Below are 144179 nucleotides of genomic sequence, written 5' to 3'. Positions count from 1 at the left end.
TTAGTGAAAATGGCCACCATAAGAAGAATATGTTTTGCAAAGAATAAAAACCTGTTTTAACTAGAAGTATCAATAGTTTGCCATCACTAAACCTTTCTAAAGGTGCCTTTGTTGTAATTTTTTAAGATAAGGGTCGAGTTCCTCTTTAAAGTGACCCTTAACATTGCACTGTTGGCACATACTGGCAGGTGTGAATTTGTTTTTATAAAGTAAGCTCGCCATCTATCCACCAACACCCTACTCTCACACATTTGCCCGGTGCACATTATACTTTTGGAAAGGCCAAAGTGTGTGGTATTGGGGAAATTATACTCATGTGGTCAGTGCTTTTCCACAATGGGTTGTGCCAGCCCAAACTGTATTTTAGGGCATGGCAACTCACTTTTATTGAAGAAAATAGAAAGTTCACAGAAACTTGCCCACTCAGGAGTTCTTCCACATTAACATGAAAAGTCAACTGAAAATGCCAAGCTACCTGGTTACCTTGACAGCAGCACCACTGCTCTTCTTCCCAGTCCCTCTGACTGTATTGTTCAGCTTTTCTGGTTCTCTTGGCTCACTCAGCCTCTAGTTGCACTGCCCTGTTGTGCGGCCCACTCAGCCTCTGGGTAGGCGTTCTCCTGACACCTCAATAGGAGCCCACCTGACTCCTGGGACAAGACCTCCTGTCTCCTGGCTGCGACCCCTATGACCCCAGGGTGGACCTATTGTCTCCAATTGTGGGAGCTGTCCAGAAACTGGGAGGTTCGCTGAGGGAGGTTGCACTGCATAGCTCTGAGGAAGAGGGGACATTCCCCTCGAAACGCGTTAGCGGATTGCAGCGTCTGTGCGTTCCTCCACGACCCCTGGAAGGTTCTGCTCATTCCAAATCGCAGACTGTATACCGGTGCGATTTTATGTTGTGCCTCCTCCACCAATCGCCTGTGAGTTATTTCCTTTACTATTTTTTATCAAATAAATGTTTTAAAAGTTAATGCACTAGGCTGGTGCGCTTTTGTCTTTTTTATATTCCAGAAACTGGGAGCCCTGAGCTACCCTCAGGCTTGAGTACATAACAGCCCTGCATGCCTGTATGCTCACACAGGCTTCCGGCATCCAGTAAAATCCAGACACAGGTTGAATGTTCTGTCCCACCCAAGAGATTTTGGAACCTTCATGTTCCCTGCCAAAATCCAGATTTACAGAATCCAGAGAACGCCAACAATGCAGCTTTCTCTGATCAGAAATGATAGTCTGGACCCTCACATTAAGCCTTAATGCAAATCCTGTGTAATTTTCTCTTACATTTTCACAGTGGCAGGGCCTCGCACTGTCACAGGTGATAGTAGTTTCAGGCAGGCAAAGTCCAGTATGGGTGCACTGCCTGGTTTTTAGAGTGGTCGTGTGGGAGTTGATAGCATGTCATTGGCTCAGCAGACCTGCAAAGGACAGGGCCAGAGTAAGACAATATAGGCCTAGGGCATGGTGAAGGGGGCAGAAGGGCACTGTATTGCTGATTTTTAAAAGTAGGCTAAATTTTCACATTAGTTGTGGTGTTTATGGATGGACAAATAATTTTGATAGAAGAAGGTGGGCTTTGATTACTGCTGACCATGCTCGATAGGTGGTTGAAATGGGTAACGCTGGTTTTGGGTCATTTCACATGTCTGCTGACACCTGCCGCCATCTGATCCAATCCTGCCCACAAAAATCCAGAAGGATGGTGGTCCTATTTTCCATCTGTCCAGTGGATCGGATCAGATGAAAATGGACAGGCGGTCTGTTTCCACACAATTTCTGCATAGAGGAGAGCGGGACTGTGTTTGGGTCCCCTTTGCACAGTGGAGTGGACAGGACCTGTCATCTGCCTGCTCAGCGGGGATCAACGTTGCGATCGCCCACTGAGCAAGCGGAATCCGCAAGACGGGGGTGCCCCTGTGAAAGGGGCCTTAGGAGTACTAGGGACAGCACTTCAGCTTGACCTAGAATAAGCACTCAACAAGTGATGTCAGTGAAATCATAATTGATCTGCTTACTTGTTCCATGCCAGTAACCCAAAAAGTATGAAAATGGAAACTATAGGCAAAACTTTTTTGGATAGAGTAAGGGAGGGTCCCCTGTCAGTTTTTTTTTTTTTTTTGTCATTTATGTCCCATTGGGGAGATTTACCTTTACTTCCTTTACTAGCCAAACAGGAAGTCCCAGGAAATCCCTACAATTTAAGGGAATCTATTGGGGCCCCCCAGGTCATCATTGAAAGATTTCCCCTCTGATACTTTTATGGGGACAACACAAAATTTGGGGATTTTCTTTTAATTTCACTTATTCAATGGTAATGGTAAACAGGCCAAATAAAGAGGGTGAATTCCTAACAGGGGCACAGGCAGCAATAAAAAATGATAGGTGTTCTAATCCATCTCCACTGTATCCAAAACCAAAAGGAAAGTGTTTTGCCTCTAGTTATACTTTAAACCTGAAAGCTCAAAATGAGCAAGCAGTTGAGTAGAAGTCTACAAAGGCCACCTGGTACAAGCTTTGTTTACCATTACACAGTCGCAAGATCAATAATGTTACTAGTTTTGTAGCAAACTGTAAGAATGGATAACCAAAATGACACCCGCGCCAATGTGAACAGTGTATAATGAAATAAAGTGAAATGAAAACTAAGATGTGTTGAAAAATATATGCTGCTGCTGTCAAATATTCCTAATATGGACTGTTGTTCACTACAATGTGCTTGCTATTACAAACTCTGTACTGTGTAAAATCACAATATCATTATACTGTGTCTAACAATAACAGTGCCAACCCACATGCACTCATAGTGCTACCATAATAAACAAAATAAAATTATAATAGGAATGCTAACATGCAAAATTAAATAAAATTGCAATAGTGCAAAAACACAGTCCATATAAGAAGTGAAGTCCCAAAGGTTGTTGGGGGTGCTTGAGTCCCAGATAAATCCCCTGTAGTGACTATTCCACTTTGTGCACACACCAGTAACACCACGCACTCACCGAATGGTGATGACTCTCTTGCTGCACAGCAAGGGAAGTCTAGAATGCATGTAGGTCTTTCGGGAGACCCATCCTGGTGGTCTTTGATGGTCAATCCTTAGTCCCGATCTCACTCCCGTGCATTCAGAAAGCAGGCAGTATGATGGATGGGAAAAACATAAAGAATGGAGAGGGAGCCTCTCATAGTGTGTAATAGTTTAAAATTATGTTTATTGTTAAAACAATCAAAAGGGCCACTACGTATGCAAAAAAAGTCCCGTCCTATCAATCCAACAAGATGGACACCGTCTGTGTTTGAGCGTGCGTTCCACTCGTGAGGCTGGAAGTGATGCAAAGGAACAGTCCACCTAACGTGTTTCGTCATCTAACCACGAATTCATCAGAGGCTAGGTAGGCTATAAGTGCATGTAGGTTGGAGCTGTTAGGGTTAGACACAGTTCCATGATATTGTGATTTTGCACAGCACAGAGCTGTAATAGCAGGTGCTGTCTAAGTCAAACTGTAAGAATGGATTAACATATTGTGGATAGACAGCTAAAAGCCCTCCCTGCAAACAGGTTCTCTTTAAAGCTGACTATATGGTATACAATATTATTGTATAATCTCCTGTATAAAGTGAAGGTAGCCACATACGCCATACTGGAGGCTGCCCAGAAACACAATGAGATATACCAACATGCTGTTACCTGACAGCGGTAAGGTAAGGGTACATCTATACATTACTCTGCACAGGAACCAGGAAGTCACCTATCATCAGCACTTTATGCCAGAGGATTGTCACCAGCACCAGCACTTTGTCATTTTATGCTGACACTGCTAAATATACAGCCACTTACCTACTTTGCACCTTATATGGACACTACTTGCTTTCACCTATAAGAACATTTGCAGAATATACCTATATGAAGGAAACTTTTTTGTATGCTTTTATATGCTATTTAGGATTTTACCTATTCCTTCAGGATTTATTGCAATTTTAGTGCACCTTCTTTTGAGCACTGTTTTTTCACTTCATTTGTACACCATATGGATATATTTTCTATCACTGTTCTATGAAGAATCATTTAAGTGTTTGATATACTTTTATTGTCTTATTGATACACTTTTATTGTTTTATCCGAAGAAATCGCAAGGCATGCGATACGTTTTTCTATTGCCTAGGATTGGATATATTTTAACCTTTGAACATTGCCTCTTTCAACTATATCTTTTATTGAGCACCTTTGCACTTTATTATGCACAGTATTTAGGTTCATAGCGCAGCACTATCTTCACTTTATATATTTTCTGGGTTCTGATATTTCCTTCAGTGTTGCAAAATATTGTTAAAAAACGCACACAATTGGTAGCACGGGAATATCATTGTATTATATAATCTCCTTTACATTTAGCCATATAGTGCAAAGGCCTTCCTGATTTTGATACCATTTGAAATGATTGTTTAGGTTTGTCCTCATATTACACAGCTTTGATAACTTTTAAGAAGATTGTACAGAGATTCTACAATCACACTGTATAGTGTATGGCCATCTTAACGCTGACCAGCCCATCTTGTATCAGATGACTTTTGTAAATATGATTTTGGCACTTCTGCTGAGCACTTATTCCTCTGTATTTGTACAGTACGTATCTTGGGTATTAGACACATTTAGCATCCTGTCTGTTTCGCTCACGTCCAGGATTGCTATGTAGCCGCGTCCTAGTTCTAGGAAAGTGCCTGTGACAGAATCTCTAATAAAACGAGCACACGGCAAGAAGTCGGCAGGAATGACAGACTATCTCCTTACACACACAGACCTCCACCTCGCACTCACTCTGTTACAGAGATTGCCCCCGGCTGTCCCTGCCGTCCTAATCTAATTGCCCGCAGTTTGTACAAGCCGAGAGCTTTCAAGCGACGGTGCAGAGGACACTATTACACTGGAGTCAAAGTGGGGGGATGACAGATTAGCAGATGACTTGCGCTCAGGCTCATTGGGGAAGACCTGTCAGCTAAATGGCAGATGCTGGGATATTTTATTTGAGTTGAAAGGCCTGTCTATCTTTTGCTGAACACAGAGCTGTAACAAGAAGCTGCTCTTACAGCAGCCGTATTCCCAGTCAGAGGAGGAACATGGAATGAGCCTCCAACTTCCAGCGTATAGAGACAGGCTTCAATACCGAGCCACGTCTTCTATATTATTATCCATTCTGTATGATGCTTACCGCACGCTACATGGGCTGAATATTGGGGGATGTGTGATATACAAAGTGCAATATGTATATGTATTATACACAGAGCGGTGTGTATCTGTATTATACACAGAGCGGTGTGTATCTGTATTATACACAGAGCGGTGTGTATCTGTATTATATACAGAGCGGTGTGTGTATCTGTATTATATAAAGAGTGGTGTGTATCTGTATTATATACGGAGCGGTGTGTATCTGTATTATATACGGAGCGGTGTGTATCTGTATTATATACGGAGCGGTGTGTATCTGTATTATACACAGAGCGGTGTGTATCTGTATTATATACAGAGCGGTGTGTGTATCTGTATTATATAAAGAGTGGTGTGTATCTGTATTATATACGGAGCGGTGTGTATCTGTATTATATACAGAGTGGTGTGTATCTGTATTATATACAGAGCGGTGTGTATCTGTATTATATACAGAGTGGTGTGTATCTGTATTATATACAGAGTGGTGTGTATCTGTATTATACACAGAGCGGTGTGTATCTGTATTATACACAGAGCGGTGTGTATCTGTATTATACACAGAGCGGTGTGTATCTGTATTATATACAGAGTGGTGTGTATCTGTATTATATACAGAGCGGTGTGTATCTGTATTATACACAGAGCGGTGTGTATATGTATTATACACAGAGTGGTGTGTATATGTATTATACACAGAGTGGTGTGTATCTGTATTATATACAGAGTGGTGTGTATCTGTATTATATACAGAGTGGTGTGTATCTGTATTATATACAGGGTGGTGTGTATCTGTATTATACACAGAGCGTATAAAGAGAAACTTTCAGAGCAAAAAGCAATGATTGTGCTACACATTTTATAGATCACCCTGAACATCGGAGTGAGTAATGCTAGGTCCGTTATTCATGGTTCACTCTAAACTGATAACCTGTAACGCTAGGTTCACACCTTAGTGTTTTTGCATCCCACGCTTGCATGGGCACAGCAGCACATTCAGATAAATAGGGTGCCCTGCCTGCATTTTCACAAAAAAAAAAAAAAAAGGTGCATACACCTTTTCAAAAACACAGCCGCAGGGAAATTACATGTTCAAAAAGATCAGGCAATTTACCTGCGGTTCCCACACCCACAAACGTGCTGCAGGCTGAGATGCATGGGGGTACCATTGAGAATGAATGGCAGCCCTGCGTGTCTCCTAAGAGCAGTGTGTTTTCACCGTGGGTGGTTGCGGGTGCAGGAATCATTGCAATTCCCACACCTGCACGGTTTAGGAGATATTTACCATATGTGCTTGAGCCAACATCATTGGCATATGTGCACTGAAGAAACAGCCCGCTCGTGCCCTTTTTTCAGCAGCCGCGCTGTGACCGGGGGGCTCCCGCGTGCATATGTGGGAGTGACGTCATTGCGGATCCAGCCAATCACAGCACCGGAGACCGCAAACCCGGAAGTAACTCCGGGAGACATGTCACCAGTCACAGCAGTGTGTGGGGCCGCTGCAACAACTTCGATCTAAGGTAAGAATTTCATAATGAGCTAGTATGCAATGCATACTAGCTCATTATGCCTTTTTCTTACAGGGTTTTTTTTTTTCTGGGTTTACAACCACTTTAAATCTTCTGCCCTTGTTGTTTTAACTTTGGATAGTTTACCATTTTTTTTTTCTGCCAATAAATACCTTATACAGCCCACTTCCTGTTTCTTGTCCGGAAAAAAGCCTAGGCCTATGACATCATGCACAGCTCTCTCTCACTCTGGTGAGAGTTTGCCAGGGAGGGGGGATGAGTCATAAGAGGGCCAATCAGAGCTGCAGAACTGGAGGTGTTCCTCTGTGTAAATCCAGGAAGTTAACAGGCAGCAGCTTCAGCTGCCCACAGTTAAAATGGCTGCAGCCAGACTCAGTGGAGGGAGAATTCTGCAGCATATTTGACAAGTACAGAATCACAGTATATATAAAATAACATGCAAAGTGGTTGGAGGGAAGCTTCAGAATGGCAAAGATGTTTTTATTGCAAATCATGTAAGCAGAAAGCAGTTCCTTAAATTAACTCTATTGTATTCTTTACTAACCATTTGCCTTTGATAAACGTGCAAAATCATGTGATATAACAATTGCAACTATAACTGTTTATTTCTCCAGGGTCTTTGTTTTCAGAAAATATTTATTCTTTGGGGGGCAGTTGGCTAATCTTCAGGCCTAAAATATGCATTTCGTCATGTGTGAAAAAATAGCCCTGGTAGACAAGTGGTTAAACCAGAAATTGTGTATATGGAGGTTTTCGATTTGTGCATGATTTTGTCTTTTTGTCTTTTGTCTTTTTTTTTTTTTTTTCAACCATCTATGTAACAAAAAAGAGAAATCGTATACAGAACTTTGGTGATAACTATACATTACAAAAATGAATGCCATTATTATACAAAATTCATAGTCCCATCACAAAAATCTGTGTAGTTAACATTAAAATAAGACAACATTGTCTATAGCACAATAAAGCCTAAACAACTTACTTCAGAAACTTTAGGTTCAATAAGTTTTTATTGTTTTCAACATAAATATAAACAGAAGCAAGAACAGGACCAGGTGCCTGACAATAGACATTATGGTCTAATAAATTCGAATTACACAAAAAAGAAATATAGTGCATTTTATGTCATACATTTAGGTAACTTGAGGTAGTCATTGAGGTAAAATTTCAAACGTAGTGCTGACTTTTGTGCTAGTGCAACTTCTATCGGCTGGGCGCCCCTGTGGGAACCTGCTGCGCCCAGAGACCGAGGAAGTCAATGGGGGTTATTTACGAAAGGCAAGTCTACTTTGCACTGCAAATGCACTTGGAAGTGCAGTCACTCTAAATCTGAGGGGTAGATCTGAAATGAGGGGAAGCTCTGCTGAGTTTATTATCCAATCATGTGCAAGCTAAAATGCTGTTTTTTATTTTCCTTGCATGTCCCCCTCAGGTCGACAGCGACTTTACTTCCAAGTGCACTTGCAGTGCAAAGTGGATTTGCCTTTAGTAAATAACCCGCAATGTGTCTAAACTGAACATTGGGGGTTATCAGAACAATAGTGTTGGCGTACTTTCAAGTTCCATGAGTGATTGAAGTGCTCATATTGGGGAGCTATAAGACATTTGGTTTCGTGGTATGGCTATATATAGCCAAAAACAGATATGTTAGGGAGAGATAGAACTGATAGTAAAAGGGGGCAAACCAGTTGAGGAGAAGGGAGGTTGTAGGGGTAGAAGGGGGGAGGGGGGTGGAGAGACAGCGAGCCTCATCTTAATGGAGTGGTGTACAGTAGGGGGCGCTAGAGACCTGAAAACATATGTATCTGCCAATAGATACACGCACTAACTATATCAACCGCAGTGGATTAAATAGTGCTGTTTGTGCTAAACTGAAATTATATCAAATACATAGTTTATAATAAAAATAAATATAAAGAATGAAGTGAAAAGTGATATTAAAATCAACAAAATTCTTAGTGCAAGTGTGATAAATGAAATCGTGATGTTTGATTGTCCCAATCCATTGAAAAGATCAGAGCAAACACTTGAAACCAACATCAAAGCAGACACATGGATCCTCAAAGATGCAACAATTCTTGCGATGATATAAAGATTCCGTCACCCAAGAGGAAAAAACACCTGAAGATAATAGATATCTGCTTACCAGATACCAATGACTTCTTTAACTAAAAAGAAAGTCATTAGTGCTTGTACAGGATTGTGCCTGTTCACATGAAGGCTGGAAGGCTGGATGGTACTTTAGGCATAGATCCCTCCCGTCCCATTCATTCAAGATAGGAAATATGAGAAACAAAAGGGAATCTCCATAGCGTAAAACCGTTTAATGTATAAAAATAGAGAACAATAAAATAGCCAATTGGCCTCTTACATTGATCGGTGCCTACCCGGCACTGGGACTGCTCGCATGTCAGGGTGAATGGAGTCAGGAACCCTTCGCATCACATCGCACATGCGGCGTGCGTTCCACCCCGTGCGTCTAGCTAACCAGATGATCCGGAAGTAGGTGGGACGATTCTGGACATGTGACCACGTACCGCTCCGACGTACGTTTCGTTTGTGAACGTCTTCAGGGAAGCGTACGCTTCCCTGAAGACGTTCACAAACGAAACGTACGCAGATATCTATTATCTTCAGACGTTCACAAACGAAACGAACGCAGATATCTATTATCTTCAGGTGTTTTTTCCTCTTGGGTGACGGAATCTTTATATCATCGCAAGAATTGTTGCATCTTTGAGGATCCATGTGTCTGCTTTGATGTTGGTTTCAAGTGTTTGCTCTGATCTTTTCAATGGATTGGGACAATCAAACATCACGATTTCATTTATCACACTTGCACTAAGAATTTTGTTGATTTTAATATCACTTTTCACTTCATTCTTTATATTTATTTTTATTATAAACTATGTATTTGATATAATTTCAGTTTAGCACAAACAGCACTATTTAATCCACTGCGGTTGATATAGTTAGTGCGTGTATCTATTGGCAGATACATATGTTTTCAGGTCTCTAGCGCCCCCTACTGTACACCATTACTTATTTGATTGTTTTATTCAAATTAGGGGAGCAGCTTGTATTTGTAACTTTTTGTGTTTTTTTTTTTTTTTTTTTTACCATATTTATTTATTAATTTTTCCATATTTATTATCACGGGCGCGAAAGTATTGTCTATTTATCATCTTAATGGAGGGTTATCTGTCCAAGGCGTGAGATCATAATTTTGGGGTTAGCCTCTCAAGGGGTACTCGCCAATGAGAGTCTTTGCTTCAGTTTATCTGAAGTATAGTAATGCCTCCAGATACTCCAAATAAAGGAAAATTTTGCATATTTGTCTAGGGATTTGGCTTGCATCTCCTCCATAAGCATAATGTTACTTCAGAAATTTTAGCCAGGAATTGGCAGTTTAATGAAAGCAGTCTCTATATATTCCATATATCATGGACGATCAGGCATCGGGATAAGGTATAATCAAGGTCTCATCAGAAGACAGCTATAGCAGCAATAAAATCCATACAATGCTAGAATAGATGCACTATCACAGAGTTCTCTTGGCTTTGGTGCTTTCCAGCAATTGAAAAAAGGAGAATAGTCCAATTACTTCCGCAATAAAAAACTGCCATAGTTGTGTCCTTGTAAATGTGGCCAGTTGATTCAAGTGTAACAAACCCAGATGCGCTGTTGAATAAGTCACAACAGATACATAGAATCCGTTTGAGTTTAGTGCTGTCCACAATAGAAAATTGCCGCAGCACTCTATCTTTAGAGCATGTAGCTAGTTGTACAAATGAAGTGCTAGAGATGTACTAAGACCGATACAGGACTTTAGAGTGGAGGAACTGTCCTTCCTTGCTGGAATCAATGTTGAGTCTTTGTATATCTCGATACTGCCCTGAGAAGGGAATTGAGGCAGTTGAACTAATTTTAAGTGTACAATAAACAATAGAAAGGACAAACCATTTACGTTTTTTTCTGCAGCTCTTGAATCTAAATCCTACATCAAAATGATTTTGTATTTTCTGGTAGATTTTGTTAAGCAAAGGGTCCATCCATGGGAGCGGCTTGTGCTCCCACTTATGCTTGCTTACTTTTGGAGTTCTGGCAGGAAAATTACATTTACGCCTACTTAAATACATGAATCATATGGCCTTGTCTTTGAGGTACATAGATGATGTGTTGGTGGTGTAAAGCTATACAGGGACCTAGATGGAGAAGTTCTGGCTTTGAACATAAGTTAATGGAATATTCATCCTACCTTTATAGTAGATAAGAATGTATTTGTTTTTGGACTTGCAGGTCTCCAATAACAATGGTTATTTGTTATAAAAACTTTTAGGAAGCCCACTTCTCAATTCCACCTCCAATTCCACCTCCAATCATTCACCTGCTCACCTTCAAAGTATCCTCATTGCTCAATTCCTTTATATTCATAGGAATTGCTCTGACCACAATCGTCAGGGGCAAGTATCTTTGAGATACGGGCTGAGGAGGTTATATCACAGTTTTGAGAGAGTTTATTTCCATGGGATACTTATAGTGAGTAACTATAACCTACAAATCCAGAATGGACAATATAGCAGTACAGGTTATAACTCAATATGGTGCCCATTAGGAGAGGTTTGGTAACTTTATTGGAGAAACATGGCATAATTTGCAAGTGGATCCAAGAGCTGCAGATATAGTAGGGTTAAGACCTTTAATGATAGCATGACAAGCAAAAAAATCTGATCTTCATTTGGTTAGGTTTGAATATAGAAAGGAAACTTATACATAAAAAATTTTGCCAAGCTAAAAGGTGATCAGTGTTGTTCAAAACAAGTGTATTATAATAAACAAAAAAGAAACATGTACAATTAAAAAGAAAAGAGTAATAGCTCCAAATTGAGTAAAAATTTGTGACAAAATGGGATGTGGTAGGCTCTTTCCAATCCAAAATGCGTGACACCCAGGTTTACCTCCACCACAGACAAAAAGGACTCTTACCAGAACATGTGGACCCTTTGTATGAAAGGAGTCAGGCTATATAGATTAATATATCCTCTGTAAAGGGACCGCCATAGCTTCCCCAATGGTCACCAGAGTCACCCAATCATCAACATGGGATGTTCCATCAAAGTATACAAAAAAGAACCTGCAGGACCCACATAGTGTAAAACCATATAAACAATTTATTGAATGATATAAGACGAGCCACTCACAATATTAAAAGAACAAGCGCTTGGATTTTAAAAATACCAATCCCGGGGGCTGATCCGACTGTTTCCTGGTTTCAGCGTGCATGGTGACGTCACGAGCCTACGCTCTCCCTACACACACTGAAACCAGAACTCATTTGGGACTATTACATTTTTCTTTTTAATTTGACATGTTTCTTTTTTATTAAGTGTTCTTGCATAGCAAGACCACTTACTGTTATCTCACATATATATTATTATTCTTATTATAGCCAAATTTACCACCCTAACTCCTCCCACAGCTTTTACACTATATAGACAGTAATATACCGAAACATGAGGATTGTTACCGATTGGTGTACTATTACTTAGTGGAACGTTTCGCCGAATGGTTCAGGATGTCTGCACTCCTGCACATGTACGGGAGTGATGTCATCCCACGCTGGCCAATCAAGATGGTGGAAGATTGGCTATGTAGAAGAAGCCAGGGAAAAGACCATTGGAGCATAGGCAGGCCTGCACTGGACATAGGGCACACCGGGCATTTGTTGATGACCGGACCACACGGCAGGAGTAGTCCAAAAAGGGCTAACAAACCACGATGCTCACCACCTGCTATGCACCCATGCTTGTCTCCTCTCCCAGCTCTTCCGACCCGTCATCCTATAAGCAGAGCGGGGGGCTGCAGGAGCTGGAGATCTGCACAGAGCGCGGGAGTCTTTTTAGATTAACAAGCATGTTTCTCACCATCAGCTTGTTAATATGATCCAGATTAACATCTGCTTGTGAATATAATCCAGATCTGCAGATCCTCCTTCCCCCTGCCTTGTTGATAGGATAACATGGTCTTTGGGGTGAGAGACCATGGAGAAGACACATGCTGAATCCTGCCTCTGCCCTGCCGAAGATAGGACTGTGCAGGGGAGGCAGAGAGTAAAAGGGGGGAGTGTGATTAGAGAGAAAGGGGGGGGGCTGAATGTGATTACTAGGGGATCTGTACTGTAAAGGGGACAGTGCAGTCTCCTTTGTATCACAGTGCCCCTTTTACATTACAGTGCGGAGGACCAAATATATAAATCCCACCCCCTTCCCTGGTCCCTGGAAAATTGGCTGCTCAGTCTAAATTGCCCGGGCCTATTATTTTGTCCCAGTCTGGGCCTGAGCATAGGTGCTTTTATTGCCACTTAAGCCCCTTTCTGCAGCTTCCCAGAGTCCCTTTAAAAGGGTGGTAAGAACATCCTGATTGCAGGATTGCTGTGATTTGCTCTCACAGTGGCACATAATTGGGGGCCCGTTCTGCTGGCTTCCCACCACAGAGACCAAAATCTAATGTTGAGAACTTGGTCAACATGCTTGGGTGCATGTAGTGAGTGTGCTCTCAGCATAGAACCTTGGACTCCCATGGTCGCACATGTGCGGCGGCTGGGTGTTGAGGCCCACCAAACCCTGCCACCACATATATGCATTACAGTGGTAGGTAGAGGTTGGGTGCATTATGTATAGCCTCCTTGTATACTGTCTAGTTGTCTACTGTACTAGTTGTACTTACAATGTATTACAAAAAACTGCAATAACTTTACAATTCTTTGAAGACAGTTTTTCTCTTTTTAAAGAGTTTATTTGCTGGTAAAAATAAACCATGTTAGCCATACAGTATCTGAGCCCTGTCTTTCTTGGCCTCCTTTTCCTTTTAAAGATACCTAACGCTGTCAAGGCATGTTATTGGGTTACATGGAGAGCGGCATAAGAATTTGTATTGTACACTAAGCATGTTTCACATTGGTCTATTGCTTTTCCTGGCATTATTTAAGTTTCCAAGTTCTGTAGTCCAGCTACAGTTTATTCACTGTCTCAGGTTCTTAGAAGTAAAATGGAATAATAGCATCAGCTGCCAAAACTGCGAACCATGTTGTGCCAGCCACACCATGCCCACCGCATCTGGGCAGCAGTACACAGAGCTCCAAATTGCCCAGAAACAGATACTCAGCACCAGATAAGACCTCCATCAGGAAGTGGTTTGAAATGAGTGGAAAAAGGTAGTTCTGAGATGTGTTAATTTATCTATATGGGGGAACGAAGATTCGGTGCCTAAATGTCCAATAACAACATCTGAGAGAAACAGACCTTCACTGGTGGTCCACCATGTGCTGATTCCCCTCTGCAATTCTCAGCTCATGATTGTGTGCAATTTGCCCTGGAATCCAATACAACATCTCAAGAACTACTGTACTATATAAAATAGTAGCTGCAATCTGAAAAACTAAAGGGTGTGGAGGCAGTTTTACCCAAAGTGTATCTCAACCAAAAAACAATTGAATATATTGCAGCTTACCGGACCTTGGCTTTAGATGTGGCTACATTAGTTTTCACTTTTCAGGTTAAAAATAATCAGCAAGTGCATAAAATAAAATGAAGATCATGTTAGAAATGCAGATCTTTGTCGCTTCCTGTGAGCTTAAAAAAGGCACCAAGATTTTTATCTCTATTGTGTAAACGACTAATCCCAAAATCCGTCCTCCATGGAGATGAACAAAGGCAGACGTGCTTGAAGTACATTCTGTGTGACATCCATTGCTGCCCCCATAGATAACAACGCATATACACTCGAAGGGGAAGAAGTGTGATATTTGCAGGATTACAAGTGAAAATAAAGGAAAAAAGCATGAAAAAAACAGAATTGATACAGCTAACACATGTAAGGACTGGAAATCTGCAATGTATTACATATTCGTTTAGGGGCTTATAATATTTATTTTATTTTAGGTACTTGTATAGAGCTGTTAATTTACACAGTCCTTTACATCTACTGTATATTGTACATTCACATCAGTCCCTGCCCTCAAGGAGCTTATAATCTAAGGTCCCTAACTCACATTCATACATACACCTACTAGGGCCAATTTTAAACATGAGCCAAAAAACCTGCCAGCATGTCTTTGGAGTGTGGGAGGAAACCGGAGTACCTGGAGAAAACCTATACAGGCACAGGGAGAACATGCAAAGTCCAGGGAGGTAGTGCTATAGTTGGGATTCGAACTGATGCCCCCAGTGCTGCCAGGCGGAAGTGCTAACCACCTAGCCACTGTGCTGCCCACCATATACATTAACCACTTGCTTACTGGGCACTTAAACTCCCTTCCTGCCCAGAGCAATTTTCAGCTTTCAGCGCTGTCACTCTTTGAATGACAATTGCGCGGTCATGTTACAGTTTACCGAAATTTTTTTTTCTTTTTTTTCACACAGATAGAGCTTTCTTTTGGTAGTATTTAATTGCTGCTGTTTTTTTTTTTCTTTTTGCTAAATTAAACAAAAAGGGACCGAAATTTTGAAAAAAAACAAAACAAAACTGTTTCATAGTTTGTTATAAAATTTTGAAAATAGGTAATTTTTCTCCTTCACTGATGAGCGCTGATGAGGCTGCACTGATAGGCACTGATAGGCTACGCTGATGGGCACTGATAAGGCGGCACTAATGGGCACTGATGGGTCGCACTGATGGTTGGCAGTGATGGTTGGCACTGAATTGCACTGATGGGTGGCACTGATGGGCAATGTAAGGTGACGCTAATAGGCAGCACTGATCTGTGGCACTGATTATTAGACAATGATGGGCATTGATTGGCAGCACTGGTGGGCATTGATGGGTGGCACTGTGGGCACTGGTAGGTGGCACTGTGGGCACTGGTAGGTGGCACTGGTGGGTACTGATAGGTGGCACAGTGGGCACTTGCAGGTGACACCGGTGGGCACAGCTGCGGCTTTCTGAGTGAGGGACCGATGTCCCTCTGACAGAAGCTATTTTTCCCCTCACGCTGACAGCTTGAGGAAAAAAAAAATACCGATTACCGAGCTTCTGTTTACATCACATGATCAGCCATCATTGGCTGACAGCTGATCGCGTGGTAAGGGGCCGGGATCAACCCCTTACTTGGATCTGTGATCAGCCGAGACTCATATACTCATGATCAAAGAGCACGCCGCACTTGCTCGGAAGGATGCCCATGGACGCCCTCCCGGCAATTAAGGCCCGCACTGCAGCCGTCTTTCAGCTATAGCATAGGCACCAAGTAGATAAGCCCATAAACCAGGGGTATTGCTGAAATTCTAGAAGACCCAGCACACCTTTAAGTAGGGATAGTCTTGGTGGTGGTATGATGTAATACTATGTAAGGTCTCTTTATCAATAACTACATTGTGGGGAAACCGTTACCATTTCCAATAAAGTGTATCTAAACTCTTATTCTTATATCTTATTTGGTCCATTTTGTTATATAAATATACCAATAAATGTATATTATATCTGTTCAAAATATACCGGTTTGTTAGTCTGCATTAGTGTTTTTTTTGTTCAGGCAAAGAACATTTTCAGCCAGTACAGAAAATACAGTACAGTACAAAAAATGTTGCTATTGCTGGAAATGCAATGTCCTCATCACCAGCGGCAGCCGGTCCATAAGGGGTGCTGCGCCCCCCCCTCAATTTCCATCCGGGGCCCTGGACTCATAGGTTTCCACAAGTTTTTTTAATTTATTTTTAGAAGCACATGATTACTGAGCCTGGGGTTCTAATTGGCTTCAAAAAGGTTGGGCTCAGGAAAACCCACCCACTTGTGACATTAGCGAATCAATATTCCCTATTCTCTTTTGGCGTCTCCTCCCAGCCAATCAGGACAGGAGGTGGATCTTAAGACTGGATTAGCCGGGAGGAGAAGTTGGGGAAGCCACGACAGTAGATGGGGTGTGTGTGAAACTGGCGAGGGGTTTGTTTGCCGCCTACCCCAAAAAAATTGAACACCATCCGCCACTGCTCATCACTAATTATAAGATGAACTGAAAGCATAAACAATGCTCTCTTTTTGTGATCTATTAAAGTGTTTGTAAAGGCAGAAGGTTTTTTACCTTAGGTTAACTTCTGCATTCAGCTCCCCCCCCCCCCTTATACTTACCTGAGCCTGATTTCGATCCAGAGATGTGCACAAGAGCTGAGGTTCTCCCGGGTCTCTCGCTCCTGATTGGCTCAGATACAGCAGCAGGAGCCATTGGCGAGGGAGCGGGGGGGAGAGGGGCCGAGCCACGCTCTGCGTGAGCGAGCCCGCACAAGTTCACCCATATAAAGTGGCTTGTTATGGATGCACTCAGCAGGGGGTGGAGCCAGAAGCACTGGCGGGGGACCCCAGAAGAGGGGGATCAAGGCTGCAGAGCAGGTAAGTATAACTTATTTTAGGAAAAAAAAACAAGGCTTTACATTCACCCCCGCCCCCACGTGTATGTATATATATTTGAAGTCCAGCCTGATTGGCATCCATGGCTCCATCCACAGATATAGTGGGGAAGTGCGTACCGTATAGCCACCCAGGGACAGGAAGTTTGTTCTTCGCAGGATCAAAGGTCGAAGATAAATGGGATTAAGGACTGAAAACATAAACAGGCACATCATCAAAGTACAAATAAGCTTGCAGCATATAAACTTTTTGCAACAGCTTTTGAGATGAACCTTTTTTATATTATTAAATGATCCTGTTTTTTAGATAGATACCCCACTGCTAAAAATGTATTGAAATCGCTGTTATCTGTAAAAGAAGTACAGTGCCTTGCAAAAGTATTCACCCCCTTGGCATTTTTCGTGTTTTGTTGCCTCACAACCTCGAATTAACATGGATTGTTTAAGGATTTGCATCATTTAATTTACTGAACATGCCCACAACTTTGAAGATGTTTTTTTTTTAAATTTTATTGTGAAGCAAACAAATAGGACAAAATAACAGAAAAAGTCAATGTGCATAACTATTCACCCCCTAAAGTCAATACTTTGTAGAGCCACCTTTTGCGGCTATCACAGCTCCAAGTCACTTTGGATAAGTCTCTATGAGCTTGCCACATCTTACCACTGGGATTTTTGCCCATTCCTCCTTAAAAAATTGCTCCAGCTCCTTCAAGTTGGATGGTTTGCACTTGTGAACAGCAATCTTTAAGTCTGATCACAGATTTTCTATTGGATTGAGCTCTGGGCTTTGAGTAGGCCATTCCAACACATTTACATGTTTTCTCTCAGGCGCCTTTCACACGGATGGCTGTTCTGCTGCAGTTAAAAGCATATAATATGTTCTGTGAAATTCAAGAAAACACTGCACTGCGATCAGCTGCATTTGTACAGTGCGATTACCTGTGTTTTTCATGTGGCTGCGTTTAGCTGCGTTTAGCTCCATTTGGAACATTCTTGCCATTTCTGATGTGCTTCCTGTTGCTTTTCTTTCCTTGTTGCCGCTGCGATCCGCAGGAGAAATAGTACACTGTGATTACCTGCAGTTATGTGCAGAAAGCTGCGCTAAATCGCTCCTGGAGGCAGTCAATTCTATTTTTTCTATCCGCACCAAACCGCATGTAACTAAATCGCAGCTAAATGCAGTGTGTGAATAGGGCCATAGGAAAGCATTGTGTGCTTTTAGCTGCGGTAGAAAACTAGAAAATCCACAGCTAAAAGCACAATTCTATCCGTCCGCGTGAAAGGGGCCTTAAACCACTCAAGTGTTGCTTTAGCTGTATGTTTGGGGTCATTGTCCTGCTGGAAGGTGAACCTCCGTCCTAGCCTCAAATCACACACAAAGTGGTACAGGTTTTGCTCAAGAATATCCCTGTATTTAGCACCATCCATCTTTTCCCTCAATGTGATATGTTGGGTTTGCGCCAGACTTAGCGTTTTCTTTGATGGCCAAAAAGTTAAATTTTAGTCTCATAAGACCAGAGCACCTTCCTCCAGACATATTGGGAGTCTCCCACATTCCTTTTCGCAAACTCAAAATGTGCCATTTTGTTTTTTGCTGAAAGTAATGGCTTTCTTCTGGCCACTCTGCCATAAAGCCCTACTCTACGGAGCGTACGGCTTATTGTCGTCCTATGTACAGATACTCCAGTCTCTGCTGTGGAACTCTGCAGCTCTTCCAGGGTTACCTTAGGTCTCTGTGCTGTCTCTCTGATTAATGCCCTCCTAATTGCCCTCCTTGCCCGGTCCGTGAGTTTTGGTGTACGGCCGTCTCTTGGCAGGTTTGCTGTTGTGCCATGTTCTTTCCATTTGGTTATGATAGATTTGATGGTGCTCCTAGGGATCATCAAAGATTTGAATATTTGTTTATAACCTAACTCTGACTTGTACTTCTCAACAACATTGTCCCTTACTTGTTTGGAGAGTTCCTTGGTCTTCATGGCAGTGTTTGGTTAGTGGTGCCTCTTGCTTAGGTGTTGCAGCCTCTGGGGCCTTTCAAAAAGGTGTGTATATGTAATGACAGATCATGTGACACTTAAATTGCACACAGGTGGACATCATTTCACTAATTATGTGACTTCTCAAAGTAATTGGTTGCACCAGAGCTTTTTATGGGCTTCATAACAAAGGGGGTGAATACATACGCACATGCCAATTATCAGTTTTTTATTTCTGAAAAATAGTTTTATGTATATATTTTTCTAATTATACTTCACCAACTTAGACTATTGTGTTCTGATCCATCACATATAATTCAGGTTAAAAAAACATTGAACTAAAGGCTGTAATGTAAAAAAATAGGTAAAAAGCCAAGGGGGCAAATACTTTTGTAACAAAAAAATTGGAGTGCCCCAGGACGACGTCAGCTGTGTGACGAAACATACATAGGGAGGAGCGACGTGCTGACGTTACCACGTGTACGCAGATCCCAGAAGCTACGGGCTGCTATCGAGAGTCGACCGGCTCGATTCTTAAAAGCTGTCTTTAAACAACTGAAATGTAAGTGCAATCTTACCCTTCCTTTTTTTTATATGATAAAATTAGGATTTACACTATGTTAGCCTTCATTGTCTTTTCATGAGGATCTATGGAATGCATTTGTACATGAGGCTTTATATATGGTGATGACGTTGGGAGAATTGGAGCACTGTATAGAGACCCAAGGCGGGGGAACAAGCCACAAGCGCATTTGATCTCCCGTAATAGGAGATCTCTTACAGCTAGTAAGCGGCATTGTGTACTTTTCTTGTGGTGTTATGCTTGTGCACCACTGTGGAGGAACATATTGATGCACCATTTTCAGCATATGAACGTTTTTGGCTCTCTTATTTCCATCAAGGACTCAATAGTGTTTTTTTAAGTAAATGCACCATTTTGCATCACTTTTTGATCACAAGATTGTTCATTTTTTTGTTTTTGTTTCACTCAAATGTCATTTTCACTTTGATTATTATTAATCAACGCAACCTAAACTTTTCGAAGGGTAAATACTTTTGCAAGGCACTGTATTCACCTTTCCCGGTGCTTTAGCTAGCAAACACCACTCCAGTCACTAGATCTGGTCCACTGGGAAACCAACAATAATGCCCTGTACACACGATAGGATTTTCCCACAACAAAATCCATGTTTTTTTCCAATGGATGTTGGCTCAAACTTGTCTTGCATACACACGGCCACACAAATCTTGTCGGAAATTCCGAACACCAAGAACGCGGTGACGTACAACACGTACGACGACCTGAGAAAAATGAAGTTCAATAGCCAGTGCGGCTCTTCTGCTTGATTCCGAGCATGCGTGGAACTTTGTGCGTTGGAATTGTGTACTCACGATCGGAATTTACGACAACGGATTTTGTAGTCGCAAAAATTTGAGAACCGGCTCTCAAATTTTGTGTGATGGAAATTCTGATGGAAAATGTCCGATGCCTATACACGGTCGGAATTTCCAACAACAAGCTCCCATAGAACATTTTCCATCGGAAAATCCTATCGTGTGTACGGTGCATTCTAGTAGAGTCCATCCCTTGCAGCCCTCACTGGTCCCCACCTCTGACCTCAAATAACCATTCTCCCTATTGTTAAACCACACCCTGGCCTCAAAAAGTATACAAGCTCCAACTTTTATAAAAACTGATGCCACAACAACCCCCTTCGCTAAATTCCACAATGCACTGCAGGGCTTCAGCAACTGATTACCTGTATTGCATGCATTGAATTGTGGGGTGATAGGGGGTGTTCATCAAAGCTGATATTTCTAAAGGTCTGTTTAAGTAATGGCACCTAGAGGCCCTGCTTCAACAGTTTAGGATGGAAGGAAGAACTAAATGGCACCTTGTTGTTCTTACAGTAGTTTTCCACCTGAATGTTAGGCTTTAATTAGCAGTGTCCACCTTTTGGCCCCTTTCACATGGGCTTTCCAATCAGGTCCGCCTGTCAGTTTTTCAGGTGGACCTGATCGGACGCTCCATTTACACCTATAGGGCAGCAGATGTCAGCGGTGACATGTCCGCTGACACCCACTGCGATCCGATCTGATCCTGTCTGCCAAATCCAGTCGGATGGTGGTCCTATTTTCCATCCATCTGGCGAATGGGATGGGATCGAATGAAAATGGACAGGCGGTCCGTTTTCATCCAATCTCCCCAGAGAGGAGAGCGAGGTTCTGACAGGTCAGTCTCTGTACAGTGAGCGGAGATGGACCTGTCATCCACCTGAACCAACGTGAACGTCACAACGTGAACTTGCATCGCGCATGCACGCTTTTAAACTAAACGGCGGTGGAGTCTTTTTGCTGTCTGGCGACGGTCTCACTGCTATTGTATACTGGCACTTTACATGCGATCTTGTGCAGTGCATTTGTAATTTTTAAATAAACGTTTTTTGGCTCTCTGCACTATTGGAGTCCCCCTTTTTTCTCTTTTATGGCTTATCCTTGCTGGAATACTGGCCACTTGAGTTTTCCTGGAACCAATTGTTTTCCCCTGAGTGTCTCCTGCTGCTGTTGAGAAGCTAACATCAAAAGTGATCAGAGGGACATCGGCTGCGGTTCCAACAGGATATCAATGGTGACCTGCTGTGCCTGTTTTGACCCCCCTGAATAAGGGCGGTCGCAGGCTTTCTGGTAAGCCTTCATTTTCTCCGGTGGTGGGCGGCACTATCGATTGGATCATTGGATTGTGATTCTGCACTTCATATTATTTTTTTGGACTATTTTTTCACATTTTTTTCACCACTTACTTGTTATTATTGCTTGGACTATATCTTAAGCTTTTGAGCACATTTTTTTACTGATGAAAGTTTACACACTGGTGGTTCATTATTATTATGGATTGCTTATAGCAGGGGTCCTCAAACTTTTTAAACAGGGGGCCAGTTCACTATCGGTCAGACTGTTAGAGGGCCGGACTATAGTTCGGACGCGCTCCTACCTAGACCAGCTTGTGGCTCATTCTATCTCAACACTCCAAATCAGTCCATCATATCTAAGGCACCCCAAAGTGGACCACCCATACCACAGCACCCCAAAGAACCCCACACTAGCGGGATGCACAGGGGGAGGCAGTGGGGTGGAGGGGGGACTGCAGAGTGGTCAGAAGGACAGTGGGATGCACAGGAGAACAGTGGGATGGACAGGGGGACAGTGGGATGGAGAGGGGGGAAAGTGAGATGGAGAGGGGGGACAGAGCGATGGAGAGGGGGACAGTGGGATGGACAGGGGGAAAGTAGGATGGAGAGGGGGACTGTGGGATGGACAGGGGGCAGTGAGATGGAGAGGGGGACAGTGGGATGGACGTGGGAAAGTAGGATGGACAGGGGGACTGTGGGATGGACAGGGGGACTGTGGGATGGACAGGGGGACAGAGGGATGGAGAGGGGGACTGTGAGATGGACAGAGGGATAGACAGGGGGACAGAGGGATGGACAGGGGGACAGAGGGATGGACAGGGGGGCTGTGGGATGGACAGGAGGACAGAGGGATGGACAGGGGGATTGTGGGATGGACAGAGGGATGGACAGGGGGACTGTGGGATGGACAGGGGGACTGTGGGATGGACAGGGGGACAGAGGGACTGTGGGATGGACAGGGGGACAGAGGGACTGTAGGATGGACAGGGGGACAGAGGGACTGTGGGATGGACAGGGGGACAGAGGGGTGGACAGGGGGACAGTGGGATGGACAGGGGGACAGTGGGATGGACAGGGGGACAGAGGGGAGGACAGAGGAATGGACAGGGGGACAGAGGGGGGGACAGAGGGGTGGACAGGGGGACAGAGGGGTGGACAGGGGGACAGAGGGATAGACAGGGGGACAGAGGGATGGACGGGTGGACAGGGGGACAAAGGGGTGGACAGGGGGACAGAGGGGTGGACAGGGGGATAGTGGGGTGGACAGGGGGACAGAGGGGTGGACAGGGGGACAGAGGGGTGGACAGTGGAGTGGACAGGGGGACAGTGGGGTGGACAGGGGGACAGTGGGGTGGACAGGGGGACAGTGGGATGGACAGGGGTCCTCACTTGTTAGTAGGCTGTTGCCTGAAGCCTCCGCTCTCGCTGTCACTCTTCGCGCCTCCTGTCTCGCTGTCACCCTCCGCGCCTCCTGTCTGCCACGTGAGGAAGACCTGAATCCGCGCGGGACTGTGCTGGAAACTACACTTCCCAGCATGCAGCGCGGCACACGGAGCCCTCCATCAATGACTGGGGTGGGGGAGGCGGCTTGAGCGGAGCGGATATGCTCCCTGCCGAAGCAGAGTGGACCTGCCCAAGCCGAGCCGACCTGGCCCCGGCCCAAGCCTGGCCTGTCGGGAATCCGGCCCTGGGTGGGGTGGGCCGGATAAATGTCCTCGGCGGGCCGCATGTGGCCCGCGGGCCGTAGTTTGAGGACCCCTGGCTTATAGTATTTCATCTTTTTGTTGTCAATATTTCTTCTTCTTATTATTATCACTATTTGTCATTACTATTCACTCAGATTTATGTCCAGCGCTACACTGATTATTATCCATACAATCTTTGCCTTATATCGGGGTTATAGTGTTTAGCAGCAGGACTCCCATCACGGTCATTTTGTTTATTAATGATTTTTTCATTTTTTCACTGTTTATGCACCTAGCGCAATTCTTTATTTATTTCTAGTTTCTAGTGTTTGGCTGAAGCCATTTATTATCAATCAACTGTGTTTACTCTTTTTAAATCATAATCACAACAGAAACTACCCAAATTACAATGAACAAAAGTTTACACACCCCAGTTCTTAATACTGTGTATTGCCCCTTTAACATCAATGACAGCTTGAAGTGTTTTGTGGTATTTGTGGATGAGGCTCTTTATCTTCTCAGATGGTAAAGCTGCCCATTCCTCTTGGCATAAAGCCTCCTGTTCCTGTATATTCTTGGGCTGTCTTTGAGATCTCCCCAGAGTGGCTCAATGATATTGAGGTCAGGAGACTGAGATGGCCACTCCAGAACCCTTACTTTATCCTGCTGTAGCCAATGACAGGTCGACTGGGCCTTGTGTTTTGGATCATTGTCATGTTTGAATGTCCAAGTACGTCCCATCCGCAGCTTCCTGGCTTATGAATGCAAATGTTCCTCCAGTATTTTTTGATAACATACTGCATTCATCTTGCCATCAATTTTGAGCAAATTTCCTATGCCTTTGTAGCTCACACATCCCCATAACATCAGCGATCCCCCTCCGTGTTTCACAGTAGGAATGGTGTACCTTTCATCATAGGCCTTGTTGACTCCTCTACAAATGTAGCGTTTATGGTTGTGGCCAAAAAGCTAAATTTTGGTCTCATCACTCCAAGTGACTTTGTGCCAGAAGGTTTGAGGCTTGTGTAGTAATGGCTTTCTTCTGGCGCCTCAACCATGCAGTCCATCTTTCTTCAAGTGCCTCCTTATTGTGCATCTTGAAACAGCCACACCACGTCTTTTCTGAGAGTCCTGTATTTCACCTGAAGTTATTTGTGGGTTTTTTCTTTGCATCCCGAACAATTTTCCTGGCAGTTGTGGCTGAAATTTTAGTTGGTCTACCTGACCGTGGTTTGGTTTCAACAGAACCCCTCATTTTCCACTTCTTGATTAGAGTTTGAACACTGCTGACTGGCATTCTCAATTCCTTGGATATCTTTTTATATCCCTTTCCTGTTTTATACAGTTCAACTACCTTTTCCCGCAGATCCTTTGACAATTCTTTTGCTTTCCCCATGACTCAGAATCCTGAAATGTCAGTGCAGCACTGGATGAAAGATGCAAGAGTCTGTCAGGAGTCCAGAAACTCATTGACCTTTTATACACACACACATTTTTATACAAGCAAACAGATCACAGATGAGGATGATTACCTTTAATAGCCATTCAAACCCCTTTGTGTCAACTTGTGTGCATTTTATCAGGCCCAAATCACCAGGGTATGTAAACTTTTGATCAGGGTCATCTGGATAGTTTCTGTTGTGATTATGATTTAAAAAGAGTAAATACAGTTGATTGATAATAAATGGTTTCAGCCAAACACTAACCATGTGTGAAAGAAAAGTTTTTGTGTTATCATTCATATTCTCTGAATAATGGCCAAGAAATCATAAATTTTGCCAGGGTATGTAAACTTATGGGCACAACTGTATCTATCAAAAAGTGTTTCCCAGTGCTAAACCTTTCATTCAATTTCTAAATTGCTGCATTTGTAAATTCCAAATGCCAAAATAAAGGATTGGTAGTGGTAAGAAAAATAAAAAGCGCTCATGGGTTTAACCACTTAAAGACCAGCCGCCGCAGTTATACTGCGGCAGGTTGGCACTCCTGGGCGAATTGCCGTCATTGTACGTCGGGCGCTTAAAGACCACTAGAGGGAAGGTGCGCGCTGCGGGAGCCGATGCGCGTGGATGTGAAGTCCATCGGCCAATGTAAACAGACAGATCCCCATTCTGTCAGGGGAGGATAGACAGATCGCCTGTTCCTAGTGATTAGGAACAGCGATCTGTCTTCTCCCCCAGTCACTACACTGCCCCCACAGTTAGAAACACCTCCCTAGGGAACACTTAACCCCTTGATCGCCCCCTAGTGTTAATCCCTTCCCTGCCAGTGACATTTATACAGTAATCAGTGGCTATTTTTATCTCTGATCGCTGTATAAATGTCAATGGTCCCAATTAAAAGTGTCAAAAGTGTCTGATCTGTCTGCCGCAATGTCACAGTTCTGCTAAACATTGCTCATCACCGCCATTACTAGTTAAAAAAAAAAAAATATATATATATATATATATAATAAAAATGCCATAAATCTATGCCTTATTTTGTAGACGTTATAACTTTTGCGCAAACCAATCAATTGCTTTTTTTTTTTTTTTTTTTTAACAAAAATATGTAGTAGAATATATATCGGCCCAAACTCATGAGGAAATTCATTTTTTTACATTTTTTTTGGATATTTATTATAGCAAAAAGTAAAAAATATTGTTTTTTTTTTCAAAATTCTTTTTTTGTTTATAGCGCAAAAAAAACAAAAAAAAAAACGCAGATGTGATTAAATACCACCAAAAGAAAGCTCTATTTGTGGGAAAATAAAGGACCTAAATTTTATTTGGGTACAGCGTCATACGACCGCGAAATTGTCAGTTAAAGCGATGCAGTGCCACATCGCAAAAATTGTCCTGGACATTAAGGGGGAAATCCTTCCGGTCCTTAAGTGGTTATTATATAGAAAAAAAATCTGTGCTAGTGTGTTGTCAAAAGTAAATGCAGCAGCTGTGCAATAAAACCTAAATACCAGGTTAATCAAATATGTATGTCCTAAAAGTGCAGCGCTAAATAAAATTACCATGTATAAAACACCATTAATGACATAGTGTAAAACCTTTGTAGGGAACGGAAAATCCAATCAAAATATTATTCAATCCAAAAATGTCCTTATGCAAAAGTGCAAAATATAATATATTCATAAAGTGCAAAGTTCATAAATTGATCACTAACGTGCTCCTGTGCAGACAGTTCATGCATTCCAGCGTCCCATACTAGATAGATCTATCCAGACAGGACTGTTTTTAAGGCAGGTCAAAAGGGGCAGCTGCCCTGGGCCCCATCATTGTAGTGGGGCCCAAAGCAGCTGCCTCATACTTGCCAGCTATCCCAGTTTAAATTCCCTTATCCCTTGAAGTTTTAGTCCCGTGCTGTGTCCCAGTATCTCAGTGAAAACTTCTGCTGCTGCTGCCCAGCTCTGCCCTATTGCCATGTACAGATGATTCACCTGCAGACCATGTGTTTACATGTAAACAACCTGCTTTAATATGTGAATAGTGGCGCCATTAATTTGTAAATAGTCGTGGACCGCGGCATTCATATGTATATCATTCCCCCTGAGGTCACATCCACCATTACTTACCCATTGGAGAGGTAAAGGGGCATGCTTGAAAGTCCTGCCTACAACTGTGGTCATTAAGCCTAACATTAGCCCGTTCTGCAAAAGTAAGCAAATTGGAGGTGGAACCCTTCTTCAAAATAACATGGTGCCACAGCACCCTGAATTGTGGTGAGGTGATGTGATGTGATGTGAATATGCAGGCAGGCAGTGAGGCGATGATGTGCTGTAACCTTTAGCAACCAATCAGTGAGTAGTAATGCTGTGCACTAACCTCTTGCAACCAATCAGTGAGCAGTAATAATGTGCAGTAACCGCTAACAACCAATTAATGCGTGGTATAGATGTTCAGTAACCTCTAGTAATCAATCAGTGAGCAGTATTGATGTACAGTAATCTCTAGCAACCATTCAACAAGCAGAAGTCATATGCTGTAACCTCTATAAAATAATAGTGAGCCATAATGTGTGCTGTAACCTCTAGCTGCCAGTCAGTGAGCGGTAATCATTCACTGTAACCTCTGGCAACCAATCGCAATCACTGCCTGATCTGAATCAGTAAACTGATTTTGAGTCTAGCTGCTATTTATTGCATGTCTCAAAGCATGTGGAGAGCGAAATTGCGTGGAAGAGGGGGCCCAAGAAAATGTTTGCCCAGGGTCCAAGTCAGTTAAAGATGGCCCTGTATCCAGACGGTGAAGTTCTCAGACATTCACTGTTGTGACACTTTCACCATAAGTCAGATGGGGATCAGATCATTCAGCGCTTATTGGGATCTCTGATCCTCAGGTGGAAATCTGGAAATGTTCCCCCACCAGCCTCACTGTGTTCCCCTTATGGTGACAAGATGATCCAGTTTACTGTCTCAGATGAGATGGATGGGTGGATGAATCCTCAGAATTAAAATGGGTAAAAAACAGAGACTCCTCGTGGTGTAGTATGGTCTCAAACGTTTTATTTTAAAATCAAGCGATCGTTTCGTTATATGCAACCACTGATGACGTTACATATAACAAAATGATCGTAGGGACGATGCACACACGCTGCTGCACAGATGCTTTTTGAATTAATGACTGTTTGAAAGATAGTACTGGCTATAGTGGCGAGATTTACAACCAGCAGCATCTTTGTTATGTAGGTGCACTGATTTAAAAATAAAATGGTTGAGACCATACTACACCATGAGGAGTCTCCCTGTTTTTTACCCATTTTAATTCTGAGGATTCATCCATCCATCCCATCTGAGACAGTGAGCTGGATCATCTTCTCACCATAAGGGAATCACAGTGAGACTGGCGGGGGGAACATATTTAGATTTCCATCTGAGGATCAGAGATCTCAATAAGCGCTGAATGATCTTCCTGAGTAAGGAAAATCGCTGTTGATCTGGTAAGCTCTTAAGTAGTTAAAACGATCTTCTTTTTTTTTTCACAATTCTCCTTTAAGGGGGTGTGGCAGGGGGTGTGCCCTATGTCTACATACTTTTGATAGTAGGTTGTCCCTCGTTACCGTCGCAGAAAGTTGTGAGGTATGCACATGTCACAAAAACACTGGCTAGGCACACAGTTAACCCTTTGATCACCCTAGATCAGTGACGGTGCATATTTTTTAGCACTGATCACTGTATCACTGCCACTGGTTCCCGCAAAGTGTCAAAAGTGTCAGTGTCTGATTGTCCGCCGCAATATCACATTCACCCTTTAAGTCGCTGATCGCCATCATTACTAGTATAAAAAAAAAATCCATAAATATAGACGCTATAACGTTTGCGTAAACCAATCTATATATGCTTATGGGATTTTTTTTTAGCCAAAAATATGTAGCAGAATACATATTGGCCTAAATTTATGAAGAAATCTGATTTTTTTAAAATTATTGTATATGTTTTAGAAAGTAAAAAAAAAAAAAAAATTCCCAAAACTGTCAGTCTTTTTTTGTTTTATAGCACAAAAAATAAATAAATACCATGGTAATCAAATACCACCAAAAGAAAGCTCTATTTGTGGGAAAAAGACATATATTTTATTTGGGTACAACATTGTATGACCGCGCAATTGTCAGTTAAAGTAGCGCAGTGCCATATCGCAAAAAACGGCCTGGTCATGAATGGGGGTAAATCTTCCAGAGGTCAAGTGGTTAAACAGAATTTTAAGTATGTGGCTAGGGTTGCACTTTATTTTCAGCTCCTATTTTTTTTTTTCTTGACCAAGATATTCCCCTGTACAACATGAGTCAGAAGTGAGGGTTCTCTGACTGACAGTAGGGGATTTTATCATTTACCGTCCAAGGCGGACATGCTTCATGAAAGAAAACACTGAGTCCTTATAGTATCACAGTCAGATGAGGTAATGTTACACACTGTACTGTAAATACTGCTGCCCGAGGAACCATTATCCCTGATTAGAACTAGGCTGTATGCATAAAAGAATCATCTATCCCGTGTACAAGAAACCTATAGCATAGCTGCCAACTGTCCCTGATTTGGAGCAATGTCCCTCTGTCCCTCATTCCTCCTCATTTGTCCCTCATTTTGGTCTGATCTATATAGATGTATATAAAATGCACTTTTTATCTATCAAAAAGTGTTTTCCAGTGCTCAACCTTTTTTCTGATTTCTAAATTGCTGCATTTGTAAATTCCAAAAGCCAAAATAAAGGAATAGTAGTGGTAAAAAAAAAGCACTTGTGGGTTTAACCAATCTTGTTTTTTTGTAAAATTCTCCTTTAAGGGGGTGTGGCAGGGGGCGTGCCCTATGCCTGCATACTTTTGCTGATAGGTGTCCCTCATTCCCATCTCAAAAAGTTGGGAGGTATGCTATAAGTCTTATTGTTGTGTATAAAAATAATGTGAAAAGATTGTTAAAATAATACTAAACCCAGGACCCTGCATTCACTATATCTGGTCTCCCACAGTACACAGAACATAGAAAAGCAATTATTTTGGTAAATATAAACTGCTAAATACCTTTTCTCATCAGCAGTATATAGCAGCCTTGTGACTTCTATCAGTGTCTGGTTAAAGCTTGTAGGAGGAATTTTCATTCTCCTCCAGATTGTCCTATGAGTCTGCATGACCCCTGACCCTCTGTCTGGACAGTGCTGATTGGCCCTGTGCCGATCACATGCACCCTCCCAAGAAAAAAGAAAAAAAAAAGCTCTCTACCAATACACACCAAACTGAGCATGTGCAGAGTGCCCCCAAGGCTCTGTTCTATCAGGAGATTGGTTGGGGACTGTGGAAGAAGGGGAGGATCAGAGAACACAGGATTTAGCAGCCTTTTTATCCAATGCAGAGGATACACCCCTTAGGTTCCACAATGAGTATTGCCAGCATGCTTTACTGCATATACAGACTGATTTTACTGTTGTGGGTTTAACACTTTAATGTCTATATGTTTAGGAGCCTCACCACGAATGAAATACTAGTACTATTTAAAGTGCATGTAAACCCGATTCATGAAATTTGAGCTGAGCACATATACATACCTCCCAACATTTTAAGATGGGAATGAGGGGCACCCATCAGCAAAAGTATGCAGGCACATCCCTTGCCACGCCCCCTTAAAGGAGAATTGTACAAAAAAACAAGATTGGTTAAACCCACAAGTGCTTTTTTTTATTCCTTTATATTGGCTTTTGGAATTTACAAATGCAGCAATTTAGAAACACTTTTTGATAGATAAAAATTGCATTTTATATACAGTCATATAGATCAGACCAAAATGAGGGACAAATGAGGAGGAATGAGGGACAGAGGGACATTGCTCCAAATCAGGGACAGTATCTCCAAATCAGGGACAGTTGGGAGCTAAGCATATATCTGCAGTGTTTTCTTATCTCTCTTCAAAGCACAAAGTCCCGTGGCTTCCTCCTGCTCAGTTCTTCTGTTATCAGCATAATAACTTCTAAGAAGTTCTCCAACACAGGAGATAAAATCAGGCTAAATTTTGTGTCAGGGTGTGTGCTATAAATAGATTAGCAGAGAGCTGCTTTACTCACAGGACAGCTCTGAAAGTCTCTGTCTATGTGGAGTGGGGGGGGGGGTGCTTTTCCTCCAATCAGCTGTTTCAGTGTATAGCAAGAGTCCACACCCACAGGTAAATCAGGAGGAGAAAATTGATGATGTGCACTTTCTAAACAGTATATAAAGATGAAGCTCTCAGCAGATATACATATAAAACTTATGTAGGGAGATTTGTTTCATCTCTGAGTATCATCTGAGGCTGGTCACTTCACTGGGTATATATGAGGGTTTACATCTACTTTAAGGCCTCATTTTCGAATGATTGCTTTGTATATGTGCCACCCTTGACCTTCCCACTTAATATCCACTGGGTATCAACTGGGAAAGGAAATCAGCATTAGTGTACAGATGATCTGTACATTAAGCAGCAAGGGTGGGGACCTGGACTTCCAAGTAATGAAGCTTTAACCAGATGTGTTTATGGTAATATATTAGGTATACATCCAGTTTATTTGAGAAAAACCACCCACCCTGTGAATCATATACTGTACTTTCCAAAGGATTTGGGATGATAAAACCACACCTGCTTCTGGAAATTTGGAAATACTGATGGGAATATCAGTTTTCACCACCAGCTCCTGAGAAGTCCCAGTGTTGTAATAAGGAAAGCTGCAACCTCAAAATCTCATGGGGATGCTGAAAGTTTGACCTCAAGCTCTGCAGTAAGCCATATGTATGAGCACCGGGCCGGAGGTTCAGGGGCATTTTGTATACAACATACTATGGATTAAAGATGAATTTGAAAATTTTGGCAATTCTATAAAAAACATACCTGGCTGCAAATTAGAATGAAAATGTATATTGTGATATGGGGGGGGGGTTAGCTGTCGGGGTAAATGCGTTTGTACAGCGCGTCTAGAGTTGCCACCTCATCCCTTTAAAACGGAACACGTATTAATTACACAGGTTCTGAGGCAGATTAAGGTGGTAATTAAACTCACCCATCCGCATTAAATTAGCCTCAGAACCTGTGTAATTAATATGTGTTTGGGTTTAAAGGGATGAGGTGACAACTCTAAGCGCGTCCATGTAAGACAAGAACTATAGTTAAAGCGGAACTTTACCCAGAACAACCTGATAAAAATAATGTTCTTTAGCAAGGAACACGCATTCAATGTTAATAATTATTCTACCAAATTAGTGTGTGCTGTAAATTGCGTCCAGTATTGCTCCTGTTTCTTCTTGCTGGTGGCTGCCATTTTTGCCCAAAGCCCTAGCTGTAAATCGTAAAGTGAAACTAAACCCATCGATTTACCAGTTTCAAAAAACTGTTTGATTTGATTATGTCCTCAACCAAACTGTCAAACCATCAAATGGCTGATGTTATAACTGATCACATGTGCAGCATTATGGCAGTTGCAGATCAAACAGAAGCCGCTTCCTTGGCTGTAAAGGATAGAAGGCTTTAATTTCCGCTTTAAAGTGGTGTTCCGGCTGAAATTGTTCTTTTTAAATAAAAATACCCCTATAATACACAAGCTTAATGTATTCTAGTAAAGTTAGTCTGTAAACTAAGGTCTGTTTTGTTAGTTTATAGCAGTAGTTTGTTATTTTATAAACTTACTGCAGGCCGTGGCCATCTTAAGTCTGGGCATCTGAAGCCAGACTGTATTTCTTCCTGGATCTCATCCTTGCAGATCTCGCACATGCTCAGTGCAGCACAAGCAGTATAATATGTTACAGGTCAGGTTTCCATAGCAACGGCAGTGTCAGGAAGTTGCCGCCCCTTCCCAGAAGGCATTGCAAACAGGAAATGATGCGATGGGCCGCGGCCAGGGAGGAGGAAGTGAAAAATGAATACAGCAGATATACAGTAAGTGCTGAGAAAAAAAATTAAAAAATATCCAATTCATTTACAGTGCACAGTTTAGTGAGGGATGCTGAAGAGTTGTAAAAGTGGGTGTAACTCCACTTTAAGGCTCTACAAACTCAGCCGTGCCTAAAAATTGAGAGCAACTGAGCATGTGCAGAGCAGGCAGGGTGAGACAGTATTACTGGATTTTAAACAGTATAGGCACTTATTTTTAATGTTTTACATAGCTATACCCACAAAAGGGGCCAGTCTGAAGTGATCTAGCAGGACTTAATTTTTTGACTAAAGTCCCACTTTAACCACTTCCCGCCCGGTTTATTGCAAAATCACGGCCGCAGCGGGGATCAGTTATCCTGACTGGGCGTCTTATTGTCGGTCTTTTCTTGTTTACAGCATAAAAAATTAAAACCGCAGAGGTGATCAAATGCCACCAAAAAAAGCTCTATTTGTGGGGAAAAATTACAATTTTTTTTTAGGGTATAGCATTCCATGACAGCGCAATTGTCTTTTAAAATAACGCAGTGCCATATCGCAACAAAAATGGCCTGGTCAAGGGGGTAAATCTTCTGGAGGTCAAATGGTCAATCATTCATTGTTAACAATCTGTAAATATTTGAATATCCATAGTCTGCAACAGCGACCCCGTCCCTAAATAAAAAAAGTTATCACCTTTACTGCACCTACTTTGTTGTGGCGCCCAGTGGTTCCTCCTGCCAACCTCCAGCTCGCTACTGTGATGTTGGTGGAGGTCGGCGGGAAGACCACTGAGCACTGCAGGGGACAGAGTAAGGGCTTTTTCACATTAGACTAAATGCCTAACGCTAAGGCTGGGTTCACACTTATGCGAATTGGATGTGGATTTCTCCGCATCCAGTTTGCATGACAGGAGATTGTAACCGGCTCTCAATGGAGCCGGTTCACACAGCTCCAGGGTGGACACGGTCCACATTGACTGTGCGTCTTTGGCTCAGAATCAGGTGTGAATTCAGGCAGAAGTTCAGACCCGATTTGCACCTGAATTGGAGAACAGGGATGCACCGGACCCCATGATGTGAGCTGAGGTCGCAGCATGTCTGAACCCAGCCTTAACAAACGCTCCTATAGCGTTAGTATGGGTGTTAGACTTGCGTTATTGAGCTTTAGTATGGGTGTTAGACTGGCATTTTACAAGCGTTAATGACAAATTAACCAGTTGCCGACTGCCTAACGCAGATTTACTGCGGCAGAATGGCACGGGCAGGCAAAATCACGTACCTGGTACGTGATCTGCTTCTCGCGGGGGGGGACCACCCCCCCGTTGCCCGAGGCGGTCAGCTTGTGTCTGGGAGCGATGAGAGGTGAGGGGGAGACCATCCATTCGTGGCCCCCCTCCTTGCGATTGCTCTCAGCCAATCAGATTCTTCCTCTGCTGCTGTATAGTAAACAGCAGCAGAGGAAATGATGTCATCTCTCCTCGGCTCAGTATTTTCCGTTCCGGCGCCGAGGAGAGAAGACATCCAAGTGAGTGCACAAACACTACACACACAGTAGAACACGCCAGGCATACATTACACCCCCGATCTCCCCCTCGATCTCCCCCCGATCACCCCCCCCCCCCCCCCCGTCACACTGACACCAAGCAGTTTTTTTTTTTTCTGATTACTGCATTGGTGTCAGTTTGTGACAGTTAGTGTGGTAGGGCAGTTAGTATTGGCCCCCTTTAGGTCTAGGGTACCTCCCTAACCCCCCCTAATAAAGTTTTAACCCCTTGATCACCCCCCGTCGCCAGTGTCACTAAGCGATCATTTTTCTGATCGCTGTATTAGTGTCACTGGTGACGCTAGTTAGGGAGGTAAATATTTAGGTTCGCCGTCAGCGTTTTATAGCGTCAGGGACCCCCATATACTACCCAATAAAGGTTTTAACCCCTTGATTGCCCCCTAGTTAACCCTTTCACTATTGATCACCGTATAACTGTTACGGGTGACGCTGGCTAGTTCGTTTATTTTTTATAGTGTCAGGGCACCCGCCGTTTATTACCGAATAAAGGTTTAGCCCCCTGATCGCTATATAATATATGATATATATATGATAATATGATATAAGTTAGGTTTTAGGGTCAGATAGGGTCTGAGTCGCCCCAGGCAGCGTCAGGTTAGCGCCAGTACCGCTAACACCCACGCACGCAGCATACACTTCCCTTAGTGGTATAGTATCTGAATGGATCAATATCTGATCCGATCAGATCTATACTAGCGTCCCCAGCAGTTTAGGGTTCCCAAAAACGCAGTGTTAGCGGGATCAGCCCAGATACCTGCTAGCACCTGCGTTTTGCCCCTCCGCCCGGCCCAGCCCAGCCCAGCCCAGCCCAGCCCAGCCCACCCAAGTGCAGTATCGATCAATCACTGTCACTTACAAAACACTAAACGTATAACTGCAGCGTTCGCAGAGTCAGGCCTGATCCCTGCGATCGCTAACAGTTTTTTTGGTAGCGTTTTGGTGAACTGGCAAGCACCAGCGGCCTAGTACACCCTGGTCGTAGTCAAACCAGCACTGCAGTAACACTTGGTGACGTGGCGAGTCCCATAAGTGCAGTTCAAGCTGGTGAGGTGGCAAGCACAAGTAGTGTCCCGCTGCCACCAAGAAGAAGACAAACACAGGCCCGTTGTGCCCATAATGCCCTTCCTGCTGCATTCGCCAATCCTAATAATTGGGAACCCACCGCTTCTGCAGCGCTCGTACTTCCCCCATTCACATCCCCAACCAAATGCAGTCGGCTGCATGAGAGGCATTTTCTTTATGTCCTCCCGAGTACCCCTACCCAACGAACCCCCCCAAAAAAGATGTTGTGTCTGTAGAAAGCGCGGATATAGGCGTGACACCCGCTATTATTGTCCCTCCTGTCCTGACAATCCTGGTTTTTGCATTGGTGAATGTTTTGAACGCTACCATTCACTAGTTAAGTATTAGCGTAGGGTACAGCATTGCACAGACTAGGCACACTTTCACAGGGTCTCCCAAGATGCCATCACATTTTGAGAGACCCGAACCTGGAACCGGTTACCGTTATAAAAGTTACAGTTACAAAAAAAAGTGTAAAAAAAAAAAAAGAAAAAACACAAAAAATATATAAAATATAAAAAAATAAATGTTGTCGTTTTATTGTTCTCTCTCTCTCTCTATTCTCTCTCTATTGTTCTGCTCTTTTTTACTGTATTCTATTCTGCAATGTTTTATTGTTATTATGTTTTATCAAGTTTGCTTTTCAGGTATGCAATTTTTTATACTTTACCGTTTACTGTGTTTTATTGTTAACCATTTTTTTGTCTTCAGGTACGCCATTCACGACTTTGAGTGGTTATACCAGAATGATGCCTGCAGGTTTAGGTATCATCTTGGTATCATTCTTTTCAGCCAGCGGTCGGCTTTCATGTAAAAGCAATCCTAGTGGCTAATTAGCCTCTAGACTGCTTTTACAAGCAGTGGGAAGGAATGCCCCCCCCACCGTCTTCCGTGTTTTTCTCTGGCTCTCCTGTCTCAACAGGGAACCTGAGAATGCAGCCGGTAATTCAGCCAGCTGACCATAGAGCTGATCAGAGACCAGAGTGGCTCCAAACATCTCTATGGTCTAAGAAACCGGAAGCTACGAGCATTTCATGACTTAGATTTCGCCGAATGTAAACAGCGCCATTGGGAAAGCATTTTATCACACCGATCTTGGTGTGGTCAGATGCTTTGAGGGCAGAGGAGAGATCTGGGGTCTAATAGACCCCAATTTTTTCAAAAAAGAGTACCTGTCACTACCTATTGCTATCATAGGGGATATTTACATTCCCTGAGATAACAATAAAAATGATTTAAAAAAAAATGCAAGGAACAGTTTAAAAATAAGATAAAAAAGCAAAAAAATAATAAAGGAAAAAAAAAAAAGCACCCCTGACCCCTAAGGCGAACGCAAGCGTCAGTCTGGCGTCAAATGTAAACAGCAATTGCACCATGCATGTGAGGTATCACCGCGAACATCAGATCGAGGGCAGTAATTTTAGCAGTAGACCTCCTCTGCAAATCTAAAGTGGTAACGTGTAAAGGCTTTTAAAGTCTTTTAAAAATGTATTTAGTTTGTCGCCACTGCACGTTTGTGCGCAATTTTAATGCATGTCATGTTTGGTATCCATGTACTCGGCCCAAGATCATCTTTTTTATTTCATCAAACATTTGGGCAGTATAGTGTGTTTTAGTGCATTAAAATTTTAAAAAGTGTGTTTTTTCCCCCAAAAATGCGTTTGAAAAATCGCTGCGCAAATACTGTGTGAATAAAAAACGAAACACCCACCATTTTAACCTGTAGGGCATTTGCTTTAAAAAAATATATAATGTTTGGGGGTTCAAAGTAATTTTCTTGCAAAAAAAAATAATTTTTTTCATGTAAACAAAAAGTGTCAGAAAGGGCTTTGTCTTCAAGTGGTTAGAAGAGTGGGTGATGTGTGACATAAGCTTCTAAATGTTGTGCATAAAATGCCAGGACAAACCCCCCCAAATTACCCCATTTTGGAAAGTAGACACCCCAAGCTATTTGCTGAGAGGCATGTCGAGTCTATGGAATATTTTATATTGTGACATAAGTTGCGGGAAAAAGATAATTTTTTTTTTTTTTTTTTGCACAAAGTTGTCACTAAATGATATATTGTTCAAACATGCCATGGGAATATGTGAAATTACACCCCAAAATACATTCTGTTGCTTCTCCTGAGTACGGGGATACCACATGTGTGAGACTTTTTGGGAGCCTAGCCGCGTACGGGACCCCGAAATCCAATCACCGCCTTCAGGCTTTCTAAGGGCGTAAATTTTTGATTTCACTCTTCACTGCCTATCACAGTTTCGGAGGCCATGGAATGCCCAGGTGGCACAAACACCCCCCCCCCCCAAATGACCCTATTTTGGAAAGTAGACACCCCAAGCTATTTGCTGAGAGGTATAGTGAGTATTTTGCAGACCTCACTTTTTGTCACAAAGTTTTGAAAATTTAAAAAAGAAAAAACTTTTTTTTCTTGTCTTTCTTCATTTTCAAAAACAAATGAGAGCTGCAAAATACTCACCATGCCTCTCAGCAAATAGCTTGGGGTGTCTACTTTCCAAAATGGGGTCATTTGGGGGGCATTCCATGGCCTCCGAAACTGTGATAGGCAGTGAAGAGTGAAATCAAAAATGTACGCCCTTAGAAATCCTGAAGGCAGTGATTGGTTTTCGGGGCCCCGTACGCGGCTAGGCTCCCAAAAAGTCCCACACATGTGGTATCCCCGTATTCAGGAGAAGCAGCTGAATGTATTTCGGGGTGCAATTCCACATATGCCCATGGCCTGTGTGAGCAATATATCATTTAATGACAACTGTTTGTAAATTTTTTTTTTTTGGTCATTATTCAATCACTTGGGACAAAAAAAAATTAATATTCAATGGGCTCAACATGCCTCTCAGTAATTTCCTTGGGGTGTCTACTTTCCAAAATGGGGTCATTTGGGGGGGGTTTGTACTGCCCTGCCATTTTAGCACCTCAAGAAATGACATAGGCAGTCATAAACTAAAAGCTGCGTAAATTCCAGAAAATGTACCCTAGTTTGTAGAGCTATAACTTTTGCGCAAGCCAATAAATATACGCTTATTGACATTTTTCTTACCAAAGACATGTGGCCGAATACATTTTGGCCTAAATGTATGACTAAAATTGAGTTTATTGGATTTTTTTATAACAAAAAGTAGAAAATATAATTTTTTTTCAAAATTTTCAGTCTTTTTCCGTTTATAGCGCAAAAAATAAAAAAACGCAGAGGTGATCAAATATCATCAAAAGAAAGCTTTTTTGGGGGGGAAGGGGTGGGATTTATCTGCAATGAAGCAGCCTTTAGAACAGTAGTTCTCATCCCCTCTAGTGCCATGACCCCTTGATAAAATTTCCCAAGTTGTGGGGACCCCTAACAGTAAAATTATTTTCGTAGCGTGGGTTGTCAGCACCCAAGGCAAGACAAGTAATTTGCACCCCTAACCTGCATACATTTAGCGCTTCCCGAGTCCCTTCTACTCGTACAGTATTAAAACCTCTTATGGTACATTTTAGGATGTACCACTCTCTCTCTATCCTAATTTCTTGTTTTTTTTCTTACAATCCCTCTACCTAGCTGTTTTTTTTCCTCCCCCTCTTTTCCTCTCCCTTCCGTGTATTCTCTATTTTTATTCCTTCTCTTACTGCTTGGTGGGGAGTTGGGATGTGTGGCAGTGCTGGCGGGGAGTTGGGATGAGTTCTGATCCACCAACTTAAGTGCTCTTGATCAAGGTCATCTGCTGATCTGAGAACTGTAGTGGGGACTTTTAATGGGAACTATAATCACAGGTAGTGTTACTCATGGTGTCTCCGATTTCACTGTGTCTCTGACTTTGTGGTGTCTCGTAGCAGTGACACCTATTCCGAAATCAGGAGCTAGGGTCTCCACCAGCCCCTCTCACTTCACATTCCTCACCAGTCAGCTGACCTCTAGTCTCTGCCCCCTCCATGCCGTGAACTGAATGGGTGGCTGCGAAGAGGCTGGATGGGCAGCCTGGTACAGCCCAGCTGGGCAGCCAAAGGCTCCAGGGACAGCCCTGCTGGGCGGCTGCAAAAAAGGCTGGGAGAGCAGTGCAGGCTTCAGGAACAGCCCAGGATTTAGTGACCCCTGGCAAATCATCAATCGACCCCCAGGTTGAGAACCACTGCTTTAGAAGCACAGGCAGCAGGAAAGATGAGTATTTATTCCCTTAAAGGATAAGATCACCTTTCATAACATGGTACATGCTACACCCATATTCAGGGTGTGACACGTTACGAACGGACCGGCCCCCGCATCTCCCCGATCCCCGCTGTGACCGCTACCAGGGTTCTCCTTCCTCCTCGCTAGCTGTCACAATGTGGAAAAAAACATGGCCGAGTGGGGCTCCGCTCGGCTGGCGGCATCACTGGCTGACAGCCGCAAAGGCTGCTGGACCTTGTAGTTTCCCATGCACAGAGCCCTGTCAATCAGTGACGCGGCCGGGCGAGCGGAACCCCACTTGGCCATGTTTTGGTGCTGTGGATCGCCGTGGTAGTTCATTTTCTCTTCCTGTCAGATTGTATCTGCCTCATGTACGGGCAAGCAGATCTCCTGGCAGATCTGCTGAAGACCTGCATGGTACCAGTGATCTGTTGATTGCTGGTGCAATGCTTTACAAGCTCCAAAAAAATTAAAAATGCAAATTTTTTTACCTGCAAAAAATGTGCATTTATTTATTTTTTTTCCCAAAAACGTATCCTTTAAAGCGGAAGTAAACCCATCCATAAAACAGTTTCATTTCTGGCACGTGCTGGAAATGTAACACTCCCATTGGTTGTGCTCTCAACCAAACTGTCAAACCATCCAATGGCTGGTGTCATAATTGATCACATGTGCAGCACCATGGCAGTTGTAGATTAAACAGAGGCAAAGATATCAGCTTCCTTGGCTGAAAACGATAGGGTGGTTTACTTACACATTAACCGCTTGCCGACCAGCGCACGCCGATGTACGTCGGTAGAATGGCACTGGCAGGCAAAAGGGCGTACAGGTACGTCCCCTATAAGAAGCGGTGTTGCGAGCGCGGGACCGCGGGTCCCGCGGACTCGAGGTCCGCCGGGTGCCCGCGATTGTGTCACGGAGAGAAAGAACGGGGAGCTGCTTATGTAAACAAAGCATTCCCCGGTCTGCCTAGTGACAGGACAATGATCTACTGCTCTCTGTGATCGAGAGCAGTGATCACTGTCCTGTGTGTTCAAGCCCAGCCCCCTCACAGTTAGAATCACTCCCTAGGACATACTTAACCCCTTCACTGCCCCATAGTGGTTAACCCCTTCACTGTCAGTGTCATTTACACAGTAATCAATGCATTTTTAATCGCACTGATGGCTGTATAAATGACAATGGTCCTAAAAATGTTTCAAAAATGTCCGATGTGTCCGTTATGATGTCGCAGTCCCAATAAAAATCGCAGATCACCGCCATTACTAATAAAAAAAATTAAAAATAAAAATGCCATAAAACTATCCCCTATTTTTGTAGACACTATAAATTTTGCGCAAACCAAAAATATGTAGAAGAATACACATAAAACACCTAAACTGAGGAAAAAAAAATATTTTTTTAATATATTTTTGGGGGATATTTATTATAGCAAAAAGTAAAAAATAATGCTTTTTTTTCCAAATAGTCGCTCTTTTTTTGTTTATAGCGCAAAAAATAAAAACCGCAGAGGCAATCAAATACCACCAAAAGAAAGTTCTATTTGTGGGGAAAAAAAGGACATCAATTTTGTTTGGGTACAGCATCGCACGACCGCGCTATTGTCAGTTAAATTGACGCAGTGCCGAATCGCAAAAAAACGCTCTGGTCTTTGGGCAGCCAAATGGTCCAGGGCTGAAGTGGTTAAGGCTCGGTTCACATACATTGAATTGGAAGCGGTTTTCACCGCATCCAATTTGCATGACATGCGAGTGTGACCGGCTCTCAATGGAGCTGGTTCACAGATGTCCGGGGCGGCGCATTGCAAATTCCAAAAGGGCCCTGTGTGTTTTTGAGTCCAGTTCAGGTGCAAATCCAGGCAAAAATGTGGATCTGAATCGCACCTGAACCACTAAACGGCAGCGCACTGGAACCCAGACTGGAAACCACATCTGCACATACTGTATGTGGCCTAAAGGTAACTTTTATTTAGAACAGGTGGTCTAGTTTTTCGACAAAGGGGCCGCTATGGGGGATAGGGAAGCAGACATCCCAAGTCTCCCGCGAGGTGCGCATCCCGCATTTTACACTCACAAGCGCCTTGCGATCTTCCGGGAATGTTCGGTGCGGCGGGAGGGAAAGCTTTGAACCCCGATCTCCTTTGTATAGATTTTTAGCTGACAGCCACTTCTCCTCCTTCTCTCCCTCCCACGGCTGTCAACTAAAAAGCTATACAGGGAGATTCCCAGCTGTTTCCTGTGTGCTCCTCCCCAGTCCCTCCGTATCCTTCCCCCCCTGTTCTCCTCCGGCCCCCGTGTTCTCCTCTGCCGCTCCTGACCTCCTCTGCCCCCCCCTCGTTCCCCGCAGCCCCTCGCCTCTCCTGCCAGTTGCAGGGGGGGGGGGGCTGTCAGGAATTGGACAGAGTGAGCGAGATCGCTCCTGCTGTGTCCTGTGATAACTGAGCAGAGTAAACTGGGTTACGGGCGCGAAGCGCCACCTCCCTGAAATTAGTTTTTGCAGGTTGGGATGTCTGGGGAAGTATGTATCCTGCTCTCGGTGTATTGAGGGTAAATATAATTATCACGATTCCTAATGTTCTCTCGTGATTTATGTACCTGCACCTTTTATGAGTTACTGAATAGAAGCAAACCTAATAAATGCGTTAGACTCCTATTTTGGATTTTCGGGTGCCTTTCATACTTCTCACCCTGTGCATTCTCCAGGCTGCTTGAGATCTCGGTTATCTTGCTGCTCATGGCTCAATGCCCAGGCCAATACCCCAGACTTTTTATTTATTTATTTTTTTTTTTAATGCATAGATTAATTTGGCTGTCCTTTTACATCTTCCTACACTTACACTTCAATTCTTTTTGTGTGTGTGTGTTGATGTCTACCACCTCTGCTGGGTAGCTATGCCATGAAACGGGTACAGTAAATTATTAATCAAAATGTGAACATCATGGCATCTCTGTAGCTGCCAAGCAGGATGCCCGGTGTGAGTGTAAAAGAGGCAGGGCTTTATACGAGAGATCTTCACAATGTCTCTCAGTTGGTCACAGGATTTTGGCACACTCAGCTGTGCTGCAAATACTTTGCCGAAATATCCAACTCCATTTATCTGCTGCCAAGAAAAGTTAAGAGCTTAAGTTTAAAGAAAAGGTAATTAATGACTTGAATATTTTGCCAAGTTTTTTTTTTTTTGTATTCATTTTTTTATTTTATTTTGTACAGAAACCATATTCTCTATAGCTAATGATGCAGTTGCACTCACCATTAGCGGAGGCAAACCATGCATGTGTTACTATTAAACAGAATAACACCTGTTTAAAGTTAAAATCAGTTTACTGCATCTAATGTTTTGTATGCCGGCAGAATGACGTAGTGATGGTTTCTTTTGTTGCTCGAAAAACGAAGCCAGTTTTCCCTGGCAACAAGTAACATGCTGAGGAAAAATACAATTTCAATTACCATACATATGAAAAATATTTCAAGCTGATCTCCCCTAAGTTATGTTCATTACCTGAAGGTGAGGTTAGTCCTCTAATGCAGTGTACACACAAGCGGACTTTCCGACCGGACTGGTCCAACGGACCGAGTTCCGGTGGACAATTCGACCGTGTGTGGGCTTCATCGGACCCGCAGCGGACTTTTTCGGTCGAAAATCTGACGGACTTTAGATTTGGAACATGTTTCAGATCTTTACATCGGAACTCCGCCGGACACAGTTCCTATCGAAAAGTCCGCTCATCTGTATGCTAGTCCGACGGACGAAAACTGACGCTAGGGCAACTATTGGCTACTAGCTATGAACTTCCTTATTTTAGTCCGGTCGTACGTCATCGCGTACGAATCCATCGGACTTTGGCGTGATCGTGTGTAGGCAAGTCTGTTCGTTGGGAAAGTCCGTTGGAAGTCCATCGAAAAGTCAGTTGGGCCAGTCCGGTCGAAAAAAGTCCGCTCGTGTGTACGCGGCATTAGGCCTCATGTACACTGCTGCTGGTAAACGGATGTTTAGGAGCAGTTGGGCATTTTTTTTCACCTGCCCCTGAACTCTCCTCTATGTTGTCTTATCAGTACATGTATACAAGGTCGTTTATAGGCCTTTCTAGGCAGTTGAATTTAGAAGCATTTTTTGGAAAGCAAAAAAACTTGTTTAGGACGGATGTTTAGAGGCATTTGAAACATCAAATGCCTGTAACAGCTTGTAAACGCGGTAACTCGCGTTTAGACGTGTTTCGTTTACAGGCGTTTTTAATGGAGATACATTTTTAGCTAATAGGAACACACGATCTCTCACTCCTGTCAGAACAGAACAGGGAATTGTGTGTTTACACACACTCGTCCCTGTCCTGTCTCTTCTGCTCACGATTGCTCGTGGGCGGCGGTCACCGCGACTGTCGGCCACGAGAATCGGCACCCCCGCTGTGCAGCTGGTGCGCACGCGCCTGCTATCCCGACCCCACGAGCCGACGTATAGCTACAACGGCTCTCGCAGGGGAGGTCGGGAAGCGGTTACAACAGAAATATATGTATTAAGGTAGCTGATCTTTGGAGTCAGTACACCCAAAACTGGTTAATTTTATCTACGGAACAATAAGCCCCCAGCTACAACACACCCGCTTGGAAACGATGACCAAACTATCCACAGAGACCTCTATGTCCCCAGTTAACCCCTTGTTAACTGGAATGCACCCAAGGATGCCATACCACAGATGGGTCCCCAACCATTGCCCGAGGACGCCATACCACAGATGGGTCCCCAACCATTAGACTATCCCTGATTTTTTTACCCGCCTCCAAAGACCACAACCGCCAGGCTGCTGTGACTTCAAACCTTACAGCAACCAAAATACAGGGAGGGTGGGTGGGCAGTTTTCTCTGTGTCCGATGACCACCGACTGAGATATACGTTTCTCTGCTGCTTCCTGTGCTTGTCCAAAGCCCAACCCGAACCCCTTGCTTTCACCATTCAGATTGTATATACCATGCCCACCATGCCTTAACCATTTACCTCCCTGTCTCCCCTCTTCACCCAGTCATGCATGCTCTACACTTTATTTTTTTATTTATTTTTTGCTTCAGGCCCCCCTGGAGAGGTTTCAAACGGTCCCGTGTACATTAAGCCTAAGACTTAGCTAAGACTTGCCTATCCCCAAGTTATATTTCTCTATTTCCCTTCTAAAGCCTTGACCTTGAAACTTATTATGCCTCATTTCAGATATACACATTGTTGCTCCTGAAGAGAATATATATAAATACTCCACGAAACGCGTAAAGCCTCTGTACATGCAGTGTGTAATACCGATGTAATATAGATATAAGTAATATAGGTGAATTACTGTGACCCATGTACCAATTTGTATAAAATCTTTTATCATGTTATATTAAATGTACTATTTCTTGACCCCGCACTTTGACTGCGAGCTTCATTTAAAGTCCCGCCTTTTTCCTTTTTTCATATTGACAGGGATGGAGCCATGAGACCCTACCAGGTCTCTGTCTCACTCAAAGTCCCAACTTCTCCCCATTTTCTTGCTAGCGCAAATAGGGATGGAAGCGCGCAGTTTGTATAGAGTCGGGTTTGACTACAGCAATCGGTATAATTTTATTGCAGTTGGTTTTAACGTGCCATCTAATTCAATCAGTCTGTACAATTTGTTTTACTAATTTTCAACTCTGTCAAAGAATTACATATTTCATAGGCTGGTCTATGCTTGTTCTATTAAATAAATCCAACATTTAGTTATCTCCACACCTGCAAAGTTAGCTCCCCTTGATCTGGATCCTTGAGTCATAGGCTCACTTCATGTCTGGGAGCTGCGATGCACACTGCGGGGTCTCCTCCCCTCCCCATGTTTTCTTTGGGAGGGTTGGGATACCGCCACGCTGTGCATCGACATCACGCCCTACACACTATGCGTGAGGCGTCCTTCTGAGCGCCGTCACACTGTGTCTTCCATCAGCGGCATATGGGGGGTGGTATTGGCGCCAAACGCCGAGAGACTTGGTCCCTCGGCTACCAGCACCTCCCCCTCACCTTGCACGCTAGCGTGGCGTTTGGGGGTGATTGACGTGTGCACCCTTATATGTCCCATTCGGGGTCGGTCTTTCCCACCGGTTGGTCCTCCCTCCTTACATTGCTAGCACATAGCACTTCACTCCCTTGCTCCATATCTCTCAGCACTAGGTAAGGCATTTAGGATAATGCATTCACTCATATTTTTTGAATTTTTTTTCTCTTCTTTATTTTGGATTTGGTTAGTACACATTATTATTTTTTCTATTTCCATGGTTCCCTTTTTCACTGACACTATCACTGATACAGGTCTAATACCCTGTTTTTGTTTTTTTTGTTTTTGTTTTTTTCCTCTCGCACATCATCTTATTCACCCTAATTTTTTCTAGAAACCCCCTAAGACATCTTCACCTACCTACACAACTATCCCCAGGGACCACCACCCTTTGGAGTTCTGTCTGGCCCCGGTGCTGTCATATGAGGGTCCTGCGTGCGCCGGATGCCGCCACAGCTCCCGGAAAAGATGCCCCTTGGGAAGCCTCCAGCTCTCATTGTTGCACTTTCACTTCATGGTAGCTGTGAGTATTTTCATAACCAGGGTTTATCCCCAAGTTATATTTCCCTTCTAACAGTGATGGGAGTAAGTCACATATGTGCAAGTCACAAGCAAGTCTCAAGTCTTAACCTTCAAGTCACAAGCAAGTCCCAAGTTACTGTGGCGAAAAGCAAGCAAGTCAAGTTGAGTCCCTGCTAGAAGTCAAGCAAGTCAAGTCAAGTCATTTATTTTGGTCAAGTCGCAAATGAAGTCAAAATACTGATCTACCCCGAAGCCGGGACTCGGGGGGAGCTTTGTGGGGGGGGGGGGGGGCGGCTTCTGCCTAGGCCAAGACACAGCACAGGTGGTGCCAAGTCATTGCAAGTCAAATAGCCCAAGTCAAAGTCAAGTCGCAAGTCATTAGTGACAAGTCAAAGTCAAGTCGAGTCATTTATTTAATTTTGTCAAGCAAGTCGCAAGTCCTCAAACAGGTGTCTCGAGTCCTCCACCTCTGCCTTCTAAAGCCTTGACCTTGAAACCTATTATGCTTCATTTCAGATACACACATTGTTGCTCCTGAAGAGTTGATATGAGTACTCCACGAAACGCGTAGAGCCTCTGTACATGCAATGTGTAATACTGATGTAATATAGATATATGTAATATAGATGAATTACTGTGACCCATGTACCAATTTGTATAAAATCTTTTATCATGTTATATTAAATGTATAATTTCTTGACCCCTCACTATTTGACTGCGCGCTTCATTTAAAGTCCCGCCTTTTTCCTTTTTTCATCAAGACTTACCTTCTGACCCTTCTCCATTAAAGCTGTACACCTGCCATACAAATATATCAACTGTATTTGACACTACTCAACTACTTCTATGATTCATAAAACCCTTCTATACTGCATAGCCAGGTGGAGGACAGTAGCCTCTGTTAGAATTGGAAGGACTATAGTGTGGTCACTTCCCTATCTAATGATTAGACAGTAAAAGAGCAGAATGACACTGATGAGGTCTTCTCTGGGTTATTACTTTGTGTAAGCATGTTCACATGCCAACTTTCATCACTGTGTAATAAAGGCTGCTAGTGCTGACGCTTCCTTTCCTAAGATCAGCTCTGCTGTATAGAGGATTATTGGGAAGCCAAATTTGGATACTTACACCAGCTGTATTTAAAAATGTTAATCATTTAAAATAAAATAAAAATATATGATTAAATAGCTTTTTTAATATCTGCCTTGAGATCAGTATTAAATGAGGGGGCGGGGTGTGGAGGGCTAGGACGAATTTCAGCTGCAAAAAAAAATATATATTTTCATATAACATGGGCTGCTCGTATCTCTGAATCCACAGATCGTTTCAGCATATGTTTTTCACTGAAGATGACCTCTGCATATACTGTGTATTTTCATCATATGCTCAGGATAGATTGCAACGGGTTACCGTTATAGAAAATTCCCCATTTAGCTCTTTAGTAAAATGGAATAGACTCTTCTTTGTTTTTAAAAAGCAAAGAGTATGCAGAGAAAAAAAATGTTGTAACATATTTGCATTTTCCTAGACTTTCCTAAAGTCAGCATTCTTTCAATATGAATATCATGAAAGTGCCTTTATAATAGCTGATTATTTACATATAAATATATTTACATAAAAATTAAAATTATACAAAACATGTATTTACAAACTTGGCATTAAAAAATATTACAATTAACTAAAAACCATTTTAGTGTCCTTTTTAAGAACTGTAAATTGAATCTGAATAACGTGGTGATTACAGGGGTCATTGCTGTGGCTTTCCTTGGCTTTGAGAGGATGGTTGCAACTCTAGTAAGTTCTAAAGCCTCGTACACACGGTACGATTGTTGGTAGGGGATTGACTGTTGACAGACTGTTGTCCTAAAATCTTACCATTAGTACGCTCCTTTTGACAACTGTTGTCCAACTTTCAGCCAACAAATGTTGGGTGGCAGACTATTACATTTTTCGGCGGACAACAGCTTGACATCAGATTTTTTGATGGTCAGTATACAAATCACACAAAAGTCGAATGTACAAACACGCATGCTCGGAATCAGTGCTCACCAAACATGAAATTAGCAGAAGGGGCCCAAAGGGTGGCACTCAAGAGCTGAAATTTCTTGTAGTACGTCTAGTACGTCATTACGTTTGTGTTTTTGGCACGACAATTTGTGTTACGTTAGTAGGCAAGCCAAGATCCTGACACACGCCCTTTTGACAAAAATCAGACGCTCAGTTGGTCAACAATCGTACCGTGTGTACGAGGCCTAAGTTTAAAGTATATTGAAAACCAAACATCAAAATGTCGTTTAATCATTAACATGTTAAGGTAGGTTCAAAAGTTGGTTTCATTAATTTTAAACCTGCAGCTTTCATTAAAATATTAACTTGGGGTTCCTGCCAAGAATGACCTTATCCAAGCACTTTCTGTTTAAGAGTTGACAACTGTGCTCCTGTTTTGCCACCTTGTCAGATGCACCCATGGTTTAAGCAAGCCATAGATAATGCAATTTTTTTTCCTTGAACCACGGGTTGAAGGAAAGAAAATCGATTGATTCCCCCATCAACACAATAAGTGTTGATGGTCGTATCCGTCCTGCTATGCTATTGTATTCTGACTGCGGGAGGTTTCCCAGCTGTCAGAACACAATAATTATTGGTGGCGGCTATAGCCTCCAGCAGTGATCGCAAGCAAAAAACCCAACAAGTTGGGTTTTACTGAAGTTGATCCTGCTGAACCGGATGAATTTTGATCTGTCTATGGCCAGCTTAAGACTACAAGTGGCCTTGATGACACTTATTGCATAGGCATGGTCCACCATTGTCACTAGGTAGACAGGAAATGGCTGAAGGATATCTGTAGCACTGAGATGAAAAACTGTTTTTAAAAATGTAAAAACAAATTTATGGAAAAAAAAAAATACGTAGCAATTGTTTGATACAATAAGGGGTATTTAGGAAATTTGGAGTAGCTGTGCATGGCAGCCTAACAGCTTCTAACTTTAAATTTCAAACATTTAAAGGAGCTGTAAAGTTGCAAAAAAACCTTCTGTGTGTAGCAGCCTCTCCAGCACCCCCCTATTTACTTACCTGAGCTCCATCTCTCTTCTGAGATGTCCACGAGTGTCTTAACCATCCAGGACTCTCCTCCTGATTGGCTGAGAAACAACAGTGACGCCATTGGCTCCTGCGGCTGTCAATCAAAGTCAGCTAAGCAATCAGGGGAGAGAGGGAGCGGGTCCAGGTTGGGGCTCCATGTCTGAAAGGACACAGGGAGCTGTGACTTGGCTCGGGTGCCCCCATAGCAAGCTACTTTCTGTGGGTGCATTTGACAGGAGGGAGGGCCCAGGAAAACCGAAGAGGGACCCGAAAAGAGGAGGATCTGGGCTAATCTGTGCAAAACCAACTGCACAGAGGAGGTAAGTATAACATGTTTGTTGTTTTTGTTTTTTTTTTAAACGAGACTTTACAATCACTTTAACTGAACAAGCTGAAGCTACTAATTAATAGGTTGTCTGGCACAGCTGCTCTAAATGCTGTCTTCTTCAGTTTTAATAAATTCCCCCAAGATGCTTTAGCAAAGGAAATGTTTGTTGTTAAGAGATATTTTAACAACTTTGCCTGGCTGTCAATCTGCTACAGGCTGGGTGGGGGCTTTGCCATCCTGACAGGACGTCATATGACGTCCTTCACATCACGCCGCACATGATGTTCTTAAGACACTGCGCAACACCGATCAGGGTAAAGAGCCGATGACGTAGGCTCTATACCATGTGATCAGCTGTGTCCAATCACAGCTGATCACACGTAAACAAAGGCCAGTTTTTGGCATTTCCTTTTTTCAGTGTATGGGGAAAGGAAACCCGATACTCGGATTTTCAGTTTCAGGGAACATTTACACTGATAATCAGAGTACTGATCATCAGTGCCCTGATTATCGGTGCGACATATCAGTGCCCATCAATGCAGCATATCAGTTCCATCAGTGCAGCATATCAGTGTCCATCAGTGCAGTATATCAGTGTCCATCAGTGCAGCATATCAGTTCCATCAGTGCAGCATATCAGTGTCCATCAGTGCAGCATATCAGTGTCCATCAGTGCAGCATATCAGTGTCCATCAGTGCAGTATATCAGTGTCCATCAGTGCAGCATATCAGTGAAGAAGAAAAATTAATTCATCGCAAAATTGTATGGCAGAAACAAAAGAAAAGGATTTTTTTTCCAAAAATGTATTTTTTTGTTTAGCAAAAAAAATAAAAAACCAAGCGGTGAATAAATACCACCAAAAGGAAGCTCTGTCTTATATAAAAATTTAATTTGGGTACAGTGTTGCATGATGTTTGTTTAAAAAAAGTAAAATTTTATGGAGGCAATAGAGAAGTATATGAGCCCAGCATTGCAGGAGTTATCTCCATATTGCCTGTGAGTGTCTTGCCATGCTGATGGATAGGGGGAGATCCCAGCCAAGTTCAATGGGAGATTGTACCGCAGGAGTCACTCTGTCTCCTGTGACTATGTCTGGGCCATGGGGTGGGGGCTGGGGGTAACATCTGGAAGCCATCGTCTCAGTGATTAATTAGAATCTATAACGGGAAAGTTTATCTTCTTTTTCTATTAAAACAACAAGGGCATACAATTTAAAATAAGTTTTTAATGTGAACAGTCTTTTGTTTTTAAATCATGGCCCCCAATCTTTCATCTCTTCCTAACTCGGGTATATATCTCACCTCCTTTCGAATCATGTCCTTTTTATCTCTTTCTGATTAATTCATTTGATCTCCTGAAGAAATTCATTCATGAAAGAAAATTTATGTGGGCTGCTATTGCAGACCTTTTTCTGAAAATACCAGTTGCTTGGCTGTCATGTTGACCCTATTTCGTCAATACTTTGAGTGACTGAAGCAGAGCAAGTATACAGATAAAGAATTCTGACTTTTCTAATTCTGGGTCGGTGACAGCCAGGCAACATACAGAAGACCATTAGTGATGGCAGACCAGATTTCCCTCTACCAGCCTCCACAATTTCCACTCTCCATACATCCACTAAATGGCGCTGGGGAGAACGTACAATAACACTGTTACCCCAGACAAGAAGAACTCTCTCACCCCTCTGTTTCACAGGGAACGGAGTACAGCAGCCAGCAATACCAGGCACAGGGCCAGTATGTCAGCAGCTTTCACCACAGCCGTGGTGTCCCGCTCACAGCATCTAGAGGCACCAGAACTCACATGTCTCATCTGGGGAGGAAGATAGTAATATTAAAGAATAGTTCACTCTAGCCCCACCAAGGCAGACTTTGAAGCCCTAGCTTTGATTGCGGAAACTGCCCTCAAAAAGGACATACAAGGTATCCAACACAATGTGATTAAAACTTCTTCCAAAATGGATGTTGTAAAACAAGTTACCTCTGCACTGAAACAAAAAATACTTCAATGGAAACTGTCCCGGACTATCAGGCCACTATTTCTGCCATCCAACATCAGTTAAAGGCTCCTGAGAACCACAATATAACATTGGGATCAAGGCCTTCCAGAGGCCAAAAACACTGAACATTGCTGGGATCCTAAATCAACTTCTGAAAAACACATCTGACACCACTACTGAGCTGGACAGAGTCCATTGCTCATTGGGCTTTATAGTATCAAACACCTATAGACCATGAGATGTGACCAATGTCACATTGAATTTCTCTGTGCAGCTATTCAAATCTTACTGCAAATCCAACATTTGATGGCTTCTTCTTCAGTTTCTTGTTTCCCAGTATATATGTTGGTCCTGCCTTACCCACCTTCGTAATAGAATATTAAGGATCGGTGGATATATGGTATCCTTTTTACACGTCTCTTGCAAGAAGTTTTCCAGAGCCACAATATGCTAGTTGCAAATTGTTTGTGTTTGCATGCTGGGCTCTTGGGAGCTCTGGAAAGTGTGACCCAGCCGATACCCTGCATAGGACCTCACTGGCCTACCTTTACGCAGGCTATCCCTCCTTCAGTCTATTATGAATGTTGCTGCTAGACCAATACACCCTACTAACCGATCCGTGACTACTGTTCCTCTCTGCCAATCCCTTCATTGGTTTCCCCTACTCCATGGTAAAAAATTCAAAATGCTAACCACAACATACAAAGCCATCCACAGCATCGCCCCCAACTACATCACCAACCTCATCTGCAGATATCACCCAAATCATCATCTCTGCTCCTCTCAAGACCTCTTGCTCTCTAGCTCCCTTGCTACCTCCTCCCATGCTCACCTCCAGAGCCTCTCCCATCCTCCTTGTCCCAGTATGTCCAGTCAGCCCCTACCTTTGCCGAAAACTCTCTAGAGTAAACACACCATAAGGTCTGCATTCACAAGTCAAGGAACGGAAGGCGGCATGTAGGAAAGTGTTTCCTTGGGGGCTGTGCTGCACATCAGGTGGAAAGCCCATGCAGCTGTCGTTGGGGCACAAGGAGACAGACTGCACTGCTGGAACACAGACTGCATTGCCAAGATCTACTGGTTTACTTGGCTCTCTTAGCCTTTTGCAGTGCGCTACTGCATATCCCAATCCTGGCTTCTGGATAGGGGATCTCCTGACACCCTCCTAATAGGACCCAACCTGACTCCTGGAACGAGATCTCCTGTCTCTTGATAGCTGGCTGAGGCACCTCTGACACCTGGATGAGACCTTCTGTCTCCTGACAATAGAAGCTGTCCCCTGGTAAAATCCAGAGATATATATATGTACCCTCCCTCCCATTCCCCTTTTTTACAACATTTCTCAGCACACTCTCCTCCACAATTAGTAGTGAATGTAGTGAATGTACAGCTTGTATAACAGTGTAAATTGGCTGTCCCCTCAAAATAACTCAACACACAGCCATTAATGTCTAAACCTCTGGCAATAAAAGTGAGAACACCCCAACGTGAAAATATCCACATTGGGCCCAATTAGCCATTTTCCGTCCCCGGTGTCATGTGACTCGTTAGTGTTACAGGGTCTCAGGTGTGAATGGGGAGTAGGTGTGTTAAATTTGGTGTTATCGCTCTCACTCTCTCATATTGGTCACTGGAAGTTCAACATGGCACCTCATGGCAAAGAACTCTCTGAGGACCTGAAAAAAAGACTTGTTGCTCTACATAAAGATGGCCTAGGCTATACGAAGATTGCCAAGACCCTGAAACTGAGCTGCAGCACGGTGGCCAAGTCCATACAGCAGTTTAATGCCCCGTACACACGGTCGGACTTTGTTCGGACATTCCGACAACAAAATCCTAGGATTTTTTCCGACGGATGTTGGCTCAAACTTGTCTTGCATACACACGGTCACACAAAGTTGTCAGAAAATCCGATCGTTCTAAACGCGGTGACGTAAAACACGTACGTCGGGACTATAAACGGGGCAGTGGCCAATAGCTTTCATCTCTTTATTTATTCTGAGCATGCGTGGCACTTTGTCCGTTGGATTTGTGTACACACGATCGGAATTTCCGACAACGGATTTTGTTGTCGGAAAATTTTATCTCCTGCTCTCCAACTTTGTGTGTCGGAAAATCCGATGGAAAATGTCCGATGGAGCCCACACACGGTCAGAATTTCTGACAACACGCTCCGATCGGACATTGTCCATCGGAAAATCCGACCGTGTGTACGGGGCATAACAGGACAGGCTCTACTCAGAACAGGCCTCTCCATGATCGACCAAAGAAGTTGAGTGCACGTGCTCAGCGTCATATCCAGAGAGCAAAGGGGTTCTGGGACTTTTAATGAGGTGCATGATAACATGCACCTCCATCCCTAAATCAGAAATAAGGGGTTTTTGGGACTTTGAGTGGGGCTCAAGACAAGTGGTAGGAGAAATTGTAAAATTGTTTAATTGGCATATAAACAAAGCATACCTCAAAAACATGTGATACATGGTTGAACATGAGTATTTTATTCTATATACAAGGCGATAGCATACAAAAAAGAGGAATTCATATATATTCATGCACACATCTGCAATTGCATAGTATCCCATAGAAGTAACTAGTATAAAAAGCCAAATGCTTATTGAGTAATGGATACAAATGGGTTATAGGATACAAATGAATCACAGTTGATGTCAAGCTATGTGTTGGAAACATGATGACATTGATAGGCTGGATACATTTCGTGGCCAGTTGCCACTCATCAAGAGCAAACACACATCTGAACCAAATATAATCTAATATATATAATCTTATTATTTTGCCCAGATAGTAAGAAAGAAGGTAGGGGCAAGGGAAAACAAGATGTGTATCTCCATGGAATTCTTGCATATAAATTGTTCTAAAAAGGAATGCTGTAAGTCAGGATCTGCAAGGAAAGTCTATCCCGGTAGCTGAGGGAATGAACCCAAGGAAGAAGCGAGCGCATCGACACACCCCAGGAGCACCCTCCAAATGTAATAGGCAAGGGTGAAAAAATTCAAATAGGTCTGTAAATGATATTGGACCAATATGTATGAATGGTACCAGTATATACATACAGTATTCATGAACTATAAACCAACACCTTTTATTGCCTGAAAAAAGTGAAAAGCGTAGTAGATACAAAGTGAAGGTAATCATATATCACATAAAGAGAAAAGAAAATAAAAAGTGAAAAATTGCATGAAAATCATGCAATACCCCAAAGGGGAAAAGGGGAAAAAAACAAAGAGGTGTGCAGTCTTGGTGATAGAGGAAATAACAGGGATAGTTACCTGGTGACATTGCACAGAGACATGTTCTGAGACATGATCTGCATGTGTGAGGAGAAAAGCCAGAGTGTGAAGGAGACTCCCACTGGGGGTATACGTAACACCCGACACTCCCTGGGCTCCTCCCATAAATAATCATGGAATGGATAAGAAACCAACACCCATTGTTGCCTGGAAAAGTGAAAAGTGTAGTGGATACAAAGTGACAGAAAACATATACCTTGTGTCTTGTGCCTCACTCAAAGTCCCAAAAACCCCTTTCTTAGCGTCACATCCAGAGGTTGTCTTTAGGAAATAGATGTATGAGTGCTGCCAGCATTGCTACAGAGGTTGAAGGGGTCGGGGATGAACCTGTCAGTGCTCAGACCATATGCCACACACTGCATCAAATTGGTCTCCATGGCTGTTGTCGCAGAAGGTAAGTCTCCTCTAAAGATGATTCACAAGAAAGCCTGCCAACAGTTTTCTGAAGACAAGCAGACTAAGCACATGGATTACTGGAGCCATGTCCTGTGGTCTGATGAGACCAAGATAAACCTATTTGGTTCAGATGGTGTCAAGCGTGCGTGGCAGCAACCAGGTGAGGAGTACAAAGGTAAGTGTGTCTTGCCTACAGTCAAGCATGGTGGTGGGAGTATCGTGGTTTGGGGCTGCATGAGTGCTGTACTGTGACATACTGAAGCAGAGCATGATCCCCTCCCTTCGGAGACTGGGCCACAGGGCAGTATTCCAACATGACCCCAAACACACCTCAAAGACTACCCCTGCCTTGCTAAAGAAGCTGCGGGTAAAGGTGATGGACTGGCCAAGCATGTCTTCAGACCTAAACCCTATTGAGCATCTGTGGGACATCCTCAAATGGAAGGTTGAGGAGCGCAAGATCTCTAACATCCACCAGCTCTGTGATGTCATCATGGAGGAGTGGAAGAGGACTCCAGTGGCAACCTGTGAAGCTCTGGTGAACTCTATGCCCAAGAGGGCTAAGGCAGTGCTGGAAAATAATAGTGGCCACACTATTATTTTGACATTTTGGGCCCAATTTAGACATTTTAGACATTTCATTTCATACTCACTGTTGCTGCCAGCAGTTTAGACATTAATGGCTGTGTGTTGAGTTATTTTGAGGGGACAGCAAATTTACACTGTTATACAAGCTGTACACTCACTACTTTACATTGTATCAAAGTGTAATTTGTTCAGTGTTGTCACATGAAAAGATATAAAAAAATATTTACAAAAATGTGAGGGGTGTACTCACTTTTGTGGGCTACTGTGTGTGTGTCTGTGTGTGTGATATATTTAGTGTACTGTACACCATTTCCTGACGAGGTGGCCACTAAAGAGCAACGAAACGGGTTAATAGTATTTTAACTTGTTTTTATGACCAAAAAATACCAACCTTCCTGAAGAATCCACTTGGAAGCATCTTTTTATCAAATGGGTGCCTCTGCTGACCACACACTGGTTCCTTTTTGGGGCCTTTTGCTTTTTACAAAAATTCTCATGCAATGGTATAAGACTGACTATCCTCCATACCATGAACTCCTCTGTATCAGATTTATTTTGAAGAGGTGGATCTTAGCAAGGCAACATACTGCACATTTTCTATTCTTTGCCCAAACTTTGGCTGTTTTGGGACATTAGGAAACACACAATGCAGAAATTTACTGACAGGCCAATACCTGCTGATCAGCATTGTTTTTGCTTCACTACTATAACACATACTTTTGAAAGCCTATAAAATCTCTATTTTAATTCAGTCAGCAAATGATGCTTGCTTTTGTATCCCGGAAATATGGAAACACCAAGACCAACCCCCAAATTAGAATTCGATTTAAGCAAATAAATGATATTTGATAGGTGGAAAATCTGCCTCCATGATTAAAAATTAGGATTAAAATCTGGTTCTATTGGTTTGAGAACAGAAAAATAGTAACTACCTGAACCCAGCGTTTATAACCCCCTCCATAGTAGAAGCATAGACTTCCACCTTTATCTTCCCTCTCACTCTTTTTTCCCTTTCTCTCTCTCGCTTTGTCCCCATATTATCCAGTCTATCTATCCCCTCTCACCTTCTTTCCACCCACTCATACGTCATCCATACCCTTTCAGTCCTCACATCATGCCCTCAATTCCCACTCCGATGGTCATAGACCAATACCTGTCTGTTCTTCTTCTACTAAAAGGAAAAAAGGCAGAGGTTATAGTGTCTCAGGTGAAATCTTCCACCACTTATGCAGCTACGCCTGGATCATATGATATAACTGTCATTATATCAGATGTTGTACATCTGACCAATTTACTATTTGTTGGCTCCACAATGTGTGGAACCTGAACTCCAGTATGGTAATCTGTATGTCAATGTTTAGCTATTTATAAAAAGCAGAAAATGTCTCCTGTAACATCTCAATTAGGTCTGGTAGAGGAAGACACAGCATGGTAATTCAGACAGGGTTTCTGGCAATTGCACAGTTGTGGGCAGCTTAGAATGGGTATGTTAGTTATTTGGCAGCCGGCCCAGGCTGGGGGAAAAGGTTTAACATTTTCAGCTCAGTTCCCCAGCTTTTGGTTTTGGGGGGGGCCACCTGTGATATAAATGGGGGAACAGCCAAGATCAAGTGTGAACTGTCAGCTGGGAAATGGAACAGACACAAACCCGTGAGCGCAAGTATGGCGCTAAAGATACCAGGCATCACGGACAGCTTCCAAGCCATCGACTATGTTATTACGGACTCTCACCTCATGAAAGTATGGCTGCGCCACTACGCTATTTTAGTTAGGAACAGGGATTCAGGGTTATTCATTTTGTATTGCCATTTAACATTAACTGTTTCTAAGCCTGTTCTGGAGTTATTCAAAGGGGTGCATTTTGATTCTGGTGTATTCCAAAGAACCTGGGTCTGTAATTGCACTTGTGGTATGAAGTAACATCACCACAAAAGGTTAACTCAGCAAAACAAGAGAGGAGTGTAGTTGCTATGTGTAACCAAGTGAAGAAACAAGCTGCAAGCAACCAGTCGTTAAGCGTAGTACCTGGTAAGGTGTCAGGTCCTCCGGTAGTGGGAGCACGCATGAGTTCCACGTCATGTGCTCCGGGGGCCCCCATTCTTTTACTAGGAGTGAGGTAACAGAGATACGCTGGACTAGTGGAGTGGGAACAGGCACAGCACGTTCTTCTTAATGCAACATACTAGTTAGTGTGTAGTGACATGGGACAGGTTGCTTTTTAGAGGAACTCTGCACTTTAATACTGCACACAGTAAAGCTCATCTCTAAGTCGAGGAACTGTCTGTTTGATTCTTCACATGAAAAGCAGGTGGAGCGCAAACCAGCGATTCCTTTACAATACATGCCAATCCCTGTCTTCTTTGATGTAAGTGCAATACAACCTTATTTTTAAAATCCATTTTTTGAAATCCTAAACCATGAGAGTGTTTTCAGATCTCTCCAGAAATGTTCAATTGGGTTCAAGTCTGGGCTCTGGCTGGGCCACTCAAGGACATTCACAAAGTTGTTCCGTAGCCATTCCTTTGTTATCTTGGCTGTGTTTAGGGTCGTTGTCCTGTTGGAAGATGAACCTTTGCCCCAGTCTGAACTCCAGAGTGCTCTGGAGTAGGTTTTCATCTAGGATGTCTCTGTACATTGCTGCATTCATCTTTCCCTCGATCCTGACTAGTCTGCCAGTTCCTGCCATTAAAAAACATCCTGCCACCACCATGCTTCACTGTAGGGATGGTATTGTCCAGATGATTAGCAATGCCTGGTTTCCTCCAGACATGACGTTTGCCATCAAGGCCAAAGAGTTCAACTGTTGTTTCATCAGGCCAGAGAATTTTGTTTCTCATGGTCTGAGAGTCCTTCAGGTGCCTTTTGGGAAACTCCAGGCGGGCTGTCATGTGCCTTTTTACTGAGAAGTGGCTTCTGTCTGGCCATTCTATCATACAGACCTGATTGGTGGAGTGCTGCAGAGATGATTGTTACTCTGGAAGTAGAGCTGCATGGTTTTGGCTAAAATCACAATTTTTTTTTGCTTAGAATAAAGATTACGATTCTCGCAGTGTAACATCATTTTTCACATTATACAAAAAAAATTGGGCTAACTTTACTGTTACTTTTTTTTAATTCATTAAAGTGTATTTTTCTTTAAAAAATTGCATTTAAAAGACTGCTGCGCAAATACGGTGTGACATAAAATATTGCAACAACCACCATTTTATTCTTTAGGGTCTCTTCTAAAAAAAAAAATGTTTGGGTGTTCCAAGTAATTTTCAAGCAGAAAATAATGATTTTTACTTGTAAGCAACAAATGTCAGAAAAGGTTTGGTCTTTAAATGGTTAAACCTCCCTCATTTACACGCCAGAGTTCTTTCCTTTGATGAAAGAACAAAGATACTTTCTACTTATTCTGTGTTGTGAAAAAAAACTTGGCAGGCTGCCTGGATTTTTTTTTTCCCAGCTGTGAGAACTCTCTGCACTTGTTAGAAAGAATTGTGACATGCTGTTTTGAAGATCGGGAAGGGAAAAAGATGGCGATTTTGAATCTTAACGATTAATCGTGCAGCTCTATCTGGAAGGTTCTCCTCTCTCCACAAAGAAACACTGGAGCACTGTCAGAGTGACCATCGAGTTCTTGGTCACATCCCTAAGGCCCTTCTCCCTCGATCACTCAGTTTGGCTGGGTGACCCAATCTAGCAAGCGTCCTGGTGGTTCCAAACTTCTTCATTTAAGGACGATGGAGGCCACTGTGCTCATTGGGGCCTTCAATGCTGCAGAAACTTTTCTGTACCTTTCCCTAGATCTGTGCCCCGATACAATCCTGTGTTGGAGGTCTACAGACAATTCCTTGGACTGCATGGCTTGGTTTGTGCTCTGACATGCACTGTTAACTGTGGGACCTTATATAGACAGGTGTGTACCTTTCCAAATCATGTCCAATCAACTGACTTTACCACAGGTGGACTCCAATAAGTTGTAGAAATATCTCAAGGATGATCAGGGAAAACAGGATGCACCTGAGCTCAATTTTGACTGTCATGGCAAAGGCTGTGAATAATTATGTACATGGAATTGTTTCATTTTTTATTTTTAATAAATTTGCAAAGATTTCAAACAAACTACTTTCACATTGTCATTATGGGGTATTGTTTGTAGAAGTTTGAGGAAAATAATGAATTTAATCAATTGGAAAAAGTGAAACGCTGTGGATACTTTCAGGAATGCACTGTATGGACTTCCAAATTTTTATTTACTTTTTATAATTTAAATGAAGATGTATTTATTTGTTTATTCACTATGGTGATGTGTAATTTATGATATATAATTGTGGTTCCTTTTGTTTCTTTTCATGTTTTAGGTGTTTTTACACTTTACAACACGCAGCTCTTTATTGTAGTTTATTTGTTTTTGGTGATTGAATTATTGACTTTTAATTTGTGCGGGTTTGGAACCTATTGGTTCCTATATTTTCTTTGATTCTTCACATGACCGCAGACCCCACCTGGTCCAGGGTATTGATGAGCGCTTTCCCCGCGAGAGTTACCCCATGGGCGCAGTAGACTCCGCCTACAACATGGCATATTCGAAAGGAGCCTGCTGATTGAAGGAGAGAGCACATCAGGCAACTGCTGTTTCTTCGTTATATAAAATAGCTCAATTCTAGTGGGGAATTGGAGACATTGCCCACATCTAGGGGCGGACTGACAACTCATGGGGCCCCCGGGTAATAGGAGATTATGGGCCCCCCAGGCAATAGGAGATTATAGGGCCCCCGGGCAATAGGAGATTATGGGGCCCCCAAGCAATAGATTATGGGGCCACACAGTATACACACACACACACACACACATACAGTATACACACACAGACACACAATATACACACACAGTATACACACACTGAAAAGGTACTGGAGAGGCGGGGCAGGTATAATCTTGGGATTAAAAAAAAAAACAAATTTTTACATACCGTTCCTGGTTTTATTGAGGCTGGCAACCCTGATGGGGCCCCTTAGTTGCATGGGGCCCTCGGGCAGTGCCCAAGTGCCCGAATGGTCAGTCTGCCCCTGCCCACATCCCTAATAAAGCATAGAAACAGCAAAAAAGGAACCCTCTGGCGGGACTTTGAAAGGCAATGACTCCAAAAATTGTGTACATAGACAATGAATATAAGAATTATTATGAGTTCATGTCCCTCCCCAAGAGATGGACAGGAAGTCGATCTATATTTTGCAGCAGGTGCATTGTATTCCGTATGTAGCTGGGCAGATTAAGTACATGTGGGTAGAGGTATCCGTCAACAAATCTACTTAAATTCTCCGTGAGTGAGCCGTTCCCTGAGATAATTGGTCTACCTGTCGGGTGTTGAAGACTTTTATGAATTTTGGGCAACAAGTAGAACGTTGGAGTACGTGGGAAATCTGTACGTATGAATTCCCAATCGCTTTTGGGTATCGCATTGTTGGCATATGATCTTCAATCAATTGGTAAAATTTTTTGAAAGCTGGCAATTTTGGTACTCGAAATACGACAATACCATTCTTATTTTTGAGAATTTTTTCACACATATCAATATATTTTTGATTGTCCATAATCACGATGTTCCCCTTTTGTCGGAAGGTTTCACTGTGATTGTGGGATTTGATGCCAGCGATTGAAGAGCATTGCGTTCACCAATGGAAAGATTATTGGGACTCTCACGTTTTACTTTTAATCTTTTGATCTCATCGCATGTTAGTTTGATAAAAGCCACGACATTAGGATTGACATTGAGTGCTGGAAATGTATCTGATTTTTTTCTTATTAAGGGGTCTTGTGGGGTGCATGTTTCTTTTAGGTTGATCCAAAAACTGGAGCAAAAGCTTCAAGTCAATTTGATCAATTAAATCTGGGGGATCATTTTCCTCCAGTTTTTAACCACTTGCCGACCGCCACATGTATATATGCGTTGGCAGAATGGCACGGCTGGGCAAATGGGCGTACCTGTATGTCCCTTTGAATTTGCCGCCGTGTGGTTGCGTGCATGCCGCCAGCCGCGATCTCCGTGAGTAAAATCGTGGGTCTGCGGATTTGATGTCCGCGAGGATACCCATGATCGTCTCACGGAGAGGAAGAACGGGGAGATGCTAATGTAAATGAGCATTTCCCCATTCTGCCTAGAGACACTGTCACTGATCATAGCTCCCTGTGATCGGGAGCTATGATCAGTGATGTGTCACTCGTAGCCACGCCCCCTAACAGTTAGAATCACTCCCTAGGACACACTTAACCCCTTCCTAGCCAGCTAGTGGTTAACCCCTTCACTGCCAGTGTAATTTTTACAGTAATCGGTGCAATTTTATAGCACTGATCGCTGTAAAAAAAAATGATAATGGTCCCAAAAATATGTCAAAATTGTCCGGTGTCCGCCATAATGTCGCAGTCACGATAAAAATCGCAGATCGCCGTCATTACTAGTAAAAATTAAAATTATTAATAAAAATGCCATAAAACTATCCCCTATTTTGTAGACGCTATAACTTTTGCGCAAACCAATCAATAAACGTTTATTGCGATTTTTTTTTACCAAAAATATGTAGAAAAATACGTATCGGCCTAAACTGAGGAAACAAATTGTTTTTTTATATATTTTTTGGGGATATTTATTATAGCAAAAAGTAAAAAAAAATAATGCTTTTTTTTCAAAATTGTCGCTCTATTTTTGTTTATAGCGCAAAAAATAAAAACCGCAGAGGTGATCAAATACCACCAAAAGAAAGCTCTATTTGTGGGAAAAAAAGGACGTCAATTTTGTTTAGGACCGCACAATTGTCAGTTAAAGCGACGCAGTGCCGAATCGCAAAAAGTGCTCTGGTCTTTGGCCAGCCAAATGGTCCGGGGCTTAAGTTAATGAAGAAACTATCTGTTTTCTAAACAGCTACATATATATACATATTTTGTACTCATTGTATTTTTTGAACTGTGGATATCATAAACTTTTATACAACTTTCTCCTGACGAAGAGAACGTATAATCTTGAAACGTGTAGCGTTTCACTCTGTGTATTTGCACAAGAGTGATGTAAATTAAGTGGTTCTCTATAATTTCATGTGGATTTATACTATTGTACTTGTTAAATTTGTGATACAAACTCCTTACATATCTATGTTTTTCAAATTTGTACTATTAAACTCATATTAATTCTTATATTCATTGTCTATATACACAATTTTTGGAGTCATTGCCTTTCAAAGTCCCGCCAGAGGGTTCCTTTTTTTTGCTGTTTCTCTCGTTCTTCACTATTTAATCACAGCTTTGAATGAGATGTGGTGTTTTGACTGCAGTGGAGAAAGGCAAATAATCATAGCCTGGGTGTGATATCTGGCAGGAGTGTCTGGATTAGCAAACCATCAGAACAGAATTGCAAATCTTGTGGCAGGTTCACACAGATGTATTTCAATTGTGTAGTTCGCACTTAGGCTTACTCAGCACTGTAAACGTGCTTTTCTGATTCTGCCAGCTTCTTAAATAGAAGTGAATATGGTGTGTGTGTTCATTTTTCATTGGGCTGAAGCTGTACCAGCAACGTGTTACCATAAGTAAGTCATGTCTTCAGAATTTCTGTAGGAAGGTACAAGGTACTCAAGGCTGTTGTTGAAGTACTCTGATGGATTTATATTGTTTGACAGCTTTTGGGATGCTGCACCATACATAATAAAACAATGCCTGATGATGACCGTTTCTTGGATGGATAATACATTCTATTAACTGTTAGGAGTAGACAGGTTGTTTTGATAGTGTTGTGGACTTTACAGAATCATATGTTAAAGAGTGGATTATGTGCATGGTTTATAAAATCAATTTGTTATTATAAACTGCATTTTCATAAGTAATACATTTTACGTATTTATTGTGCTTAAAATAAATCTGCAAGAAAAGAAATTTAAGGGCTTCCATTGCTGACCTCCTTCTAAAATACTTGTTTTGCTATCAGACAAGCTTTGGATTTAATACTATCACAGACCTGAAACAAATGTATATAGAACAGGACTAGTGCAGAAAACGTATGCCCCGTACACACGATCCGAATATCGTACGACCGATCGTACGACCGTTCTCGCTTAATAGTCGCAAGTAGAAATTAAATAGCTAAAAAAAGTCACGAAAATTCTCGTACGACAGACAAAAAAAAATTGGAAGTCATGTCATGTGTTGTAATGTATTTGTATTGTATTTTCGGACGACAACTATACTGACTAAATGAAAATCGTACGATCTGGAATCGTACGAGGAAAATTTACGAGTATGTCCGATCGAATAATATCGGATGAACGGTCATGATTGGCTATCGAAAGTAGTGTACACACGATCCGAAAATCGTGCGATTCTTCCTCGGACGACCGTTTTCGTACGATATTCGGATCGTGTGTACGGCCCATCAGACGTTTTTGAATACTTGTGTGGACCAATGACTTAAAGGGTAACTCCACTTTCGCTGGGGAAAAAAAAATAGCAAATAAAGAAAAAATTAATATAGCGTATACAATTGCGACACAAGTCCTAGTGTAATTTGAATGTTATAAAAAAAAATTACCTTTCCTTTTTCAATTTGCAGCAGCTGTAATTTTCTGAAAATGCAATATGGCTACCTGGAGTTGTTCTGTACACAATCCTGCTTGTGTGATTGGCTCACCAATTTACCCAGAAGTCTGCCTAAGGGCACTTTCACACTGCCAGCGCATGGGCGTCGACAGTAAAGTGCCACTATTTTAAGCAACGCTTTGCTGTTGTTTTTGGAATGCTTTTCGGCCGCTAGCGGGGTGCTTTTAACCCCCACTAGCGGTCCAAAAAGGGTTAAAACCGCCCACAAAGCGCCACTGCAGCTGTGCTTTGCCGGTAGTTTGGCGGCACTGCCCGTTGATTTGAATGGGCAGGTGCGCTTTAGGAGCGGTGTATGCACAGAAGCTGCTTGGAGGACTTTTTTTCATGTCCTGCCAGCGCAGCGTCCCAGTGTGAACGCACTCGGGCTTTCACACTGGGAGTGCAGCTGAGGCTTTTTTTAGGCGCTTTACAGGCGCTATTTTTAGCACTAAACGCCTCCAGTGTGAAAGGGGTCTAAGATACAAGTCAGATTTCAGGCATCCCCTGCGACAAAAATGTCATTTTTGGTGAGATACATTCAATAGGAACATGTCTAAGACCCCTTTCACACTGAGGCAGTTTTCAGACATTTTAGCACTAAAAATAAACGCCTGTAAAACGCCTGAAAACTGCCTTTCATGCCTTCCCAGTGTGAAAGCCCGAGTGCTTTCACACTGAGGCGCTTGCGGGACAAAAAGTCCTGCAGCAGCATCTTTCGGGCGGTGTAGGAGCGCTGCATACACAGCCCCTGCCCATTGGAATGAATGGGCAGCGCTTCCGAGGCACCTGAAAAGCGATTCGGAAGCGCTGCAACATGGGCGCTTTTAACCCCTTGTTAACCCCTTCTTGGGGGTTAAAAGCGACCCGCTAGCAGCTGAAAAGCGCCGCTTAAACAGCTAACGGACCCACCGCCCCAGTGTGAAAGGGGTCTAAAGGGATGCAGGCTCAGCAGATTTCCTCATTAGTGCTCCGCAGGTGCACAACTGATAGATAGTTATGAAACCACTCCCATTAGACCTAATCAGCAGGGAGGCACAGGGGAACAAACAGGAATTTCTCCAGAATAACAAAAGGTAGGACTCTGCAACAAAGGTTGTTATAATCCTTGCAATGTACATAGATCACCCAGAGGGGAATGTTTTTTTTCTCAACAAAAGTGGAGCTACGTATTTAAACCAAACGCAAAGCACTTATTATATTGCAGCTCACCAATTTGGCTGCATTTGTTTTCTTTTTCAGGCTTTCTTTCGTTTACTTTCACCCGGTGATCTAGCCAGTAATGCCCTGTACACACGGTCGGACATTGATCGGACATTCCGACAACAAAATCCTAGGATTTTTTCCGACGGATGTTGGCTCAAACTTGTCTTGCATACACACGGTCACACAAAGTTGTCAGAAAATCCGATCGTTCTGAACGTGGTGACGTAAAACACGTACGTCAGGACTATAAAAGGGGCAGTGGCCAATAGCTTTCATCTCTTTATTTATTCTGAGCATGCGTGGCACTTTGTGCTTCGGATTTGTGTACACACGATCGGAAATTCCTACAACGAATTTTGTTGTCGGAAAATTTTATAGCCTGCTCTCAAACTTTGTGTGTCGGAAAATCCGATGGAAAATGTGTGATGGAGCCTACACACGGTCGGAATTTCCGACAACAAGGTCCTATCACACATTTTCCGTCGGAAAATCCGACCGTGTGTATGGGGCATTATGCCGCGTACTGTACACACGAGCGGACTTTGCGGCAGACTTTGCCCGGCGGACGGGATTTAGTCGGACAATTCGATCGTGTGTGGGCTCCAGCGGACTTTGTTTTCTCAAAAGTTGGACGGACTTATGCCGCGTACACACGAGCGGACTTTACGGCGGACTTTGCCCGGCGGACTGGATTTCGTCGGACAATTCGATGTGTGTGGGCTCCAGCGGACTTTGTTTTCTCAAAAGTTGGACGGACTTAGATTTTAAACATGTTTAAAATTTATCCGTTGAAATCGAGTCCGGTCGAAAAGTCCGCTCGTCTGTATGCTAGTTCGACGGACAAAAAGGCACGCTAGGGCAGCTATTGGCTACTGGCTATGAACTTCCTTGTTTTAGTCCGGTCGTACGTCATCACGTACAAATTCGACGGACTTTGGTGGATTGTGTGTAGGCAAGTCCGTTCATTCACAAAGTCCGTCGGAAAGTACGTCAAAAAATCCGCCGGGCAAAGTCCGCCGTAAAGTCCGACCGTGTGTACGCGGCATTAGATTTGAAACACGTTTTAAATCTTTCCGTCGAACTCGAGTCCGGTTGAAAAGTCCGCTCGTCTGTATGCTAGTTCGACGGACAAAAAGCCACGCTAGGGCAGCTATTGGCTACTGGCTATGAACTTCCTTGTTTTAGTCCGGTCGTACGTCATCACGTACGAATTCGACGGACTTTGGTGGATTGTGTGTAGGCAAGTCCTTTGATTCAGAAAGTTCGTCATAAAGTCCGTCAAAAAGTCCGCCGGGCAAAGTCTGCCGTAAAGTCCGCTCGTGTGTACGCGGCATAAGTCTGTTTTTTTTCCAACAGAACAAGCTCTCTTGCAATTGTAGCAGTTAAAGGGCTGAGGCAAAAATTTACTACTGACAGGGTTGCGTACAATGATTCGCTTTTATTTATTCATGTAAAACCTTTATCCCTAAAAAAAAAAAAAACTTTTGCTGTAACTGCAGTGTGAGCTGGAGTTTGACTTCAGTTTGTTAGTGTATCTAGATCCGCTAGTCCATCTAACAGCCCACTGGCATGGAGTGGGTTAAAGCTCATCAGTGAAGTGCTAGCAAATGCGGAAGTGCTCATTGGTGTAGTGGATGTAAGGTAGTGTGTTAGTGTAGTGGAGGTGAGTGAAGACGTGCATGTAATGCAGTGGCGGTGACTTCAGCAGGGCCGTCTTTAATGCAGGGCAAAAGGGGCAGCTGCCCTGGGCCCTGTCATTGTTGTGGGGCCCAAAGCAGCTGCCTCATGCTTGCCAACTATCCCAGTTTAAATTTCCTTGTCCTTTGAAATTATAGTCCTGTGCTGTGTTCCTATATCTCAGTGTGAAGTGCTGGTACTAATGCTACCCAGCTCTGCCCTATTGTGTACAGATGAATCACCTGCAGACCCTGTGTTTACATGTAAATACCCAGCATCATATGTAAACAGCGGCGGCATTCATAAGTAAATAGCTGCGTCTGGCGGCATTGATATGTAAATAAAGGCGGCATTCATATGTATATCATGCCCCCCTGCAGTGAGAAGATGATGTACTGTAACCTCTAGCAACCAATCAGTGAGCAGTATTACTGTACAGTAATCTCTAGCAACCAATTAACAATTAATCATTTGCTGTAACCTCTAGCAACCAGTCAGTAAGCAGTAATTATATGCTGTAACTGCTGGCAACCAATCGTAATTGCTGCCTGATCTGATACAGTAAACTGATTTTAATTCTAGCTGCTATTTATTGTATGTCTCAGAGCAGGTGGAGAATGAAATTGCATGGGGGGGGCCCAGGAAATTTTTTGCCCAGGGTCCAATCAATATTAAAGACGGCCCTGGACTTCAGTAGTGTCAGCCTTGTGGTGATGTAAAGAGCAAGCCTGCTAATTGTTCGTGGCTCAAGCAGTGTGAGTCTCTGCATTGTTGGCAAATGCAGGAGTGCAAGTTTGGTGTATACACGCAATTGACTTGTTTTTCCATCCGTGTTTGTCCTTTGAGGTCACTTCCATCCTCTTTCTTTCTTTGGGCATTTATGTGCACTACGATGCTTTGCTCGGCGTGTGCACATACGCATGTGTTTGCAGTGCGGAAAAGTACTGCTAGCTGTACTTTTTTTTTTTTTTTCACTGCGCTGTAATGGTGTAAACTATGCCCATAGGATAACATATATTGATAGCATGGACTCTCTATGCAGTTGGACTACAGTCAGAAATGCATCCAACTGAATCTGGTACTGTTTCCCAGAACGTAAAGTGCTGCACAAACTGTTGGTGCTATATAAATCCTGTATAATAATAATAATCTGGAAAATAGGCCCTTAAGGTTCTTTCACACAGGTGGGCCGATCGGGTCCACCTGTCAGTTTTTCAGCCCTCCAGTGTCCTCTATGGAGCAGCGGGTGTCAAGCAGTGGCGGCTGGTGCTCAAAATTTTTTTTGTGGGGGGCGCAAACGAATTGAAAAATTCTGAAAAATACTGAAACAAAAACATCAATTGCAGCCTCACTGTGCCATCAATTGCAGCCACTGTGCCCATCATATGCAGCCACCTGTGCCCATCATATGCAGCCAACTGTGCCCATCATATGCAACCAACTGTGCCCATCATATGCAGACTCTGTGCCCATCATATGCAGACTCTGTGCCCAGCAAATGCAGCCACTGTGCCTATCATATGCAGCCAACTGTGCCTATCAAATGCAGCCAACTGTGCCTATCAAATGCAGCCACTGTGCCCATCATATACAGCCAACTGTGCCCATCATATGCAGCCAACTGTGCCCATCATATGCAGCCACCTATGCCCATAATATACAGCCACTTGTGCCCATCATATGCAGCCACCTGTGCCCATAATATGCAGACTCTGTGTCCATCATATGCAGCCAACTGTGCCCATAATATGCAGCTTCTGGGATCATCAAATGCAGCCATTGTGCCTATATTATGCAGCCTCTGTGCCCATCATATGCAGCCAACTGTGCCATCAAATACAGCCACTGTTCCCATCATATGTAGCCAACTGTGCCCATCATATGCAGCCTTTGTGCCCTGCCCGCCGTCTGCGCGGCACTTACCCCATCGTGGTGGTGGGTCAGGCAGCGGGACAGGCGGTGAGGTGTGGGACGGTAGCACGGCGATAGCTCCTGTGTGTCCTCCGACTCCTCCTCCTGTCTTCTTCCTTTATTTCTTGGCACCAATGGGAGCGCCTGTGCCTTCAGCCAATCAGGTGACTGGTATTACATCCGGGCCTCCTGATTGGCAGGTCTGTGTTAGCAAAGCAAATATTAATTTGCTTTGCTAACACACCTGGGTGCACTGCGAGCGCAATGGATTGCGCTCGCAGGTCACCTTTTTTGACGCCTATTAGAGGACTGCTTTAATGTAAAGCCCATTAAAATGCGTTACTGCAGGATAATAGATTGGCAGGATTATTCTCAAACCAAGGCATGGGTGAACCTGGAGGGCTCGTTCTAAGATCCCAATACGTAACCTCCTATGGATTAGACCTAACATGATTCCAAAAAATAGTGCTAAGCATCCTTTAATAGTTTTTTTACGCTCCAGGTATTCCAGGCAGCATGTAGGAAAGTTAATCTCTCATCCTCCCAGGGCCCTCTAACCCCAATTAAACAAAACCTGGAGTTCCCCCTTGGGTCTATCGGAAATGTTCCTGAACAACCCTGAATCTGACATGCCCATCAGAGCAGAAAATTTCTTTGACAGGGGCACAATTTTGACACATAACGCTTTATCCTCCTGACTCTCAGGACGCCCGATCCCTTTCTTTATCTACAAATCAAATGCTTCTTATTCAGTCCCGGACCCCATCTCCACATGGGGAAGAGACCGCACACCTTTCGAAGCACTATGTTCTAGAACTGAACCCCAAAGACATTTGATATCGATTTTATATACACCCATGTTTACCGACTGTGACCCCAAATTGAACAAGGTCAGTCAGCAGTGGGAGGGAGATCTTGAGGACTGGGATCGTGTGTACACACACATCCACAAAGGTTCAACAAGTGTTTCCACCCAAGAAAATGTATTTATCTGTACTCGAGATGGTACAGAACCCCAGATAAAATTCACAAATTCTACCCTGAGGTTACACAGAACTTGGTACACTACTCCATGTCTGGTGGGACTGTCCAGCAGTTCAACCCTTCTGGAAAAGGTATCTAGCATCACAACCTACTCCCCGGACTACACACCCGCTCAATTTCTCCTGCATCACACATCTATACCTCAGTCAGCTTATAAAATGACCCTGGTCCTCCACCTAAATAATGCAACAAAATTATGCATCCCCATGCACTGGCAGAAAAAAACTCCACCTACCGCCGCTGAATGGCTTTAGCGCATTATGGAAATTGCAGAAATGGAGGAGCTAATCCATCAGGCTAGAGAGACCCCTGCTTCTTTTTGCAAAATATGTGCCTGTCGGCTACATTTCATAGATTTGGCAGAATTCATCAGACTACTGAACGATACCAATATTAATAACCACGGAGCTTGACCCTTGGAAACAGAGAAAGAAGGAAAGTGGAGTTTAAAAAAGGGAACAGACCTCGTTGACACTCCCTGGCCCCATCACTCAGGATTAGACTTTCTCACTTTCCCTTCTCCCCCTTTAGAGCCCAGCCTTAACATACCCACCCATCTTCTTGACTATAAAAAACCTGACACTACCTGCTATATCCTTCCCAACTACTTTCCCCTCTTCCCCCTCCCTCTCTTATTCCCAAGGTATGTTATAGATCTATGTGGACAGTTTTCAGGGTAATTACCTAGCCTTCTATATCTGATTAATGCAGACCTCTTGAACCCATTGGGAAAGAGAGCCCTGACTGATGGGGGCATAACCAGGGCGGAGTATGGTGACTAGGGGTCACTGTGGATTGGTGGGGGGATGGGATGGGTTTGGGCCTGAGCTCACTAAGGTGATTGCCCCAGGGGATTCTGGGCCTTTGGTGAAGAAGAGTGGTAAGAGCTGGCTGCACCCCACCCTGTCCCTCCAACCATGGACACCGAGCTCCTTCTGGCCAGGGTCCGAGAGATGGCTCTTCAGGGTCAGGCTGGGTGGCTTTTCTCCCTCCTGACTCCTGGGGATTCTTCTCCTATTCCCACACCTGATCCCCCTCAGGATGTCCCCCCCAGGGTTAGAAGGCGGACTTGTCTGCCTTCCCGCCTCAGCCCCAGCCCGTCTAGGGCCTCTTATTGCTCCCCTCCACATCCTTCTTCTCCCTCTCCCCCTCCTTTAGCCCATGCTCCCCTTTCTTCACCGGTGGGGAAGCACCCTTCCCCTGCCAACTTCCGCCATCTGCCGGCACGGCGGAGGTCCCCCACGCAGGCTAAGGACTCTACTCGGGCCGCCTCGCGCTGTCCCCGCTCACGCAGCCCCCCGCTCACGCAGCCCCCGCTCCAGTGCTCGCCCCCCTCTCTCCCCTGCTAGCGTAGAACATGGCCGGGCTGGAGCCGCAGCGCTCCCTGGCTCCCCACAGCATCTGAGAGCCACCAGGGTACCTTTGCCCACCCCCACAGATGGCGGGGGGGTCCTGAGTGGCCGATCCGTGCGTTCCTCCGTCCGGAAATCCTCAGGAACGAAGGGGAGGAGGAGGCGGATCGGTTCACTGGCCACCGCTGCGTCCTCTGCGGCTGTCGGTCCCGGCCCTTGTGATGATCGCTCCGCCGGGGACTTGGAGCCGGATCGGCTCCACCTGGTGGACATGACGCTCCCTGCGCCTGACTGGGCGGCAGTTTTGAATCTCCAGATGGAGATGTGCATGACTGCTCACAACAGTATCCCCCTGCGCCCACCTGGGCGGGCATGCTGTCCGCTTTAGGAACGCCACGAGTGCAGGATCTATCCTGCGGAGCTCCCTCTGTGCCCGGCAGGGCAGGGGACAGGTCTCTCCCCTCAACGTTGCATGTTGCTGGGGCCAGCGCACTGCACATCACCCCTGCGCCCGACGGGGCGGGCAATGTGCAGTTAACCCCTCCTCCTCCGACACCCCATGCCCACCGGCAGCCTCCTGCGCCCCGCAGGGCGGAGGCCAGTCATGTGCATTTGACCTCCACCCCGTCGGTGGGGCAAACGCTCCCCTACGTGCCCGTCCGGGCTGGCGGTCCTGATGGGATGCCCGCATCGGTTGCCCATCCTCGTCCCCCCGCGCCCGTCAGGGCAGGAGATCTCGGCTCCAGACCCGGGCTGGCGGCAGCATCCGCCCCAGGTCAGACAAGAGGAGCTAGCAGGTGTCCCTGCCGTTGCTCAGCCTCTGTCCGTGGTCAGTCGGATTCGTCCGGGTCCGTGGTTGGACCCCCGCCCTTGGATCTTTCCTTGAGTCGAGACAGCCCAGCAGATTACGGCCTCGCGGGTCATCCGAGTGCAAGCCGCCTACGCTTACAGTCTTCTGGAGTCGCCTCGGAATCGGATCCGCCGCCGGGCCCGGTGGCCGGTCGTCCATCACCTGTGATGCCTCCTCGACCAAGTGAGTATGACTGCGAGTTAATTTGGGGTAGATCAGCTGACGCTTCCGTATCGGGCCCGGAGGACCGCATAGCATCGGTTGTAAAGTCAGTTCTCTCCAGTATGGGAGTCTCGGGATCGCCCAGCCCCACCTCCGCTTATGGGGGTGCGTTGTGGGCAGTGGCGCCGACGGGCACCCATTTGACGGAAGAGACGAAAGAAAAGATATGGCGACGCGAATTCTTCGATTTTTTTACCCTCGTTCCGCCGGATAGGGAGACTATTGACAAATCTCGACGGGTTGACGTATCGGCGCAGGGTGACAAACCCAAACAGCTTCCTAGAACGTTCGGGAACTGGCTGCAGGGGTTTTGTGCCTACGCGGGTGTGCTCAGTGAGCGGTTCTCGGAGTTGGCAACTTCGTTATTTTGCTATTTAGACCTTATTTGGGGTGCATACAAGGTTTACGGGGGTCAGTGCTGGTTTCATTATGACACTCAATTTCGGCAAAAAATGGCGGCACGTCGGGAATTTCGTTTCAATTGTCAGGATGGTAGCCTGTGGTTGCTGCTTATGTGCCCTCATAGGCCTTCGTCCTTTCAGTCCGCGGTCGGCACCCCTCAGTCCGGAGCGTCGGCCGCTCCAAAGAAGGGTATCTGCTGGCTTTTCAACGAAAGCCACTGTAAGTGGTACTCCGCCTGTCGTTTCAGGCATGAGTGCTCCAGTTGTGGGGGGGCTCACCCCGCCAGTAGGTGTTTTCGAAAAGGCAAACAATCGCTTCCCAGATCCGGAGCCAAGACTGACCTTCCTAAGCCGGAGGAAGCCGGTGAACGTCAAAGAGATGCTTCCCTGGCTAGACCCCCTTCATAGCGAGGCCCTGATTCTGCGGGACGGCTTGGACCGTGGTTTCTGGATCCCCTTTTCCCCGTCAGACGCCCCGACCATGTCTCCAAATTTGAAATCAGCGGTAGAATTCGAGTCCGTCGTGGCTGAGAAGCTTCATCCGGACTGTTTCCACCTCCTGGGTTGCTATTTCCAGGGTAGCTATTTTTTCGACATGTGCCTTCCTATGGGTTGTGCCATCTCGTGTTATTTCTTTGAACTATTTAGTAGCTTCCTTGACTGGGTGGTCACCCAGGAGGCAGGTATTCAGTCTCTTCTGCATTATCTCAATGACTTTCTTTTGGTGGGTTCAGCGGGCAGTGGGCAGTGTCTACGCCTGCTCACTGTTTTTCAGGATACATGCCGGCTTTTCGCCGTCCCACTGTCCGCTGACAAGACGGAGGGCCCCGTCACAGTCCTGTCGTTTTTAGGTATTGAGATAGTGTCACGTACCTTACAGCGGAGTCTGAAATGACGAGGGCGGCCTCTTGCACGGTCCCGGTCCTAGCGTCCCTGGAGGTTGAGACAGGGTTGCTAGGGCGGCGGAAGGGTGCAGGTGCCTGCTGGCAGGATCAGAAGCCCAGAGGTCTTCGGAAGGAAGCTGAGGTGCTGATTCCTGGATGGATGCAGGAGAGGTCCAGCAGAGGAACTTGCAGGGTCACGGCAGGCAGGAGTTGGCAACGTGCTGGCAACGAGGTACACAATCGGCAGGCAGAGACGTGGTCAGGGACTGGCGGAGGTTGGCAACGAACTGGCAGCGGGGTACCGAATCAGGAGACAGAGCCGTAGTCAGGAGTCTAAGCCGGGTTCAATACAGGAAGCAAGGCAGGCAGAGATGTAGGGGTGATCCGAGAGGGTAGTCAAGGCAAGCAGAGGTTCAAGATCAGGGTCAAGTAAACAAGGCAACAGCAAGGGTTCAGGAACGAGCTGAGACAATCCAGCATTGATGCTAGTCTGCTGATCGTTTAAATAGGGCGCCTTGCGCCGTGATTCGTTGGAGTGCGGGCGTGCACACGCTGACGTGCCCTCGTTCGTACGATCGCATCGCGTGCGTACCTAGTCCGGGGCTCGCTCGTTCTTCCCGTACGTCCGGCTGGCACCCGGGAACGAGCGTTTGTGATGGTTCTCTGACATTGCCCCCTCCTTAAGGGCAGCCTCCAGATGCCCACCTGAGACCTCCTTTCCGGATGAGCATGATGAAAGGCTTGTATGAGTCTTGGGGCATGGAGGTTTGCTTCTGGTTCCCAGGAGTTTTCTTCTGGGCCAAAACCCTTCCACTTAATTAAATATTGATTTTGTCCCCGCCTTCTCCTGCAATCTACAATGGTCTCAATTTCGAACTCTTCTTCCCCATTTACCATTATGGCCTCTGGGGGCCCTCTTTCACGACCAGGAAAGGGATTAACCACATCAGGCTTCAACAAGGAGGTATGAAACACAGGGTGAATCCTAAAGGAGTCGGGAAGTTCGAGCTCATAAGCCACTGGATTAATTTTTCTCTTGACCGGAAAGGGTCCTAGGTATTTAGGTCCCAATTTCTTGGATGGGCAGGTAAGTTTTAGATTCAAAGTTGACAGCCACACACGATCACCAACCTTCAAATCCAGTTCTCCCCTCCTCTTTCTATCAAAGAACCTCTTATTAACCTCTTGTGCTTTGGCAATGGTATCCTTTAACACCTGGTTATTGGTAGCAAAGAAATTTAATCTGTCCTGAACTGCAGGCAAAGGAGAGTCCGGAATCAATGTAGGCAAGAAGGAAGGATGAAACCCGTAGTTGGAGAAGAAGGGTGATTGGTTGGTGGCAGTATGAGCAGAGTTGTTAAATGCAAATTCTGCCAGTGGCAGAAGTGAGGCCCAATCTTCTTGGGAGAAGGAGGTGAAGCAACGCAGATATTGCTCTAGCGTTTGGTTGGTACGCTCAGTCTGTCCGTTGGACTGGGGATGATAAGCCGAAGAAAAGTTGAGTTTGATGCCCAGCGCTTCGCACAGTGCTTTCCAAAATCTTGAAGTAAACTGTACTCCTCGATCCGAGACGATGTCACTAGGGATTCCATGCAGTCTGACAACTTCTTTAACAAAGACTTTAGCAGTTTCAATTGCTGATGGGGTCCCTTTCATAGGGATGAAATGTGACATCCTGGAGAGGCGGTCTACCACTACAAAAATAGATGAGAACCCCTCTGATGGAGGGAGCTCTACGATAAAGTCCATTGCGATTTTATCCCAGGGTCTCTCAGGAATGGGTAGAGGTCTTAATAGTCCCCATGCTTTGTTCTTGCTGTTCTTGTTCCTGAGACAGATTGAACATGAGCCAACATATTTCCTGCAGTCCTTTGCTAAACTAGGCCACCAGAAATGTCTCTGGATCAAATCCATGGTCTTGTATCCCCCAAAATGGCCGGCTAGTGGGTAGTCATGACACACTTGTAGGATGGTGGTACGTAAATTCTGTGGTATGAAAATTTTATTACCCCGCCAATAGACCCCATCGTTCTCCTGAAGGTCTGCATCCGGAGACAGAGAGACTTCCCTGGAAGCTTGACGGATCTGTGACATTAGGTCGGTTTGCATAAGTAGAAAATTTCCAGCCTGCAGGATAGTATCAGTTTGAGGTGGAACTTCAACTTCTGTAAACATACGCGATAACGCGTCAGGTTTCACATTCTTGGAGCCAGGCCGGTAGGTTATGTGGAAGTTAAACCGTGAAAAGAAAAGAGCCCACCTTGCTTGTCTGGGCCTGAGGCGTTTGGCGGTCCTGAGGTATTCCAAATTCTTGTGATCCGTGAAGATCAGTATTGGGTGTGTTGCTCCTTCCAAGAGGTACCGCCACTCTTCTAGAGCCAATTTGATTGCCAACAGTTCTCGGTCCCCCACATCATAGTTCCTCTCTGAAGGTCCCAACTTCTTTGAGAAGAAGGCCACAGGGTGCATTAGATTCTTGGGTCCTTGGCGCTGGGACAGGATGGCCCCTACGGCGCTTTCTGAGGCGTCCACCTCCAGGATGTATGGAAGAGCGGGGTCAGGGTGCTTTAATAACGGAGCTGAGGTAAAAAGTCCCTTTAACTTATCAAAGGCAGCTTGGGCTGCCTCTGTCCATTGAAAACGGTTCTGTTTCTTGGTGAGCTGGGTGATGGGCATGATGATACCAGAGAAGTTTTTAATGAACTTTCTGTAGAAATTAGAGAAGCCGACGAACCGTTGTACCCCTTTCTTATCAGTGGGAGGTGGCCAGGACGTTATGGCTGCGACTTTTTGAGGATCCATTGCCATACCTCCTGTAGAAATCACCAGTCCGAGGAAGTGGATGGTCTGTCGTTCGAATTCGCATTTCTCGGCCTTGGCATAGAGTCCATTCTGTCTTAGCCTCAGAAGGACTTGTTTCACATGGACACGGTGAAGATCTAGAGAGGCTGAGAAAACTAGGATATCGTCTAGGTAGACGATCATGAATAGATCTAGAAAGTCTCTGAATATATTATTCACAAAATGCTGGAAGGTTGCTGGAGCATTGCATAATCCGAAGGGCATGACGAGATATTCAAAGTGGCCAAAACGAGTCCGGAAGGCCGTTTTCCACTCGTCTCCTTCCCTGACTCTGATCAGATTGTAAGCACCTCGTAAATCCAACTTGGTGAAGACTCTTGCAGAGCGGAGTCTCTGGAGCAATTCTGGAATCAGAGGCAAGGGGTAGCGATTTTTAACGGTGATCCGGTTTAACTCTCTGTAATCCACACATGGACGGAGCGAATGGTCTTTCTTTTCGACAAAGAATATTCCTGCCCCGGCTGGTGATGTTGAGTGACGGATGAACCCCTTCTTGAGGTTCTCATTCACGTAGTCTCTTAGGACTGCGAGTTCAGGCTCTGACAGAGGAAAGATCCTCCCAAATGGAATTTCTGCCCCTGGTAAAAGTTCAATCGGGCAATCGTAGGCCCGGTGCGGGGGAAGAGTATCGGCTTTCTGCTTGTCGAAAACATCCAAGAAATCATGGTACACGGATGGGACAAGGTCTTGGGATTCGGATACTGATTTGAGACAACCAATAACTGGAGCTGTGGTGTGGAGGATCTGGAGACAGTTTTTGAGACAGTAGGAGGATTGAAAGACTACCTGGCCGGTTGTCCAGTCTATCTGTGGGTTATGTGCTTGTAACCATGGTATTCCTAAGATGATCGGAAAAAGTGGTGAGGATATAACGTCCAGGCACAACAGTTCTTGGTGATTGGGTAAGATGTCGGCAGGCAAAGGTTGGGTTTCTTGGATGATAGGCCCAGATTTGATGTTGGACCCATCAGCTAATCGGATGAACAGTTTATGTTGCTTCGATCGCAGCGGGATGTTGTGTTGCAGGGCAAAGGCACGGTCAATGAAGCAACTGCAGGCACCGGAGTCAATTATGGCCTGGATCTGAAGCACCCCTTCTGGAAGCTGTAGAGAAACAGGAACAGCAATGTGAGTCATTCTTGCTGGAGTTAATGCATAACGATCAAGAAGAGGAGAGTCACACTTACGGGTCTTGTTGGGACACATATTGGCGTAATGACCGGCTTCCCCACAGTAGAGACAAAGGTTATTCATACGACGGCGTTGTTTTTCTTCCGGAGTCAAGGGTGCACGAAGCACACCCAACTGCATTGGTTCTGGAGGTTCAGTGGTAGGAGCAGACAGTGGGGGTGTGGAGGTAGGTAGGCGACTGGGTACTCTGGGTAGCATCCACATGGGCCGATACTGGCTGGTCCTTTCAGATCTTCGCTCCCTCAGCCGGCGATCGATCTGAATGGACAGTTGAATTAGTCCTTCGAGGGAATCGGGGATCCCCACACGAGCTAGTTCATCCTTGAGTGCCTCCGAAAGCCCTGAACGGAACTGAAAACGGAGAGCGGCGTCGTTCCAATGTGTTTCAGTACTCCACCGTTTAAAGTCTGTAACATAGTCCTCCACGGGCCTACGACCCTGTTGGAGGGTGTGGAGGCTGGCCTCGGCGGTGGTAGTACGCTGGGGATCATCATACAGTTTGGCCATTTCATCCAAAAAAGAGTCCATGGTACCCAGCAAGGGACTGGCCTGTTCCAGTAAATGATGGGCCCAGGTTTGAGGTTCTCCCTGCAGTAATGAAATGATGAACCCCACCTTGGTACTCTCCAAAGAAAAGGTGCGGGGCTGAAGCAAGAAGTACAAATGACAGGCATTCCTGAAGGCACGGAATTTGCTGCGGTCACCCATAAACTTCTCTGGGGCAGGAACTCGTGGTTCTGGGGGTGGCACCACTACTGTGGGTGTAGAAACTGGAGTTGATGATGCAGGTGCTGTGACCTGAGGTGCTGAGATGTTTGGAGAGAGAGATTCCACTCGTTGTTCAAGTCGCTGGTAGCCATCTTGCAGGCCCTGAACTGCCTGGGTGAGATTTGCGATCTGCTGACACAGAGCGTCCATAGCTGAGGCCCCCCTTTCAGACTCCATTTTGGCTGGATTGTACTGTCACGTACCTTACAGCGGAGTCTGAAATGACGAGGGCGGCCTCTTGCACGGTCCCGGTCCTAGCGTCCCTGGAGGTTGAGACAGGGTTGCTAGGGCGGCGGAAGGGTGCAGGTGCCTGCTGGCAGGATCAGAAGCCCAGAGGTCTTCGGAAGGAAGCTGAGGTGCTGATTCCTGGATGGATGCAGGAGAGGTCCAGCAGAGGAACTTGCAGGGTCACGGCAGGCAGGAGTTGGCAACGTGCTGGCAACGAGGTACACAATCGGCAGGCAGAGACGTGGTCAGGGACTGGCGGAGGTTGGCAACGAACTGGCAGCGGGGTACCGAATCAGGAGACAGAGCCGTAGTCAGGAGTCTAAGCCGGGTTCAATACAGGAAGCAAGGCAGGCAGAGATGTAGGGGTGATCCGAGAGGGTAGTCAAGGCAAGCAGAGGTTCAAGATCAGGGTCAAGTAAACAAGGCAACAGCAAGGGTTCAGGAACGAGCTGAGACAATCCAGCATTGATGCTAGTCTGCTGATCGTTTAAATAGGGCGCCTTGCGCCGTGATTCGTTGGAGTGCGGGCGTGCACACGCTGACGTGCCCTCGTTCGTACGATCGCATCGCGTGCGTACCTAGTCCGGGGCTCGCTCGTTCTTCCCGTACGTCCGGCTGGCACCCGGGAACGAGCGTTTGTGATGGTTCTCTGACAGATAGACACAGTGGCGATGGTTTTTAGGTTGCCTAGTGACAAGTTGTCCAGGCTTCTCTCGTTGGTTCGCTTGGCGAAAGGGCGAAGAAATTACAGCTGAAACAGCTACAGTCGTTGCTGGGTCATCTGGTTTTCGCCTGTAGGGTCATCCAGATGGGGAGGGCCTTCTGTAGGCCACTGTCATGGGCCACGAAGGGCATAACTGCCCCTCACCACTACGTCAGGATCACCAAGCCTATGAGGGATGACTTGGGGATATGGCTATCATTCTTGCAGACTTACAATGGGCAGTCGTGCTGGTTGCGGGAGGAAGTGCTGAAGCCACAGCTGGAGTTATATACCGATGCTGCAGGCTCCTGTGGGCTTTCTTTCAAGGGGAATGGGCTGCTGAATGCTGGCCGGCCTCATGGGCCCATATGGATTTGTTGTGCAACCTCACCCTGCTGGAGCTGTTTCCAATTATTTTTGCCGTTGAGCTCTGGGGTGAAAGGTTGCGCAATCACCAGGTGGTCTTCTGGTCGGATAATATGAGTGTGGTGCAGGTGGTGAACAAACAGTCAGCCAGTTCTCCTCCGGTCGTTTCGTTGCTACGGTTTTTAGTTTTAAAATGTTTACATTTCAACATCTGCGTTAGAGCCAGGCATGTCCTGGGTGCCTCTAATGACATTGCCGATGCTCTTTCTCGTCAACAGTTCTGCCGTTTTCGAACCCTGGCTCCGATGGCTTCTTTGGAGGGCCTCCCCTGTCCGGCCCACTTATGGAACCTCGTTTCCGGCGTTTGACAGAGCTCCTTCAGTCGTCGCTTTCTCCGTGGACGTGGGCGTCGTACTGCCAAGTTTGGCACGAGTGGGTCCAGGCGTCGGGCGGTGAGTTCAACATTTATTCCCCGGATGATCGGCGTTTAACCTTATTTGCCTATTTAGTTTTTCTGTCGGAAAAAGGCGTCTCTGGGTCGACGGTTTCATCCGCGTTGTCGGCCCTGTCATTTTGGTTTCAGCTTCTGGGGTGGGAGGATGTAACAAAAGCCTTCCCTGTTCGGCGGGTGGTCCGGGGTCGGAAGCGGGTCACGCATCTTCCGGACACCAGGCGTCCTATTTCTATTCAGATTCTCTTGGGCATCTTGTCTCTGCTTCCGAATGTGTGTTCATCGGGATATGAGACCCTCCTTTTCCGGGTAGCCTTTTCATGGGCTTTCTTTGGTGCCTTTCACATTGGCGAATTGGTGTCAAAATCAAAATCGTCCCCGGGGGGCATCCTATGGGAGGACGTGTCGTTGTCGCACCGCAGCGTCACGATTTTGTTGCGTTCATCCAAGACTGATTGTTTTGGTAGGGGTCGCCGGGTAGTCCTGCATTATTGCGGCGGCCCCTTTTGTCCGGTGTCCCTGGCCCTCCCTTTCGTGCCTGCGCGCCCCCTGTCCCCTACATTTTTTGTACATGCTGATGCAACGTCTCTCAGCCGTTTTCAATTTTTCCGTGTTTTTCGTCGTTGCTTGGAGACTTTGGGCCTTCCTGCAAAGGAATTTTCCACCCACTCTTTTCGCATTGGCGCCGCGACCGCCGCTTCTGGTTTGGGTTTCTCCGATACGGAACTTCAGCGTTTAGGTAGATGGGAGTCATCTCGTTTTTCTTTGTATGTCCGACCACATCTGTTGTGTTGATTTCCAGGTTCCTTCCTGGCACAGATTTGGATTCTCGGAGATTCTTTCATATACTGGGCCGCTCGTCGGGCAGAGTTCCGAACTTATGGCAGGAATTTGGGATTCTCATACGATGTGGCGAGGATACGCTGGATCGGGTTGCGTGGGTTACGTTGGCCTCAGGTCCTCCCGGAATGTCAGCAACTTCGTGCCCACGTTTCTGGTCCCATCATCCTGGTCATACATGCGGGTGGGAATGACGCTGGCTATATGCGATCTGTGGACATCATATCAGCTGTTAAAAGTGACATTGCCCAATGTTGTGCTTCCTTTACTAACTTGACCGTTGTTTGGTCGGAAATCGTGCCTCGCTCGGTATGAGCGCGTGATGTCCCTGGCCCCCTTCTGGAATATTTTCGTAGAAAGGTCAATGCCCAAGTGGCTAAGTTTGTGCGCCAGATAGGGGGTGTAGTGGTCCGCCACAGAGACCTGGAGGGTGATAATAGCGATTTGCTGCGTAGAGATGGAGTTCATCTGAATGACATCGGGCTGGACATTTTTAATCTGGGTCTCCAGAGGGGCGTGGAACAAGCGCTGGCTGCGGTGGGGCGCCCGTCAGTAGCTTACTGACAGGCGGGTGGCGGTTTTTGGTGACCTTGCCAGCAAAACACGGTGGTAAGAGGTACGTCCTTCATGCTAATTGGGAGATAGACGGCCGTCCGGCACTTATGGTAAGGACAGGCCCCTCAGTTATCTCCCTTTTCACCAGTCGGAATTGAGTGCTCACAGTGCTACTGTGACTGGCACTGTGGAATGTTTAACTGTTATGTTCAAGTTGTTAAAGAGTTCAATTTAATAAAGCTGTGGCCTTGCCCTTTCCAACATGAATGGTGGTAAGTGGTCTTTATTGTATGGGTAGAAGGGGTAAGGTCTAAGTTTGGATGGATCATGGTATGGACCTGGGTTTATTGCACCTCAGCAGTCATGATTACCGTTGTTTGTTTTTTGTTTTTCTCTTTATGCTGGATAACATATATACCTTGCTGTTTGTAACAACCTGAGTGCCTTCCTCGTTGATGTTACTTAATGTTATGCTTTTCTTTGATCGCATGTCATACCTTGCTCGTCTGTAACTGTTAAACTTCAATAAAGTCTTTGAAATAAAATGCGTTACTGCAACACTGAGATCTAAACTTGACCTCAGATAGGTTGGCCATGCTTTGGCAGTTGGCTTACCAGATAAGGTGTAAAAGAAAGAAGAACCTGGGATTTCGTTGTGAGTCCTGCCCCCTTTTTTAAAACCTTGTCAGAGTCTGAGCCTTTATGTTCCAGAGGAAGGTGAGTCAAAGGCTAACCTTAAAACACAGGTACTTCTAAAGTATGTCTTCCAAGGAGGATGGTGCTATGCCAAGAATGATGCTCCAGATAGCGTTAGAGAGAGAGAGTTCTGCCACCTTCACCAGATATGTACTGTTGATATCTGTTCCCATGACAACCTTTGATTATTGACCTATATCAGTGTGTCCATCTGATTAGGCGTCATACCCTTTAATGAAGTCCCGCAACACGTAAGGTGGAGCCTTCATGATGATGTCGCCATGCTATAAGCCAAATACCACTGAATGCTGCAGAACGATACCGATTACACTCAATGGCATCACTAGGGGGGGCCAGATGGGGCTCTGACCCCCCCAAAATTATCCTGTGCCCCACCATGTGCCCCCCCGCCAAAAAAATTTTTTTTTTTTTTACAAAAAGGCAATGTCTTTTTGTTTGCATTCATAGCGGATGCACCGCATCTTACTCGGGCCGCCGCTGGACTAACACAGTCTCTATTGAGAAGGAGAGTGTCCCCAGTCAGCTCCTGCGGGTGATTCCTCCCCCCTCCCTCTGCTCGCTGACACTGCATAATGCGAGCGCTCACACAACCATGGCCGCCCGATCTACTCCTTCCCCTGCATCCTCATTGGCAGGGAGAAGAGCGAGTTGCCAGGAGGACTCCACCAGGACTCTCAGTTACTGAAAAAACAGACTGATTTCCCCCGTCCTCAGGACAGGAGAACCAGCCTGTAAATTCCAAGAGATGCCAGACCAGTGCTGTCAATAGCAGGGGCAGGACAGCAAGAGGAGACTGGGGAACCCCACAGTGGCAGAACACCAGGGCCCGGTGGCAAGACAACCTTTGCAACCCTGATAGTTCTCCCACTGCTTTGGACCCTTATATTTTCTTGGTATGCTGGTGACATATATCTCTTGTTTTCTGACACCCTGGGGGGCCCCAATACAGTAGGAAGGGAGCTCACTGCAGAACATGTGAAAGGGCCCGTTGCTATATATATATGTGTGTGTGTGTGTATAATTGCATTTTATAGTTGCCCCCCTACTTTTGTCCCTGTCCCCCCATATGCCCCCCCTAAATATGAAAGCTGGAGACGCCACTGATCACACTGTGATGTAACCCTGCATTTCCCTTGTGCCTTATAACAACCTAATTGGAGTTGGATGAATACAGCTTAATTCCTTATAAAGCGCTTATAGACCTCCTATAACTTAGGTGGTCTGTTTGCAAGGTGAGCAACTTGAGTGGTACTAGGTGCATGGAGGAGCACGAGTGGGGATTTACCATGCATGAAGATTATTCTATGTGTGGACACTTGGGGATTCTGTTTACATATATGGTGGCATTTTCACACTTGATGTTTTGGACACCTTGGGGGAGATCTACTAAACTGGAGCACACAGAATCTGGTGCAGCTGTAACCAATCCACTTCTAGGTTTTATTGTCAAAGTTTATTTGTACAAGCTGAAGTTGGAAGCTGATTGGTTACTATGCATAGCTGCACCCGATTCTGTGTGCACCAGTTTTAGTAAATCACCTCCTTTATGTTTAAGCAGAACTCCGGGCAAAAACTTGTTGCTGATCTCCTACCTTCACCAACTTTGCCATCCATCTTCTTCTGAGCTCTGTAGTTCCTCTGCAATAGCCTGCTGAACTTGCTGAAAAACCGTTATTGCCTCCTGACATCCTCTTTGTAAGACCGCTGGCTTCTATCCTTCTCCTAAGCTCAGCCAGCGGTCTGACACGCCCAGTTGTAGTTCAATCCACAGCGAGCAGGGAGTTCTATTTTATGTAGTGGGCAGAGGGGTCTCACAGGCCCCCCTCTATGCCACCCATTAGGGTGGTGTCCTCCTCTCTCCTCCCTCCTATGCTTCCTGCCAGTCCCCACCCCTCCATTCCACTCAACCCGCCCACTATCTCTGTGCATAGCCTGATCATTATCAGATGCCCGGATGAAGCTTTAGCAGGAGCAATATTTCTAATACTGAATTACAGCAGAGCACAGTGTGTATAATGTATAGTTATGGGATGTGTCTACAGTTCAGTAATGATTACATAAAGAAAGTAAGGGCAATATAATTATCTCCTGTTGTGGCTGGAGGGGAGAGAACAGACATGCTTTACATTTATAAGGGATTGTAACCTATCACACCGTGTGTTATGTACAGTATGGCTTTCTGGCTGCAGAATGAGGGGTGTGATTTATGTTGACGTGGGCGAGTTCACATTTACATGTACAAGCCCAGTGTACCTCCAACATTCACTCCCATCCCAAGGATTCATGGGAAATGTAGTCTGATTACAGTTAGAGAGAGAGAGAGAAGAGGAGGATATGATGCAATCACTGTTCTAACAGATCCTCCTTGCCAGAAAAGATGATGCATTTTTTGAACTGCAGAGCTGACTTCCTGAAAATTCAATCAGGCATATCTCTTAAACTGTAAGAAGTTTCACAAATGTAATAACTGTTTAGTGTTTTGTGTGGGGGGGTGTACTAACGGGGGATTTTTTGAAAATCCCGGAGTTCTGCTTTAAGCTTTGGAAGTCAGATTTTTGTGTGACAGAATATATTTTATAGATATATAAAGCATATAAACAATGTATATAGCGCTGTACTTATTTATATATATATATAGTGGGGGGGGTATGTGCAACTTGAAGATTTGCCTTAACCACTTGCTGACTGCTGCACGCCGATATACATCGGCACAATGGCAGTGGTGGGCAAATGGGCATACCTGTACGTCCCCTTTAATTGGCGGGGCTAGCGGGCGCCCGCCGCGTGCAGCGTGACCGTGCCCGCTGGACCTGCGGACTGGATGTCCACCTGTCTCCCGGCGATCGTGTCACGGAGCCTCAGAACGGGGAAGTGCCTATTTAAACAAGGCATTTGCCCGTTCTGCCTTGTGACATGACAGAGATCACTGCTTTCTGTCATCGGGAGCAGTGATCGCTGTCATGTGAGTTGAAGCCCATCCCCCCACAGTTAGAATTACTCCCTAGGACACACTTAACCCCTTTATCGCCCCATAGTGGTTAACCCTTTCCCCGCCAGTGTCATTTACACAGTAATCAGTGCATGTTTATAGCACCAATCACTTTATAAATGACAATGGTCCCAAAACAGTGTCTGATGTGTCCGCCATAATGTCGCAGTCATGATAAAAATCGCAGATCGCCGACAATACTAATAAAAAAAATAATAAAAATGCCATAAAACTATCCCTTATTTTGTAGACGCAATAACTTTTGCGCAAACCAGTTAATATATGCTTATTGCAATTTTTTTATTTTTTACCAAAAATATGTAGAAGAATACATATCGGCCTAAACTGAGAAAAAAAATGTTTTTTTTATATATTTTTGGGGGATATTTATTATAGCAAAAAAGTAAAAAATATTGTCGCTCTTTTCTTGTTTATAGCACAAAAAATAAAAACCGCAGAGGTGATCAAATACCACCAAAAGAAAGCTCTATTTGTGGGAAAAAAAGGATGTCAATTTTGTTTGGGTGCAACGTCGCACGACCGCGCAACTGTCAGTTAAAGCCACGCAGTGCCGAATAGCAAAAAGTGCTCTGGTCAGGAAGGGGGTAAAATCTTCCGGGGCTGAAGCAGTTAAAATTAGTATCATGGACTACATAACATTTCGGGGTTACGTTAAGCTAAGGAGTTTTAAGATATGGGTTGATGTTTAGGATTAGGCTGGGGTTAAAAGTATCCGATCTAATATCAGATTTTTTGATGATAAATTTGTGCCTAAATAGTTGTGTGTGTCAGTGCCAATTTGTGTGAGTGATGACAATTTACTCACAAATAATAACTTACCAATTTTCAGAAGCTGAAATATGTGCCACGCATTGTAGGGCAAAACATTAACCCAAGTTCTGTCAAGTTCTAATTGATATCTTCTTTATATCTACAATTAAATGTAATGCTTCCTGCCAGTCTGGGTACATCTTTATCATAGATTCCACCCTCCTGTCCTGAGATACCGCATTCCAAACCAATTATTTCATCAACTCTATTTCATTTTCCATCATCCTCAAACCGATGTACTGAACATGTACCATGAGCAGCTTTTCTGCAAACAAATCTTTGTCAGGAAAAAAAAGGGAAAAAATATATGGGAAAAAAGATAAAGTGAGATTATAAATAGAAGACGAAAAAACAGAGAAATCCCCATAGTAAAGTTTGGCGGAGTGGATCAAGAGAGTAGGAAAAATTTGGAATAATAATGGGAGCAACATGTGGCCTGAGAGCTCTTAACTTTTACCTTACTTGAACCTTCATTAAAGTTGTTTGAAGACTAAAAAGTTTGTTTTGCTGGGTTCACCCTCCCCTGGAGATCATAGCTGCTTCACTGATGTGATTTACACATTGTTGTCATCTGTTTGTGGTTATTGTGTGTTCCTTCACCTTATGTGTCACACTCGGTCGTAATCTTTAAGAGACGTGCTTAAAAATGTGCTCCAGCAAAATACAGAGTTGAACTTTATATACTGTATGTGAACTAGTTTTCCCTACCAAAGAATTTATAATTCTGTTCTGCCAATTTTGTGATTAAAAACCTCCACCACACCATTGGGGTTATCCGATGTGTGCATCCGACCATGGTGGATCGATGTGTGGTAGGTATCTCATAAAGATGATCTATGTTAAGTTCTCCTTCGGGAGGTCTTGTAACTGATGAAGGTGTAGATGCGATTTGTTGAGGTCTCGGGCAACTGCCTCTCTAAAAGAGGCAGAATTGCACTCCGCGGGATAATCTAAGACGAATGTAGAGGAGCCCCAATAAAGTGTTTGACGCTTATGAATTTATTGAAAGAGCTAGTTTACAGGTAATACGTATAGCCAACGTGTTTTGCGGGAAATGCCCCCCTCCTTTATCAAGGCTAGTGTACAAGAAAATATTAGAAAACATTAAACAAGACTGGTAAATATTTCAGGAATACAGCTTAAAATACTATATCATGTGGATGTGAGACTTTGGTTGAATTAGTATTATTAAAATATTGAATAGTGCAAATGTAACTGGTAATAGTGGCGAATATCCATCAGAAGATACTATTATATGTGGTATAATAGAAAATAATGAGAATTTCAAAATAAAATGAGAACAGACAATAAAAAAAAATCTAATAGAGGAAAAAAGGTGATACTAAAGGTATACAAAATAAAAGCAAAAATGATGGTATACTAAAACATGAAAAAATAAAAAAAGAATGCAGGACTGACCTGTGATGGTGGATGTTGTTGTGACAGATCTGGAACTGGGAATCGGCTGTAGAAACACCCCTTAAGATGCTGTGAGTGATAGGAGACAGGTGGAATGCAACGGGGGGAAGGGGTTTTGTCAGGTTGGACTGTGGATATAGGGTGCTAATAGTTGGGGGCTAATAATATGAGTGATGTCTGGGGAGTGGGGAGATGACTGGGAAAAGCGGTTGTCAGGAAAGAGGAGTGCTAATTAGGAGAGGGAATGGATGGATGGAGGGTGGCAGAACCTAGGTAACTGTTGGTGGGTGTCGGTGGTGATGGAATGGTGCAGTAGGGGTAAGAATCGCCTACCCGGAAGTGTTTGCAGCTGTCTGCAAGGAAGCGTTCGCTTTACCCTGGACGGCTGATGCTGGTGATAGCGCCCTCTGGGTCACTTATGTTTCTGTGCTTGTGATGATTTACTTTGATGTACGAAGTTTTTACTAAGGGGTCCCCTTGTATATGGGGGGTTCTGTCTAAATATAAATGAGATTACGCTATGTGCCGATTTTCTTGTATTTTATGACACAACCTTGGAGACCCTGTACTGTCGGATCTTGATGGTGATGTGGATATAGAATCTGAGTGGTTGCTGTTTACTCTATCTTAGCGCTGATTTATTTTGTGATTCTGGTGAGGTTGACCCCCTGGAGGAGTGTGCTGCACATGGTGGAATTGGCTCACTATTTCTGGTGAAAGGTGCACGTTTTGACCACTTTAATTCTACAATCAAAACCTTTTTTGGAACTGTTTACCTTGCCATCTACTGCTTATAGACTCTATTTGTGGGAAAAACCACATGCTGTGATAATGCTTTTTTATCACGTTTTAATTTTAGCGCTGTTTTAGTATCCTAATAATTTAGTGTTTGTACTGCTTATTTGTATACTACTGTTTGGTATTTTTTTTCTGCTCTTTTAAACAGCTGCTTAGTACCTTGTAAATATTGGGACAGTTTTATTTCAAGGATTACATCTATTTCTGTTATCTGTTGGATTGATCTGGCGATTGATCTGGCGCTGAGTGGGTGCTTTCTCTGGGCCTCTTTCTATGCACCTCTTCTTTTAGATAAAAGCTGATCATTTTAAGCACCCCTGTCAGTGTTAAAGGGTTACTAAACCCTCTTTTTTTTTTTATAAATAACAAACATGTCATACTTACCTCCTCTGTGCAGTTTGTTTTGCACAGAGTGGCCCCGATCCTCCTCTTCTGGAGTCCCTCAACAGCACTGGTAGCTCTTCCCCTCATCTGGAAACCACCTAGGAGAAGCGCTGTCCTTGGGGGAAACTGTGCAGGCGTGCTCTCGAGTCCTGCTTTTGTGTCCATAGACACAGAAAGCCAGACTCGGCCCAACCCTCAGTGCCCGCATTATTGGATTTCATTGAACGCAGTGGGAGCCAATGGCTGTGCTGCTATTGATCTATCCAATCAGGACACGAGACACCAGCTCGAGCTGGTGTGCTCGTCCCCGGGGACAAGAAAGCCGGGTTCAGGTAAGTATAAGGGGAACGCTGGGGGGCTGCAGCACTACAGAAGGTTTTTCACCTTAATGCATAGAATGCATTAAGGTGAAAAACCATGAGGGTTTACAACCCCTTTAAATGGTTTGTCTTAGGCCTGGTTCATACCATTTTTTTTTGGTGCTTTTTGCTTTTCGTAGAAACACACTACAGTCCATTTAACAAGGGTTTGCTATGGAACGCGTTCACATCTATGCTTTTTTCCAGAAGGATTGTGAGAAGTCAAAGGCTGGATAGAAAGCAGGGTTGTCCCATAATGGGCAAATGGAGTGACAGAAACTTGCAGGAAGAGTTGCTTCGCTTGTAATATCAAAATTTTTTTCAATCATTTCAAATATACAGCTTTAATTAAATGAATACCTGGGGATTCTGTCAGGAAAGTCTCTGTTCAGGCACTGCCTTTTATAGCTGTCAATTCTGCTCTTGTATGAATTGGTACTAAAAAAAAATAAAAAATATATAACTACAGTACAATACAACTGACCTGTGATAGTTTGTATGTAATGTTTGAAGACGCTAGGAACATTTTTCAAGTATGTATTATTGCTTCTAGCATTCCTTGGTCTTTTTTAGTTTTCCCCATTCTTATGACTACTTTGGCCTTAAAAGTGAGGCTTTCTTAAGTAAGCATGGATCCTGGTTTGAAATCCCTCCTAAAACCCAATCTGCATGGAATTCATATGATTTTCTAGAGTTTATGTGAGTTTCTTCCTCAGTCCGAATGCACACTTGAAGGTTACCTGGTTTCTTTCAAAATCAGTTTATTGTGTGTGGTAGGGACACTATTTTACGATTTTGCAAACTTACCTGACAAAAGAGACTGACTTGAATGGATATACAGTTGTGCTCAAAGGTTTGCATACCCTGGCAGAAATTGTGAAATTTTGGCATGGGCACAAGATGGGTGAACTAGAGATACTGTTGTATGAGGAGGATTTGGAATTTTTGGGAATTTTAGAGACCTGGTTCAACAGCTCTCATGATTGGCTGGCAACCATTCAAGGGTATACCCTTTATCGCAGGGATAGAGAGGGTAAAAAAGGGGGAGGGGTATGACTATATATCAAGAATAATGTACAAGTTAATGTGAGAGATGATATCACTAAGGGAGCTGGGGAGGAGGATGAATCCTTATGGGTACAGCTCCAAAGGGATGAAGCTAAAGGGAAAATATTACTGGGAGTATGCTATATGCCCTCTAACCTGAGGAAAGAGGGGAAGATGGATCTCCTATCACAATTTGGATTAGCAGCAAGGATGGGAAGTGTTATCATAATGGGACATTTCAATTATCCAGACATTGACTTGGCAGAGGGAACCACGCATTTGTCTAAGGCTCGCCAGTTCCTAAATGTCTTGCTGGACAATTTCATGATTCAGATGGTAGACGCCCCAACTAGAAATAAAGCGTTACTGGATCTACTGATTACCAACAATACAGACCTGATCACGGATGTGGAAATGCGGGGCAATTTAGGAAACGGCAATCACAGGTCAATTGGCTTCAGAATAAATTACACATATAGGAAACATAAGGGGAATACAAAGTCACGGAATTTCAAAAGAGCCAACTTCCCTAAGCTATGAAATCTTGCTAGAAGGCATACATTGGGATAAAATCTTAGGAACAAAGAACACGGAGGAGAGATGGGTTTGCTTTAAGAGCATATTAAATATGGGCATTAAACAATGCATCCCATTGGGTAATAAATTTAACAGAGCGAAAAAAGTCCTGGATGGCTTAACTCCAATGTAAAAATGCATATAAAAGCAAAGGAGAAGGCCTTCAAAAAATACAAGGTTGAGGGATCATCATCAGCATGCAGACTTTATAAGGAATGTAACAAGAAATGTAAGGGTGCAATTAGGGAGGCTAAGATAGAACAGACACATAGTGGAGGAAAGCAAAAAAAATCCCCAAAAAATCTTTAAGTATGTAAACAGTAAAAAAGGGAGGACAGACCATATTGGCCCCATAAAGAATGAGGAAGGTCATCTGGTTACAAAGGATGGGGAGATGGCAAAGGTATTGAATTTATTCTTCTCCTCAGTCTTCACGAGGGAATCGGGGGGCTTCAGTAACAAAACTGCAGTGTTTATCCTCATGACACATCACAGGAAGCACCTCCATGGTTAACAGAGGACAGAATTAAAATTAGACTTGGGAAACTTAACATTAATAAATCACCAGGACCAGGTGGCTTGCACCCGAGGATCCTTAGGAAACTCAGTCAAGTAATTGCCAAACCATTGTTCCTAATTTTTACAGACAGTCTACTGACTGGAATTGTACCAGCTGATTGGAGAAAAGCCAATGTAGCACCAACATTTAAAAAGGACCCAAAATACATCCCTGGGAATTACAGACCAGTTAGCCTTACATCAATAGTATGCAAGCTCTTGGATGGGATGATAAGGGACTATATACATGATTTTAGTAATGAGAACGGTATCATTAGCAATAATCAGCATGGATTCATGAAGAACCATTCTTGCCAAACCAATTTATTAACCTTCTATGAGGAGGTGAGTTGCCATCTAGATAAAGGAAGACCCGTAGACGTGATGCATCTGGATTTTGCAAAAACATTTGACACCGTTCCCCATAAACGTTTACTGTACAAAATAAGGTCCATTGGCATGGACCATAGGGTGAGTACATGGATTGAAAACTGGCTACAAGGGCGAGTTCAGAGGGTGGTGATAAATGGAGAGTACTCGGAATGGTCAGGGGTGGGTAGTGGGGTCCCCCAGGGTTCTGTGCTGGGACCAGTCCTATCTAATTTGTTCATAAATGACCTGGAGGATGGGGTAGACAGTTCAATCTCTGTATTTGCGGACGATACTAAGCTAAGCAGGGCAATAACTTCTCCGCATTATGTGCAAAACCTTGCAAAAAGATCTGAACAAATTAATAAGGGGGGGCAACTACATGGCAAATGAGGTTTAATGTAGAAAAATGTAAAATAATGAATTTGGGTGGCAAAAATCTGAATGCAATCTATACACTGGGGGGAGAACCTCTGGGGGAATCTAGAATAGAAAAGGACCTGGGGGTCCTAGTAGATGATAGGCTCAGCAATGGCAAGCAATGCAAAGCTGTTGCTAACAAAGCAAACAGAATATTGGCATGCATTAAAAAGGGGATCAACTCCAGAGATAAAATGATTATTTTCCCACTCTACAAGATTCTGGTCCGGCCACTCCTAGAGTATGCTGTCCAGTTCTGGGCACCAGTCCTCAGGAAGGATGTACTGGAAATGGAACGAGTACAAAGAAGGGCAACAAAGCTAATAAAAGGTCTGGAGGATGTTAGTTATGAGGAAAGGTTGCAAACACTGAACTTATTCTCTCTGGAGAAGAGACGCTTGAGAGGGGATATGATTTTAATTTACAAATACCGTACTGGTGACCACACAATAGGGATAAAACTTTTTTATGGAAGAGAATTTAACAAGACACGTGGCCACTCATTAAAATTAGAAGAAAAGAGGTTTAACCTTAAACTACGTAGAGGGTTCTTTATTGTAAGAGCGGCAAGAATGTGGAACTCCCTTCCACAGGCGGTGGTCTCAGCGGGGAGCATCGATAGTTTAAAAAAACTATTAGATAATCACCTGAACAACCACAACATACAGGGATATCCAATAGGTTGGACTTGATGGACTTGTGTCTTTTTTTCTACTATGTAGCTACGTAACAACTGCCACAGGAATTGTTTGGGATACAAAGAAAAACCCACAGGTAACCTCAGGAAAAATAAAGGCTGCTCTGAAAAAAGATGGTGTGGTTGTTTTTAAGGAGCACAATACGATGATACTTGAACAAAAAAGCTGCATGGTCAAGTTGCTAGAAAGAAGCCTTTACTGCACAAGTTCCACAAAAAAGCCTGGTTACAATATGCCCAACAACACATTGACATGCCTCATTGGGTTTTTTTGCGGCATTGGCGCAGTAAAGGCTTTCTTCTGGTAGCTCAATCATGCAGCTTTTTTTTGTTCAACTGTGCTTCTTAAAAACAACCACACCATCTTTTTGGAGAGCAGCCTGTATTTTTTTCTTAGGTTACCTGTGAGTTTTTTTCTTTGTATCCTGAGCAATTCTTCCGCCAATTGTGGCTGCAATCTTTCTTGGTCTACCTGATCTTGGCTTGGTATCAAAAGAGCCTCGAATTTTCCACTTCTTAAGAAGGGATTAAACAGTACTGACTGGCATATTCAAGGCTTTGGGTATCTTTTTATATCCTTTTTCATCTTTATAAAGTTCCATTACTTTGTTATGCAGGTCTTTTGACTGTTCTTTTCTACCTCCTCATGGCTCAGTGTTTAGCCTACTTGGGGCATCCAAGTGAGAGCTAACAAAACTCATTGACTATTTATACACAGACACTAATTGTGATTTAAAAAGCCACACATGTGAGAAATTAACCTTTAATTGCCATTTTAACCTGTGTGTGTGCAATCTTCTGTGTCTGTACCAAGGCCAAACATTCCAGGGTATGTAAACTTTTTATCAGGGCCATTTGGGTGATTTCTGTTATTATGATTTAAAAAGAATCCAAAAAAATGATGTGACAATAAATGGCTTCATGTGATCACTATCTTTAAATAAAAGACAGTTTTTTGGCATGATCAGTTATATTTTCAATATTAATGCCAAAATTTTCACAATTTCTGCCAGGGTGCACAAACTTTTGAGCTCAACTGTATATCCTCCCCAAAGCATGGTGTAATATATCAATGGAAATACATAATTCCCAAAGGAATATTCACTATGCTTTCTAAAGAATGCTTGAGCTATGTGATTCCATAAAACCTCTTCAGACACCCCTTGTGTAGGAACTACACCGCACATGTCTGTTACCCCTCCTCTGTCTTCCTCTCACTTTTCCAATCAGACTAAGGCTGAACCTTGCACCGTCAGCTTGATTTTTAATATCTACTCTTTTGCTGGGGATGATGGGGGAATAACTGTATTTAATTAGCAGACTATAAGAATTAATTTAGTGTTGTAACATTTGTCTAGTGTTTCCCAGTACAACACAGCCAGGTTGTAATACTAGTTGCGCTAATGAGTGTTGCAGTACACTGCACTTTGACAAGATCCTATTCAACTGACTTGATCCAAAAATGCAAAACATTGGATCATTCTCTATACATTCTTTTCTGTTTGAATGCACAACTCTATGCATTAGTCCAATGGTGAGAAAACACCGCTCAAGCTGTGAGTGCTGCAAGTCTAGTGTTGCTTCCCATGCAGAAGTGCCTCCGAGATCAGCAGGGAAAATGGATAAATGGCTGAACACTACGCAAGGATGCCACAATCTTTATTGTAATGATCAACAAATAAAAGCATATACAGCACAGCAAGCACCAGGAGATAAAAATGTTAACGCGTTTCACACTGAGAACATTGCTTAATCATAACACCACCATAACTCTTTGCATTACCCTACATTTTGCCTGCACTAATCAAGCACCTAAAACCAAAGAAAAAAAAAAGGATTTACCTGTGGAATAGATAAAAAAACCCCCAGAAAAAAGCCCTCTTATTGGTTGTGTACCATACTGCTCCACTTCAACCTCTTTGGACCCTGGGAAGGATTTGCATTTCATTCCATACAGTCCATACAGTCTATACAGTCTTGAGGTTTATACATCCCTACCCCACAGCACAATCAAGAGGGTGACATTTCCCTGTTATGATTAAATATATATATATATTGTATATACCTGGGGTGATTAAGCTCTAGTGGTGCATGCGATTCCAAGAAGACGTGTCAGTCCAGACTGCATTTTTAAGGGCACTTTTATTTAAAGGAAACAAAGTTTAAAAACGGCAACAATTTCCCTCGCAGGTTGTTCCATAATTACTGTAACATGTTAGTTCAGCCTCCTGGCTTAATCACTGGCCACGCGGCTGCTTCAGGCCCCACGCCCAGGCCTTAGGTCTGTTTTTCAGACCAACACAAAGTACCTTTCGGTGCAGCTTACTCAGGTTCAGCTTTGCGCTGCACTGTCACGGACTCCATCTGCCACCTGCAGCCTCTCTCTCTTAGAGTAGATAGGAGCCCTCCTGACTCCCATACACAGACCTCATGTCTGTAGGGTGGAGTCCTCCTGACTCCTGGGCCAGACCTCCTGTCTGCCCGGGTGGAGCTGTCTCCAAGTGTGAGCCCTGAGCGCTTACTCTGGGAAGAATATGAACCCAGGCCACGTGTGCAATCAGCATGCCTGACTCTGAAATAATCAGACGTAGATTGCTGATAAACACAGTGAGACAGGGTCGCATCTCCACAAAAAAAAAAAATTATACACACACACACAAAAACGTGAAACTAAAAAGTGCTTGAACCATATAAAGTCCAAGCGCAAGTTAACCTGAATAAACTCAGAAAGAAGATGAAGAGTCCATCCTCCAAATGATGTAATGTCCTGAATTCACCACCAGCATGAATAGTGATAAATATTCCACACAATCTTGTGTCCTCCACCGCAAATGAACCAAAAAATATGGATCCCTAACTACAGAGAGCAAGACAGAGTGTTACATGTCACACCTCCAGGCATCCTGCGACTCTCCACATCTGACCACCGGGCTTCCAGGAACAGATCCTGCGTGGCTCCAAATATTGCAAATCAGGCCAGACCGTATAACTCAGCTACAATAGGAGAAAAAACAGAGGCCGCACATAGTGTGAAAACTGCTAGGTAAGTATTCATTTAAAATATAGACAGATAAGATACATTTTAAAAGCAGGTATATGCGATTAAAGTTATGATTAAAGCCAGCCACATATGGATCAAAATTCAACTGGCTCAGCAGGAACTAGCCAAATTTTGATCTGTCTATGGGCACCTTGGTTGTACACAAGTCAATCTATTGATTGACTTGTGTACAACCAGCCTGTCAGGTTTTTCCTGAATGATTAGTGGTGCTATAGCCAGTAATACTAATCATTGTATTCTGCTGGCAGGAGGGATTCCCCACATCAACACTGACTGTTGATGGGAAAATTTAGCAATTTTTTTCTTTCCATCCGTGGTGGCTCTATGGCCTGCCTAAGAAGTGGACAGCCGACACTACCCTGCTGATTGGACAATGAAAAAGCAGCAGGGAAGAGATGAGGTCATCCCTTTGCCCATTCTGTTCTTTGCTCCTATCAATGTTTCTTGTCAGCATTTTTTCATGCAGCACACATGACTGGCTCCTAGTGCTGTCCCACCTATTTCTAGAAATCTGCTATACAGTGGATTAAAAGAGGCTAAATCTAGTCAGTTTCGGGTACATGCACTAGTAACAATATTTTAAAATTAATAGTATGGGTGCGGCACTACTCATTAAGCAGTATATCTTACAAGCACAATGCAGTCAATAATTGTGCAAATCACTTGATCTATGCAAAACAATACAAAGTGCTGTGTGCCAAGAAATGTAGTAAATAAAAAAAAACTTGACTGTATATCAATGAATTTCAATAAAGTGCTCCACAAAAATATAAAGTGTCAAAAGAGAACTATCATAAAGTGTCCAAGTATTTATTAATCTCTCAGGTGCCAGGTGCCAAAATAAAAATGGTATATTACTGAGTGCCGATTTCATGCTCCCCTCTACACACCTCACTCACTGGCCATCCATGACCCCTTACCCTACTAAGTGGGTCTTTATGCACTTGTTTTATTCCTCCAGGCTCTTTCCCTATTTTGCAGTTTACAGGTACCGATCCTTCTCCTCCATGGAGCGGGGATTCCAGTGCAGAGGTATATGAAACAGACCAAGAATGCTCATTGATAGTGTGCTCAACAATTGCAAGCCAAAGTCTCAACACGGTATGTCCGGGATGTTCCTGCATTCCATGGACTGGATACTAGCAACCGGATGTGATGTAGGTGATGTAACGAAGCCCCGTCCAATGCGTTTCGTCGGCGTGATGTCATCAAGAGCTGCCAGGAGTCCGCTTCCATTCAGGTCCTTTTTTCAAAAAGAACAAGACTGTATTTTTGTTCCATTTAAAAAATAGAAGTGGACCTAAACTGATGTAAAAGGACAAATGGTCTGTATTTGCATCCGTTTTTGTGTTGGTTGTTGGGAGCTGGCACCCACCGGTATCCTAAAAACCTGTTACTTATCTCTGCCATCAGCAGGAGTTCCCCGCTGACAGCAGAATGTAAACAAAAGATATATATATAATACAGCAGACAAGGGGGGAGTGTTTACAGTGAGGGGGCAGTGTGTACATACAGGCTCCCTCATTTGTTGGCTCTAAATGTCATTTCCGGCTCTGGATGCAATTGCCAGTTCCTTTATTTACTTTAAAACACGCTGTCATTTGGCCCCGCCACTGAAGTAGAGAAAGGGGCCAGGTCACCCTGTGGCGTCACCGGATGACCCTGCCCCTTTGTATGCTTTAGCGGCAGGCCGAATGACAGCTCCTTCTAAAGTAAACAAAGGAACCGGCAAGTGAGGGAGCCTGTATGTACGAACTGTAAACACTGCTTCTCTCCTCTCCTTGCACACACTGCCCCCCTCCCCCCTTGCCATGCCATAAAGATGACCTGTCCCCTATATGCTATCACATAGGGGGCTATTGGTCTGTGTTAAATGTGTTAAAAAAAAAAAGTTTTAAACGTTTAAAGAGACACACACAATTTTTTTTTTAATAAAATTTTTATGAGTCCCCCACATGCGCACCTACATACAAAAAGACGATTGCGCTACACATGTTGCTTATCACCGTGCACACCACAGTATGATCAATCATTTTAGCACCAGAGCTCCTGGGTAACAAACTGATGACCTAAAGGGGCTTTTAAAGCATCACCTATGGAAAATATAGTGTTGAAGTTTTTTCGCTGCTTCACTGGGGCACGCAATTTTAATGCTGGACATGCTGGATATCTATTTACTCAGTGCAACTTCAACTGTGGGTAATTTATTATTGCCCTAAAATTTAACTTTAGTGTATTCTTTACAGAAATTTTGGGTTTCACAAACCGTTATTTTATCATGTGACATAAAAAATTGGAACTACCACACATTTATTCTCTGCTTTCAGAAAATATATAATGTTTGGAGGTTTCAAGTAATCCTCAGGCCTAAAATAATTTTTTAATCATGTCAACAAAAAATGAAAAAAAGAAAAAATGGCTGCAGCTGAGGGGCACTGAACAGGCTGCATTGATGGGCACTAATCAGGCTGAGCTAAAGGGCTATGAACAGGCTGCATTAATGAGCACTGAACAGGCTGTATTGATGGGCACTGAATGGGCTGCATTGATGGGCACTGAACGGGCTGCATTGATGGGCACTAATCAGGCTGAGCTAAAGGGCACTGAACAGGCTGCATTAATGAGCACTGAACAGACTGTATTGATGGGCACTGAATGGGCTGCATTGATGGGCACTGAACGGGCTGCATTGATGAGCACTAATCAGGCTGAGCTAAAGGGCACTGAACAGGCTGCATTTATGGGCACTGAACAGGTTGCATTGATCGGCACTGAACGGGCTACATTGATGAGCACTGAATGGGCTGCATTAATGAGCACTGAACAGGCTGAGCTGATGGGCACTGAACAGGTTGCATTGATGGGCACTGAACGGGCTGCATTGATGGGCACTGAACGGGCTGCATTGATGGGCACTGAACAGGCTGCATTAATGGGCACTGAACAGGCTGCATTAATGGGCACTGAACGGGCTGCATTGATGGGCACTGAACAGACTGAGCTGATGGGCACTGAACAGGCTGCGTTGATGGGTACTGGTGAGGCTGCATTGATGGGCACTGGTGAAGCTGAGATGATTGGCACTAATGAGGCTGTGCTGATGGGCCCTGATGAGTATAATACACTCTTCAAATGTGCTTTTATGAACAAGTAAATAATGACATTATGTGGGTGGGCTGGTATATTAATGCTATGGGGCTGGTATGAAATGATTTCCAGAAATAACGTATATATATCATACAATCCTTCCGTAAACACATACCATATACACTGAATATATCATTTTAGGATTTCATTTAAAAAATCTGGTCACCTTACTATAGCAGCCGAGAGTTTGTTTACATTCTCACAGTCGGCAATTGGATTTCTAGTTGAAGTAATTCTAGTAGATGCAATGACTTCCACGTGCGCCATCAGCACCCTTGCAAGTCCTTTGAGAACTACTACTGGGGTGGAAGATGGGACTTGTAGTTTTCTCATTCATAAATTCTTGTGCGTAAATGACGTGGCAGTGCAGGTGATACCCTGCACAGCCCAGCCATTTTCAAATGTGACAGTGGGTGCATGGAGATGAACCTCGCCCGCTTTTACAAGATCTGGGGTGAGGGGACTGGTGCTAGATAACATGTTCTAACATGCTTTAGTCAAAACTGTTTTTCCTATAATGCATTGCCTGAATTAAAGTAAAAAAAAACCTTACTAACTGTCTTCCCTCTCACACCCCATCTCTAAACATTTATCTATTTTTTTTTAACAAAAGTGGAGTTTTCCTTTAAGTTCCTAATGTCTTTGCCAATACCAATAAGGAAAATAATATCTTCAATGTACAATATCATCCTTTCTATCTAAACTTTAAGACAGATTTTTTTCCTTTTAGTAGAGGAATTGGGACTGGCAGTTAAACCATTTCTCACCCACACACATTCCCGAAAAAAAAAGTTAAAAAAAAAAAACCTCAGCATTTATATGGGGGCGACTCCTGATGAAGAGGGACAGCTCCAACTTATAAATTTCTCCCTGCTTAGAACATTTTACAACAAGGTATAATTCACTGTAAAACATTTACAATCTAGTACATGCAAGAATTCTGTTACTTGAGTTATTTGCACTACTTGGAGTATTCAAAGGGTAACTCCAATTTCATGAAAAAACTGCAATATATACAGTGTATATTTTTATATATATATATTATAAAATATACCTATACACACACATACACACACACAAACACACACACACAAACACACACACACACACAGTATATCGCATATGCAATTGCTACGTAAACCATGTTGTTTTAATGTTGTTAAAAATGACCTTTCCTTTTCAATCTGCAGCTGCCGTCCTTTTCTATAAAAATTCAATGCAGCATGACAACCTGGGGGAGTTCTATATACAATATCTAGAAAGTCCCCAGAAATGTAATTTTCTGCTTTTGTGATTGACTAATTTTCCCAGAAGTCTGCACTAAGATGAAAGTCAGCTTTTAGGAACTCTATGCAATAGAAGTGTTAGTTTTGGTGATATACTTCTCATAGGTTACATACTTCTAAAGGGATACAGACACTGCAGCATTCCCCATTAGAACACTTAGTGAACCAGGTCATTATAATGAACCAGATACTCCTATTCAGAATCTCTACAATATACATTGATCACCGAGAGGGGGTTGTTTTTTTCTCAACAAAAGTAGAACTACCGGTACTCCCCAGAGATTTCAGAACACCCCTATTAAATTTTGTCTTTGTGTTTCATTGCCACAACTCTAACAGACTTGTGTTTTTAGGTAATAGGGGTGAGTGGGGCAGGTATATTTTAAGTGAACTTTGTATTCTGGCATCTGAAAATTGGTGCAGTTGCCTTTTTAAATGAGACATTCAGAAATGCAAAAAAACAAACATTTATACTCACCTAGGTGGATGCATGGTCTGATGCTGTATTTGTTGCCGCTTCCATGTCCTAGAACGGAGCAATCAAAGACCACTGATCGCTAAGTTCTCAGTCTTCAGTGAGCAGAGAGCTGGTTACTGTCAGTCACCGGCTCTCTGCTCTGCCTCTTCAGCTCTTAGTGGAGCATTGGGATGTGGAGGTGGGGGGGCGGTTAGAGGTTGAGCCAGCTGTAAAGTTAGGATCTCTCCGGAGAATGAACTTCCTCTAAGACTTCAACCGACAGCGGACTTTAGCCCTCTGGCTGAAAATGGGTAACAGGAGTGCAGAAAGAAATGCACTCCTGTTGCCCACAGGAGAAATGGGGCCAAAAGCGCTTTAAAACAGAGAGGAGATAAGGGCGCTCTGGTGGAGGTGGGTAGCTGGTCAGAGGGATGATAGTGATGAGATGGCACTTCTGGCAGCACTTTGGTTAGAGGAGAAGCAACTCTGAAGATATAAAAAAGGAAAAGAAAGGCGCCTCTAAGTGCAGTATGTAAAATTTAATAGAGTGCACAAAGGGTTAAAAGCACTTACAAGATTGTTGAGTGTTAAAAGACATGATAAAATCAAGAGTCCTCATCTGTGGCATGTGTCCATCCTCAGCACGGTGGTAGAGAGCAGTGTAGAGCCGTCCAGCAGCTGTAAATCGTTCTCATGCGTGTTGAAAAGAAGAGGCAGCAGGGAAGCCTGTATTCACTGCGGGACACACAAGGCTGATGGTGTCAGTGTAGAGAAGGGGGTGGTAACGCGTTTCGGAGCATGTGCGGCTCCTTCATCAGACCTACGCCCACACTCCTCAAGCTGGCTTATAAATGGTGAGGGGGAGGAGCTCCCCTTGCTCCTCCCCCTCACCATTTATAAGCCAGCTTGAGGAGTGTGGGCGTAGGTCTGATGAAGGAGCCGCACATGCTCCGAAACGCGTTACCACCCCCTTCTCTACACTGATACCATCAGCCTTGTGTGTCCCGCAGTGAATACAGGCTTCCCTGCTGCCTCCTCTTTTCAACACGCATGAGAACGCTTTACAGCTGCTGGACGGCTCTACACTGCTCTCTACCACCGTGCTGAGGATGGACACATGCCACAGATGAGGACTCCTGATTTTATCATGTCTTTTAACACTCAACAATCTTGTAAGTGCTTTTAACCCTTTGTGCACTCTATTAAATTTTACATACTGCACTTAGAGGCGCCTTTCTTTTCCTTTTTTGCCAAAAGCGCTTTGACCATATTTATTATTATTATTATTATTATACATGATTTATATAGCAAACAAAACAAAATATAGTGTAGCGCAACCAAAAACAAATATGATTTAAACAAGTACAAATATAACAAACTTCCACCGCAACTTTCATTGACAGTTCATAGATTTCCAGTGACTTCAGTGACCACCACCTCTAGCTGGAATGCCTTCCTAACCTCCAAAAGTTGACCCCACTACAGAGTCACACACGCCTGTGATTATATCTCTCAGGATGCCTTGGGAAAACAACTCCTCCTCCTGGTGTTCCTGGACAAGACAGACCTCCTCCCGGGTTCTCACTATGTAGACCCCACTGCAGAGTCACACACGCTTAGTGTAATATCTCTCTGGATTTTTCGGGAACACGAATACCCATCACAGTGCACCTAGACAGCTTAGACCTCCTCCCGGGATCTCATTCAGTCATGTGTGGCCATATAAAACAAAGGCAAACCATAGTGCTCTCTGCTAATAACATTTATTAAAACTGTAATTTAGGGATAAAATACTCACATACAAATGTGAAAATCATGCATATCATAAATCATGATGTGAACGGAGAAAACATCCTGAATGGCGACACCACACACCTGCACTTGTATGTGAGTATTTTATCCGTAAGTTAGTTTTATTAAATGTTATTAGCAGAGAGCACTATGGTTTGCCTTTGTTTTATATGGCCACACATGACTGAATGAGATCCCGGGAGGAAGTCTGAGCTGTCTATGTGCACTGTGATGAGTATTCGTTTTCCTGAAAAATCCGGAGAGATATTACACTAAGCGTGTGTGACTCTGTAGTGGGGTCTACATAGTGAGAACCCGGGAGGAGGTCTGTCTTGTCCAGGAACACCAGGAGGAGGAGTTGTTTTCCCAAGGCATCCTGAGAGATATAATCACAGGCGTGTGTGACTCTGTAGTGGGGTCAACTGTTGGAGGTGAGCATGCATTCCAGCTAGAGGTGGTGGTCACTAAAGTCACTGAAAATCTATGAACTGTCACTGAAAGTTGTACAACGGTGGAATTTTGTTATATTTAGACTTGTTTTATTTGTATTTGTTTTTGGTTGTGCTACACTATATTTTGTTTGATATATTGAGAGTCACGTGTGGATACACTCTGAGTGGTGTGGGCAGCAATCACGTTAAGCCTATTAGTAGGCTAATTACATTATATAATGATTTCACATTATTATATTAATTATTGCGCTGATGAATATTTTTTCACTATTTATAATTTATATAGTGCCGACAGTTTACGCAGCGCTTTACAACTTGAAGGTAGACAGTACAACTACAATACACTTTAATACAGTAGGAATCAGAGGGCCCTGCTCGTTAGAGCTTACTTCTTCTTTAAGCACAGGAGTGCGAGTGCTAGATTATTTTTCCATATATAGTTCTGTAAATTACGTGAGCAAACTTTCATCACATATTTTGGGGGTAATTGCACTTTTACCTATATAATTTTATTTGGCCACCTTTATCACACTAAAAAACAAACTGATCATGTCCAAAATGTTTTTAAAGCAGAACTTCACTTTCTCTTTAATTATTGACTATTTTTAATACTTCTGCTGCTTGCATTAGTAAATAGATGGAAAAATATATCTTTTTTATTTGTTTGAAACTCTTTTTTTTTTTTTTTTTACATTTCTCTATTATTTCCTGGTTTCTAGGTCTAGGCAAATGATTTCATACATACCTGGAGTCTTCAGTAGGGGGGAAAGGGTTTCTCAGCACAGAATCACCTCCTGCCTGTATGCCTGAGCTAAGGACAGATGGATTTTAGGAAGTAAATGCTATATGAATCTTCTGTCCATACTCAGGATGGCCACAACTAGAAATGCTAGGAGGGGGGTGGGGGACACAAAGTGATTATTTCTCAGCAAAATAAACCATGGAGAGGTGGATGGATGGGTAAGTTTGCTTTAACCTCCCTGGCGGGATGATTATTTCGGATTTTAGGTGCTGAAAGCAGTACAATTATTTTGCATGGAAATTTGGCGTTTTATATTGTAGGTCTGTAATTCTTAACAATAACACACTTAAATATGTCCAAACAAGAGTCTAGTAGATATCCCGGGTATGATAAAGTTTGAAACACAAAAACATAAATTATAATATAATAAAAAAAAAAAAAAATTAAAAAAAATAAAAATAAATAGTAATAAAATTAATTTCCACACGATTCACTATCGCTCAATTCTGCAAGTGTTCTAATTTACTATCGCTGTTTTCTAGCTGGTCTAAAGCCATTTTTGACGTAAAGGGACACTTTTTGGTTGCTATGGACAATCTCCAGTTTCCAGGCAGAAAGAACAGTATATGCAATATAAAACTGCATGCAGGGCATGGGCCAAAGCACTGGGGACAAAGGGGATGTGAAATCATTTCATACAGTACTGTAATCTGTAAGATTACAGTACTGTATGTGTTATGATTTTACACTTTTTTTGAATTTGCCGCCAGGCTCCGCCCCCGTGCGTCGCGCCGCTCGCAGGGAACGGAGCCTGGCACGGAGAGGCTTGGAGGAGGACGGAGCCCGCAGACACAGCGGGGGACATCGCAGGATCCCGGGGACAAGGTAAGTAAGGAGGCACCAGGATCCTGCGATGTAATCCCGAGTGTGGCTCGGGGTTACCGCTAATGGTCCTGAATTTTAACCCCGAGCCACACTCGGGAAAACCGCCAGGGAGGTTAAAACTTAAAAATGAATTCAAGGCATTCTTGTTTTGCGGTGGTCAGCATGCAAGTTCTGCTTTAAAGTGACCCTTTGCATGCAGGGCAAAGTAAAAGGGTCACTTATTCCCCTCTTCCCCTCCCCCAACCAGGTTCCTCACTCTTTCTCTTCTCCCTAATTTTTCCTTTGCTCCCACACCGGTTTGTTCAGCCACCAATGAGTAAAGTGAAATAAATGAACGTCTGGCTGTAGGAAAGCATATGAACCACTCCAGCGCTCTCGGTTTTAATTCTGGTGCCTTGTGACTGACCCAGTGCTATCAAATTTGGAAGGGGAAAGGACTTCATAGCCTTGTGTAAGGTACGACCAGTTGGTTTAAAGCTTACACTGGATTTATTTTCCTGATCCCAGAAGTTGAATGGAACAATAGGGGAGCAAGGAAAAGTGACTGTGCTGCTGGGGTGGTGGGAATGATGTTGTCATCTTAAGGCCCATACACACGATCAGACTTTTTGACAACAAACATGCAAATTAGCTGTTTTAAGGCAACATCCGATCGTGTGTACGCTCCATCGGACAAACCTTTTCGGTTTTCATCGGACAAATGTTGGCTGTGCGAACAGACAAACTTGGCAGTAACAAAAGTCCTACGTTGGCTAATCCAATCGTGTGTACACAAAACTATCGGACTTTAGTACAAAGTACAAACACGCATGCTCAGAACCAATGCAAAAGATCAGACAACAATACAGAAGTTGACGAAAGGGTGGTGCCGGAGAATTGAACGTCCTCTTTTGAAGTGTCGTCAGCACGTTGAAACGTCACTACGTTCGTGTTTGTTGCCTAAAAAGTCCTGCCGTGCGTATGCTTAACAAGTTCACGGCCAACGCCCTTTGGACAGAAATCCACGGAAAAGTTTGTCTAAAGTCCGATCGTGTGTACAAGTCTTAACTTTGCCCTCAGAACTCCAGACTGTGAAAAAGAAAAAGAAAATTTTTATCTACACTTGGCAATAGTACCTCTTGCATATCTCCCAACTGTCCCTGATTTTGAGGGACTGTCCCTGATTTGGAGCAATGTCCCTCTGTCCCCCCCCCCCCCCATTTGTCCCTCATTTTGGTCTGATCCATTTAGCTGTATATAAAATGCCCTTTTTACCTTTCGAAAAATGTTTCTCAGTGCTAAACCTTTCTTCCAAATTCTAAATTGCTGCATTTGTACATTTTAAAAGCCAAAATAGGGGAATAGTAGTGGTAAAAAAAAAAGCCCTTGTGGATTTAAAGAGGGAGTCCACCTAAACCGCCAAAAAAAAAAAATATTAAAAGCCAGCAGCTACAAATACTGCAGCTGCTGACTTTTAATAAATGGCCACTTACCTGTTCCAGGGTCCAGTGATGTCGGCAGGCGACGCCGAGAACCCGCCATCCTAGGTGAGGCGCTGCGTATCGTAACTGGTCCCTGCTATCTCCTGGGAGCTGTGTGTTTCCCAGGAGACAGCGCGGAGGGACAGGAAGAGGCATAGACTCCCATGTGAGTGCAAATACCTGTCTTAGACAGGTATCTGCTCCCCCCTCCCCCCTGAAAGGTGCCAAATGTGACACCGGAGGGGGGGAGGGTTCCGAAAAGCAGAAGTTCCATTTTTGTGTGGAACTCCTCTTTAATTAATATTTTTCTTGGGTTAATTCTCCTTTAAGGGGGTGTGGCAGGGACGTGTCCCATGCCTACATACGTTTGCTGGTAGGTGTCCCTCATTCCCATCTCAAAATGTTGGGAGGTATGGCTCTTGATATCTCCCTTCTGCAAACCCAAGGGCAGCATAGCATATATCAGGTGAGGAAGTCATACTTTACTGCATGTTATAGTGTTTTACATCTAACACTAAGCACAAGAACAAGTAATGTTATCAGTGGCCTGCTTCTCATTATTTGTCCAATCACAGGCTGTGCTTGTTCCAAGACTTGATAACAATCTAATGTTTATTAGGCAAAACCTAACAGCCGTGGATGATTGTGTTTGGAAGCTGCAACAAACTGGTAAAAAAATCCTGCCCTTATTTTTTTTCCCCTAGAAAAGCCCCTAAAAAGCAGGATTTTTTGACCAGGCTTCCATGTTGCTTTCCCTTATCTTCATTTCCCTAAATATAAATGGTCATGCGACAAGAGCACCCTTCTTTAGAGAAGAAGCTGTAACAACAAACATCAGAAGTTGTCTGGATCACATACCTCGAACTTTGACTATGACCCGCCTTCTTTTTACATTATGGTAAATGTGGTAGACACATGCTGATGTCTAGCTTCACTTTGCATATAAATGTATCTATATACTGTACATAGCCACAGCTAATTTAGAAATAAAGCTTTGAAAAAAAAAATCAGCTCTCATCCAGTAGCTTTAAAATTTGATACAGAACGCTAGACAGTATATTTGACTACTAAACCAGTTCAGACAGGTCCACTAGAAGTACATTTGATCCTTTGATATGTTGTGTTTCCATGAATTAAGAAACACATATATGAAAAAGTCCAATAATCACTATAATCATTAGAAAACCGTAGGGCCTCCAGTAAATTCTCACAATATGAACATGTATACTGTACATTAATATAATATACAGGGGTTAGTTAAAGCTGAGCTTCAGGCATATATAAAATGCACAAAAATGAATGCAGCTCTGTAGTCATTAAAGTATTTGTGTACCCTCACTTTGTAAAACAACCCATTCAATTTAAAAAAGAATGGAAAGGAAAGAAATTAAATGTGTATATAAAAAACATTATATGCTTCCGGAGCCACGCGATGTAGAGGAGGACTCCCATAGCTCCCTTTGGGCCCCTTCTGCTAATTTTGTGTTTGGTGAGCATTGATTCCGAGCATGCGTAGTTGTACTTTCAACTTTTGTGTGACGGACTTGTGTACTGACCATTAGAAAATCTGACAACAGACCGTTCCGCCGAAAATTTACTAGCATGTCATCCATCATTTGTTGGCGGAAAGTTGGACAACAATTGTCAAAAGGAGCGTACTAAAGCCTCATACACACGATCGGACTTCAAACAAACTTTTCCGTGGATTTCTGTCCAAAGGGCGTTGGCCGTGAACTTGGTATGCATACACACGGCAGGACTTTTTCAGCCAATTTTCACCAAATCACGTGGTTTTTCAGCTCTTTACCGCCACCCTTTGGTCAACTTCTGTATTGTCTGATCTTTTTCATTGGTTCTGAGCGTGTGTATTTGTACTTTGGACTAAAGTCCTATGGACTTGTGTACACACACAATAGGATTTTGCACCATCGGACTTTTGTTGCCGGAAAGTTTGTCTGTGTGCACAGCCAACATTTGTCCGATGAAAACCAAAAAAGTTTTTTCGATGGAGCGTACACACGGTTGGATGTTGCCTTAAAACAGGTAATTTGCATGTTTGTTGTCAAAAAGTCACATCGTGTGAATGGGCCTTAACAGTCAGATTTTAGGACAACAGTCTGTCAACAGACAATCCCCTGCCAACAATCTGATTGTGTGTACGAGGCTTTACATAGTTACATAGTTACATAGTTTGTAAGGTTGAATAAAGACACCAGTCCATCCAGTTCAACCTGAGTGAGCACACGCAATTGTCCCCATCCCCGCACATTGCGTCCCATCAAGATGCCCATCCACCATATTATTATTTTTTATATATTTAAGCTACCCATGTAGCGCCATCAATCTACCCAGTGCTCCAGACACATCCACACCGGTCCCCACCCCCAAGGGGTCTGCAATCCAAAGGTCCCCAACTCACACCCATACACCAGGGCCAATTTCTTGGACAGAAGCCAATAAACCTAACAGCATGTCTTTGGAGTGTGGGAGGAACTGGAATACCCGGAGGAAACCCACGCAGGCACAAGGAGAACATGCAAACTCCAGGCAGGTAGTGTCGTGGTTGGGATTCGAACCAGTGACGCTATTGCTGCGAGATGAGAGTGCTAACCACTACACCACTGTGCTGCCACTGTGGCTTTAGGCCCCTTTCACACAGACATTTCGATCGGGTCTGCCTTTCAGCTTTTCGGGCGGACCCGATCGGAACCTCCATGCTCCTTTTATGGAGCGGCGGATCTGCTGACACCTGCCGATCCAATCCGCCTAAAACAGACAGATGGGAATACATTCCCCATCCATCCGTTGGATTGGATGACAGTCCAATGGAAATGGACAGACGGTCCGTTTCCATCAGAACGCCCCATAGAGAACAGCGGCCTTTGTCCATGTCCACTCTGCATCAGCGAAGCAGACACAGGCCCATCATTCGTCTGCTCTGCGGGGATCAGCAGAGAGATACCCTGCTGAGCGGGCGGATTCGCTGCCGGCTCCATGTGAAAGGGGTCTAATAATAATTTTTTTTTCCAGCCTGTAAATATTTGTAAAATATACTCTGTCCATTGTACTGGAAGTTTGGAGACCCCTGGCTTATTGAAAGTGTCCACAGTGTTAGATAATGATGACTGATGAGCAAATCAACTGGCAAAGCAGGCAATTAGCAGAAATAATTATAATGGCTAATTGGACCCAAGACATTTTCACGAAAGCCTCATACACACGATCAGATTTTCAGACGGGAAATGTGTGATGACAGTCTGTTGGCGGAAAATCCGACCGTGTGTATGCTCCATCGGACAAATGTTGGATCGCAGATTTTAAAATTTTCCGCGGACAAATGTCTGTTGTCAGATTTTCCGATCGTGTGTACACAAGTTCGTCGGACAAAAGTCCAAAGTACAAACACGCATGGTCAGAAGCAAGGACGAGCCAGAAGCGGTCGGTCTTGTAAACTAGCGTTCGTAATTGAGTATTAACATTCGTGACGCGGCAAATTATGAAATGTCGAAATGCAGCGCACAATTCTCTTCTTCTTTAATGGGATAATTATGAAGCTTCTTTGCTGGTGATACTGATGGAGTTCTGCCAAACGTATTTAAAAAGGCTTTTTTTTCTAGTGATATCAACAATAATATTATTATGTTTTTTTATTTTTTTGGTCAAGTTACCACAACACCATTATCCTGTAGTTTTTTTATATCAAAGCTACAACTATGTTGGTGTCCCTTGTTAATTTTACATTGTATTTTTTAAATGTACCTGCCTACTCCCAAACTGTCATTTGAAGTAAAACACATAGCCAAGTATTGTTCTCCACAATTTTTTTATTATGCATTAAAAAAAGAAAACAAATAAAATTAGACATGCTATCTGCCAATAGAACTTAACCAAAAAGTACACTCTATGCATCCAAAAATATAGAAAATATAACAAATCAAATCATTATTCAACCAGAAAATAAAATAAAAGCCTCATTCATGTGTCCTGCTTCTTAATATAGGGGGTCAACAATGCCAAGAGTTGGTGAAAGCAGGGGTCTGTCATCCGAAGATAATTCCAAAAATCATCTGGATTATTCTCCTGGAGCTCTCGCAGCAAAGGCATATGACATAATTGGTCACAATTAATAAAGCAACCAATTTTAGGTCCAATAAATCCTCCTCCTCCTGTTCCTGGACTGGACTTGGGTCAAAGCAATAACTCCAAGGCCAATAATAAATAACACGTTATCTCCTCCGATTCCGCAACATGTCTGGTTGACGAATGCCCGTTCAGAAACAAACTGAAAAGCACAAAAATGAAAAGTGCGAAATGAAAAGCGCAAATCAACACTCACCAAACTTCTACTAACACAAAATTAGCAGAAGGAGCCCAAAGGGTGGCGCTAAAGAGCTGAAAAAACACGTATTGCGTCACTATGTTCGTGATTGTTGGCCAACAATTGTGTGCCGTGTGTATGCAAGACAAGTTTGGGCCAACGCCCTGCGGACAAAAATCCACAGTTTTGTTGGTCAACAATCCGATCATGTGTACGACGATTTAGGGGTGTACTCACTTTTGTTGCCAGCAGTTTAGACATTAATGGTTGCGTGTTGAGTTATTTTGAGGCGACAGAAAATTTACACTGTTATACAAGCTGTACACTCACTACTTTACATTGTAGCAAAGTGTCGTTTCTTCAGTGTTGTCACATGAAAAGATATATTTACCAAAATGTGAGGGGTGTACCCACTTTTGTGAGATACTGTATATATGCAGACCTGTCCAATCTGGGGAGAAGTAAACAATTCATGAATCACACTTGACTGCACTCCTGAACCTCATGATTGCCTGCACGTCAGAATTGGTTGGAGGCCAATCATTTAGGTCAGGCATGTCCAAAGTCCGGCCCGCGGGCCAATCGCAGCCCGCGTTCTGGTTTTGAACGCGCCCATCTGGTTATCCGGACATATATCTTTTGTGGCCCCCGACGATCTCCCAGCGCCGGGGCCACAAAAGATATATATGCCTTGGAGGGGACAGGGAGGAGGCAGGACGAGCACCGTACACACACAGGAGAATTTCCTGATTATGGGCGGCCTCTGTAATAGGGAGTCCCGTCTCCGGCGCTGCCATTGGACGACTGTTCTGTCCATCAAAGGAGGCGGGACTTTCTATTAAAGAGGCCGCCGTTTAAGCAGGAGATTCTCCTGTAGGTAATCTTTGGCGCTCGTAAGTGCATTCCTGGCAATGGTGAGTGCATTCCTGGCAATGGTGCTGCTTTCCTGGCAATGGTGCTGCTTTCCTGGCAATGGTGCTGCATTCTTGGCAATGGTGCTGCATTCTTGGCAATGGTGAGTGCATTCCTGGCAATGGTGCTGCATTCCTGGCAATGGTGAGTGCATTCCTGGCAATGGTGAGTGCATTCTTGGCAATGGTGAGTGCATTCCTGGCAATGGTACTGCATTCCTGGCAATGGTGAGTGCATTCCTGGCAATGGTGCTGCATTCCTGGCAATGGTGAGTGCATTCCCGGCAATGGTGAGTACATTCCCGGCAATGGTGAGTGCATTCCCGGCAATGGTGGGTTCTGCATTCCTGGCAATGTTGGGTGCTGCATTCCTGGCAATGGTGAGGCTACATTCATGGCAATGGTGGGTCTGCAGATGGGCACTTGTGAGCCTGCAGATGGGCACTGACCCTTATTTTGCTTCACAGTTCTTTATTTAATTTTTTTTTCCCTGAAACTGCCCTCTTAAATTGAAGGTGCGTATTATACGCCAATAAATACGGTATATCCAAATAATACACCCAAGCTCATCTCTTTACTCACACACAGCCACAAAGGCAAGAGAATTCTTGTTGGGCAGTGTATTAGTGCTCGAACAAACACAATTAGTCCAAATTTTAACGGTTCAAACAATGTCAGGCAAAATAGTCGGCCCTCACGCATGTTCACTTCATCAAATCTGGCCCTCTTTCAAAAAAGTTTGGACACCCCTAATTTAGGTGAACCAAAAATTGAGAGCTGCAGATTCCCCACATTCAGTCATCACCGATGTTAAAATATTGTGTGTATTTGTATATTATGGTGGCCGTACCAGTCGTTCCAAATTTGTATAGAATTTTCTCAATCCTGTTTTAACTTCTCTTCTAATTTTCCATCTTTAGAGAACAAAGTTAGGATTGGTGCACTGCATTACTCTATTAAAAAAAATTATATTTTTTGTCAGTTACTTTTTTTTTTTTTTTTTTTTTTTTTTTTTAAGCTTATAAAATACATAATTTTTAAAGTGCATAATCTCTATTAAAAACAAAACTTTTATTATAAGATGCATCCAGGGAAATCTGAAAAGGTTTGCATGGCCATCATATTATTCTGTACAAACACTTTGGGTTTTCTCATTAGAAAATCCAGCACTAGCTTGTATTGTCTGGCAATTCACTAGTTAAACTATTTACTTGGGATTGTCCTTCCTCTATTTTAGGTCTGTTTTTAGCATTGCAGCTGTGAGGAAGAGATTTTGCAGAGCACTGAATAGAATGCCACCTGTTGGCTGCATGTTGTAAATGTAAACTGTGTACAACTTGATCTGCAGAATACCTACTCTCAGTGTCCAGTTCCAAAAATATAATCTATGGCAGTTTATCAATCCTAAATTTGGAGGCTGCATTAGTTTTTTTTACAGGCTTTTTTCTTTTATTTAGCCACTTCAGCCCTGGAAGATTTTACCCCCCTAATGACCAGAGCATTTTTTTTTGCGATACAGCACTGCGTCGCTTTAACTGACAATTGCGCGGTCGTGCGACGTTATATCCAAACAAAACTGACGTCCTTTTTTTGCCACTGTCTCCATTTTTACATTTGAACCACTTGCCGACCAGCCGCTGTCGTTATATGACGGCAGCTCAGCAAGTTCCCGCAAATCGGCGTAGTTGTACGTCAGTCTCTACAAGGAGCCGTAGCAGGCACGTGCACCTGTTGTACGGCGGGGGGATCCAATGCACGTGGTTGTCGGCTGCGTTGTCTGACGGCCAACCACGATCGTGGGAACGAGAGCCAGAACAGTGATCTGTCAATGTAAACAGACAGATCCCCATTCTGACAGGGGAGGAGAGAGAGATCTGCTGTTCCTAGTGATTAGGAACAGCAATTTCTCTCCTCCTCCAGGCAGCCCAGTCCCTATACAGTTAGAAACACTCCCAGGGAACACACTTAAAGGGGTTGTAAAGTTATTTATTTATTTTTTTAAAAATAACAAACATGTTATACTTACCTTCACTGTGCAGCTCGTTCTGCACAGAGTGGCCCCGAACCTGGTCTTCTGGGGTCCCTCGGCGGCTGTTTCAGCTCCTCCCCGCAAGCATTTACCACCTTCATGCGAGCTCCCTCGCACGGTGGTAAGTGCTTGCGGGCGCGCTCCCGTGATACAGCCGGCGGCTATAGCCGCTCGCTGTATCACTCGGCCCCGCCCCCCGGCGCGCCGCGTCATCGGATGTGATTGACAGCAGCGCGAGCCAATGGCTGCGCTGCTTTCAATCCATCCACTGCAGCCAATCAGCGACCAGGCTGAGCTGCAATGAGGACGAGCAGCGAAGATTCGAGGCGTCAGGTAAGTAAAACGGGGGGGCTGGGGGCGGCGGTACTGTCAAAAGTTTTTTCACCTTAATGCATAGAATGCATTAAGGTGAAAACATTTTTACCTTTACAACCCCTTTAACCCCTTGTTCGCCCCCTAGTGTTAACCCCTTCACTGCCAATGACATTTATACAGTAATCAGTGGCTATTTTTAGCTCTGATCACTGTATAAATGTCAATGGTCCCAAAAAAGTGTCCAATCTGTCCATCGCAATGTCGCAGTCCCGCTAAAAATCGCAGATCATTACTAGTAAAAAAAGAAATATTAAAAATGCCTTAAATCTATCCCCTATGTTGTAGACACTATAACTTTAGCGCAAACCAATAAATATACGCTTATTGCAATTTTTTTTTTTTTTTTACCAAAAATATGTAGAAGAATACATATTGGCCTAAACTGATGAAAGAAATTTCAAATCTCTGAACCGTTGTTAAAATGTGATAGCGGGTGCGGGGAGAAGAACCCCTGCTGCTGTCAAAGAGTGAGGTGGGTGAGGGGGTGTGCTTAATAGGAAAATGTTACATTACACCCTAAATACGGCTGTATCTTGTTAATAAAGGTAAACCTACCCTTTAAATACTGTGCCTGTTTCCTTCCTTTACGCAAAATCTAGTGTCCCGCTATATAAGCTGAATTTTATACTGAAAGTTAACACATTTTTAATAAGTGTTAAAAAAATGGCAATTTAACAATAAATTTAAACTAGAAGTAAATTTTTGTCATTTTTAAATTTTAATTTTAAAAACAATTTAAAATTTAAAAAAATGGCAAACCTGTAAAAATGTGGGAAAATGTACTCTTCAGAAAATGATGAAAAAGAATTCCGCATTGATAGAACATATTAACTCAATTATGCAGAACTTTTTTTAAACAGACTGTAGGATGTTTAGTATCCTGACATTGTACACTAGGGGGTGCATTAATGCACGCAGAACACAAAAGATAGGCATTTGATATGTTTGTATGCAGATCCATGTACAATGCAGTAAATTTCTAGACTTCCCAATATTCTTCTACATAATCCCCTTTGAAAAAATCGATACTGTATTGCAGTTTTTTGAATTGGCACACCTAATCCGCTCAAATCAGTTGATTGTATTTTCACTTTAGAGTGAATCTTCAGACTAGCTAGGCTCGGTTCACACCTATGCGTTTTTTATTGCTTTTTTCAGAAATGCACTACAGTCTATTTAACATGGTTTCCACAGCAGATCGCATGGACGCCATAAAATTGCAATGTGGTGCCGGAAACGCACAGGAATCGCTGCCTTTACCGCATTGCATAAGTGTGAACCAGGGCTCAGGGACTTTTTAAGGCTTTATTCACACCTAAGCGCAGCGACAGCTTCTGCACTGCGTTTTTTTTTTTTTTTTTTTTTAGCTTTTATGTGGTTTATTTTTTATTTTTTTGTGGAGCGTTTTTGGAGTTGCACATTTGAATTGGGCCTCCCTCCGCTCCTAAGAAGCTCATTTACCAAATTTTGGCACAGAGCAAAAGTGTTTGGCTTTGCGATTTTTGCCACAAATTTAGTGCATTCTGCCGCTCGACAATCGTGGCAAAAAAAAATAATGGCATTGCAAACACATCCTGCGTTTGGCAGCAATTCCAGCCACAATTCCAGTACGCTCAGGTGTAAACATAGCCTTACCCTAGGTTCACATTTCTGCATGTTTGCGAGACGCTTTTTCTCAGGCATGGCAGCCTGCGTTTCCGCAAAAAAAAAAAAAAGGGGGAAGCACCTTTTCAAAAACACGGCCGCAGGGAAATTTCCCTGCAGTTCCTGCACCCACACTGTGATTTTACATGCATGATGAATAACAGCCCCACGCGTTTCCGCAGAGCAGTGCATTTTCACTGCGGGTGGTTGCTGGTGCAAGAGTCGCTGCAATTCCCGCACCTGCAACCACACGCATAAGTGTGAACCTAGGGTTGAAATCAAAATGGTGCATTTTTGGTTCAAAAGACTTCACTGGAGAAGCTGCAAAAAAGCATGTGGTGCGTTTTTGCCACGATTTAGCATTTTTTATCCACCCAACAACAAGTTGGCCAAATTTTTTTAAAAAAGAGCATTGAAAAATGCAAAATGTATCAAAAACGTGAAAAAAATTAGCAAAAATGCAAAAAGCACTGCAGAAAGGGATCAAAAGTAAACTGCAGTGGGCAGGCTGGAGGTGGAGGTGGAGAGGTCATGGAGGAAGCTGCATTGCTGAACCAGAAAGTAAAGTTGGCCATAGATGGATCAAAATTCAGCTGGATCAGCAGGACCAGCCAAATTTCGATCCATGTGTGGGCATCCCTGTTCAACAGAAGTCAATCGTTAGATCTTTTCTTGATCAGCAGCTGCAGCCACTGATCAGTGTATTCTGACAGAATGCCTATGCAGGGGAGATTCCTTCATCCACCTTGCTTGTGTGGATGGAGGAATCCATTTTTTAATTCAGCCATCTATGTTGGCTATATGCATGCATATAAAGTCATTTATGGCCTGATTTACACCTATGCATTTTTAGTGCTTTTTGCATTTTGCAGATTTGCACTACAGAACGTGTTCCATAGGAAACCATGTTAGATGGACTGTAGAGCAAATCTGCAAAATGCAAAAAGCACTAAAAATGCATAGGTGTGAATTGGGCCTTAAGCCTCGTAGACACGGTTTGATTGTTGGATGACCGAGCGTCTGATCTTTCTCAAAAGAGCGTGTGGAAGATTTTGTCTAGCAGACTAACTATCTGCAAATTGTCATTTGACAACCACGAACGTAGTGACGTACTATGAGAGTACAAAGAGGAAGTTCATTTCTCAAGCATCACTCTTTGGGTCCCTTCTGCTAATTTCATGTTAGTAGAAGTTTGGCGAGCGTTGATTCGCGATTTTCTGATCGTACAAAACAAATGACTTTTAACCACTTGCCTGCAGGGTACTTACACCTCCTTCCTGACCAAGCCATTTTTCAGCTTTCAGCGTTACGCACTTTGAATGACAATTGCGCGGTCATGCTACATTGTACCCAGATTAAATGTATCATTTTCTTCACACAAATAGAGCTTTCTTTTGGTGGTATTTAATCACAGCTGGGTTTTTTATTTTTTACTAAAAGACCAAAAATTTTGAAAAATATTTTTTTGTTTACTTTTTCTCAGTACATTTTGTAAACAAGTAATTTTTCTCCTTCACTGATGTGCGCTGATGAGGCGGCACTGATGGGCACTGATAGGCTGAACTGGTGGGCATTGAGGTGGCACTGATGAGGAGGCACTAATATGCCGCACTTATGGGCACTGATAGGTGGCACAGATGAGCACTGATAGGCAGCACTGATGGGCACTGTTAGGTGGCACTGATGGGCACTAAAAGGCGGCACTGGTGGGCAATGATAGGCAGCACTGGTGGGCACTGATGGACAGCAGTGATGGGCATTGATTGTCAGCAGTGATACAGCACTCATAGCCAGCACTGACTGGCATCGCTAATAGGCACTGATTGCTGGCACTGGAGGGCAATGATGGGCACTGATTGGTGACACTGGCTCTATTTTGTAATCAGGGCCATGATGATCAGTGCCCTGATTACATGTGTAGATGTCCCCCTTCGTGGAGATGCCACTGATTGGCTCTCCTCTCCACACACACTGTCAGTGTGAGGCAAGGAGCACCGATTACCGGCATCTCCGTGTTTACGTGTGACCGGCTTTACCGAGATCAGGGTCACACCGTCTCCTAGCAACTTGGCACCTCCGCGGGCGCTCAAGAGCGGTCATTCTGGGACGCTGTCATATGTGTTTGTACTTTCGACTTTTGCGTGACCAATTTCTGTACTAACCATCCAAAAATCAGACGTTGAGTTTGCATCCGAAAAAAATGTTATAGCCTGCACATACAACTTTTGTCTGATGTAAAAGTCAAATCGTCTGTCGAATGCACCGTACTAACGATCCGAAAATCCACAGACAGCACGTCTTCAGACTTTTCCCTTCTGATTTTCGTACCGTGTGTACGAGGCCTTATGCCCTGTACACACAATAGGATTTTCCGATGGAAAATGTGTGATAGGACCTTGTTGTCGGAAATTCCGACCGTGTGTGGGCTCCATCACACATTTTCCATCGGAATTTCCGACACACAAAGTTTGAGAGCAGGCTATAAAATTTTCCGACAACAAAATCCGTTGTCGGAAAATCCGATCGTGTGTACACAAATCCGACACACAAAGTGCCACGCATGCTCAGAATAAATTAAGAGACGAAAGCTATTGGCTACTGCCCAATTTATAGTTCCGACGTACGTGTTTTACGTCACCGCGTTCAGAACGATCGGATTTTCCAACAACTTTGTGTGACTGTGTGTATGCAAGACAAGTTTGAGCCAACATCCGTCGGAAAAAATCCTAGGATTTTGTTGTCAGAATGTCCGATCAATGTCCGACCGTGTGTACGGGGCATAAGACTGTTCATACTCAGCCTGACCTGTACAGAGAGGTAGGTAAATCTGGGAGAAGTGGGTGGTTAGTAGGCGCGTGTCATGCAGAAAATAGAAACCATTGTGCTCTCTTGTATGTCAGGCAGAGAGTAATCTCCATTCATTCCTATGCTGATGCAGCTTAATAAAAGAGACAGGCAGCACTTTTCTATTAAGAGAGGCATAAATATGGCAAAATCCATGGCATATGTGAAACATTGTTGAAAACTGTCAGAAACTTGGTGGTGTATTAAGGAGTTAAAGTCAAATTTAATATAAACCTGTCACATCTTTAAACTTTTTAAACTCTCACCAGGAATTGAAACCAGGTACTTTATTAACATACAGCTGCTGGAGCGTCCGAAACTCCAGGCATTCTATTATGCAAATCTTGCCTTCAGTAAGGAAAGACCTTTTTTTCCCAGCCAACCCTTGGAAGAATGCAATATTGGTTACAGTGGTCAGCAGGGCCGGATTAATGTAGGGGCTATTGGAGCTGCAGCTCCAGGCCCCTATTTTAATATAGGCCCAGCAGGGTTGGACTGAACATTTGGGCGCTGCCATTGCCCTACTGATGTCGCCCACTGCCAAACCCAGCCCCAAATGCATTTTGGAAAAAAAAAAAAAAAAATGAAATTGTAAAAAATAATAAAAAAATGAAATAAGAATATTAAAAAAAACTGCTGCACTGTCCACTGCTCTACTGACTCCATCCACTGCCCTACTGACACGATCCACTGCCCTCCACTGCCAGCCCCCCCCCCTCCCTCCCAAAAGCATTGTGGAAAAAAAAAAAGTTAAATTGTAAAAAAAATAAAATAAGAAAAACAAAAATAAAAATGTAAACAATAAAAGATTGCAACAAATAATTCAAAAATTCAATGTAAAATAAGCATAAAGAAAATTTGGGCTCATTCACATGGGTTCTCTTGCACATACATTGTGAATGAGCAGTTTGTTTGAAATACTTAATTTGTTATAATAAAAAATTGCGTTTAATTTTATTTATTAACCATAAAAATGCCCCCCCAAAATTTTCAGCACCAGGCCCATGATGCTCATAATCCGACAAGGGTTGCCACCTTTTCTTCAAGCCAAATCCGAACACTTTAGCGGTGCATGGCAAATTTTTTAGTAGTATACACTATAGGATTGTAAAGACCTGGGACACCTTTGGGTGCACTAAGGAGAGCAATAATGCGGCACTCTTTATTGGACAGTGTTGCCTCTTATAACACAGGGGTCATTGTCACCCCCCTTCATAAAATACGGGTCAGTGTTACCCATACCTCCCAACATTTTGAGATGGGAATAAGGGACACCTACTAACAAACGTATGTAGGCATAGGACACGCCCCCTGCCACACACCCTTAAAGGAGAATTAACCAAAAAAAAAAAGAAAAAACGGTTAATTAAATCCACAAGGACTTTTTTTTAACCACTACTATTCCTTTATATTGGCTTTTAAAATGTACAAATGCAGCAATTTAGAAATTGGATGAAAGGTTTAGCACTGGGAAAAACCTTTTTGAAAGATAAAAAGTGCATTTTATATACAACTATATAGATCAGACCAAAATGAGGGACAAATGAGGAGGAAAGAGGGACAGAGGGACATTGCTCCAAATCAGGGACAGTCCCTCTAAATCAGGGACAGTTGGAAGCTATGGTGTTACCCCCTCCATAATTTAGGGGTCTCCCATAGAGGACCCCCATTAATCAGCATCCCCCTTAGAGACCTCTATTAGATCAGAGAACCCCCCCCCATCAGTGTCCCCTGCCCCTAAAGACCCACATTAGATTGCCCGAGAGCCAATTCGAGCCAGGAAGTGTAGGAGCCGGAGTTTGGGGGTGGAGCAAAGCTGCTCTACTGTAGTGCTATTTTCCTTCTTTCCTTCCATTGTGTGGGGGGGGCTTGGAGAGAAGGCAAAGTAGAGGCAGGGGCTGCATCGCTGTGCCCAGTGTGTCGGCAGGACACAGGAATCAAAACACATCTGAACTTGTGCTTTCACTCACAGGGCCGCTGTTAGGAATTATGGGGCCCTCGCCCCCCCTGAGGGGGGAGAAGAGGTGGGGTAGGGAGGTGAGAAAGGGTGAGAGGAGGAGGTAAGGGGGTGAGGAGGCAGAAGAAAGAGGGGGGGTGAGAAAGAGAGGGGGAGGGGATTGGGGGTGTGAGGGGGAGTGGGGTGAGAGAGAGAGGAGGGGTGGGAGAGAAAGGTGGTAAGAGAGGGGGTGGCCTGACAGAGAGAGAGGGGTAGCTGACAGAGGGGGGAGTAGTTGACAGAGGGGGGGTTGCTGACAGAGGGGGGTAGCTGACAGAGGGTGGGAGAGAGAAGGGGGCTGAGAGGGAGGAGGGGTGAGAGAGAAAGGTGGTAAGAGAGAGGGTGGCCTGACAGAGAGAGGGGGGGTGGCTTACAGAGAGAGGGGTAGAGAGGGGAGTAGCTGACAGAGGGGGGTAACTGACAGAGGGGGGGTAGAGGGGGGAGTAGCTGACAGAGGGGGGTAACTGACAGGGGGGGTTAGCTGACAGAGGCGGGGTAACTGACAGAGGGGGGGGTAACTGACAGAGGGGGGTAACTGACAGAGGGGGGTAACTGACAGAGGGGGAGTGGCTTGCAGAGGGGGAGTGGCTTACAGAGGGGGGGAGTGGCTGACAGAGAGTGGCAGATGAGAAAGTTACCTCAGTGAGGACTCGTGGAGACACAGCAGAGCACACGCCAGGCAAGGAGGCGGGACTCCAGACGGCCGCAATCGCCCACAGTCCAGCCCCACCTCTACATGTGACCAGGTCCACCGGGCCAATCACAGACCCTCATGTCCACCACCCGCACATGACCTATTCAGCCAATCACAGGATGAATAGGTACGCCTGCTGACCATCGCTGAGCTGGGCTTGGAGGCGGAGCGCACAGGCAGTAATATATGTGTAACACTGATGGTGGGCACGGGAATTGGGATGTGCCGCTCTAGGTTGAACTGCTGCTATATGTGCCCGGGTTTCAGGCGGCTTGAAAACCGGGCACATGTGTCCAAACCTGGACTGTCCGGGTCAAAACCGGACAGGTGGCAACCCTAAATCTGGCCCTGGTGGTCAGTAAGGCCTTCCGCCACTCAAAGGGACCAACAGTGAGGTTTTTCTGGTGGGGTTAGACAGGAGTAGGGTTGCCACCTCATCCCTTTAAACCCAAACACATATGAATTGCACAGGTTCTGAGGCTAATTTAATGCAGATAAGGCACCAAGTGAGTTTAATTACCACCTTAATCAGCCACAGAACCTGTGTAATTAATATGTGTTCGGGTTTTAGGCTGGGTTCACACTGCTGCGGTGCGGGAACGCAGCGAATTTACTGCGGGTTCCCGCATCGCACCAACTCGTATGGCAGTTCACACTGCCATATGCGAACTGCTGGGGAGTGTCATACAATGTTAATGACACCCCCAGTTCAGCCCGCATATCGCAATGCGAACTGACAATTCGGACATTTTCGGATCGCATAGGTGTGAACACCCATGCGATCCGATTTTGGTCCGAACAAAAAAAAGGGTCCTGTGCGAGTTTGGACCGAATGCGGTGCGATATCAGCCATACTATCTGTATGGCTGATATCGCACAGACATCGCATGTGATGTGAACAGCAGTGCGCTGCGAATCACATGCGATGTCTGCCACCGCAGCAGTGTGAACCCAGCCTAAAGGGATGAGGTGGGAACTCTAGACAGAAGCTTGACTTTATCTACTGAGGTGAAAATTTGTATAATACAGTATGTTCCAGTTTTTGGGGCCCTTGGGGCACTGCAGCTTCTCAGGTGCTGAAAGTCTTCTTTTATTTCCTGGTGAGAGTAGTGCCTAATTTACACGGGCAGCAAAGTTTACTGGCTCTATGAAAAGTGATCCACAGTGGGTTGCTTTTCAGAAGTGAGTGAGCAGTGGTCTGGACTCTGAAGGCATTCAGGAGGTGACACTGCAGCCCCTGAATGTCAGCTTTTTAAATTAATTTTTTTATGATCCCATAGTTGTGCCGCACCACGATTGCATCACTGCCGCAGAAATGTATGTGGACTTGAGCAGTCACTGTTATTTAGTAGGTAGGCAGTCAGGGCAGTCAAATGCAGAGCAACCACTAGTTGCTTAGCTCTAATTCATTTAAAGGCACAACAAACAAGGTTTTGCTTGGTAAAAACCTAGATCTATATTCAGACTAAAAAACGGGCAGACTTGATGGACCACTTGGTCTTTTTTTCTGCCATCACTTTTCTATGTTTTATAAAAAAGTTAAAATGCAAATCATTAACCACTTAAGGACCGAGCCTCTTTCTGAGATTTGGTGTTTACTGTTTTTTTTGCTAGAAAATTACTTAGAACCTTCAAACAATATATATTTTTGTATCTATTATAGCTATCTATAATATCTATATATTATATATTTTTTTCTAACACCGTAGAGAATAAAATGGCGGTTGTTGCAATACTTTTTGTCACACCGTATTTGCGCAGCGGTCTTACAAGCACACTTTTTTTGGAAAAAATTCACTTTTTTGAATTAAAAAAGTTAGCTCAATTTTTTTTTTATACTGTGAAAGCTAATGTTATGCCGAGTAAATTGATACCCAAGATGTCACATTTCAAAGTTGCGCCCGCTCGTGGAATGGCGACAAACTTTTACCCTTAAAAATCTCCATAGGCGACGTTTATAGGTTCCATGTTTTGAGTTACAAAGGAGATCTAAGGCTAGAATTACTGCTCTCGCTCTACCGAACGCGGCGATACCTCACGTGTGGTTTGAACATTGTTTTCATATGCGGCACTGCTCATGTATGCGTTCGCTTCTGCACGGGGCGCGTTTAAAAAAAAAAATTCTTATTTATTTTACCTTTTATTTTACATTTTTACACTGTTCTTTAAAAAAAAAAAAAAAAAAATTGGGTCACTTTTTTTCCTAATACAAGAAATGTAAACATCCCTTGTAATAGAAAAAAAGCATGACAGGACCTTTTAAATATGAGATCTGGGGTCAAAAAGATCTCAGATCTCATATTTACACTAAAATGCAATTAAAAAAAAACAAAAAACAAAATGTATGTTTTTAAAAAAAAAAAATGTCCCTTTAAGAGCATTGGGCAGAAGTGACGTTTTGAGGTTGCTTCCTCCCTGCAATGATATGGAGACGGGTGGGGGCCATCTCCCCCTCACTCATCTCCATGTCAGGCTAGGGAGAGGATCCGATCGCCTCCGCCGCTACCGACGGCTCTGGTAAGAGGCAGAGGGCACCAGAGAGCGGCAGTGGGGGGGGGGGGTAAAAGTGATCTTGCAGCGAATTCACCGCAGAGACCACTTTTTTATCTTGAAGCGGACCACCCGCTGAAGAAGAGGATACCGTGGTTATGGTGGATGCTACCATAACCACGGTACTCCTCTTCAAAGTAGCGATGTAAAACGACGGCGGGCGGTCCGGAAGTGGTTAAGGGCTCATTTACACTTGCTTTGGCTTCAACACACATTAACGGCTAGTTTACACTTGCTTCAAAACAAGGCTTCAGACAGGCTTTGTTAAAGCTCTCTGAATGCCAGTCAAAGCTCCTGTCACTAAATAAAATGGTTAGCTTACAGTCCTGTTTACACCTTGCTTTGCTTCAGATTTGCTGCAAAAATTATACCCCATGTCGCTTTAGTTGTGCTTCAAAGCGTCTTCAAAGCCTCCGTAGAAGTCAATGGCAAAGCTCGCTTGAAACCCCACGAAGTCTCATCTAAGCCACACGAAGCCTCACCAAAGGCTCATCAAAGCCCCATCGAAGCTCCACCAAAGCCCCATCGAAGCCCCATCGAAGCTCCAACAAAGCCCCATCTAAGCCTCATTGAAGCTCCACCGAAGTCTCATCGAAGCCCCACCAAAGCTTCATCAAAGCCCCACCGAAGCCCCATTGAAGCTCCACCAAAGCCTCATCTAAGCCCCACCGAAGCCCCATTGAAGCTCCACCGAAGCCTCATCGAAGCCCCACCAAAGCCTCATCGAAGCCCCACTGAAGCCCCATCGAGGCGCCACCAAAGCTTCATTGAAGCCCCACCAAAGCCTCATCGAAGCCCCATCGAAGCTCCACCAAAGCCTCATCGAAGAGCCACCAAAGCCTCATCGAATCCCCCAACCAAAAGCAAGGTGTAAAGAGGACTGTAAGCTAACCATATTATTTAGTGACAGGAACTTTGGCTGACATTCAGAGAGCTTTAACAAAGCGTGTCCGAAGCCTTGTTTTGAAGCAAGTGTAAACTAGCCCTAAAGGTCATAGATAGAAAAGAAGACCAGCCATTTAACTGCTTTTTATACTGATCTCTATGATTCTGCTCTCATAAGTTAAGCAATTACTCAGGGAACAGGAGTTTGTTTTATGCATCCCATTCCTGCCAGCACACCGTAGAGATTGGTATGTATTTTGTTCCAAGTCACTTATCCGAATACAATTCAATTACTATAGGAGTCGATATTAATTGATCAACACTAATTCACAGCAAGTAAATCACCTTTCTATCAATGCTTATGATTTCTTTTGTAACCTAAGGCCAACTGCCATTCCCAAGAGAAAACAAACCTCATTTCCCATGTTTACTCAGTGTAATATGGCTACCTAATGATCTCTTTCAAGGGGGATTGGGAGGGGATGTTTTAAGTGTGTCAAATAATCTGGATATTATATACAAAAACAATGAACTTTTTAGTTAGTAAATGGTGACGAGCAGCAGGAGCAAAAAACTAGACAGTGATAAACTAAAGTCAAGTTTGTAAAGTACTATCATTTCCCAGATCCACAAATAAGAGGAAAGTCAGGGGTACCCTCTGGATATCAGGGCTGTCTTTAATATTGATTGGACCTGGGCAAACATTTTCTTGAGACCCCCTAAATCCACTCATCAAATATTTGTAGGCATCGCAGACTCGAGGGGGCGGCTGCTTTGGGCCCCACAACAATGACTGGGCCCGGGGCAGCTGCCCCTTTTGCCCTGTGTTAAAGATGGCCCTGCAGGGTATAATGATTAAGGGCACAGCTCACAAACAGCTGGCAGAATGACAACTACATCGCTAGATTTCAGCCGTCAGTGTTTAAAAAAGTGCTTAATTACAAATCTACCTTTTGTGACTGTGGGTTGTATTGTTCTACATCAAGGGTCTTCAAACTATGGCCCTCCAGTGGTTCAAGAACTACAATTCCCATCATGCCTAGTCATGTCTGTGAATGTCAGAGTTTTACAATGCCTCGTGGGATGCGTAGTTCCGCAACAGCTGGAGGGCCGTAGTTTGAGGATCCCTGATTAAATTCTACACTAATGTACATTCTTTTAAGGATATACATTTATTGCAATGCAATTTGTTAATGTATTTCAGCCTGCCAAAGATGTTGACAGGCTTCAGGCAGCCAGGTTTGTTGCTGCATTTGTGCCTCCTGGTGGCATTAAAACACAGAGATTTAATTGCGGGCCAAATTCTCATTGTGGTTGCCCTCAGAGGGATGGTTGTACCTGTAAGACTATATAAATGTACCCAGAGCTCTTTTTTCTCAGAGAATAGGTGCACAAACTCAGCCACCCCCCGCCAAACCGCATCAAATGGTGGGTGTGGCCATTGCAGTAACAGTCCCTTTAAACGGCAATAAATACAACCAGTGCGTTATGTGTGGCATTTGGGGACGTGCTATGTACAGACTGAAGTTTCAGGGGTGCCCTATGCACAGAGTGCAGAGTTCAGGGGTGCACCCCATACTGAGTGAAGGGTTCAGGGGTGCGCTCTTTACAGAGTGCAATTTTAGTGGTGCCCTATGCACAAAATTCAGCACTATGTACACAGTGCAGAGTTCAGGAGTGTGCTATGTACAGAATGCAGGGTTTGCAATGCACAGTGTGCAGGGTTCTATCTCTTTCACAGGCTGTTCACATCTCACTTCCACCCCTCCTCAGCTCTGACCTCTGCACTACTCTCCCCCATCCCTCACCACCTCTGCACACATCTCCCTCTGCAGCACTCATCTCTCCCCACCTCCCTTCCTGTCACGTACCTGATGGTAGAGCCCGATATGCAGGGAACGGCCTCTCTTACTCCTCTGACTCAGGCCCCCTGATAGAGCAGACAGGAGGCGCAGGAGTGCAGAGTCGCACGAGTGCCTGACAGGTCGCAGACCGTGGGACTGGAAACAGCAGCAGGTGGCACGGTGGTTCAGCAGGATTCTCCAGCTAGCAGAGGAGGCAGGTTAGGCAGGCCGGGTCATACACTGGCGGGTACGTCAGGAGCAGGTGCGGAGGCAAAGGCGTAGTCAGGACACAGGCCGGGTCGGTAAAGGGCTGGCAGTGAGGTAGTAGAAGGAGCAGGCAGATGCAGTGATCAGAACAAGCCGGGTCAGATGCAGGCAGCAGACAGCAGAGTCGGAGGCAAGCCGGGTCGGATAACAGGTACAGGTATCGGGTGCAGGCAAACAGGAACACACAGGAACGCTGTAGAACGGACAGCACTGGGTTAAAGCACAGACTGAGCCTGTTGGGCGCCAAAAGCTGTCACAGGTGCGTGCGTGCGCCGGTGCGTGCGTGCGCCGGTGCGCGCGTGCCGGCGCACTGGCATTCTAACTGAACAGACTCCTGGATTCCCATCTTGAGTACTGGCATGCCCTTCTTGGCCATCCGCGCGTGCACGTGCATATGCGTGCACGCAGATGCGCCGGAGGTATTCTTACAGGGGCTGAGGTCACAGGTCGTCTTCTCCGGCCGCCATCTTGGGTACTGGCTGGCCTTTCCTGACACTTCCCAAAGCTTCCTTGCGTCTAGCCTACCTGACCCGGCTCTTGTACCTTCCAGCAGTGTAGGCGGCTCTGCCTCTCTCACTTGCAAGGAGATCGTTGGCCGACATCTGTGCACCCCATGTGATGCTCCATCCCACAATGCACCTGCATCTGCATCTTGCTTGTCCCTGCCATGAGTGCAAAGCAGGCAGGAATCTGTGAGTGGCACTGAGAAGAAAGCCCTCCCTGTAAATGCAGAAGGCTTCTGTGAGCTTGGAGCGGGCCGAGAGGTGGCGGAATGGAGCCACATTCCGACTGAAAGAAAGCCTCTGGGTGGGAGGGCCACATGAAATGGCCTGGCGGGGCCTTGTGTTTGACACATGTGGGCTAGACTATTAAGGTAGCTTACATCTGCCTAAGGCTTCATATATTTCTTTTTTTTTTACAAACGTACAGTTACCCAAAAAGGGAAGCTAAAAAATAGATTTTTCTGTGTTGCAAAACCAGTCATGCAAAAAATACGCAGCCTGTTACTTCTGATCCTCTCTTTTAGATCTTGTCCACATAGGCCCATACAGTATTAAAAAAACATTTAGCACCTGGAAGACACGTGTGGGGCTTATAGCATTGATAGCAGCTTGTCAAATTCAATAATGGGCTGAAAGATGTGGAGGTTGTCCACACATCCGAGTGGTACTCACCTACGGTCCCGCCATTTGAGTACTGCCCAAATGTGTGTACAGCCACCGTGTATTGCAGCTTGTCATTGATTTTGACAGGCTGCTGACAGCAGGCTATATGTACTAAATGTAACTCTTGGCCACTAAAATACACCCAGTTTTTATGTTGTATGGGCCAAAGTTCCCATGTGCATGAGACCATAAATGGCCATAAATGCTGGCTATTAAAGCTTCAATGCTTCTTAAGCCCCATACACGCTATTAGATTTTCTTCAGATTTTAGTTTTCAGATTTACCAAAACCATGTAGTGCAAGGGTCTGCCTGATTGCATACAAATTTAAACTCTAAAGCCTCATACACATGATCGGATTGTTTGCCAACAAAACCGTGGACTTTTGTCCGAAGGGCGTTGGCCCAAACTTGTCTTGCATACACACGGCCACACAACTGTTGGCCAACAATTACTAACATAGTGACATACTACGTGGTTTTTCAGCTCTTTAGTGTCACCCTTTGGGCTCCTTCTGCTAATTTAGCTTTAGTAGAAGTTTGGTGAGTGTTGATTCGCTCTTTTCTTTTCACGTTTTTTCATTTTGTGCTTTTCAGTTCGTTTTGGAACGGCCGTTCGTCAACCAGACATGTTGCGGAATCGGAGGAGATAACGTGTTATTTATTATTGGCCTTGGAGTTATTGCTTTGACATTATTTTTTGGTTGAATAATGATTTGATTTGTTATATTTTCTATATTTTTGGATGCATAGAATACACTTTTTGGTTAAGTTCTATTGGCAAAATTCTAATTTTATTTGTTTTCTTTTTTAATGCACAATAAAAAAAATCTGTAGAATAATACTTGACTATATGTTTTACTTCAAATGACAGTTTGGGAGTAGGCAGTTGCATTTTAAAAAATACAATGTAAAATTGACAAGGGACACCAACATAGTTGTATCTTTGATTTTAAAAACTACAGGATAATGGTGTTGTGGTAACTTGCCCAAATTATAAAAAAAGCATAATAATATTATTCTTGATATCACTAGAAAAAAAAAGCCTTTGAAAATTCGTTTGCAATAACTCCATCAGTATCACCAGCAAAACAGCTTCATTATTATCCCATTAAAGAAGAAGAGAATTGTGCGCTGCATTTCGAGATTTCATATTTTGCCGCGTCACGAATGTTAATTCTCCATTACAAACGCTAGTTTACAAGACCGACCACTTCTGGCTCGTCCTTGCTTTCGAGCATGCATGTTTGTACTTTTGTCCGACGGACTTGTGTACACACGATCGGAAAATCCGACAACACACATTTGTCCGCAGAAAATTTTAAAACCTGCGATTCAACATTTGTCCGTGGAAAATCAGATAACAATTGTCCGATGGAGCGTACACTCAAATTTTCCGCCAACAGCCTGTCATCACACATTTCCCGTTGGAAAATCCGATCGTGTGTACGAGGTTTTAAGGTTTGACCTCATATTATATAGTTTTGGTAAATCTGAAGACAAAAATCTGCAGAAAATCTAATAGTGTGTATGGGGTCTTAGACGCTGACCCAGGACATGCAAGCAGATCAGGAATTCTGACAAAAGGGTCTGTATTATAGCCTGGCAGACAGGTGGTTGGTAGTGGCAACTCACCTACTCTAGGTTACCTTTGCAGATGAGTATACCATGTAGATAACTTCCTACTGTCTAGAAAAGGTCTTAGACCCCATACACACTGACACTATACAACTTTTGTTGTCTGATTTTCTTTAGATTTACCAAAACCATGTAGTACAAGGGCCTGCCTGATTGCATACAAATTGAAACTCTAAAACAGGGGTCTTCAAACTACGGCCCTCCAGTTGTTCAGGAACTACAATTCCCATCATGCCTAGTCATGTCTGTGAATGTCAGAGTTTTACAATGCCTCATGGGATGTGTAGTTCTGCAACAGCTGGAGGATCACAGTTTGAAGATCCCTGCTCTAAAACCTTGTACACATGGTCAGATTATTGGACGAATTTTCGTCAGTTTTTTGTTTGATGCTAGTCTCAAATCGAAAGTGAAGAGGGTACTCACCACCAGAAAATTTTCTGATGACAGAATTCAACGTCAGAAAGTGACGTAATGTGTTGAATTGTTTTATATGTGTTCTTTCATTTCTGAGCATGCCTAGTCTTGCTCTTCAGATTTTTTTTTTGTCAGAAAACCGTACTAATGAAAAGAAAAACTCGGACGTTGTGGTCACATCAGACAAAAATTTTCAAGCCTGCACATCCAGTTTTTGTCTGCCGAAAATTCGTAATTGCTGTCAAAAACAGCATACTAACGATCAGAAAATCGGCAGACCGCTCATCAGACGGAGTTTATCTTCAGATTTTCTGACCGTGTGTACGGGCATTTAAGGTTTGACCTCATATTATAAGGTTTTGGTAAATCTGAAGGAAAAGAATATACAGAAAATTTGTATAGTGTGTATCCAGCTTTAGACTGAGATGCCATTAAAGTTCAAGTGCGTGTAAAGTTACATAGTAAGGTTGAATAAAGACACCAGTCCATCCAGTTCAACCTGAGTGAGTATGGGTGTGTGTCTACAATTGCCCCTATCACTGTACATGTGCTTGAGAAAGGAATGCGGCCATTCGTCCACCAATGGCTAGCCGATTCTGAAACGCGTTGCATACGTGTGACCTCATTGCCGGGCGCCGTGCTGTGTTTGCTCCCCAAGCCTCGTTTTGACTGTACACACGGCCGTGTCTTTTCCTAACATCACTGAGGCGCAACCACCTAGTGCAGAGCCGCAGCGTGGCTAGCCAGCAGCTCTGGCGTCCCACCCCCTCCTTTGGAACCCTTATCCTTGTGTTATGGACACTTTCCGTCCCCATCAGACCAGGATATGATCTAGACTGGACCGCTGAAGGAGACTGCACCGCGCTGTGCCATCCCACCCTTCCCTCTCTGGATTCGATATGGAGCCAGACTTACAGGAACTGCTGTGACCTGTAGTCCCATTGCATCTCTTCAGCCCAGCTAACAGACCAGAACGCAACTGGCGGCATAGTGGTGTAGTGGGTAGCACTCTCACCTAGCAGTAAGAAGGGTCGCTGGTTCGAATCCCAACCATGACACTACCTGCCTGGAGTTTGCATGTTCTCCCTGTGCCTGCGTGGGTTTCCTCTGTGTACTCCGGTTTCCTCCCACACTCCAAAAGACATGCTGGTAGGTTAATTGGCTTCTTTCCGAAATTGACCCTAGTATATGATTGTGAGTTGGGAACCTTGGATTGTGGGCTCCTTGAGGGCAGGGACCAATGTGAGTGTGCGATGTATGTGTGGAGGGCTATGTAAATTGACAGCGCTATATGGGTACCTTAAATAGAATTAGGGATAATTGTAGACACGCACCCACACTCACTCAGGTTGAACTGGATGGACTGGTGTCTTTATTCAACCTTACTAACTATGTAACTCATCTTGCCTTTATGTCAGTGGATATTGCTGTTTTAATAAAATGTTTTTATGATACATACTCAGAGGCGCCCCTCTCCTTGTCCCTGTACATTGTGTCTCATTAAGATGCTCATCTATTATCAAGGCATGTGTCCCTATACTTTTGGTAATATTGTGTGACAGATCTGGTGAGTTTAGGCAAATCGGGGTGATCTTTAACTTCTATCAGAGCTCACCATAGGATGAAAAATAGTTTTACTGAAATAAGACATTTATACCAATCATATATCATCCATCTGACGAGCATAGTTCCTTCATTATTTGGAGCTGTAACAAGCTGTCAGGACTCTGCCATGAGTATTAAGCAAAAACTCTCAAGAAACCATTTTTTATGATATAATGTGTTCGCTATAGATTTTAGTTAACAAACTGTAGCATAAAAAAAAAAATCTTAGTTGGCTATCCATATCTCACAATTATATTAATTGATAAGTGGGCATTATGTCTAGAGCTACTATAGTGGTACAGATTGATGATAAAAAATTACACAAATACAGGAAAGTCGTGCAATAACGGTCACGGTGAAATATCTGTATTCCTCCTTTCCAGAGAAACTGAAACAGCTAATTAGAATTGCTCTAATTGTAGGTGCTCCATCAAGTAAACAGCGGATGTAATGGGCTATAAACCGTCCTGTGTATGGCCCCCTTGTGCTCTGAACCTCCCAGGCCCAGGTTATAAATTGGAGGCTTTGTGACATCTAATCATTGAGAAGCTTATTGAGCATGAAGTGTTTTCTAGCTCAGCTAAAGTATCCGATCAGTTTGCAGATACAGCGATATAGACTTGGCGGTGTCAGCCCTGACCCTTGTGTGCTTTATTGGGAACGCCACTTCCTGTACGGCTGTGGGTGAGAGAGGATGTACAGGAAGTGATAGGATCTCCAGCTTCCTTAATGAAGCATTTCCTGTTTGTATTGGGGTCCCTACTGTGGCCATCTGTCACCATGAAAAATGTTGGCATTCCAATAGTCCCCCATATAAGAGGAAATAAACAGAGCCCTGGTGCTGCTTTTACACGTGCAGACCTGGCTTATTGGATACGGACTGCAAGGGAAAGTACACAACTCCCAACTTAAACCTTTTGTAAAGGACATTTCCTTTTTGACCTGAATCCAGGCATTTCTCTTTCCTCCAAGACTGTCCACTTTTATGACAGATCACCATAATTTATATAAACCCATCATCCTAAAATACAATATCTGTAATTTTTGTTTGCTCTGTTTAATACATGTGTTAACAGGAAGTCTTGGACATTTTTATGTTTTTATTGGTTCATAAGCAATCAGCTTATTGTAAATAATCTTATTAAATGGAATACTTGGGTTGATTTACTAAAGACAAAACACTTTGCAATGGCATATTCCCTTAACCACTTCGATTTTACCCCCTTCCTGACCAGAGCACTTTTTGCGATTCGGCACTGCGTGGCTTTAACTGACAATTGCGCGGTCGTGCGACGTTGCACCCAAACAAAATTGATTACCTTTTTTTCCCCACAAATATAGCTCTCTGTTGGTGGTATTTGATCACCTCTGCGGTTTTTATTTTTTGCGTTTAAAAAAAAAAAAAAGGGCGACAATTTTGAAAAAAAACGCAATTTTTTTACTTTTTGCTATAATAAATATCCCCCAAAATGTAGATTTTTTTTTCCCTCAGTTTAGGCTGATATGTATTCTTCTACATAGTTTTGGTTAAAAAAATCTCAATAAGCTTATATTGATTGGTTTGCACAAAAGTTATAGCGTCTTCAAAATAGGGGATAGTTTTATGGCATTTTTATTATATTTTTTTTTTTTTTTTTTTTACTAGTAATGGCGGCGATCTGCAATTTTTTTTTTTTTTTTATCGGGACTGCAATATTATGGCGGATACATCAGACACTTTTGACACATATCTGGGACCATTGGCATTTATACAGCGATCAGTGATATAAAAATGCACTGATTACTGTAAAAATGTCACTGGCAGGGAAGGGGTTAGCACAGATCCTAGGGAATGCAATTGAAGGCCATTGTAATTTTTTATGTCACAGCAATTTTTCAAATGCAATTTTTTGGGGTAAAAAACAATTTGATGAGTTAAAAAAATAGAAAATATTTACCCCAATTCTTTGTATAATGTGAATTATGATGTTACGCCGCGTAAATACATACCTAATATGTCACGCTTTAGGACCCTTTCACACTTGTGCGACTTGTCCTGCGACCTGGGACTGATAAGTCGACCCCCCTACATTGGTGGTCAGTGTCTGTGCCCCCCCCTTACATTGGTGGTCAGTGTCTGTGCCCCCCCCCTTACATTGGTGGTCAGTGTCTGTGCCCCCCCTTACATTGGTGGTCAGTGTCTGTGCCCCCCCTTACATTGGTGGTCAGTGTCTGTGCCCCCCCTTACATTGGTGGTCAGTGTCTGTGCCCCCCCTTACATTGGTGGTCAATGTCTGTGCCCCCCCTTACATTGGTGGTCAGTGTCTGTGCCCCCCCTTACATTGGTGGTCAGTGTCTGTGCCCCCCCTAACATCGGGGGTCAGGGTCTGGGGCCCCCTTACATTGGTGGTCAGTGTCTGTGGCCCCCCTTATATTGGCGGCTAGTGTCTGTGGCCCCCTTACATTGGCGGTCAGTGTCTGTGGCCCCCCTTATATTGGCGGCTAGTGTCTGTGGCCCCCTTACATTGGCGGTCAGTGTCTGCGGTCCCCTTACATTGATGGTCAGCGTCTGTGGCCCCCTTACATTGGCGGCAAGCGTCTGTGGCCCCCTTAATTTGGTGGTCAGCATCTGTGGCCGCCTTAATTTGGCGATCAGCGTCTGTGACCCCCTTACATTGGCGGTCAGCGTCTGTGGCCCCCTTCTATTGGCGGTCAGTGTCTGTGGCCCCCTTACATTGGAGTTCAGCGTCTGTGGCCCCCTTACGTTGGCGCTCAGCGTCTGTGGCCCCCTTAATTTGGCGGTCAGTATCTGTGACCCTCTTAATTTGGTGGTCAGCGTCTGTGTCCCGCTTTACTTTTGTGGTCAGTTTTTTTCCTGCTTACCCCCTGCTGCTCAGTGGTGGTCCATTTTCCCTTCCTTGCTGCCCAGTGTTGCCCCCCCCCCCCCCCCCCATTCATTGGTGGTAAGTGGGAGCAGTGTTGCTCACATGATCAGAGGAGAAGCACTGGCACAGGAGATATGAAGAATATTGGCAGAGAACCAGTGGTAGAGGAGGAAAGGGAGGGCTCTCAAATAAAAACACAAGCTGTGATGAGCAATTGCTGCAATCACAGGGCACAGAGCTACTCTGATTGGCTTTCTGCCCTTTGCCTGTCATCTGCACTGTCATAGGCATTGTGTGCATGCCGTACATTTTAAGATGGTGAAAAGAAAAATGTAGACAATCACAATATCAGGACCCGAGGAGCCCAGCAGGAAGTGCAGGATAATGTGCCCTGGGTGCATGGCCTAGTTAGGTCCCTGTGTTATTCTATTGTAAGCTGTAATATTTTCACATTTTTCTTACAATGTGAGACTTTGAGGAATCAAAGTAGATTTCAGTAGGACTGACCTGCTCTCGGCACTAATGGAATCAAAACAAATTGGGTTCAGCGTCCTCTTTCAAGGATCGTTTTTTATTTCTTAGAATGACAAAACTGGGTCGACTCCTGCCTTCTGTCAGTTGTATCAGAGTATCTATGCGATGCAGAGGCACTTAAATGCAGCGTGCAGCTTCCACACATATACAGATGTATGCAACTAAAATTGCAGATGTTTTACATTTAAACCAGATTAGATTGAATATACTATATTGAACAAATGTGTGTAACTCAGACCTGTTATTTGAAATGAGAAATGCACAGATCAAACATTTGAAAAAGCACATCTTCTTACTAATCATTACTATATCATTTTCACTTCTTTAATCACCTTAAGTCCGGGGCAATTTTTTTATTTTTCATATTGATTTTTTTCTAGAAAATTACTTGGAACCCCCAAATCATCAGAAAGCAGAGGCCCTGGAGAATAAAATGGTGTCTGTTGCAATTTTTTGTATCACTATCAATATTTGAGCAGCTGTTCAAATCAGCAGCTGTTTCAAATGATAATTTTCAGGAAAAATTACATTTAAAGTGGTTGTATTCCCTAATTTGTCATTTTTACCTACAGGTAAGCCTATAATAAGGCTTACCTGTAGGTAAAATTAATATCTCCTAAATCTGTACGGTTTAGGAGATATTCCCTTTGCATGCAGCTGCTGACGTAAAGCGTGCGCTCTGAATGCTCGGCTGAAGGTCCAGCAGAAGCTGCCAAGCCTTGCCGGGAAGGAGACTCCCGAGCCGTGAACCCGGAAGAAACGCTGAGGGCAAGATGTCAGCTCCCTCGGCGTGGACCGGGCTGCGATGCGGGGGCTTTGATCTAAGGTAAGTATTTCATAATGAGCTAGTATGCGGTGCATACTAGCTCATTATGCCTTTTGCTCTGCAGGTTTTTTTTTTTTTTTTTGATGTGCGGGTATACAACTGCTTTAAAGTGGTTATAAACTCTCCCCCACAACTGTGCCCCATGTAAATCAGCATAATGTTGTAATCCTTTTTGTTCTTTAGAATGACATCACTGAGCATGCCCAGATCTCCCCTGATTTACAGCACACACTGTGTGCTTGTCTGTCTATTATCAGGACTTCCTACGGCACAACACTGAAATTCCACGAGACTGCATAACCACTCAGAGCTTCCTACTACACCCCATGTGACCATGTCCTGGGCATCGGACAGAATTACTGCAGTCTTATCAGCTGAAGCTGATAAGACTGACATAGCAAACACTAGATAATCCGCACAAGTAAATACTATGAAATAAAACAAGTCAGCTATGAGCAGGGAATCAGGGTTGCAATAGAAACGTTGGATTGAGAAGGAGGCTTGGTTAACAGTACAGGAAGTGCTCAATGTAAGGGTGGAAATACACTCTACTGTGGACTCAGAAAACAATACTTAAGATGGTGCTGCCTTACCCCTGGAAACAAGTTTTTTAAAGTTTCTTTAAACAGTAAGTAATATGCGATTTGGGCTGCATTACAGTGGTTATAGTTTGATAATTACTTATCATAATGGACTAAATGAAAAGAAGCATCAGAGTGGGGGAGTTTACTTCCTCTTTAAGGCTCAGTTCACACTACTGCGACCTAAAAGTCATGCAACTTACGGTGCGACCTTGCCAAGCGACTTCCTGGCGATTTTCTGGCGACTTGAGTACTACTTTAATACAACTTGATGCGACTTTCAGGGAATGTCTGGGTAATCTTCCTGTAATGTCAGATCCAAATCACATCAATATTGAGGAGAATCCGACTTGGAGGCGACTTCTATTAAAGCCTATGGGCGCAAGTCATATAGAAGTCGCCTTGAAGTAGTACAGGAACCTTTTCTAAAGACGGAGCGACTTCAGTAGTGCTAATTAAGACAGCTGTCATTGAATAACATAGGATTTCAGATTTCTCATGTCATGTGACTTGGTGTCTCACAAGTTGGATCCCAAGTCGCAGAAGTGTGAACCAAGCCTAAAGTGCAACTATGTAACTAAAATTGGTGGACAAGCAGGATGCTTTGCCTTTTTTGCATTAAAGCTACTTACCTGCCTATCCGCTCTTGTACAGTGAGCCGTTCACACTTGGCTCACTGTACAAATTTGGCAGTACCGAAACTGAGCAAACTCTGCGCCTGACCAATGACAGCGGCCGGCGATTGAGACCTGGAAGCCAGCTGCTCGAAGATGCCAGTGGCTGAGCATGGAGCTTGAAGACATTGCATCGATGGAGCTTTATTTTTAGTGCACACAAACACAATACAATACCCTTTTTTGCTAAAATACAAAGGATGATGTTGCATCAAGTAAATAGATACCAAACATGTCAAGACTCAAAATTGCGTGTACCCGAGAAATGACAAAACCCTGGTACTTATTTTTCATAGGCGACGCTTTAAAAGCCTTTACAGGTTAGCATTGTAGAGTTAACCGTGAATGATGGCCCTAGAATTATTGCTCATACTCTGATGTTTGCGGCGATACCTGAAATGTGTTGTGCAATCACTGTTTACATATGCATGCAGGACTTACACCAGTGGCGTCACTAGGGTTGGTGTCACCTGGTGCAGTAAGACATGGTGTCACCTTTCCCCCAATAATTTTTTTTTTCCCGTTTTCTGTAAGTGCGCCAAAGATGCAGTATGCAGGACTTTTGGTGCACTTTTAGAAAATGCAGCAACAAAAACATGCAACCTAAAATAAATTTATAGGACTGTGGGTAAAATGCAGGAAAACCCCAATTACATTACAGAGTCCCTGCACCTCTGGCCCTCTTTACATTACACAGCCCCCTGTACCTCAGGGCACCTTTACATTACAGCCCCAGCACATTACTGTTTTTGACAGGTTCCCGTCCCCACTTCCCGGGAAACTTCGCCGTTGTTAGATTGCTCCAAAGTTCTGCCCCCCTCCTCCTTCCACCACCGCCGGGCCATTCAGAAAGCGCAGCGTGTTTTGTGCAGGCACAGTAGGGAACCGTCTATGAAGCCGCAAGGCTTTATTGCCGGTTTCCCTTACAAGGAATAGCAGTGGCAGCACCAGACAGCCGATTGAAAAAATCGTCTGAGGTGCCGACATTGCAGGATCTCTGGACAGGTAAGTGTCCTAATATTAAAAGTCAGTAGCTACAGTATTTTTAGCTTCTGAGGGGGGGTTGGAGCTCCTCTTTAAGTTTTAGTTAAAGAGGAAGTAAACTTTCTCTGCTAACATTTACCTATAGGTAAGCTTATAATAAGGCTTACCTATAGGTAGTGTGAATATCTCCTAAACGTGTGCTGTTTAGGAGATATTTACATTAAATGCAGCCAGTGACATCACTAGCGCATGCGCTCTGAAGGAATGGCCACAGGTGCCGTGCATTCCGAGCCCTGTGCCGAGAACAGCGGCATCTCGCACGCATGTGCGGGAGCAACGTCATTGCGGCTCCGGCCAATCACAGAGCCAGAGCCCGTGAACCCAGAAGCAAGACAGGAGAAAATGGAAGAGACTACAGCGCTGACATCGCGGCCCTGGAACAGCTTCGTTTTAAGGTAAGTTTCACATTATGACTTTACCTTGCATGAAAGAAAAAGAAGAAAAAAATGTGCAGCGGTATACATCCCCTTTAAGTGATTTTTTGGTGCATAGGGAAGCACACCCTTGTTTTGGTGCATAGGGAAGCACACCCTCATTTTGGTGCATAGGGAAGCACACCCTTGTTTTGGTGCATAGGGAAGCACACCCTCGTTTTGGTGCATAGGGAAGCACACCCTTGTTTTGGTGCATAGGGAAGCACACCCTCATTTTGGTGCATAGGGAAGCACACCCTCGTTTTGGTGCATAGGGAAGCACACCCTCGTTTTGGTGCATAGGGCAGCACACCCTTGTTTTGGTGCATAGGGAAGCACACCCTCATCTAGTTCTAGTTCATTTTTGCCACAATTAAGTGTTATCAATAGCACAGGCTTTTGTATATGCGTGATAAGATATAGCAAATTGAATTTTCACCACATTCACTAAACTAAGGTAAAATTCACACCCTATTTGCCTTCAGTAAATCAACTCTATGATGTAAATCAGAACAAGCCCTCTAAGGGCATCTGTGACTGACATTCACCTGCACAAAACACAAACTTAAAGATAATCTTCATATACTTTACGCAGAGTGATTGGATATATTCCTTATTTCAGCTCATCAGACTGGGAGGAAACAGAGCAGGGAGGGAATCTCCTTCGGCGTCATCAAATAACCCAACCTCACCTCTTCCTCTCCAGCTTCCTCATCCATTGCAGCTGGAAGCAAAGGGAAGGAAAAGGGTGCATGTCCTCTGCCTCTACCCTCATTACTCACCCTGTAACCATCATGGACGCCTACTTCCCTGTCCAAAAGCACACATCTGTCGGCGTACGTTCTTCCCGTCTGATTTTCTGATTCAGCTCACTTTCCCTTACACATGTCAGGACACGTCACTCTCACTGACTTCTAATACGCAGAGCCATGCTTCCCACCAGCTTCTAATATGCAGGCCTTCAAACACTTGTTCTCACTGACATCCAATCTACAGAATTTGTAATAGAACTAATATTCCAATGTACACTGTAACTAGTAGCTTGTTATGTGTGTAATACCGACTCTCACAATTCATACAATATAACAAAAGCCTCCTATAATGAAATTAAACCACCAAATATCACAAATTTTCAAGTCTGCACAGTGATGTACTGTCCTTGTATCGCAAGCATAGATTGCACCGATCAAAAAACAAAAATTATTTTGCAAGGTTATCTTGTTTTTTGTTTTTATACATTGTTACGTGTTTTAGCTGCTTGCCGACCGCCCTATAGCAGATTTACTGCACAGGATAATGTGTGTATGTGTGTGTGTGTGTGTGTGTGTGTGTGTGTGTGTGTGTATATATATATGGACGGGAAGTATTCAGACCCCCTTAAATTTTTCACTCTTTTTTATATTGCAGCCATTTGCTAAAATCATTTAAGTTCATTTTTTTCCCTCATTAATGTACACACAACATTTTTGCAGATTTAATAAAAAAGAAAAACTGAAACATCACAGCATTCAGACCCTTTGCTCAGTATTTAGTAGAAGCACCCTTTTGATCTAATACAGCCATGAGTCTTTTTGGGAAAGATGCAACAAGTTTTTCACACCTGGATTTGGGGATTTTCTGCCATTCCTCCTTGCAGATCCTCTCCAGTTCTGTCAGGTTGGATGGTAAACGTTGGTGGACAGCCATTTTTAGGTCTCTCCAGAGATGCTCAATTGGGTTTAAGTCAGGGCTCTGGCTGGGCCATTCAAGAACAGTCATGGAGTTGTTGTGAAGCCACTCCTTCATTATTTTAGCTGTGTGCTTAGGGTCATTGTCTTGTTGGAAGGTAAACCTTCAGCCCAGTCTGAGGTCCTGAGCACTCTGGAAAAGGTTTTTGTCCAGGACATCCCTGTACTTGGCTGCATTCATCTTTCCCTCGATTGCAACCAGTTGTCCTGTCCCTGCAGATGAAAAACACCCCCACAGCATGATGCTGCCACCACCATGCTTCACTGTTGGGACTGTATTGGACAGGTGATGAGCAGTGCCTTGTTTTCTCCACACATACCGCTTAGAATTAAGGCCAAAAAGTTCTATCTTGGTCTCATAAGACCAGAGAATCTTATTTCTCACCATCTTGGAGTCCTTCAGGTGTTTTTTTTAGCAAACTCCATGCGGGCTTTCATGTGTCTTGCACTGAGGAGAGGCTTACGTCGGGCCACCCTGCCATAAAGCCCCGACTGGTGGAGGGCTGCAGTGATGGTTGACTTTCTACAACTTTCTCCCATCTCCCGACTGCATCTCTGGAGCTCAGCCACAGTGATCTTTGGGTTCTTCTTTATTTCTCTCACCAAGGCTCTTCTCCCTCGATAGCTCAGTTTGGCCGGACGGCCAGCTCTAGGAAGGGTTCTGGTCGTCCCAAACGTCTTCCATTTAAGGATTATGGAGGCCACTGTGCTCTTAGGAACCTTAAGTGCAGCAGAAATTTTTTTGTAACCTTGGCCAGATCTGTGCCTTGCCACAATTCTGTCTCTGAGCTCTTCAGGGAGTTCCTTTGACCTCATGATTCTCATTTGCTCTGACATGCACTGTGAGCTGTAATGTCTTATATGGACAGGTGTGTGGCTTTCCTAATCAAGTTCAATCAGTAAAATCAAACACAGCTGGACTCAAATGAAGGCGTAGAACCATCTCAAGGATGATCAGAAGAAATGGACAGCACCTTAGTTAAATATATGATTGTCACAGCAAAGGGTCTGAATACTTAGGACCATGTGATATTTCAGTTTTTCTTTTTTAATAAATTTGCAAAAATGTCAACAATTCTGTTTCAACACCCCTTACATTTCTGTAAATATTTTATTATATCTTTTCATGTGACAACACTGAAGAAATGACAGTTTGCTACAATGTAAAGTAGTGAGTGTACAGCTTGTATAACAGTGTCAATTTACTGTCCCCTCCAAATAACTCAACACACAGCCATTAATGTCTAAACCACTGGCAACAAAAGTGAGTACACCCCTAAGGGAAAATGTCCAAATTGGGCCCAAAGTGTCAATATTTTGTGTGGCCACCATTATTTTCCAGCACTGCCTTAACCCTCTTGGGCATGGAGTTCACCAGAGCTTTACAGGTTGCCACTGGAGTCCTCTTCCACCCCTCCATGATGACATCACTGAGTTGGTGGATGTTAGAGACCTTGCGCTCCTCCACCTTCCATTTGAGTATGCCCCACAGATGCTCAATAGGCTTTAGGTCTGGAGACATGCTTGGCCAGTCCATCACCTTTACCCTCAGCTTCTTTAGCAAGGCAGTGGTCATCTTGGAAGTGTGTTTGGGGCCGTTATCATGTTGGAATACTGCCCTGCGGCCCAGTCTCCGAAGGAGGGTGATCATGCTCTGCTTCAGTATGTCACAGTACATGTTGGAATTCATGGCTCCTCCCTCAATGAACTGTAGCTCCCCAGTGCTGGCAGCACTCATGTAGCCCCAGACCATGACACTCCCACCACCATGCTTGACTGTAGGCAAGACACACTTTGTACTCCTCATCTGGTTGCCGTCGCACATGCTTGACACCACCTGAACCAAATAAGTTTATCTTGGTCTCACCAGACCACAGGATATGGTTCCAGTAATCCATAGTCTGCTTGTCTTCAGCAAACTGTTTGTGGGCTTTCTTGTGCATCATCTTTAGAAGAGGCTTCCTTCTGGGATGACAGCCATGCAGACCAATTTGATGCAGTGTGTGGCATATGGTCTGAGCACTGACAGGCTGACCCCCCACCCCTTCAACCTTTGCAGTAATGCTGGCAGTACTCATACGTCTATTTCCCAAAGACAAGCTCTGGATATGATGCTGAGCACGTGCACTTAACTTCTTTGGTCGACCATGGCGAGGCCATTTCTGAGTGGAACCTGTCCCGTTAAACCGCTGTATGGTCTTAGGCACCGTGCAGCAGCTCAGTTTCAGGGTCTTGGCAATTTTCTTATAGCCTAGGCCATCTTTATGTAGAGCAAAATTCTTTTTTTCCGATCCTCAGAGAGTTCTTTGTCGTGAGGTGCCATGTTGAACTTTCAGTGAAAAGTATGAGAGAGTGAGAGCGATAACACCAAATTTAACACACCTGCTCCCCATTCACACCTGAGACCTTGTAACACTAACAAGTCACATGACACCAAGGAGGGAAAATGGCTAATTGGGCCCAGTTTGGACATTTTCACGTTGGGGTGTACTCACTTTTGTTCCCAGCGGTTTAGACATTAATAGCTGTGTTAGTTAGTTATTTTGAGGGGACAGCAAATTTACATTGTTATACAAGCTGTACACTCACTACTTTACATTGTAGCAAAGTGTCATTTCTTCAGTGTTGTCACATGAAAAGATATAATAAAATATTTACAAAAATGTGAGGGGTGTACTTGATGATCAAATACCACCAAAAGAAAGCAGTATTTGTGGGAAAAAAGTACATAAATGGTAATTGGGTACAGTGTAGCATGAATGCGCAATTGTCAGTTAAAATAAAGCAGTTCTGTATTGTAAAAAATGGCCTGGTTATGAAGGGGGTAAATCTTCCGGAGGTCAAGTGGGTAGGAGAGAGTTAACAGTGGCTAGAATACATTATTAAAAGATGTTTACAATTTTTTCTTAATTATGAGTGTTGGTACAATGCTTGCCACACACGTTATAAAGAAACAATTAAATGATCATCAATAAAAAAAAAATTCAAATATTTTTTAACACAAGGATCGATTCGATCTAATGTAATTGGATTTTAAACCAGGATAAATATTTATTTTTAACAATAATTTTTAACAAAATATATTAATACAATATGTTTACAAAATATCAAAATAAAAAAAAAGCTATATTTTTAACCGCTTGTTGACTGCCAGCAGTACATTTACTGCTGGTGGGCGGCTCCCCTAGGCACCGCGACGTACCCTTGTGTCACGGTAAACTTTCTGGTTTAAAGGAGTGCACGCAGGGGCAGATCGGGGGGGGGGGGCAATGGGGCAATTGCCCCCCCCCCCCCGAAAATATTACTGACGGACTCCAGTCCAGTCCTGAGTCTCTCTCACATCAGTATCATCAGCGGCGAAGAGAGAGGGACTCTATTGTCATTACGCCACGCTGGAGCCTGGAGAAAATGGAGGGAGGAGGTGGGTGGAGCCGTGCTGCTGCCTTGGCCTTTAGTGTTCCCTGCACTGGTTGCTAGAGCCTGTGCCGCCTGGGGTCTAGCAACCAGTAACGTCAATCACGTGGGAGCCGCTTCTAAAGGAGGCGAGCCCCAGCATTCAGAGTGGAGCCTTCTTCCTTCTCCGCCCCTGAGCTGAGTGAGAGTGTTGGCTCCACCCACCTCCTCCCTCCATCTTCACTGCAGTGCGGAGTGAACACAGGGTGAAGCAGTGACTGTGTGTCACTGTCATGTGATGCTGCCTGCAGACAGTGTGCAATCCCGGATCCCGCTCATCTCCATTGAGCCTACACGGGAGCCCCGCCCCCCATCAGCGCACCAAAATATTTTAATAAAAGTGAGTACAAAATAATTAACGAATGTGTAAAATCGCAAAATACATGTGTGCCATTATTTATTTCCCCACAAATAGAGCTTTCTTTTGGTGTT

Source organism: Aquarana catesbeiana, linkage group LG12 (genome assembly GCF_042186555.1).
Source record: "Aquarana catesbeiana isolate 2022-GZ linkage group LG12, ASM4218655v1, whole genome shotgun sequence".
NCBI lineage: Eukaryota > Metazoa > Chordata > Amphibia > Anura > Ranidae > Aquarana > Aquarana catesbeiana.
Note: the sequence above shows the minus strand (reverse complement) of the source record.